This window comes from Melanerpes formicivorus, unplaced genomic scaffold (assembly GCF_026170545.1).
Source record: "Melanerpes formicivorus ecotype bairdi unplaced genomic scaffold, bMelFor1.0.p_v2 SCAF_37, whole genome shotgun sequence".
Lineage (NCBI taxonomy): Eukaryota > Metazoa > Chordata > Aves > Piciformes > Picidae > Melanerpes > Melanerpes formicivorus.
The window spans coordinates 1,064,256-1,203,249 of NW_027142389.1; the positions used below are offsets into that span (position 1 = coordinate 1,064,256).

At 48.1% G+C, this 138,994-nt stretch overlaps 1 protein-coding gene across 2 annotated transcripts; it reads right to left on the bottom strand.

Moving 5' to 3' along the window:
• Window positions 1–12,831: 12,831 nt before the first annotated feature.
• LOC137450660 (gamma-aminobutyric acid receptor subunit beta-4) lies at window positions 12,832–90,864 on the bottom strand. 2 transcript variants are annotated; one of them, XM_068157472.1, is made up of 9 exons: window positions 90,701–90,864; window positions 86,398–86,486; window positions 62,152–62,219; window positions 38,317–38,537; window positions 23,909–23,991; window positions 19,527–19,664; window positions 16,854–17,006; window positions 13,898–14,142; window positions 12,832–13,404 (listed from the first exon to the last, which is right to left on the bottom strand). In XM_068157472.1, the coding sequence occupies exons 1-9, from the start codon at window positions 90,778–90,780 to the stop codon at window positions 13,027–13,029; spliced, it is 1,455 nt and encodes a 484-aa protein (XP_068013573.1). In that variant the 5' UTR covers window positions 90,781–90,864; the 3' UTR covers window positions 12,832–13,026. The 2 variants fall into 2 exon arrangements, with proteins under 2 accessions (XP_068013573.1, XP_068013572.1); XM_068157471.1 differs by having other exon boundaries at window positions 13,886–14,142; window positions 90,701–90,863.
• Window positions 90,865–138,994: the final 48,130 nt, after the last annotated feature.

Here is a 138,994-nt window from a genome sequence, read left to right on the forward strand (position 1 = left end):
TGCTGGGGCAGCCTGGCAGCTCAACACCTTTGCCCACTCTGCAATGGCTGTCCAGTCAGCCTTACTTGCACATCCAAAAAAAACCCAACTAGATTACTTCAAAAGGCCAAGCCTTTTAAACTTTTAAAAAGGAATGTGGGAGCTGAAGCCTCAGCCTATTAGCGTGAAATACCTCAATGTCTTACTCTAAGTGCATCCATCATTTCTGAAAATGGTCTTGTCTAATCCACTTTTCGTTAACATGGCAAAGTGCTTTAGAAAGTCCTTGAGTACTTTATTTGCTTGTGGGAGTAGGACTCCAGAGCTTTTGAAAATGTAGTCTCTGATCTTTGCTCCTCATGTTTAGGGTAGGTAGCCTTATGGTGGAAAAACAATGCTGAAGATTTATTCTAATGTTCCCTGCTGCTCGAGGCGGTGTCGTAGAGCTTGGGTGTGTTCCAGGCCAAGGGCAAGGGGCTATGGCTTCAAACTGGAGAAGAGCAGATTTGAATTGGATGGTAGGAACAGGTTCTTTACTATGAGGGTGGTGGAACATTGGAACAGGTTGCCCAGGGAGGTGGATGGGGCCCCATCCCTGGAGGTATTCAAAGGGAGGCTCGACAGGGCTCTCGGCAGCCTGATCTAGTTGAGGATGTCCCTGCTGACTGAAGAGGGAGTTGGACTGGATGACCTTTGGAGGTCCCTTCCAACCCAAACCATTTGATGATTCTTGGTTCAACCCACCAGAAAGCGTGGATGTAGAGAAAGCTTAAGTCTTAGCAAAGTCCTTTGGACATGCATTTCAAGTGGAATCACTACAGTCATATTTAATGATAAGGACAAGTTGGTGTCCTCTGGGTGGTAATCACAGAATCACCAAGGTTGGAAGAGACCTCAAAGATCATCAAGTCCAGCCTATCACCACAGACCTCTTGACTAAACCATGGCACCAAGTGCCACATCCAATCCCCTCTTGAACACCTCCAGGCATGGTGACTCCACCACCTCCCTGGGCAGCACATTCCAATGGCTAACAACTCTCTCAGTGAAGAACTTTCTCCTCACCTCCAGCCTAAACTTCCCCTGGTGCAGCTTGAGACTGTGTCTGCTTGTTCTGGTGCTGGTTGCCTGGGAGAAGAGAGCAACCCCCTCCTGGCTACAACCTCCCTTCAGGTAGCTGTAGACAGCAATAAGGTCTGCCCTGAGCCTCCTCTTCTCCAGGTTAAACAACCCCAGCTCCCTCAGCCTCTCCTCACAGGGCTGTGCTCGAGGCCTCTCCCCAGCCTTGTTGCCCTTCTCTGGACACCTTCAAGTGTCTCAATGTCCTTCAGAGGCCAGTACTAGAGATTTGGCCAAAATACAGTGCCTCGAAAATGGAAACACGTAAGAACCATTCAAGCCAGCAGAGAAAAAGTTGACTGTTTCTCCTTTAAAGACTGTATTTGAGAAGCATTACTTTTGTTTTGGGTAGGAAAAAGCAAAAAAAAAAAAAAAAGAAGAAGAAGAAGAAAAAAAGGAGGGGGGAAAAAAAAAGCAACAACAAAGCCAACCCAAAAGCCCAAGAAAGATTCCTAACCCATTAAGAATTAACAGCGTTCAAGTACATTTAGGTTCACGTACAGCATTTGCTAGAAAAAAAAGAGGGGGGAAAAAGGGAGAAAAAGAAAAAAAGAAGGGAAAAAAAAGAAAAAAAGAAGGGAAAAAAGAAAGAAAGAAGGAAAAAAAGAAAAAAGAAAGAGAAAAAGAAGACAAGAAAGAAAAAAAAAGAAAATTTTTGGTGTTTTAATAGGTTTAAAAAAGAAAAGAAAGAAAAGACAAGAAAAAAGAAAAGGGAGAGGAGAAGAGGAAATGAAACGTACACATTACATTGTTTTGGCACTGGTACGGACCGCTTTTAAAAACATTTGCTGTCAGTATTTATAATGGTTTGTACAAAACTGTAAACTGTTTTCAAGTTTGTTTGTTTCGCACTTTTGCTCGGCAGTCGCCTTTCAAAAACTGTCGCGGCAGGACCAAACACACCCCCCACCCCCCCACCCCCCCCCGAAAGAAAAGAAAAAGCAAATCAAGGCAACTCTCTTTGCCCCATCCCGCCCTTCACCCCCCTTCCCCCAACCCCTTTCCCCTCCCCGCCTCCCGCCCTTCTGCCCACTCTCCCTGGGAGGAGATGAAGGGGACAGTTTTTGAAAGCCCCTGGCAGTGACCGGTGAGCACTGCTCCTCCTGGGAGCCCTCCTGCGGCACAGCCTGGGCTCTGGCACCTCTCCGACTGACGCAGGACGGCTCAGAGAGCAGAAAGTGCCACCCACCAATCGCACCTTCCCGCCTCTCAACTAGACAAAGATGGCTCTTTAGGTCATTTTATTTTATTTCTTTGTTGTTATTTTTTTTCTTTTTCATTTTTTTCCTTTTTTTTTCCCCTTTCCCCCTTTTTTTTTTTTCTTTTTTCCCTTTTTCCCTTTTTTCCCCCTTTTTCTTTTTTCCCCTTTTTTATTTTTTCCCTTTTTTCTCTTTTCCTTTTTTCCTTTTTTTCCCTTTTTTCTCTTTTCCCTTTTTTCTCTTTTCCCTTTTTTCTTTTTCCCTTTTATCTTTTTTCCCTTTTTTCCTTTTTTCTCTTTTCCCTTTTTTATTTTTTCCCTTTTTTCTTTTTTCCCTTTTTTCTTTTTTCCTTTTTTCTTTTTTTTTTTCCATTTTTTCTTTTTTCCCTTTTTTCTTGTTTCCCTTTTTTTCTTCTTCCCTTTTTTATTTTTCCCTTTTTTCTTTTTCCTTTTTTTTTCTTTTTCCCTTTTTTCTTCTTCCCTTTTTTATTTTTCCCTTTTTTTCTTTTTCCTTTTTTTTTCTTTTTCCCTTTTTTCTTTTTCCCTTTTTTCTTTTCCCCCTTTTTTATTTTTTTCCTTTTTTTTCTTTGTTTTTTTCCATTGTTTTAATACAAAAATTTCTACATCTAAATCACTTTGCTAGAAACATTATTTTTTTTCTCTTTCTTTTTTTTCCCTCCCCTTTTTGCCCCCCACCCCCCCTTTTTTTCTCTTTTTTATTGTTGTTTTTTTTTTTACATCAGTTAAAGCAGAATCTGCTTCTGTGAAAAAAAAAGACAAGGATCAAGGTCTTATTTCATGCAGAAAATGCAAATTAAAGATCATAAAAATGGGTGGTTTGTTCTGGGTTCTTTTGTTGTTGTTGCTGTTTTGTGTTTTTTTTTTTCTTTCTTCTTTTTTTTAGCTTTTCATTTTTTGTAACGCTGTACAGGATGCAACGCAGCCACTCAGAGTATGTTAAGATGGTTCACACAAGTCCCTTTGATGGCACACACTGACATTGACGCTGATCTCCCTGTCCTGTTGTCACTGTAGCTGTCCAGGTGAGTGCTTTGTCTGAATTTCAGGCCACATAAGGTGTCCCCGGTCAGAGAAGACGTGGTTGCTTCGTTGTCTTCGAGCAGATGACGGATGGGTGCGGCTGGAGAAGATGGTACGTTGGCATAGGTGGGCTAGATTGGCCTGGGAAAGATGCCCTGGCATTAGAGGTCTGATCTGGTTTGCTTTTGTACCTCTTGGCATAAACATTCCTGCAGCGAGCACATCGTGAGAGGGCATGTGTCCTTCAGCAAGCAGTTTCTCTCCTGAGAGGGGGTGTGATTCCACACACAGACACTGTAGTATGACATGCCAGGAAATGGAAAGGAAAAGATACCACAGCCCGAGGGATGGTCCTGCTACCAGGGTCATGCATACTTGCCGACGGGTGGGATGTTTCTGGGTGATTCTGGAGGCTTTCCTTTATCCTCAGTTGTTCCATTTTCATCTCCAGCATCTAGCTATTAATCTTTTCAGATGTCAGAAACTCTTCTCTGTGACAACTGTTGAGCCTTTCCAGGGAGCTGCTCACTAAGCATCTTCCCTTTTGGCCTGCCAAGCACATTGAGCCCAACCCAGTGAAACTGTCAGACCTAGGCATGATTTAAAGATGCACAGTCATCAGTTCAGCTCCTGTCCTTAAACTTGAGCAAAGGATAGGGCTTTCCAAGCCTGGGGCATTGTACGAGTTTAATCCCACTATGTTCCTCTGCTCTGCCTACTTCTTGTTTCATTGCAATTGAAATAGGAGAGGGGAAGGTTGATGAGAGAGGGTGAAATCAGTCTCATCTCCCTTGGTAACCCCTTCCTTCGCTATCATCTAGTTTTGGCAGGGGCTGAAGCTCAGGGTTTTCTGACCCATCTCTGCCTGTAACAGACTCTGGGATAACTCTTCTTTTTCTCTGCTGCCAAATTCATTGAGCACAAGGCTGGTGATGTCTCTAACAACAGCCTGGAAGCTGCACTAGCAAAAGATTGTTCAAAAAAACCCTTAATAGGTCTCCAGATGTCCCTGAGGCAGGTAGCACAGCAGTCTCCAGAACTTCAGGTTCTGTGAGCCACTGTTTCTGGAGAAACATGGTTAAGCACCACCAGCTATTCCAGCATCTGGTCTTATGAGGTGCTCCTCCTGTTTGGCCTCTCATTTGATATGTCATGAAATTGCACAATAGCCACCAGTGTAGTGAAGAATTATCTGTACACCTCCTTCCTGCACTCATCACTGAGACCTGGTCTCATTGGGAACGGCCATTCCCTTGGAAAGGTTTGGTCCTACAGCAGTACAGGCTCCACAGCCCTGGGCACTGACAGGGGATGGTTATGAGAAAGAAGCAACCAACAAAATGCACCATCCCCTACAGGTAAAAACAGAGGGACCTGCTCAACACCTAATGGGATCACGAGAGTCCATCCCAGCACAGAGCTAAGCATCTGCCAGTGAAGAGGCAGTGCCAGTCCCTTTCTCTTCAGAGAAGAGTTGAGATCAGCAACAGAGAGAAATTCCTCTGCTGACCTGAGACAGCTCGTTCCTGATGCTGAGAAACAGGCCATCAACCCTCATCATTACAACAATGGCGATCACGTTTTCCTTCCTTGATGGCTTAGCTTTCCCAGAGTGTTGGTAACCAAGCCCTCTCCACTGGGCTCAGCAGTGCCAGGGTTACCTGGGCAGCATAAGTCACAAAAGAACATACCCAGTAAAGCACACTGCAGTCAAAGACATGTCCAGAGGGGTGGTAAAGCCAGTGAAAAGGTCTTTGACCTTCCTGTCTGGACACTCTGCTCACTAGATGCCCACTTACATCCCCAAACAAGACCTGGACCCAGCATCTGACTGTGGCAATTAACCCTGGCGCTGGCATAGCACCGAGAGCTGGGAGGCATTAGCCTTTACCAACCTATGTTTAAAACAAATCCTGGAGGATCACCCTCTTAAAAAAAAATATTGCTGGCCAATGTGCTGTCTCATCCTTTCTGGGGGAAATGTCTGCCAGTAAAAATGCCAAGCACAGCCTGTGCAAATGACACAATGTGCACCCCTGTATCATAAATGGGATCTCCCCACTTCATCAGACATATATTGATTTGGCTTTCCCCACTACATGTATGTGCCACTGACAAGTTCTGGCTGTCTTAGACGGGAGCAGATAGCTCACAGCATGGAGCTGAGAACAGGTTTGGGATGGTTTGGGTCCTTCGTCTCTAGTGGGGACGATGACAGCATAGGATTCTTGGAGCAAGAGACTGCAATTTTGTTTCAGGAATTTCTAGTATAGAGCACAACAGGGTACAGGAGCTTATGCTCTCTCAAGTCCTCCTTGCTTTGTCTCTGCAAAACACCTGTCCTTGCTTTCCCACCCGTCTCACTTGGCCTGCTCCTCAGCAGAAATGGCTGAATCAGGGCTGTGTGCCTGCACAATAGGGATGCGCTCTAGCTGGAGTGGCAGCTGCAGTAGAGAGAAGTCTTACTGCTGAAGAATAGCCTTTCCTAAGAGAAATGCCTTTCCTTTGCTCTGTCTTCCATATAAAGTTAGTTTCTTTCAGCCTCTCTGCAGTAATACAAATGGCACAAACTTCATTGGCCCAGCTGTAGAGAGTAGCCACGATTTGCCCCACAGAGGTAATAACTGTCCTCTGGTTTTCCATAGCACTAAACATAAGATAAGACAGACAGGCAGTTCATCAGGTTGGTTTTCACCCTTTACACTCCTCATTGTTCAGACAAAGATGAATTGTAACATGGAGGGTTGCCCATATGTCTCAGACCCACTCTACCATCATCATCCTTGCCATCCCCCATCACTCATTCCTGCAGACTAGAATGGAAACCAGGTGTTCCTCAGTCCAAATTCAATCAGTGCCCTACACTTGAGCCCACTCCTTTGTACTTCCAACCTTCTGCTAAAGAATTTGTCTCTGCAAGGCCATGGCCACTAAAACAGATAACTCTGCTTAACACATGATCCCTGCTTTGCACTTTTTCCCCCCCCAAACCCATCCTTCACAAACAGCCAGAAACCTACAGACAGGATTTTATTGAATTGCAAAAGGTCTTCAGATAAATCTTTTCACATGGATGACTTTCATTGTACCTCTTCTGAGCAGCTGGACAGCTCCGTGCACTTATCACCCTAGACTAAGTCACAGGGTAAAAAGCAACAGTAGCAACAAAAGCTTCTCAAAGGAAGTTCAGGCTCATACTGCCTTTACTCCATCTGCATTAGCTCATTCCTGCAAGTGCTACCTGATCTCATCTCCATCCCCTTTGCTACATTCCAAGACACAGTAAGGCATAGTGCAGGCTGCCTCTCCAGAAGGGATCATGTGCACAGGAGATGAGAGTCTAATTCAAAGCCTCCTCCCACTGGCCTCAGGGACAGTAGGATCAAACACTGAAAAATTACTTGCATACCACCACTTCCTCATCTACTGCCCACCTTTGCTGTCCTGTGCTTGGAGGTGGATCAGGGAGCCAGCCCTAAGGTCACCACACCAGTGGGCTGCGCCTCTGTGTAGGCACAGACACAGGTTTGTCCTCCAAACTCCTGGGGGAAAAGCCTGGGAAATGTGTCAAAAGATCAGCCTGGAGGACACTGCTTCATTGTGTTTGTCACCTTTCAGCTATTCTTTACTTCTGAATATACAGAACTGCTTTTATTTGGTTTACATCAAGACATCAGAAATCAAACATCTTTTAGGTTTTCTTTTTCTTTTTTTTAACTTTTTCTTCAAAAAACCACCCCCAAAATAAAACAAAAAATAAAGACAAAAATAAAACCAAACCCAAAACTCAAGCCCCAATGCTATATACATCTTCTCCCCAGTCTCCACTCTCCTCCCTCCCTCCCGCCCTCCCTCCCTCTTTTCCACCCTCCCTCCCTCCCTCCCAGCATCTGCATTAGGTCTTGCTTCCAACACATAGGTTTCACCTCTCTCACCCAATCCATACCCCCAACTCAATCTCCATGTCTACAGCAAAGACATCCTACTCTGCTTGGTAAGCCCAGTCTCACCTCCCAGAAAGCATTTCTAACCTGCATGCCGTTTCTTACCCGGCTGGCTCTGAGCTCTACCCTGGTGTCAAGGTAGAGCCATCGCTCCAGCTTGGCACGGTGGCTCTCCCCTGTGCACCTCAGCCCAGCTCCCACAGCATTGTCTACATGCAAATGATTGTCCCTGCCTAAAGGGACCGAGCTCATACTGATGGCAGTGCACCATGAATCTCCCCCTCTCTTTGCCCCGTTCCTGACCTCACCATCTCTCAGAGGCCACGATCTGCCTACTGGAGACTGCTGCCAGGGCTGGGTTTCTTTGAGTGCTGCCTGCAGCTGCACCCAGCCTGACTCAGTGGAGGTCTCCAGTTTTCAGTGCTCTAGTCCCTTCAAACCTGTTGTATTGCACATATATTTTTCACTACCTCTCTCTTATTTGCTCTGCTTCTGCAGTTACAGCTCTCCCACCACCCTCTTCCTCATACCATCCATTGTGATTTCAGTAACCACCTTCCCTAAAGCCACTGTCCTTTGGTCTGCAGTTCCAGAGGTTTCTCTTCTGCCTGATAACAGCTCAGAGATTTAAAACCTCTTCCTCCTCCCCACAAAAAAAAGAAAACAAAACCAACACCCTTCCCCACTCCTTATCTCCTCCTGTCAGAGCCTCTGGAGTGTATCTGGTCAAACAGACTGACCAGATCAGTTCCCTGCACGGCTCTGATTCTGGGGAGTGGATGTGCTGTCCATTGGACAGAGGAAGTGCCAAGCCTTGGCAGGTTCCCTACTTATTTGCAAGACATAAGCTGCTGGCATGGTGTCAGATGTGCATGCAAGAAAGCTGGATGCCAGTTAAGACCTACAGTCCTGCTTGTTTCATGCACTGTGAAGTTATCCTATATACACTATGGGCTGGTTTATGCTTGAAGACATGAATATAAAGGTCTACATTGTCCTTTTACCTTAGTAATCAAAGCTTTACTTTCACCCATGGAATAGCAGGGGTTTGCTACCAGGGCTCTTATTTTCCTCTTCTGCATTTTCTCTCATTCTCTTTTCAGTTCTTAATACTCAAGGTGAAAGGGGATTAGGAGGGGGACAGGTAGGATTACAGTCCCAAGGTCCTAGTTCCTAAAGGTCCCTGAGTGACAGCACTATACAGTATCAGAAAATGAAGTGACAGAGTTGCGTTGGCCATGTAAGTCCTGAGAGAGATTTCATTTCTGTTTCTTCTCTTCCTTCTCCTCCTCCATATGCCTACCCTGGGCTGTTATGCATTGGAAAGGTGCAAAATGTTCTTCCCTATCCCAGCTCCCTCATTACAGTCTCTGCTAATAAACATGGCCTAGCAAGCTGCAGTCCTGCCCCTGCTGCAAACAAACCAAGCCTCATTCAGAACTACCTCCTGCACCACTGCAGTGGAAGTCAAAAGAAGAAGGTCCACTTTTGAACAGCACTCACACTCTTTCCTCTTACTTTCTCCACTGTCCTTCTTCATGAAGAAAAGGTAGGCAGCAGCAGACACACAATCTGCAGCATTCAAACCCTCTCCTCCTCTCCAGTAACATAAACTGTGTTCTCAGCACATGGGAGGTTCATGCCTTTCTTTTCTCATGCTCCTGATGGCTTGAAACCTCTGAGCCTCAAGTATGATTAAAATGCCTTTTTTCCCCTCCACTGTCTCCTTTCTGGATCACTGGACCTCAAAACAAGACATGAGTTTGTTGCCTTTCTTAGAGGTGGACACAGAGAGCTACGGAGAGGGAACATGGAGGTGCCACCTCAACTATGAAGGAGGACATGTCTAAAGTTCTTCAGCATTCTTCCCTTCTCACTGTATGGAAACACATTTTCTGTTACTCATTTGGCTCACAGGACACTCAGTTGTTCTCCAGCGTTCTGCCCCATCACCAGAAATTGTAAGGCAGCTCCTGAACTGTGAAGAGTCCTGACCGCACACTCTTTGGCAAAGATTGTTGTGTAGGACCAACTAGTCCAGATGTCTGGATATACTAAGACTGACTCTATGAAGTAAAACAGAACTGGTAAGAGCAGGTCAGAAACATTCAGAGAGAAACTAAGATGACCTCTGATAATAAGAAGGAGAACTCAGCCGACAAAGAACTGAGGCAATAGCAAAGGACTCTGGCTCCCAGTTCCAGCAGGCGAGTTGAGCCACTGCTCGACACTCTTTTTCCCAGGAAAGCTTTTGGACTGTCACTATGAAATTCTGGGCTCAGCCCCTGACTGAAGCCTCTCAGATATTAAGCACAACCTCCCTGTACCTGATCTTCAGCTGCTGGAGGTCCTGGGCTGTACCTGCAGGCTGCTGGATGGGGTCAGCCAGGTCACCCGCTCTGTGTGGGTGCACCCAAGCAACAAAGAGCTTGGGAGGGTTTTGTATCATCTGTGTCCTGCTGCCCCTCTGGTCTTTGGGACCAGCTGGAAGAGCTCAGATGCCTAACTTCTACCACACATCTGTCAGGTTTTTATTATCACTATCAAATTCCTGGAGTTCCTGAGTCATCTCCCTCAGCTTCATAACTTTTTACCACACGGCCATTTGTTTTCCTTCTAGTCTTAATAGTCTATTTATAACTGTCTCTTTTTTTTCCCTTTCAATCATTCTGACTACCCTTCACACTGCAATCACATAGATAAAGGGTGTTTAGATATTTTACTTAACAGATATTTTACTTAATCATCAATCTGCTGGTTAGACCCCCCTCAAAAACTGAACCTGCTGATAGGCAGCCTTCCTCTGGGAGCTGCAGTCATCTGACATGCATCTATCCACCCACATTATACTGCTGATGTCATAAAACACAACTTTATATCTTCCATGTAAACATTTTAAAGCCACTTCTAAATAGAATCCCATTACAAAGTGTAACTTTCTCCATTGGCCAAGCTTTAACTTCCTACATATCGAGTAGGCAGAACTCCCCAGTTCAGCCCTAGTCCTGTTGTCTAGCTCCATTCACTCTTCAGGCTCTTGTTCCTATACAGAACCATCTAGACCATAAAATGCAGGAAGTGGGAAAGCCCACTTCAACAGCATTGCTGTGAGTGTGGAGACCAGCAAGAGCTCTGCAGGGCAGCTGGGAGCCTATGTCTGACTTAAACATTGTGCTAAAACCTTGGTGAGTCCAGGGAGGCCTGAACTGAATGTGTGCATCCATGAACGTGACAGAGGGAGACAGAGATTGGGGGTGATTGAGAAGGATGGATGCTCTACTTTCATGGTTAGGATTCTGTCAGTAGAAAATATGTAAGACACCTTGCTGATACAAAAATAACAATACTTATTACTCTGCTAAGCCCTGATTCTGCCTCACCCAAGTCAAGGCAGAACTTTCCATGACTTCAGTGTTACTAGGTTGGGCTTGTGGTCATTCACATCTATCACAGCAATGTGAAGACAAAACTTACTGAACAAGATGTGAATTAGATGCATCTGTCAACTGAAAATCAGGAGTTTCCCTAGTCTCAGAGCTCTCCCAAGTGATGGGAGTCAAGAAAAAAAAGGAAGAGAATGCTAACAGAAAAATAAGGGATGGTTGGGTTCAAGGCAGTGTGTGTGTGTGTGTCTGGCATGTAAAACCCTCCATCAGCTCCAAACAAGGCTCTCATCATTACTCCAGGAATAGCAGAATGGCCCTAGGGTTAAGTTTTGCACTTGTGAATTCATTATTTTCATGGCTTTTATCAATATTATAGAGGAGATGATCAATCATTAGTGATTGCCAAAGTGGCCAATAACTCAGTGATCTTCCTGAAAGTCACTGGCTCCTTTGGAAAAAGTTGACCTTGATGTCCAAGGTCAAGTTACTCTTCTGCACTTTTGTAATCAGTGCCTGTAGATGGAAGCTGCTGCAGCCTTAGAGGCTTCCACCAGCACTGACAAGGTCAATAATTTCATTGCAAACATCCCCCTGCCCAGCCTCTGAAGACCATTGTCTAGCAGTGGGATGATGCTCCATGCAACTCTACTGCATCCCTAGTTTCATGTTCTGCAAGAAGGGACACAGGGTGCTCTTTACAGTCTTCATGTATTACCAGACCTAGAGCAAGGGTGACAGTCCACCATCTGCTTCTGAACTTCTTAGGAAAGGGGATAGTTATTATTTCCAGATTTTCTCATCCTGAAGCACCACAAAGTTAAATGACATCCACCCTTTCCTGCATCTTGCCATAAGCTGTGGTCACTCAGTGGGATGGAGTGTGAAGTCCCTTACCTGGCACAAGGAACAGGTGAAAGAGGAGGAGTTGTTGAGTTTTAAGAGTCATACAACTGCTTTTCTCCCCAAACTCAGTAAGAACGATGTGGGGTGGGAATGATTAGGAACAACCCCTCCTCTCAGGACTGAATCAGCTTAGTCTACTAAAGATTAAATAATGGTGGTGAACAGCAGCACTGCCCTATTGCTGATCCCCAAAGCTCTCTCTCTCTCTCTCCTCAGCAAGTGCATATTTGCACAATCTACCTCCCCAGCTCTGTCTCTCTCTAATACGAGCCGGGACCTCAACCTCTGGTCTCACCAAGTTGCAAGGAGTGAACAAAACCCTGCTATTCTCCCCCAAAACACTGCCAGTTAAATGTCATCTGTATTCTCATCCTACAAAAGACATTACAAAACCCCCCTCCCCACAAAACATGCTTGCACACACACACACACACTCCTGTCTGCACCCATGTGCACACACACACACACACACACGCACACAGATGCGCCGCACACGCACACACGTTCGCACAAGGGAAAACAGCTTGCAAACTCCTGAAGGTGGAAAAAGGCAACTTGCAAATATGCCTTTGATTGTTGTTAAGCTCCCTCCTCCCCCCTCCCATGACCCCACATCCCTCTTTCCCTTCCAGATAATTGCCTTGTCCTTCCCCCCTCCCCCCCCCCCCCCCCCGCAACTTCCCAGCTCTTCAAAAATAAATATTACTTTTTGTTGTCGTTGTTGTTGTTGATTCAAAAGATTCTTTTAGGCTTGTAAGCAAGAGAGAGGGAGAGAGAATAAAAGAAGGGAAACCTCCTAGCATGAGAATGAACCCCCACCATCCCATGAATCCATGGAGGAATAAACATGATCGGTTAGGAGCAGTGACAGAAGAAAGATTGTAAACAAAGGATAATGAGAAGAATGAAGTTCAGGAGTGAAATGGAAGGGAGGATAGCACATTAGTGAGCACAGCCAGAGAGAACCTATCACCCCCACCAGCTTTTGACTCAACCTCTTTCCATTTCCCTCCCCCTTTTTTATTTTTCTTCCTTTCTTGGGTTGTGGGGGAAGGTTTGTGGGTTGGTTCCCCCCCCCCCCCTTTTTCTTTTTTCCCCTTTTTCTCTCATTTTTCTCTTTTTTTCCCCTTTGTTGTTGTTGTTGTTGTTTGTTGTTTTTTCCTTTTTTACAATGATTTAAGTCCTTCAGCAGGAAACCAAAATCAAGACAAACACTTCCCTCCCTGAAACGAACCCCCCCCTCCCTTATACCCTTCTCTCCCTTACCCCCCACACACATACTCCATGGTCCTACATGTGCTGAAAAGAGAACGGTAAGCTTAGAATAAACCTAATGAATCAAAGGAATAAATGATCATGAGAGCAAAGAGTAAAACCCAAACCCAAAAAGAGCACAACACTCCTGTGTTGTCATTGTCTGAGTGTCTGTCCCTATCTCTCTCGGCGGCTGCAGGCATCAATTGACATAGTACAACCAGTAAACAAGGTTGAAGAATCCAAAGGTGATTGGAAAAATGATTCGTGACCACTTGTCAATGGTGCTGACGTCTGTCAGGTCTGGGATTTTGAGCTTCAGCTTCGACGACCGCCGGCGGAGGCGGCAGTTGGCCCGGCTGCGAGCTGCAGCGTGGTGGCTCAGCGGGACGTGGCGGTCCAGGGTGGGGTGGTGACCAAACCCGTCCCGAGAGGCCAGCTGCTTGCGGAACTGGATTCCTGAGCCTTCAAAGGACATGACAGAGTTTCGAGAGTCGCCGACGCTGCTCATCATGTCCGTGGCCAGGAGCTCGTTGTTCATCTCCAGAGTGCTGAGGAGGATGTTGCCGTAAGGGTCAACCTAAAACGGGGAAGACAGAGAGGAAAGGTAGCAGGGAGGTCCTGTGCACACAGATCCACACTGACAGGGATGAATTTGAACTGGTTTCTGTGGAACAGTGCCACTGATTGCTTCACTGTGTGAGCTCTGAACGTGGACCTCTGCATTTGAAAACGTTGTTCAGTGAAGCTGGAGTTGAAGGACTAGCCACATGTGCTTGCAGTAAAAATTTGAGTGCTTGCAGTAAAAATTTGAGCTGAGTAGTGTGATTCCGCCAACACAGTAGGACCAAAAGCTACAGGGGGTCTTTTGGGCACACCTGCTCCGTGCAAGAGGATGGTCCTGATGAGGCTGGCTTGAGGATGCTGACAAAATGATCAAGCTAGGGGAACTGGAGCTCGTGTCTCATGACGCAGAGAAAGGCTGCTCCACAGCTCACCCAGGACCGAATGAACAGTGGAGAGTCTGGATTCTCCTGCCACAATGAAAGAAGGGGACAAACCTGCTCTCTCACCCTCTTCTCCTCGTAGCGGTGGCGCTCGTTATTGGCCTTGCTGATCCGTTCACTCTGTTTCTTTTGCTGGCGAGGGCCTCTCCCAAAGAATATGTAGTTGACAAAAGCATACTCCAGGAGTGCCAGGAACACGAAGACAAAGCAGCCCATGAGGTACACATCAATAGCCTTGACATAGGGGATCTTGGGGAGAGTCTCTCGCAGATGAGTGTTGATGGTAGTCATCGTAAGTACAGTGGTGACCCCTGTAAGGAGAGGGTAGGTGCGCTGTTACCAAAGCGGGGTGGTTTCCTGAAATGACACTCTCAGCTTCACCATCTCTCCTTCCAGCTGGACAGCTTCAGGAGGGATGGGAGCAGTACAAATGAGAAGAGAACTGTGATTATTCTAAGCCCAGCTGAGCAGTGAAAATTGCTGCAGAAAGCAAACCAGTCACCCAGAGTAGGAAAAATGCCAAAGCTGAGTATCATCAGGATGATTTGGATCAATATCCTTTGGACCTCGGTTCTTTAAGTCCTCCCCCATCCTCCTTCTTTCCCTCAAAGTGGTAGGAAATATTCAGGTTTGCTCTCAGTTTCACAACCTCTTCTCCTGCCTTATTTTCCACTTTAAGAACTCATCAGCCTTCCCTGCATACCACTGAATGCCTTGGATTCCTTATCATGATTATATAATCTGCTCTGTCTTTCCAATGCCATGAACAGGAGAAAGGTGTCTTTCTTTGAGTGCCTCATAGGCTTTTGTCTACATCCTTGACTCCATCAATTCCCACCTGCCTCCCACTATCTTTACTGCTCACTATTTCCTCCCATAGTTCTCATGCTTTCCTTTTTAGGTCTTCTCACATTTCCTACATTTTAAATAAACATTTTTTGGGGGCTTAATTTATACTTTCCCCCCCTTCTATTCAAGTCTCCAAGAGCCTGGAGCACTATGGTTCATGTTCCACCTTCAGTACTCTATGGTTTCTTCCCAGCCTCTTCTTTCCTCTGGACTGAGTGGTCTCAGATCGACCTGTTTGACAGTTTTGTGCCAGCTACTAAAAGATGGCAATGAATCTTCATGCTTCTTTTGGAGGCAGTAACTTCTCCTGTTCTCCCTAGTCCTTTTTTCCCACTAGCTTAGCTTTCCTGCTTTTCTTACCACCTTGATATCCTTTTCTTCTAGTGTCTCATTTCTGTATTTGAAAGCTCTTGTAGTCTCCATGACCTTATTTTGCTCTTCTGGTTTCAGTCCTACCTCTGCAGTGAGGACTGTCAAGCCTCCCTGTGCATCCTAGACCTCTGCTTCTCCTGTTTCCCTTTCACCCTCATTGTGTCTTTAGCATCATTCCTGATAAAAGATTTAAGGAACTAATAATTTTCAGTGCACAGAAGAGTAAATAGAAAGGAGATATATTTATATACATACAGTATATTACATTGTCTATATTTAGACAGTAGTCTAAATATCCAGAAATCTGGGGCAAAGAAAGGGGGAATAGAATCTTCTCCATGTCTCCATTATGAACTGGATAAATTGCAATGGACACTGAGGACAGAGGCAAAGAAAATCTTTTTGACTGTGCAAGCAGGTAAATCTGGAGATAAAGTGCTCCAAGGAGGATGTAAAATCTCCTTCTTTGGAGCTTTTTAAGTACAAGTTAGATAGAGAGCTGTCAGGAGTAGTTTAGGGAGAGCCGTTCCAGTTCTGATCTACAATGTTTTTCTCCTGTCTTCTCCTTTGAATCCAGATGTCAGCTGAAAATCAACAGCTGTTCATCTCATGTCCACCCTTCTGCTTGCACTTTCACTGTGCCAGCAATGTCTGCCATGGTCTCTTTTTCTTCTCTCACTGATTACACTCTTGTCAATGCAACTTACCTTTTTAATTTACCATGTTGTTCCCTCCCTGTCTTCCTACCACAGCCTCTCCAAGCAAGCACGAGCAAATAGTCTAATTTTTATCTTTGTACAAACAATCTCTGCTCTGAGTCTCCCCAAATTCTGTTTTCTCCTAGAGCTACTTTAAACCTCTAACTTTTTCTGTAAGACCCGGCCTCTACCTGTGCTTCATTGACTCTCTGAGCCTTTCCCACTCACAGATTAAATCCTTCTCCCTCCTTGGCTCTCTAATTTCCTCTGAACTCTCCTTCCTGTTGCACAGCCCCATTCTCCTGTCAGCCATGCCCCCCACTTTTCTTCTGTTCAAAATCTTCCTCTGCAATCCATCTCCACATCCCTTCTGTTGCTTAAAAGACCTCATTTTTAATTCTTACAGGAAAACATTCTTATTTATGTAGGAGCATGTGCTTAAGAACTTGGACTTTAACTACTATCCCACATATTGCCTTGGTTGTGAAGGTCTTCAGCTAGAGAAAGTGTTTGGATGGGGCTTAAAGTCTGCTGAAAATGTGTAATGCTACTTCCTTTATTCCTCTCATCTTCTAGCCGTTCACTCACCATTCTTACCATCCTGTGGCCACCCATCATCAGCATTTATCATCCAGCTAACTGCTCCCAGCACACCTATTGGCCAAGAGGTCCCCACATTCCTCTTCTTAAGTAGGCAAGTACAAAGAAGAGTGAAGTAATCGACAGGCTCATGGCATGTTAGAGTCTCATGTGTTTGAGAAGCTGTGACCATTTATGCTTTCATCACGGAGTTTAAACTTGCGCCCACAGAAATTTATGGCACAACTTTTACTGATTCATATAGTACAGATTCCTGCTTGGGAAGTGCTGATACTTGTGAACAATGACAACCATTAAAAAAGTAGCTCTCCTAGCTGAAAATTCAAAGCTTGTTCTCAGAACAAAATCCTTCGTTTGGGACAAGAAGTCTGACCAATCTCTGTGGTTTGCTGTGGTTTGCTTACCTGCTACCTCACACAGAAAAAGGCGTTTTCTTTCTTACAGCTGTCCTCACTGATCTGCAAAAACACAGCTTCTTCAATGTGTAATGAACAGGTACATACCCAGTGCCACTCGTGCAGCAGAAGCATCATAATTGATCCAGAAAGAGACCCAGGACAGGATGGTGATGAGAATAGATGGCATGTAAGTCTGCAGGATGAAGTAACCAATGTTCCTTTTAATCCGGAAACTCAAGGATAAGCGCAGATATGAACCTGTCAATGAGATATTAAAGGGAGATGTAACAGGAGAGGAGGGCAAAGATGAATTTATGCTAAGAGCTTAGGTTAGGTATTGACATTTTATTTGGGAAATGTTCTCAAGAGGCAGGGGTAATAAGAAATCTCTCCTTTTTTTTCCCTTCATTTGGTTTTGCAAACTCATCAGGTTTTGGAAAGGGGCTGCTCAGCTGGCTCAGAATATTAAGGGGAGAGGAAACTCTACATAAGGTACATTATTATATCAGACACCATGGGAGAATGCCTGTTCAGTGTTGAAACTGCTGTTATGGTGCATGCCAATTTGATACAGGTTTACACAAGAGACTTTAACCCTATATCTGGATGCAGCAAGATGATTTTCCAATCTTTCCTGTATGAGCTTTTCCTCCAAACACCAATGAAGATCTGAATCATATTTTTCCCATGCTGTTCTAAAAATGGGTTATGGTCAGACTGGGCAAATTCATATGCAAATAGAGTACTGTTAGGTAATCTGTAGGGGTTTTATCCCCCAAGTTGTTGCAAATTCCTCCTAATCTTTTAGCAAACTTAATGTGGATAGTGATGACAATAAACACTTCTACAGTCCTTCCACTGGAGCAGGGTCATCTTCACTTTGCTGTGAAACAAACTGCAAGTCATTCCACCTTCCCACCTCCAACCCTTAGGCAACACAGCAGCCTGAAACATGGGTGCAGTTGTGGGTAACTAAACCGCAGTGTTTAATGATCAAGAAGGTAGACTGGGGAAGAGGAAGTTAGGTTCTCTCACTATTATGTACCATCTGCATAGATTGAACACTGGATTTCACCAATCTTTTTTTTTCAAATCTTACCTATTGAGACTGCAAACTTCTTTGGGAGAAAAGCTGCCTCTTGATGTGGGTCTCCAGATTACCGCTGCAATGAGACCCTGCTCCCAGCATGCCCCCTAAGGCATTATTGGTGCCATGGTTTAGTTGATTAGATGATGTTGGATGATAGGTTGGACTTGATGATCTCAAACGCCTTCTCCAACCTGGTTAATTCTATTCTATTCTATTCTATTCTATTCTATTCTATTCTATTCTATTCTATTCTATTCTATTCTATTCCCTTCCCTTCCCTTCCTTTCCCTTCCCTTCCCTTCCCTTCCCTTCCCTTCCCTTCCCTTCCCTTCCCTTCCCTTCCCTTCCCTTCCCTTCCCTTCCCTTCCCTTCCCTTCCCTTCCCTTCCCTTCCCTTCCCTTCCCTTCCCTTCCCTTCCCTTCCCTTCCCTTCCCTTCCCTTCCCTTCCCTTCTATTTGTCCATTCCATTCCATTCCATTCCATTCCATTCCATTCCATTCCATTTTCCTTTCATTCCTATTCCATTCCTATTCCTATTCTATTCCTATTCTATTCCATTCCTATTCCTATTCCCTTCCCTTCCCTTCCCTTCCCTTCCCTTCCCTTCCCTTCCCTTCCCTTCCCTTCCCTTCCCTTCCCTTCCCTTCCCTTCCCTTCCCTTCCCTTCCCTTCCCTTCCCTTCCCTTCCCTTCCCTTCCCTTCTATTTGTCCAGTCCATTCCATTCCATTCCATTCCAATCCATTCCATTCCATTCCATTCCATTTTCCTTTCATTCCTATTCCATTCCTATTCCTATTCTATTCCTATTCTATTCCTATTCTATTCCATTCCTATTCCTATTCCCTTCCCTTCCCTTCCCTTCCCTTCCCTTCCCTTCCCTTCCCTTCCCTTCCCTTCCCTTCCCTTCCCTTCCCTTCCTATTCCATTCCTATTCCATTCCTATTCTATTCTATTCTATTCTATTCTATTCTATTCTATTCTATTCTATTCTATTCTATTCTATTTGTCTATTCTATTCCATTCCATACTATTCCATTCCATTCTATTCCATTCCATTCCATTCTATTCCATTCTTGTAACAACATCACCTTCTGCCACCATCTCTGAAAGATTCAGGCTGTGACTTCATGACATTTCAAAACCTGTCCTATTTAGCAGGTGTGTGACACTTTGCCTCGGCAGTGAACTCCCTGACAGATCAAAGTGAAGACAGCAACCAAAATCCAAGCCTCTCTAGTTTTCCAACTGGCAGTATCTGAATCGTCCAAGTTATTCTCTCCAGATCTTTTTATTACTGTGTACAGATGGGATTGCATAATTTCATCAACCACTTGCTTTTCAGCTTCTGCTTACTATTGCACATACATTAGCTTCAAGAGCCAGTTGCAAACCACATAAAAATAAGATAAAAGCTGAGAACCTTCTAAAGAGGTTCCGTTTTGAGCTCACTCGGTGTTTTGACTAAGAAATTCAAACAACTGCAGCGAAAAAAATAAAATGATCTCATAAGTCTCTGAAGAGAAGCACTTGATGGGCACAGAAGATGCCAATTTTCCAGAGGCACAACATCAAAAACTGAAGCCTAGATCCTAAGTTAGTGCCTCAGAATCTGAATCAGAATAATCACATTGATGTCAGTCAGCGGAAGGCTTGCACATTCCGTCGCATCCCTTCAGCAGAAACTCACCAGTGGTGAAGACCACTTCCCTGCTGACCAGCCTCTGCTCAATAATGGTGAACTGGGGCAGTTCTAGCACCTCCATCCCTGTGACAGCAGAATCATTTCCTTGCCAGAAGAAGACAATGTCATCAACTGTGTAACCATCTGCAGAGATGAAGAAGCACAGAGAGAGAACTAAGCTGACAAGATGAAATAGGTGACATCCCCATTTTCACTAAGGTGGTTTGGAAAAGGATCCAGAGGAAAGCCCACATCCTCAGACAGCAAGCACAGCCCCTCCCTGCTGACGTACTGTTCTTGTTCAGCTGAGCTTGGCAGTATTGTCCTCAGGAGAAGAGGAAAAAAATTGGTCAGAACTCCCACTTCAGGCTAGAATTCGGGAGAAAAAGGTGAGAACTGTCCTGTCAAGCCTTGACTTGCGTTATATAACCTCCATGGCTGACATGACAGGAACTCGTGCATCAGAAGCCTCTGTCAAATGCACCAAACACGGCGTTTTGCTCTTTAAAAGCTGCATCCCTCTACCAGAAGGGGGAGAGCGCACAATGCCTTCTGCTGGGCTCTGGGCAAACAGAGCAGCTACATACCGCAAATTCCCAGGGAGAAAAAGATTTACAGCAGAAGTTGAAAAGAAATTTGTACAGCAGAACACCTCTCTCTTTTAAGTACTCCCAGTCAAAATTTGCAGCAGGGAAATGGACAGTGTCTCAGATCAGGGCTGTTTTTACTGTGCTGAGTGAAAAGAGCAGTAACAGGAGCAGAGAGGAAAGTAAGTCAGGCTGGTAACAAATACTCATCCCTTTTGTTTCAGGGTAATGGATTTGTTAACTCAGCCAAAGGTACAGCCTCTTACTTTAACCCCTAACTACATATGCCAGACAGGGCTGCACAGGCTGGAAGGAGGTGCTGAAGAGCCCAGAGCCCAGGAGAAAGACTCCTTAGATGCTCTGGCCTCAAGGGACAAAATCATGCAGATCCCCTTCCATCAGTGTGATGTTCAGAGTCCTGCTCCTTGTGAGGGCAAGGATTCATCTCCCCTTGAAAATTAATGTCACTTGTGGCAAGCTGGGTTTTGAAGCACCGTGGCTGTTGCTGCACAAGGGGTGGTCTGTTATTCTAAGCAAACTGCAGAGCTGTGCACCTCTGTGTGCAGAGAAGCAGTAAGATAGGTACAGACTTTAGTACAGCATGGTGCAAGGCTTCCTTCAGAGCATGAACTTTACCTGTCCCCACAGACAGCTTTCATTCACAACTTGCTCTGCAGCACGTCAGCCTGCCTTATGCACAAGCCTTCACAGCTGAGAGGCAGTTGTCCAGCAATAACCAGCAAGGCTGACATCCACTAGGGACAGCTGCCACTAAAACCATCACCAGTGTATAATTGGGATCAGGGGAATGAAGAGCTGTTAAATGTATCACAGAGGAGAAATTATTTTACTCAGCCTTAGGGGCCAAGGGTTACTCCAGATCAGAGCTGAACCTCTGAGGATAGTGTCATCCTGCAGGTCCTGAGTGGACAGAGCTAAGCAACCTGCTATGATCTCATAGCTGACCCTGCTTTGAGCTGTGGGCTGAACTAGAGACACCCTGAGGTGTCTTCCCAAACTGAATTATTTGATGACTGCGTAGTCTCCAAGCCCACATCCTGCACACTCAGTCATTACTGTGCTTATTCAGAGGTGATAAAAAATAATAAAAACCTTCCAAATGCCATGCCAGATCTGCTTCTGGTATAAATCATCTAAGCCAGATCCTCTCCCCATGGCAGTAAAGTGGCAAAGCAGCCACAGACCTACAAAGATTCAGGCCCCTGAAGTTATCACCTCATCTGCTGCAGGCACTGCAGTGTCAGGGGTTGCTGCATTGTCTTGAGTACCCGAGCTTTGTGCACAGGAACTTGTGTTTGCATCTGGCTGCAGCATCTCTCCCAGAACACTGACCCAAGGGTGGAAAGCAGCAAGCAACAGCCAAGTCCCTCGCTCCTCACGGTAGTTGATTCCAGGGCCTCAGAGTCTCCTGAAGCTAAAAATATTGTGTGCATTTGAATTCATCTGGATTAGCCTTTCAAACTCTAGTGGTTGTTCTGAATTTTCCTAGGAGGTTACCAAGCCCTTTCCACCTGGTGCTTTCCCTCTGCAGAGGTGCACCCAGCCTGTAAACAAGTCACCTCTCCACCTCCTCTGCAGTAAACAAACCAGATTGAGCTATTGAGGTTTCTCTCACTGCAAAACATCTGCTCTAGCCCTTGAACTGCATTTCAGCATCTTTTCCCACACACTTCTGCTTTCTCAATTTCCTTTCTACATTTTGGAAATCAAATATAGCCAGATTGCCTTTCCCCATCTCACAAGTGGCATATTCAGAGGCTGGTCAGTTCCCTACTCTGACTCACGACTCTCCTGGTTTACATAAGCAAACTTCCAGCCCTTTTTTGTCAGCGACCGTGCTAGGAAACCTCTAGCAGTGGTGCCCAGTACTGTGATCCCTTCAGCGATTCCCTGGTGGATACCTGTGCAGGTACAAATCCACACTCCCTCATCCAGGCACAGACCTCCACATGGAGCTGTGGATGCATCCTGGATGTATTTAAATTGGGAGGGATTCAAATGTGCAGTGAGCAAGCCGTGCAGACTGCGATCTTCATCATCCACAAATTTAACAGCAGTGACTTCAAATTTGCTTCCTGATCAGCAATGAAAATGTCAAATTGCAGTAACTAATTTTAGGACACCTCACAGTTAACTAGCTCCATTCCATTTATTCCATGACCTGTTGGTATTGGGTACCAATCTGGGAGGTTTGTTGGGGTTTACATATATATATATACATTATCATGATGATGCCACTGTGCAAAATGAAATCAAACACATGGGTTTTTTTGGGGGGAAGCCACTTTTCTAAAGTGATTCTAAAGGGAAAGGTTGCTCAGTCTAAAAATAAATGCTTCACTTTCATTCCTTGCTTTAAAAAGGAAATCAAATTTCCTTTTACTTTAAAAATAAAAAAGCAAAAGAAATTTCACAAAGACAAGACACTGCAACTTGAAATGTCATAAAGTATTGATACCATGTCTTAGAACGTCAGATTAAGAGCCTGTTTGCTGCCTGCTTCACCAGGGGTTTTTCCTTTGTGAAGCCTGGCACACGGCTAGGCAGTGCTGAGGGCTATTTTGGGGATGGAGGGATGGGATCAACAGCCAGTAGCCAGTGCCAGCCCTGGCTTATCTCCTCCAGGTAAGAGCTCTGAGCTGCTGTTGGGGAGGAGACCCTCAGCTGCCTGCTGTTGCATTGCACAGCACCCCTGTACTTCAAAGAGGCTATTTCAGTGGCTTGGTTATGTGTTTCCCCTATACACGATTTGATTTTTAAGTCAGCCATAAGTCAGATTGCTATTCCAGAGTTGTGTGGACTTGGAAGCAAACAAAATGGAGCCCTGCAGCTTTTGAATGTGCAATTGTGTAAAAGACAAAAGTACTGAGGAAGGAAATGACTGAATCTCTTTATCTCTGTGTGCACCTTAGAACTATTGTAAGGAAGCCTGGCTTCAGCTAACAAATTGGCTTGACGTGTGTCCCATTAAGAACAAAATGGGGAACTGTGAGGAAATCTCTGCCTTCTGATTTCTTGGTTGTACCTTAAACTATTCTCCAAATGCTAAGGAGTGCCAGAAATGACATGTTATTAGTGCTTCCAGCAGGACCTCATTTGCATCCCATTACCCACCACGCCAAGCGGTGCCGTGGCTGCACATCCCAGGCAACCCCAATGGTGAGTGGGCAGAGGGCTCCCCGGCACAGGCAGGGCTGGTGAGGAGGCACAGTGCCTTCCAACTGGGGATGCAGTGCGACCTTTCTTATGAAAAAAAGCAATTCTCTAATAATCACCAAGGAAGCTGCATCATCATTACTGTGAGATCTGCTGCTCTGGACCGCTCCTGTGGGGATACTGCAGTGCATTTTTATGAGGGAGAGCTGGACTCTCTCTGCCAGTCTGGTTGGAAGAGGCTTTCCTTAGGAGTCGAGGGAAGATCTGGGCAAGGAAAGACTGCAGGAGGTCTCTGGTCCCAGCTCCTGCACAGGGTGGGGCAAGGCAAGATTAAGGACAGGCTCCCAGGGATTTCTTAAGGCTAAGGGAGGCTTTCACCACCCTCCTCAGGTTGAGAGTGTTTTCAACACCCAGCTTGCTGCTAGAGCCCCATTTTTCTGGGCATTCCAACCATGAGGTCTCATCAGGCTGGAGTCTAGATGAGGGAATCTTGCCCCATCCCAAGGGACATCCTCCAGGAGGTAACACCCTCTTGGAGGTGTCCCATCAGCAGGAAGCTGTGACTGGAGTGGGTGACACCGGGGTGGCACCGTGTGGCAGGGGGGAGGCACGCGGCATACGCACAGCTCTCAATCTCCAGTGTGCAGTTCTGCTGGTCCAGGGGGTACCTTCGCAGGTCCATCATACAAGCAGCTGTGGTGGTGATCCTGAAAGGGGAAAGCAGGGAAAAAAAAATAATCAGTTGTGTGGATTTTCTTGTCAAAAAGAGAGAAAGAAAAATAAGGGAAAACAAAAAAAACCCGAAAGGAGAACTGAAAGGCAGATGTGAAAGTGAGGCAGCATTTGGGGCCGCTGTTTCCCTGGAAACCAGGGAGATCCGTGGTGGGAGGTGTGTGAGGCAGGGGGCTGGATGTGGCTCACCCTCAACTGCATGGCTTAAACCCTTCGTGACTCACGTCAGCAAGGCAGTATCTCTATTAACAGGGTGGGAAGGGATTTGTGTTCCTCCCTTGAGAGAGACAAAGAAATCAGCAGTAGGCAGAGCTACGAGCAGGGGGAGAAGAGGAGAGGCATGTCAGTTCCTGGGAGACAGACAACCAACACATGTCCATAAAAGCAGATGTGTTGATTAAATTGCCCAACACTGACCTGTGGAGATGAATAACTGATCGCATTATCACCTCCCTCTCCTCTTGAGTTGTCCTAATGACCCTGCTTGCAGCCCTTAATCCATCTATGCCCCTCTCTATTGCACCCACTCTGACACTGCCAAATCCCAAAGCTCAGACCCCACCACTGGGGCCCTTCTGCTCCTGTGTGCTGGTGGCTTTGGTAACAAGTCTCTTGTACAAGCAATTCCACGACCAAGATTCATGAAAGGTTGGGGAGGGGGTGGGTGCATTCCCCCCAAAATGGGGAGACAACAAGGGCTGGTGCTGCTTCGGGGCATCAGAGCACAAGGGTGGGAGCAGAACAGCACAGCACCCACAGCGGAGTTCACACGAGGAGGTGAGGAGCATCTGTGTGTGTTACCTGGTGGGCATGAAGGAGAACTGCTCTCCAGAGTGGGGAATTTTGGGGTGGGGTAGGTAAGTGAAGAGGGCATAAAGCAGGGGCAGAGCAAATCAACGGCTAACTCGCCAGCCCAGCAGCGCTGCTCTGGAGTTAACGGGCTGCCCTTATTTCTCAAATATATTGCTCCCCTCACCCTTTAATGCAGCTTTCTTCCTGTGCAATGTATGTGTGCAGAGTGCTGAAGAGGGGGGAGAGACTGGTGCATTCCCCTCCTCTCTCTTTTTTTTTCAATTAACCATCTGGAAGGCATTAATCAAGCTACACATTTTTTACTATGTAGGCATAACCAGTGAACTGTTAACGAGAAAGCTTTATCTTCTGAGCCCTGTGGCCTGGGAAACAGAAAAGAAAGGGGGAAAAAAAGAAAGCAGAGAGGATGAGATGTCAAACCAGGAGAAAAAAAGGGAAAAGGACCAAAAAAAAAAGAAAAAGAAAACCATCAATGACAGAAAAAGAGACCAGAAAGGGAGAGTGAATAGATGAAGCTGCAGAGAAAATTGGAAGGGGGTTGGGGGAGAAGGCGGGTGGGTAAGTGTCTGTGGGAGAGGGCTCTCCCCTGGTGTGGGTATAGGTGTGGGGGCTGCAGCAGGGCAGGCAAAGAGCCCTGCATTGCTGCTGGCTCTTTAAGAAATCTCGTGTGCTAAATTTATCTCTCTGCTGTCTGTGAAGACTGTTTGTAGGAGATGAAGCCTTGAGGAGAGCCTTTGCCACTGCCTGCCGTGCTATAAATAGATCCGAAGAGACGGAGGGAATTTATATATATCCTCACTGGGTCTAGATACAACACTGCAAGTGCCCTCTCTCCAAGCAGGGGGCCCAAGTGAGCTCCCAGCCCTTCCATCTTTAATGTAGATGGGGTGGAGGGGAAAGTTCAGAGGGGGAGAAGGATAACAGGACAGGAGGCACTTAAAAATCACCACCATGACTTTGGGATTGTGAGTGTATTGCTTTTGACAGCCTCCCAGCTTTGCGTCTCTAGGGGGGCTGCTGGAAAAGCAATACCCTCTCCTACCCTAATCCTCCTGGACCAGGGTAGCTGGCCACAGAAAGACAGCATGGTGGAGGGACAGAGCTGAAGCACATCTGGAGGGAGCTGCACATTGCCAGAAAAGCTGAAAGTGGCAGGTACAGCGTCCATCCTGGCCAGGCATTGAGACCAAAGAGTCATGCATGGGTATGACTCATCCCCCTATGCCGCACACAGCATATACTGTGTGCATTATGCTGCATCCATGGGAAACAGCAGTTACAAATGCATTTGATTTTTTTTTCTTCTTTTCCCCCTGAAGTGTGAGATGCAAAAATGTATTAAATGAAAATTTTCCACCCCATTTGTGGGACCCTGGGGGCTCAAAACCTTTCCACGGCGTCCATTCCAAAGTTGGCAACCTGGCCACAGAAAAGGACATCCAGGGGAAGCTTTCTGTGGTTGGAGAGGGACTCTCTTGCCTCTCAGCAGGATTTGCTTGTCACCTGCAGTGCTGGTTGGAGATGCAGAGCACGACACAGTGAGCTATGGCTACCACGCTCCATGCGCCAAATCCTGCTCCTGTTAACAGCCGGCATAAATCCAGGGCCACTCCAATGATTTTTGCAAGATCACACCAATTTATGTAAGCAGAGATTCACATCAGGGCAGAATTTAGGCCTCTTGGTTTAAAACGAAGAGGACCTCAGGACAGGTAGGGCAGAAAGGAGAAAAACAAGATTAATAAGGCATCTGTCCTCAAAAGCCTGATAATTTCTCTTTCCTTCCAATTGAAGGGCAGTTGTACCCACACCACACAGTTCAGTATCCTCCAGAGATACTGCAGCTGGCTGCAGTTCCCAGACTCCTGATGATCTGCCCATGTAACACTGCTTGGGCAGGTGAGAATTTGGGCCATGTGAAGGTTTTGTTCTGTTTTCAGAGCAGAGGCAGCACAGCCACATGCTGCTGTCCTGGGCTTGTAGCCACTTGCTCACCTGGAGCATTTCAGCTGCAGTGCCATACCCACAGTGAGGTGCAGCTAACAAGCCCAGGGACACCAGCACTGCAGGACTACCTGGATGTGGGGCTCCTACAGTTTAACAAGAGTGAGGGACAAGCTGGTCTGGGGCACCAGGTTCAGCTCAGGTCCTAGCTGTGAGCATCCTAAACCTTGAAAAAGCAGCTCTACTTGGTATAAAGCAGAGAGGAAGGTATTGCTTACATCTTTAGACTTCAGTTCTAAAAAAGCATCTGGGACACCAGCTTCCCCTTGCCATGCTTGAAGTCCATGGGTGACCTACAGCATCACAACCCCATCATTGCTTTACACAGCACCTGCCACTGGTGGGGAAATGTCCACTTGTGGCCTCTGTGACTTGTGACTGACTCAACACTCCCTTATTCCTATAGAAACCAACAAGACATTTCTCAAGCTCCTTTGGTTGCTGTGCACTATGGGGAGGTGGCACTCATAAAGGCATGAGATGCTCCACTTACCTCTTGCAACCAAAGGGGAATGAGAGCAAAACTCGGGCATCTCAGCAACTTTGTGGGATCACAGCACATGCCATCCCTAGTCCAGAAGGCCACAAGACTAATGCTTTGAGGAGTATTAACATGTCACCTTGATATGCTCTGAGCTGTTACATGAGGAGATGTGCTTGCTTGGCACATAGAAGACAGCATAGGGAGTAGAGATGAGAGACAGGAAAACAGTGCAGGATGGGAGGCCACCAGGGTAAGGGAACAGAGGAGAAAGATCAGGGGAAGCAAGGGGTAAAGCAGCTTGGGGAAGCAGAGCTGGAGAAGAACAAGAGGTTAAAAGACAGCAGAGGAGGAGTGGATACTCACTCTGTGAGAAAGGAGATGAGGAGACAGATAACAAACCATCGCCCTATAAACAGCTCTAGACAGAGCGCGCTGCCTCCAGGAGACGCAAGCGAAGTGAAAGGGAAGAGGGAGCGCGGGGGCCAGAGGGAACGCCAGGGAAGGATGCCTGGATGCCACCTTCCCCGTGGCGTTAGCAAGAGGCACTGGCGCCCGGCCAGCCTGCATCTTCTCCCTCCCCCTCATTCTCTCCCGTTGCTCTGCCCACCTCCCTTCCCTTTTAAATTCAGAAATTTGTGTGGTGTGAAATCTCATCTGCTTTGACGGCGATTCACAGAGACACTGCCCAGCAGAGGGGAGAGGCTCGCCTGCGCCGCGCACGATGCGCTCAATGAACGGCTCCGCTCCCTCCGGCAGCCCAGCCTGGCCAACGCCACCACCCTCAGCCTCCAACCTCCCCTTTCTTCCCTCAATCTCTACCCACTCCACGGGCCTCCAGGTCAGCCCCTTTGCATGTCACAACCTTTACACCTCCTTCCCCACAAAAAAAGAAAAGAAAAATAAGACAGTGCTGCCCTTGCCCTAATAATTTCCCCTGAGGTCTGCAGGCACTTGTGCTACCAAACAACCAAGTCCTCATTGCCTTGCTACTCTGCTGCACAGCTGGCAGGCAGACACAGTTCATCTGAGGGGAGACAGGGTCGTGGAGAAAACACCATAAACCTCAAAAAAACCCAGAAAAAGAAAAGAAAAGAAAAAAAGAAATATACATTCATGAGCTGCTGAGCAACTCTGGCAAGCTGATGAGATCCTCCTTTCCTATCAGCAAGCAGTGGATGTGAGCAGAAGCCTGGATGCCTCATTCTGGAAAGCATCCTTCCACCCCAGGAGAGGCAGAAACCATCTCCAGAAGAGCAGCCACAAAGCCCTAAGTCATGCAGTGCTAGGTCTCTGTTACCATAAGGAAAGCTCTGCCCACCTGAAGTTTGTGTCAATGAAGCAGATGCTGGCACAGAAAGGGTAGTGAAATCTCATCCTGCTGTCCCTCCACTGCTGCCTGATTTGCAAGCTAAACCCAGCAGCAGCAAAGGACTGTCCCACCACAGCTGCAGCTCAAAAGGGAATGCTCAAGCTCCTGCCAACAGTCTTCAACATGACCATGACCAACTACCAACATGACCACCACCAACTATTTCATTACCCTTCTGATCTTCCTCATCACTGTTTACTTGTCAATGGCTTCTTCTGTCACACTTACATAGAATTATTATGCAAGTTCACATAGGGCAGCATAGAGCTCCAATCTGCCATTAAAATCTGCCATGGTTGAAGGTCATCTTTCTACCTCCTCCTTATCCTCTTGCTGACTGCCTCTGAGGCAGCTGCCTTTTCAGCTCCTGCCTCAGTCAGAGCTCCCTCTACAAAACTTAGACCCTGAAGGCCCTCAGCCACTCATTCATCCTCTAGATCATCTCCAGTGTGTCAGAAGAACCAAATTCACCAGCCAGAAGTGTAATGGGAAAAACTTACTTCCTCAAAATACCATCTGACCAAATCCAGACTCTCTAAGGAGGACTGGGTGGGAGAGAGGGGAAGACTATTACTCTTGAGAGGTTTCTAAAGCAAGTGGGCTTTCGTTCCCCTTAAGCTCATCCTTATAAAATAAGCTACTGCATTGTCTACATCATAACTGTGCAAATACCAGCAAACTAAATATGTCTGGCACTGGTTTCTGGGGACAGTGTCAATGGGTACAGAACACTTTGTCTACACTGACATTCTTACCCTCCAGAAAAAAGAGTCTGGCCCCACATGAAATGTTTATTGAGAATGGTCACCAGGCTCTGCTGTGCTTTCACTGGGAGATGCCCAAGAGAATGTTCATGGAGACAGACCAAACCCAGGAGATGTACTGACTGTGTGAGCCACTCATGTCCAGTGCTCAGTAACATTCCCTGATACCTTTGGTCTCAAAAGGATGCTGCCTAATATATAGAGTAGAGTAGAGTAGAGTAGAGTAGAGTAGAATAGAATAGAATAGAATAGAATAGAATAGAATAGAATAGAATAGAATAGAATAGAATAGAATAGAATAGAATAGAATAGAATAGAATAGAATAGAATAGAATAGAATTAACCAGGTTGGAAAAGACTTTTGAGATCATCAAGTCCAACCTATCACCCAGCACCATCTAATCAACTAAACCATGGCACCAAGCACCCCATCCAGTCTCTTCCTAAACACCTCCAGGGATGGTGACTCCACCACCTCCCTGGGCAGCACATTCCAATGGGCAATCTCTCTTGCTGGGAAGAACTTCTTCCTAACATCCAGCCTAAACCTCCCCTGGTGCAGCCCCAGTCTGTGTCCTCTTGTTCTGGTGCTGGTTGCCTGGGAGAAGAGACCAACCCTCACTTGGCTGCAACCTCCCTTCAGGTAGCTGTAGGGAGCAATAAGGTCTCCTCTGAGCCTCCTCCTCTCCAGGCTAAGTATGGATAAGAATAGGAGGAGTATAGCACAGATACCCCCACCAGTGCCTTCTTAATTCACAGGGAGACAGAGCCAGTGGCTCAGGCACTGAGCTCAGCTTTGGCGTTATGGATGAAGTGTCATTATGCAGGGACTAACACAAACTCTCTCAGAGCAAAAGGTAAACATGTTTTAAAGTTGCTGGTTGCAACTTCTTGGATTTGAGATCTCCTGAAAAGCTGCAGATGCCCCTGCATCCCCAGGATATGGCCTCCTAAAGCTCACAACAGTTTGCAGTAATAAGGAGAATGGCTGGAAGCAGCTCAGGCTTCGGAGGACTTGGGCAGGCTTGCCTCATGGGGCACGCTAGACCCGTAAGGGAATTCTGGTGACTAAGAGTAGAGAGAGAAGCAAAACTGCTGTTTTGCTGAACATGGGGAAAAAACAAAAATTGAATTTTTGCTCTGTACATTCTCCAAGTCAGTCATAAAACCATGCTGGCAAATGTCACCTTCTGCCTGGCAGTAAGCACAAACTCTGAAGGGCCTGGAGGGATTTATAAACCCGTGGTGGATTTTGCCATTCCTTTAACACAGCCTGATCTTCACAAACTCTTGGAGGTCATGTTGGAGCTGAGAGCAAGGCAAGGATATGAAATATTTTCCCCTCGTGTCTGCTTGCCTAAAACTGACTCCATAAGCCTTGGCACAATCCTGCTAAGGTCACTCTGTTTCCAAAAGCATCTGTGCTTGCATAGGCATCCTTTGATAAATAGCAGTGTGCACTGCACTCAGATGGGGGAGGGAAATAAAAGCTCTTTTAAACTAGTACCCAGGGTACAGCTCATCTAAATCAACCCATTTTCCACCCTTAGAGAATGCAAAATAGAGTTGCCTTAGCTGCAAGGTTTTCCCTTTTTTTGCCTCTTAATTCTGTCGCAAATGCTCTGTGCACCTGGCAAGTTGTCAACTGGACTGGGGGGACAAGAGAGATCTGTGTGGAACATGTTTAGAAGGAGATTTATTTGTTGCAGTTGCTTCAGACAACAGTGACCTGGACTTAATGGAGCAGGAGGTCTCTTCCTTCAACAGTATCAGGCTAGAATGAAGTTAAATTAATAAAACAGTAAACTATGACTTAAACCTCTGGGGTTTGGCAAAAAAATGGACAGGGTCTAGAAATGGAATCAGGCTGGTGGCCGGGCTAGGATAAACAGGCAGACTAAGAAGTACTGCCAGGGTGAGCCAGGAGCTCAGGGCACTCAAGCTGTTCCAGTGATCTGTGAGGAGCCAGTGGTAATCAGCTCTTTGTGGATACCCCTTGACCTCTATGTTTTGCTAATAAATGAGTCAGGCTTATAAGGAGAGGTAGCAGAGGCAGCAATTCCAGCTAGGCCCTGATGATGCCTGCCCCTGTTCTTGCAACGTTATAAGGATGGAGCAGCAGCTCTAGCTTGCTGCTTTACCGTGTTTTAGTGAGCTCAAATTTCCTCCACAGCTTCTAAGGTAATTCTGGAATTTAATATTATTAAACTTCCTTCAAGTGTTTCCAGCTAAGTTTCTCCTCCCAACCCTAGGAGGCTAAAATGCAGAAGAAGATCTGTCCTTAACCTCAGCTAGGGAGCTGAGCTCCTAATTATGTTCTCATTTTCTCTCACTCACCTAACAAACTCTTCTTCCACCCACACATCTTTGTGCTAAGGAGTTGGCCCAGAGCAGAGCCCTGTGGTGGGAGCAGTACAAGGCTGCAGGACTAGCTCCAAAAGGCTGGCTAGATGGACATAAATCTGACCCTTTTAGCTCAAACTGCCAAAGGAGAGATTTCTGTAGTCTTTGCCTAATCTGTGGAGGGAGCAGGAAGAGCTACTAGAAATGAGGTAGAGCCTGAATCATCTCTCACATTTCCAGAGCAACCTCTTTCAGGGAGGGAAGAGGAAGCCAAAATTGCAGATTTCTTCCCTCCTGGCTCGTGAGATGGGAGAAGAAATTTGTTGAGTGCTCTTAGCACAGAAAAAAATAATATTCCTCAGTCTTAGCCCATCAGGTCATATTCTCTACCCAAAATCAAGTAACACCCATGGAGAGAACTTGGTTTGCAACTTGGTTGCAAACAGAAGGCTTCAAATTAGAAGGAGAACCATTTCTATCAGCTGCAAAAGCCAATAACCCCAGGCTGGGACCTGAGCAATGTAATCCAGACAGGTCTGGGCCCTAATCAAGAGGCAGGTTGAAACTGTGAGCTATCAGGAAGTCCTCAAGGTGAGCTACAGCAGAGCCCCAGCCATGGGACCAGGCAGGGCAGCCCTGGCAGCAGCACACCAGAGTGGCATGGAGGACTCTGACAGTGTAGCTGGATGGGTGAGTGGGTAGGATATTTGCCATGCATCTGTTAAGCTGTGTTGCCTCCCTTTGTAAGGTGAGCTAACAGCACTGCTCTGGGTGCTGCCTTGCCCAAGAACAAGGTCTGGCCCACAAGCATGTCAGCAGTGGCTTGATGAAATGTGGGGGCTGATATTCCCCAGGAGCTGTTACATTTCAGGGAGCAGCTGACTGATGGGGACATACCCTGTGAAAAGCAGAAATCAAATGCTGCCATAGCAGATACTTCCAGCTTCTCCCAGGTTAAAACCAGAAAATTTGAGTTGTTTGAACGAGGACAATTCACACACACACCCCCCACCCCCCTTGCTTTAAACCCTGACCAGGTATTTTCACTGATGGAGGCAGCAGGGGTCTGCTTCCCCTGGGGAGCACTCAGGAAAGCAGGGCTCAGAGCTCCACTAGGCACCTTTGCGTGCATCTAAACTGCCTCATCTGCAAACACACCTCATTGCAGTGACTCTTGTGGATGGGAATAAAAAAAACCCCACACTGCACATGCACATGCTCCCCACCACCACTACCACCTTCGCAGGAGGAGATCCCTCATCCTCTCTGCACAGGATTTAGTCTCTGTCATCAAATTCCTCTGCAGTTGCTCAGTTTACATTGCCTGGGCTCCTCGCCAGCCAGGCATTGCATCTCGCTTGCTGTCCACCCAGCTTCCTGCCTGCTTCCTAGCACCCCACCCCTGTGAGCTCAGGGATGCAGTCTGGGCTCCTCAAAGCACCTGTTTTGCTGGAATCCAGTTTTGCCTCTAATTAGAATGAAACCAAATAGCTTCAGGATTCCCCTGAAGGGTGCTTTAAAGCCGGTTTCAAACGCAGTTTCAGGTTACCATATGAGAATCTCAGCATTGTTAACAGTTGCTTCTATCTTTAGGTCTCTGAAAACAGATAGCAAAATACTGGTGACATCAGCATTTGACAAGTGTCAGCTTGTTTCACTACCAAATGGATGCTGCATGGTCTAGGAAAGGACATAAAAAGCTCAGATCATAATGTATAGCTTAAATGTGTGATACTGTAAAGCTTATTGAATAGTGTGGCAGAGGTGGACTAGACAGCCTCTGGAGGTCCAGAGACAGCCTTTGATGATTCCCTTGTGCTACCCTGACATCACCAGTGGTAGTAAAGCAGCTTAAAATACCGAGGGAAATGTTGACATAAGTGAAACAGTCTCTACCTAAAATTAGGAAGGAAACATCCACACTCTCAGAAATGCTTTTACTGAAAGGAAATATTTCACCTTAATCACTATTTTTTTTTTGTTTAAAAATGATTAAACCAATGAAATTTCTGACCAAAGAAACACACAAACAAACAAAAAGCCATTAGAAGAAAAATATATATTGAATTCAGTCAGTGCTACCCAGGTCTTCCTCACTATTTTATCTGGCCCCTTCCACTTCTCCCTAGCTGATTGCTTTGTCTTTGTGGATAGCTCCTTTAAGCCTCTCTCTTCCCTGCAGAATTTCCACATCAGTTTAGCACTTTCCTGCTGTGTGTCACAGGTGCCCAGCTGCTGTGCTTCACAGTCACTTTTAATTCCTGTAAGGTGCTTGGGGTCCAGGCAGGTTCAGGCACCATCCTGCCAGTTTACACCTCCTAAAAAGCCCCATCAGCTCTGCCAGCTTGCATGCCCCCGTGCTGCTTGGTGTATGAAGAGATAAGAGTGCCCTCTGAGCTAGATCTGGGCTTCAGACCCCTGTTTGGCCTTCTGAGATTCTGGCCACCTCCTAACTGGCTGAGGAAGGGGGTAGGCAACACCGGTTGTGACTCCAGCCCTGCGGCAGCAGCCCAGCATCACCGCCCCAGCTCAGCCCACTGCTGTTTATGCATTCCTTTTGTTGGAGACCTGGCAACCAGCTTTTAATCTGAGCCCGGTGGGAATTAATTTTGGAGTGAGCTTCTATACTGAACACTTTCCTAAGATGCAGTTATATTACATCTGCTGCACTCCCTTCATCCATTAATTTACTAATTCTATCAAAACCAAGCATATGCTTTTCTGACACGCAGCTTTCACGATGGAGTGTAGTGGCAGAATAAAGGGCTTCATTTACTCAGGCAAACAAGTTATCTGAAGCCTGATCTTGCTCTCACTGAAGTCAGAAACAAAATACCCATTGACTTCTGTGTGAGCTAACTTGGACCTTGGGGTCTGAGCCAGAGCTTGAGCCTGATCCTGCCAGTCACTTGAATGCTCCTGAAGGCAGGGGCCTGCCAGGGTGTCATCCTTCCTGGTCTCTGACATCAGAGACTGCTGGAAAGAAAAATTACTGTTGTGCCACAAATAGTATGATTGAGTCACTTTGCTACAGCTCAAGGGAGGGGGAAGTTACTGGTGAGAAGGTAGCAGGGGAAAGGAGCAGAGTTGTGGTACCTCGCTCGGGGGGAAAATAAACAGGCAATCAAAAGAAAAGAAACAGAAATTCCCTCCTTTGGCCTTCTTCCACCAGGGCAACATTATTTTATTAATACTTCCAGAAAATGCAGGAAAAGACAAGAAGAGGCTTCAAAGTGCTGGGAGGACCTGTGCTTTACTTCCTGTTTGCAGGACAAGCATGGGTGCATTTTTACAAAGGTAAAGGGAGCACAGGTGAATAGTCAATGCCTGTTTTCTTTCTTACACCTGCTGTGCATGTGGTGATACATTTTTTAACAGGACCACAGATATCTGCACCTGCAAAAGTGGACCTAGCCCTTCTGTTGTCAGCAAAATTGCAGGTGTGATTTCAGAAAGCAGCCCTGAAGAAATCATTGCCCACACCACTATGAATAAAGCTAGAAGGACTTCCAGCATGCAGGGCACCTGGCTTGTCCCCATGAACTCCTGTGCTTTCAGGATAGCAGAAACCAACCACCCTGACCTGAGGTACAGCTTGAGAACAGGAGCTGCATTTGCTCAGTGCTTCGTTTTTGCAGTTGCCATTTTCTCCAGGGGCAGGAGAGCAGCTTCCAGGAAAACCAGCCAAAAGTTAAAACAACACAGGCAGCTCTTTACTATGGCCCTGGAAATAACAGGGGCAAACAGCTGTCATTTTCTTTCTTCTGGCCTGGGTGCAGTTTCCCTCATCTCATTCGTTTACACAGGTCATGCAAGGGAGCTGAGCTCCCTTACCCTCACTGCTGGGGCCGGTGGGAGGGGAAAGGAATGGACAGTCCAGGAGGTGCTTGCACAGTGTCCCAGCCCAGGTCAGCTCAAGTGCAAACCCTTCAAGGACTTCTGCTGCCTGTCATCTGTGCTGCAGGGTTCACACTGCTCATTAGTTGAGCTAAATGGCAGCTGATAAAAATATACTAACACTTCTCCTTCTTTTGCTGTGCAGGTGTGTGCAAAGATTTCCCACCAGCCTGGGGGAGGCAGCTCTATGCTCAAGTGGGCTGGTTCAGCAGCACAGAGCAGCCTGTGCTTACCAGCACTCTTTGCCCTCCTCTTCCCAACAGGCTGAATTTCTGTTTGCAACCTACCCTTCAACAAAGAATCTTCTTGCCTAACCTTTTAATACAGTAAGGAAATACATGATAGTCAGCTGTGGGAAGCCAAACAAGGACACTGGCCCAAGGTGGTGAAATGGATGTACTTGTCCCGTGAAGGGAGAGGCAGAACTGGGACAGAGTCAGAAAGCTGAGCTTGTTGCACCTTCTCCTGCCTCTGGGCCAGGAGCAAGAGGCATTCCCTAATTGGAAGGAAAAAAAACAGTACATACATCACCCCACATACTGCATGCTGTCCCTCAGCACCGGCAGTGATTGCTGCTCTTTTGGCTTCCCAGGGCTCTGCCAGAGGGAAAGCACAGAGCACAGCCACCTTGCTGCCCTGGCAGAATGATGCCCTGTGCAACCTCCTACTTTGCTGTGCCTACACCCAGCCCCACCCTACCCTACTCCTAACAGTCCTGCTACTTAAAAAGGAGGAAAAAAATCATAGCAAGTCAGACTCTGCCACAAAACACGAAGCAGCAGAGGAGCTGATACTGTAAATGGGAAGGGTGGGTGTACCCTCTTTGAAGGAGAAAGGTCTTTCCTCCCCCTTTGCTGTACTGGGACGTAAGCCCAGAGCTGCTATCACAGTCATTTGTGAATGTGGAGGCAGGTCTAAAGAGCCAGCTGTGAAATCTGGTAGTCAGGAAGGGGACAAAAAAGGAGGAAGAGGGGGGAGGGCAAAAAAACCCACAGCACCAAAATCAAACTGGGAGAAAGGCTCAAAGACAAGCAGTGTTGAGAAAATCATTGCCTAGATTTCAGCTACAGCATCCAAAACCTTCACTTGCACCTAGAGCTGCAGACTGCCCTTGTAGCACTCTGCCCCCTCCATGTAACTGTCTTACTGTGCTGGGTTTGTTCCTGGGGGTTTTATTTTGCAGAGGAAAGGGTTACTGGTATGGCTCCTGCAAGAAGCTTCAAGAAGGTCTAAGCTGAACCCAGCTCTGGCCAAGCCTGGGCCAGTTAATGCCTCTGCAATAACATATTCAAGAGAGGAAACCTCTTGGGCAGTTTCCTTTTGTTTTGTGGAACTATTTCAGTTTGGAGAGAAGTGGGATAGGAGGAACAACCATGTGGACACCCAGGTCAGTGAGGAAGGAGAGGGGGAGGCACCCTGGAGCAGCCATTCCCTTTTGGTGCATGGTGAAATGCCAGGCTGAGACCTTGCACCCTCAGAGATCAATGGTGTGGCAGAATCCTATCTACAGCCCATGGAGGACTCCATGCTGGAGCAGATGATCAATCCTAAGGGAGGCCATGACTCTGAGGGAGACCTGTGCTGGAGCAGTCAGTCACTTGGGAGACTGCTGTGTGCACAAGGGATCCACACTAGCTGGGTAAGCCCATGAAGGACCATGATGCTGCAGGGGAGGACTGAGTATTCCTCCTGAGGAGGAAGGAGTGGCAGAAACAACATGGAACAGATAGGGACTGATCACAAAACTCATTTCCTGCCTGCCTTACACCACTGGGAAGGAGGGAGGTAACAAAGCTGAGCCCAGAAAGAGGGGAGGGTGGGGGAATGGTATATATCCATAGGATCTAGCTGTGTTTATCACTGTCCTTCACTGATTCAATTGGTGAATTGCTGGTGGGTTTGTTGAATCATGTGTTTTCCCCTCCTCATGCCACCAGAGGAGTGTGGAAGTGAGTGAGTGGCTGCATGGTCCTTTATTGCTGCTTGGGTAGACTCAAACCACGACACTTTCCTACCCCAGCATCTCCACATAGTTAAATAATACAGCAAGGCCAACTTGCTACGTCCACTGCACACAGGCACAGCCTTTTCAAAAGCTGTGGACTTGCCTGTGTTAATTTATCCCAGAGACCATAAAAAGCCACCTCACTGCAGATAGTTCTCCTCCTAGATATCAGCTTTCAAGCCTCACTCTTCAGAATTGCTCGTTTTTATAGCTGTACCAAAACACGCCTCCTGGAACATACACAAAACCCCACTGAAGTGATCTGACTGAAATTCAGCCTTAAATAGGAAAGCAAAGAAGTCTCACCTCCACAGGCCAAAGAAATTCCTAAGCAACTGAAAAGTGAAGGTTTCAAATCGAGGTGTTATGTAACGTGAATGACAGTGACCTGAAACACTCAGAGCAGACTATTCCCATCTCCAGCATTTGTCTATAGTAACACAGGAAACTTCAGAGACCCAAAGGGAACAGCCACTTCCAGACTGGAGAAAGAACAGACACTTAACACTGTGCAACACTTCAGTGCCTCTTGGGTCCAAAATATCTCTGGAAATGAGGAAAGTTTAGACGAGATGCCATTCTCAACCACAGCCACCAACCAGAGGTTTCCCTTAGGCTTACCTCAGGCCGTAAAGGACAGTGCCGTCAGGATGGAGCCGAATCATGCGGTTCTTCACCGTCACCCCGTGCAGAAAGGACTTCTTGTCATTCAGGAAATAGGTGTCAGGCAGCCACAGCTGGTCAGCCACCCTGTTGTCCAGGGTTAGGTTGAGAGGAAGGTCATTATATGCCAGGCGTTTGTCCCGCCAGCTCTGCTGGAAGTACATGGTGATGGTGTAGTCCTGGGAGAGAAACGTGCAAACATCAGCCTGGCTTCAGGGTAGGAATGTAACCCAGTCCCTTTACTACTGTCAAAACCTTTGCTGGGTCTCCAGCTTCCTTGGCATTCAGCACTGGTTAGGCCACACCTTGAGTCCTATGTCCAGGTCTGGGCCCCTCAGTTTAGGAAAGATGTAGACTTGCTGGAACGTGTTTAGAGAAAGGCAACAAAGCTGAGGAGGGGTTTGGAGCACAGCCCTATGAGGAGAGGCTGAGGGAGCTGGGGTTGCTTAGCCTGGAGAAGAGGAGGCTCAGGGGAGACCTTCTTGCTCTCTACAACTACCTGAAGGGAGGCTGTAGACAGGTGGAGGTTGGTCTCTTCTCCCAGGCAACCAGCACCAGAACAAGAGGACACAGTCTCAAGCTGTGCCAGGGGAGGTTTAGGCTGGATGTTAGGAAGAAGTTCTTCACAGAAAGAGAGACTGGCCATTGGAATGTGCTGCCCAGGGAGGTGGTGGAGTCACCATCAGTGGAGGTGTTTAGGAAGAGACTGGATGGGGTGCTTGGTGCCATGGTTTAGTTGATTAGATGGTGTTGGGTGACGGGTTGGACTTGATGATCTCAAAGGTCTTTTGCAACCTGGTTAATTCTATTTCTATTTCTATTTCTATTTCTATTTCTATTTCTATTTCTATTTCTATTTCTATTTCTATTTCTATTTCTATTTCTATTTCTATTTCTATTTCTATTTCTATTTCTATTTCTATTTCTATTTTTTCTATTTTTTCTATTCTATTCTATTCTATTCTATTCTATTCTATTCTATTCTATTCTATTCTATTCTATTCTATTCTATTCTATTCTATTCTAATTTGTCTGCACCTCCACCAGTTGAAGGAACTGTGCTTTGTTCTGGGAAAATGGAAACAAGCCTGAGCCTGTTAGGGCACAAAGTGACATTACACAACCCCAGCCAAACAAAACTCATCCCACTTATGTTGTCTCAGCCTGCTTAGGTTTTGGCTGCAAAACTAGTGCAAGTTAGGACTATGATAGTACTAAAGGATGTCAAGCAACAGTGGGCTGCACCACGCAAAGAGTTCAAGGATTGATTTCCCAATTAAGTCACATAAAGGCCTCTGGACACAAGACAGTCACGCTCAGCCACTGCTCACTACCACACAGTTGGTAAAAGTCAATTTTATACTCAGCAGAAACTCAGGAGATTTCCCAAGGGCACATGGAGAATCTCACCTCGAGGCCAAGGTTTCAAAGTCAACCCAGGCCAGCCGTGACGAGCCATTAGCAGTTGCCTTGCTCTATGAGCTAAGCTGGAAGTTTATTGGGATTCTTGGGAAGGGACATATGTGGAGCAAATCTGTCACCAGTGGAGCAGGATCCGCTGGTAAAAGGGCAAGGTCCCTAACCACCCCCAGTCAGCACAACAGCATACATATCTCCTGCTGCTCTTCTGGTCGACAGTAAAATGTTGACACTTAAATTTGTTGCTAAAAGAAGAATTTTCCAGAGGGTAAGGAGAGCTGTTTCGTGGCCCACAGCTGTATCTCTGCAGAAACCATACCAGCTGCTGAACAGCAGCAGCACTTCCAGGGGAGGTCCAGAGGCCCTGGGGGAGGTTGTCCAGAGACACAGTATTGCAACATCAAGCTAGAAGGAAAATAATCTCTTAGGTAAACAAGGAGTAGAGGAAGGGCTCTTGTATACACAAATGACAGAAAACATTCTCACAGCAGGTCTAGGCTAGGAGTCAAGATTTTGGGAGTCAATCAGCTAGCATTAAAATAAGAAGATGTTGATTAGGAGGTGGACACAAGTCTTGCTGAGAGAGGCCCTAGAGAAGTTGGAGATTTTTCACAAGTTCTTAAGTAGCAACTATTTTTGCAAATGATCTAGAAGAGATGGGTCCAGAAAAGCATTGCCTCTTGCCAAGCAGGTACCTACAAAGCCACAGAAATCCTCTTGACCACACAGGTTTGAATGACAGGCATTCCGGCTCTGGTAATTCCAGCTCTGCGCAGGGACCGGTGGGGACGTTGCTCATGCACTAACATCTGGACTGAGCAGAGGCATTCTGCCTGCCTGTCTTCTCCCACTGACTTCACTCAAAGCCAGGTTTGATTAACACCTCTGAAAACAAGCTCAAATAATCCCACACTGTGGGGTATGGCAGCTTTGGGGTATCTAGCTGTGATTCAAAAATCCAGACCCACATCCAGATCCGAAAGGTCACAGAGTACATCTGCGGTGTAGACTGGATACAAAAGCTACATCTGTCACTTTCTGTGTTATATTGAAAAGAACAAAAACACAGTGACAGCTTTCTGGCCAAGAAACTGTTTTGCTTTGCTTTTATTAGAAGGACTGCTGAACTCCTGCTTCAGAAGCCTCACAGTCCATCTCTCGGGGGCACAAACATTTTCATTTTGATAAAACCTTGGAAAGGAAAATGTCCTCCCCAGTTCCCCCTCACAGGGTGTTTGGATCTGGATTGCAGTGAGAGCACAGAGCAGCAAAGCACCTGAGTTCCTTTTTACCTTCCTTGGTAACAGGCTACAGAGGCATCACTTCCATTCTTCCCCTTTGAGAACTCCGCCCGCACATCCTGGCAAGCTGCTTCACTGGCCTGCATTTTCCTGATCTCTGACAGAGCCCTGGGTCACCTCACCCCTAACCAGGCCACCCTGCTGGCACTGCAGGCTCCTGCCAGCCTTCAAGCATCAGCAAAGGAGAGGTGGTACTGATATCCAGAAGACAAGAAGCTGCTTACAAAGTGAACAGTCGTTAGCACCTGAGAGATACACATTGTAAACACACCTTCTGCGTTTCCAGGTTTGATGGGAACAAACTCAGGATGCAGAAATCAAAGCCTACACCATAAGCATCAGTCTGGTGTTCTTCAGGTACATTTCTGAAGAAGAACAGCCAGCCCAGCTCAGGGCTGAGCTCTGTTCTCCAATTTTCCTGGGTTTCTTGGCATGATAGACTTCTTTGGGCAACATCACAGAAGTCTGCAGCCCTTGGTTCATGGTTCATCTAGAGCCTGAAGTTTCCTTCAGCCCCTCTCTGCTGATTCCTATGCTCCATTTCACACAATCCTGCTCTCCCTGCTCCACCATTGTCACATTGTTGAACAGTGGACAGGATTTCTGGGCAGAAGGACAAGAGTGTCCACCTCACAGAGGTCAGTCCTCCATGGGAGGACAGGTGCCGATGACACAATGATGGGCACTGCACCAAGATATGAGTAAGAAGGATGATTTGCCTCCAGGATCCTGGGAGAGGGCAGGACATAGACCAAGGGGCTGGAGGAAGCGTGGACATGGACCACTACAAGTGAGGGACCAGTACTCGGGAGATAAAGCAGTCAGCTTGCCTTCCCCTGAAGGGTGAATGTGACCAGAAGTTGTGTGCCTCCAGATGGTTCTCTCTTTTCCACCCCCAGGAAAAACAAGTTGCAAACTTTCTCTAGCTATGATTTGCTACTCAAGCTTAACTGCTCCTGTTAGCTTGTACCTACCCTGACCAGTATGCCACTGTGGGAAACTGAAATGCTGTAGTCAACAGCACTGGTAAGGACAAATCCTGTTTCAGACCCAGATGAGCCCCATGGAGTCTCAATGACCTACAAATCACGTGCCTCCTGTGCCAAAAGAGCTCTTGTGTTTCAAAACATGCTGTTCTCTCCTCCATCTCTGCTAGGTCAGCAGTGGTCAGATCCTTTGGTTTGTCCCAGAAGCCCAGCACCCAGTAGCTCACAAGCTGCCCAGCTCCAGCGCTGCTTTCAGCCCTTTTGTTCACCGTGGTGCTCCTGCGCTGCCCTCCCTGCCCTGCAAGGTGAACCTTGTGGCCCAGCTGTGTGTGGGACCACACTCAGCACTGCTGCTCCCCTTCAGTCCCTCACGAAGCTGAGATGACACCTGAGCCTGCTGGAAAGCCGCTCAGCATGACCGTCCCTGTGGGACACCCCCCCCTCCCCACCCCCCTCCTCATGCCTCCATTCAGTCTGCTCTGCTGAGCAGCTCATTGTGAGCTGACAGTCCCAGCCCCCCTTGCCTCCCCCGCTCCCAGGTTTTGCACAGGCTTTGCTCTCCTTCTCTCTCCTCCTTCTTGCTGCGTGACGCACACAAAAGAGAGGTGAGAGCAACACGTGGAGCTGGCAGACACTCATGTTGCAGAGGTGCCTCCCTGTCAGGAGAAAAGACAGCTCACTTAGAGGCCCACAGAAACCCTGGAGAAGGAAAAGGAGCTTACCTGGGAGGCTCACACACTGACCTGGCAGTGATTGCTGCCAGCTACTGAGGAAAGGGTTACTCGCATCCATCTCCAGACAAGACAAAGAGATTGCTAATTACAGCTTTTCCTGAAGCTCAGCAGAGACCTCGAGCTAAAGATGATGCAAAAGGACTGAACAATGGAAGACTGAAATGTTGACATGAGAGGGGCATGGATGGAGGAAGGTATTTCCTGCAGAACCCTGGACACATCACTTCAGGGAGCCAGTGCAGGGTGGGAACCTGGCCTTCTTTTCCTACAGCTCAAAGAACAGCCAGGGGTAGAGCAAGACCAGTTAAGGCACGTCAGTAACAAGGGCAGAACTCTGCAGAGAGCAACTTCAGTTTTTAACTGGAAAAGCACCCAAGGCACTCCTACTTTGCCCATGGTGACACACTGTTAGAAGCCATGGACTCAAGGATGCTTCTTTGGAGCACCATGTGTCCCTTTCTGCTCAAGGCAGCAAGAGAAAGGGTCCAAAATGAAGAAGCCCCTCCCTCTCACTAAGAGCTGCCCTTCTGTGCAGTCTCATGTCAGCATGCAGAACACAAACATGGGGAGTGTCCCAGGTGGTGCTCATAGAAGTGTGCTTGTGCTGATTTTGGAGACACAGTTGTACTGTGTCAGAACAAAAGACTATCTAAATTAGTGGACTATCTTCAGTAACAGTAATTAGAATAGCAGGGAGGAATATAAGCAAAACAGAGTCTCTGCTGGTATCCTTAATTCTCCAGCTATTTGAGGCTTAAGGTTCTCCTGACCCATAGTTGATACCTTCTTAACTGAAGATCCTCAGCTTCTCTTGTGATAGTTTGGCTTATCTCTCAGACTATTCAGCCTTTGGCAGCCTCAACCTCTTGGTAGTGAGTTGCAGTTTCTCTCTTCACTGTATTTACATCACTTTGGAATACAATCAGTCTTATTCTTTTCTGATTCCCTGTAGTGTTTACATTAAGTCAGTAAATCACCATAACCCTATGCTACTCAAGTTTACAAGGTCCCACTCCCTTTTAGATCCCTAAGGGTTACTGAGTAAACACAAATGACCACGTGCATTCTCATAAGTAGTAGAAAGGCTCTGACGGAGGCAGGAAGTATCAAAGTGGGAGAAGTGTTGCACAGGTTAAACACAGAACAGAGCCTTATGGTGATGGTATCTAACATTCTCAGGGAGGTCATTGAGTCACCGTCCCTGGAGGTGTTCAAGAGGGGATTGGACGTGGCACTTGGTGCCATGATTTAGTAGTCATGAGGTGTTGGGTGACAGGTTGGATTTGATGATCTTTGAGGTCTTTTCCAACCTTATTGATTCTATGATTCTGCAATGGGCTGCTGCACAAGAACAGGCTGAAGGCAAGGCAATGGAAATGACTTTCCATGAAGCTTGTGGAACTTGCTGTTACAAAAGGATCTTAACAGCATTTTGGAAGGTCTTGGCATTAGTGTGAAAAACACAGTCCAAGGAATAAAAGGAAGAAACTGCCAAGGAAGAATAGCTCAAGGATGCAGAGCTTCCTGCTGCAAAGGCAGAAATTCCATCTTCCCAGAGAAAGTCACCAGAAACATTCCTTCCTGGCAAGCAGCTTCATAAACCCTCAGCACAGCTCCTGAGAGATGCAGATCGTTGGCAGGTTGGGTCAGATAATTTTCCTTTGTGCTGTGACCTATGGAGTCCCCAGTACTAAACTTGTCCAGAGGCAGAATTGTGCATGCTCATTGGGAGCTACACTAGACTCAGAAGCCAGGATTAGAAATTGAAGGAATAATGTATGTGCAAGGGTCAAATCTTTGTTCAGAATACAGTATTTCTGGCAACATGGATGTCTCCTGTGCTTAGTCCATTTTGGGGGATGACAAATGACTCCAATACCTTTCAGAGGGGCTTTGAGAGTGAAGGTGACTATTCCACACTGTTAATAGAGGTTGCATTTCACTAAGCACTTGTAAGGTGCTGAAAGCAGTACCTTTCCTGCAGGGGGGAGTGCCCACTGCTCTTCTGCTGCTGTGTGACTTTGGGCATGAGGGATAAAGGAAGGTGTGCCTCCAGCACTAGCTGTGCCACTTGACTTTTCCCCCCATTTCCCTTCCACTCTGACTTTGATGAAGCACCTCGTTTTGGAGAAGTGACCAAATAAAAATCCTTCCCCGTACAAGCAAATGACATATGGTCTCCTTGTCCAAGATCACAAAAGAACATTAGGAAAGCCAAGGTGCTCCAGAAAGAGGGAGAAAAATGGAACATCTGACTTAGTAAAAACCAAGCTGCCACTGCCAGAGACTAATGAACAGTTTGCTGGCTTCAACTTCTTTGATGATTAAACACCATCTCCTGTTCCCGTCATTCTTGGGAAAGGAATTAAAGGACAAAGCAGTCCTCAAGTATGTTTCATTTTAAGGAGGGGGTAGGAGAAATGAGAGGAATGGTTTGGTTTTTTTTTTTTTAAGGGGAGGAGACAGGATGTGCCTGCAATCAGCTGCAAAGGATTGGAGCAGTGTAAAATGGACAGCAGAATACACAAAGGACAGAGCAAGAGGGGCACAGTTCTTCCTCAGCAAGTTCACGTAAGAAAACTGCTTTGCCCTCATAAAGGATTCTCCATTCCCATGCAGATAAATCAATGGGGCCCAGACCTTAATGAGCACCTGTTAAGCTGACACAAGTAAATACCTGAGAGCAATGTTTCCAGCTCTGAACAGCACAAAGTCTGTTCAGACTCTCACTTTTGCTTAGGGCAGGAGGCAGCAGCTCTTGTTCTTTTCATGAGCTGCCAAAGTGCTGGGTTTAGCTTCTCTTTTGGTGCAAATCAGTGCCTGGTTTGCAAGTCTGAAGTTCTGTATGACAACTGTTATACATAAAGTGACAACTACTTCAGGTACCACTTTTCTCCCTGAGTTTCAGCTTAGCAGGTGAGAAAGTTACAATCTCTTTCCACCTCCCCTGTTTTTGAATAACCAGATGTCAGCACTCACTTGGGTATCACGAAGAGCACCTTGCACCTGCAGTCTCTCTGCTAGTAATGCAAGAGGACAAGAATGGCTGGCTTCTAGGATATGCTCTATGCCCTTCTGTGCTGCAGGTCTTTGTGCTCTTGAACTCATTTTCTTTAGGACCCAAGAAGCACTTTGCATGGAGATGTTCCCTTCACTAATCTGATCTACTTTTGTAGTAATTTGCATGTGTTTAATTGCTGAATGCATGTCCAGAAACTGGGACAGGTATCAGCTGTATCCTCAACAACCAAGGGTGTGCAAGTAAAGTGTCATTTTGTTGCCCTATTTTTCTTCTGCCGTGCCCTGTCCCTGCAGCATCTGAATTACACCTCAGGAGCAGCAGCAAGACAGAGATATCTGTCTGAATCCTAAACCAAAAGGGCATTTATCTGCCTGTGACAAGGCTTACAGAATTCTGAGCCTGAATATCAGTGCCCTATCTGAACAGGAGACAGCCCCACATGTTGTCTAACAGCCCCAGGCATGCTGGAAACAGGGCAAGAGGAGAAAGGCAGAACTGATGGGCACAGGGATGAGTATCACCTGTTCTATGGGCACATGTGAAACAGCAACCTTGTTCAGTGTTCCAGGCAGCAATCCCAAAATCCCCACCTGCAGCATGACATCTTCCTCAGGCAATCTCTTAGAAAACACCACCAGGCAGTTTCTGTTCTTCAGCCACACAATCTGGAAGATGCTGCACACCATTTCTGCTGCTCCCCCAACTCTGTTCCTTATGAACTGCTAGCTGGGAAAACCCCAGAGCCCATTCTACTCTGAAAAGCAGGATTGTTTGACTTCCCTCTTTCTGTATCACCAGCTACCTTTCACTCCAAACCTCATCCTAAAGTCAGAAACTGTCTTTCCCAGAGAGGGAGGACCCAGAAAGGAACCACTTCATAAGAAATGATCAAATTCTTTTGTGGTTTCTATACCTTCCTTCTGTGCCAAACTGGCACAGAAGGGCATGTTTTGTCCAGACAATCACCTAAGGCCAGAGAAGCAATGCCCTACATTAGGTTCAGAAAACAAGGTGATGCATGAATCTGACCAGTTTCCAGGCACAAAATCAAATGGATGGTACTTACATTATCTTCTCATCCTAAATGGGCTGGAAACTGGTAAGGACTCACTGTAGTACCCAGAGAGACAAAACCAGGTAAGAAGCTCACTTGAACAAGAGGAAGGTCAGGCAGTAAGTCCTCAGCTGAGCAATTTCCTCCATGAAAATGGCAAGTTAAAGGAGTGACTGGCTTGAGATAGTGCAAGGAGGGCAGCAAGCTGACTCCTTCTCTATGAGAAGTACAATGTGCATTTTCCCAAGTGAAATCTGCCCCAGGAATGACATGGATCCCAAACAGTGCAGGTAACATGGCTCATTCCCTCTCCTGGAGACCCTTAAAAGCTTGTTGCTTACATCTGTGTTCTGCTAGTTCACAAGATGTCTCCAAAGGGTTTCATGAAGTCTTCCCAAATCCCTTCTCTCTCTTACCATCTTTAGGTAAAATCTTAACTTAGCCCTTTTTCTCTTAACCTCTCTCTAGGCATGCACGAGGTCTCCCATTACCACAGTGTGACACACACAAGCATTAATCTCTGTGGAGTCTCAGGGAAATGTTCTGACCATGGATTGCATAGCTGGGAAAGGCACTTTGAGGGCATGCTTATATCACATCAAGCTTTCTGGTCATTTAAAAAAGATTATGCTACCACAGGCTTCTGTTGACCATGATGGGAAAACATGGTGCTTTCAGAAAGGCTATCATTACCTTCCACTGCTTGCCTGCACCAGTCTAGAGTGCTTTGCCTTGAGGGTAGTGGAGCAGGTTGCCCAGGGAGGTAGTTGAGGCCCCATCCCTGGAGATACTCAAGATGAGGCTCATCAGGGCTCTGGGCAACCTGATCTAGTTGAGAATGCCCCGGCTGACTGCAGAGGGGGTTGGACTACATGACCTTTGGAGGTCACTTCCAACCCAGACCATTCTATGTCTGTGTCAGGAGAAGTGTGGCTAGCAGGTCGAGGGAGGTGATCCTCCCCCTCTACTCAGCCCTGGTGAGACCCCACCTGGAGTACTGTGTCCAGTTCTGGAGCCCCTATTACAAGAGGGATGTGGAGGTGCTGGAACGTGTCCAGAGAAGGGCCACAAGGATGAGCAGAGGGCTGGAGCACCTCTCCTATGAGGACAGACTGAAGGAGTTGGGGATGTTCAGTCTGCAGAAGAGAAGGCTCCGAGGTGACCTAATTGTGGCCTTCCAGTATCTGAAGGGGGCCTACAGGAAGGCTGGGGAAGGACTTCTCAGGATCTCAGGGAGTGATAGGACTAGGGGGAATGGAATGAAGCTAGAGATGGGGAGATTCAGGCTAGATGTGAGGAGGAGGTTCTTCACCATGAGAGTGGTGAAGCCCTGGAATGGGTTGTCCAGGGAGGTGGTCGAGGCCCTGTCCCTGGAGGTGTTTAAGCCCAGGCTGGCTGAGGCTCTGGCCAGCCTGATCTAGTGTGGGGTGTCCCTGCCCATGGCAGGGGGGTTGGAACTAGATGATCCTTGTGGTCCCTTCCAACCCTGAATGAAACTATGAAACTATGAAACTGTCTCTGTGATTCTATGCTACACAACTGCTTTCTACACACCTACAAGCCATGGGACAGTGCTGGTACCTGCACCCTACTTATTCTCCTCCCTTCTTCTACCTAGCTTCTCCCACCTCATCCTTTCACATTTTTCTAGCACTACCATTACTGGCTCACAGCATGTGTTGCCTGTGTCCTCCTGCTTACACATATGAGCATATCTAATAGGCAGCCATTAAAGCTCAAAAATGTTTTTAATAATCAATTTGCATTTAATTAAACATGCAACAACTAGCCTATTAGAGTAAATTAAATTTGAGTGAGATATTTTAACAGTGACTAGTGAAGACACCACTTCCTAAAGCCCTTAGAAGGAGGGAAAGCCGATGCTGGAAGACCAGTCTTTGCATCTATCCCCATAGAATTTTCACCTTGTAGTGCTTTCCTTACCTCTTGCTTGCTGAGAGATGTTCAAGTGATTAAAACTCAATAGATTTTCTAGCAGGAGCAACCTGGTAACAGAAAAATGTGATTTCCCCAAGACATTCCCAGAGCTCTTCACTCCTCTGTACCTTTCTTAATGTTAACTGAAACATCCTCTTCGCCTTTCCAAGGGTTTTACTGAACACCAACCCAGTCAGACTCTGCCCCAAGCAGGAGAGTTTCTGCAGCCCTCCATATAGACACTGGCTAATAGATGTCATGAGGGGATAAGGCTGGAGGAATGAAGAGCTAAAGCAGTTAAGGGGCTTAGTAGCCCACTGGAATTAGGTAAGCTAGAAAACACCTCTGGGTAGCAATTCCAGCTCACTCCATGCTAATTCTCCAGGAGACTGGGCACTTTCACCTATGTCTCATTTTCTCTTACCTGTGAAAATAAGACGTGGGTGCTAACTTGCCTCCATGCTGCCAGTTTGGGATCCCCCACATCTCTGGGCAAGTGCTAAGTGTGTAATGAACAGAAATTACTTTCTCCCTGAGGAAAAAAATAATAAAAATAGAGCTTGTAATTCCCTGTGGCAGTCAAGACCACCAAGGCAGTTTGGGGCTGCGCAGAGAGTGGGAATCAGGTTGTGAAAGAGGCAATAGTTCTACTTTACATGGCAATATAAAATGCTGCATATGCAGCTCTGAGCACTGAAACCATGAGACTCTCTGCAACAGCATCAAGGCATGCAGTGCTTTAAAGACGCTGTTTCACTTGGGGAAGGAAGGCTTGATATTCCAGGTTCCAAGAACTGCCACAAAGATGTCATTTCCCAGGAGGCAGGCAGAAGCAAACAAATCCTTTGAATGATAGAAGACAACTAACAGGTTCTGGGTGGATCACCTCAGCTAGGCTGGCAAAGATTGTCTTGACCAAAAGGTTAGATTGATGTTTATTTATTGATCATGTAGGAAGGCTGGCTGGGGGTTAGCAGAGAAGATGGTGAAATGCAGAAGAGCAGAAAGTATTTCTGTCAGTAGCACTCAGTTAGGTCTGAGGTTCAGTTAGTTAGAAGCTGGCTGCACTGTGGTTCAAACTCAACTTTTCAACAAGCCCAGGCAAACTGGATATAAACTATTGCACTTGAAAACCCAGAGACTACTGCACAGACCCAGTTCTATATCTGGGGTGACTACTTCTACACATGAATATTCTGTGTTGTCCTATCTGTGACCCCTAAATTGACAAACTCAGTAAGATTGAGTTCTTGCTAGAGAAAGGGGTTACCAATCCACTGTCTCAGCTGTGGTGAGAACAGAGACTTGTGCAGTCATGCTGGCACAACCAAAATGTGCAGGGGCATCTGCTAATCTGTTCTAGGAAACACTTTCTACTGTCAAGGGCATTGACTTTATCATCATGGATGTAGTCTACCTCTGCCTCCATCTATGGGTTAGCCTGCCCTTGATTATCTCAGGACAAAGCCTAGGGAACCAATCCAGGCTGACACCAGCAGCAGTACACACAACGTGGCCCATATTAGCGTTCTTCCACTTTAGCAATCCAAGCCTTGGCTGCAGGATCACAGAGCTGATGGACGGGTGCAGTGTAGTTAACCGACAATAGCGTTCAAAACGCAGCTGTAGGAAACATTCTGGATTCTGCTGAACAAGTCAAGCTCATTACAGAAGGCATGAGGAAAAAGGAGATTTCAGCAGGCTGTGGAGGTCCACAAGCGAGCAGACTTTGACTTCACAGCCAACTGGATGACAGAGAACAAGCTGCAGTCTCTGTCCATGCTGAGTGAGTGCTCTCTGCAGTACCAGGACCAACAGTCCTGGAGCCAAGGAGCTCTATTTGCAGAGCTCACTGAAAGTTATTGGCAAGGAGCCCATGTGGGCTCAGTAAATAAAGTATCTAGATAAAAAAAATACCCAAAGGCACTATTTAATTTTTCTGAGGGTTCTGATACAGCCAGTAACATTGAGAGGGAACAGAAAGCCTACATATAGGGAAAAGGGCACAGGACAAAGGCAGCCTTCCAGAAGAGTGGAATGCAAGGCACCTGGTAGGTCTGACGGCTCACAGCCTGTACAGTTAAATACCTGACACTCATTTATGGGGGCAACACCTTGAAAAGGAAAAGGGTTTGTGTTCTGGAGCTAGACTGGCACTCCAGAAAACTAGGCACAGACCCACTGCACCCAGCCACAGAAAGCAGGAGACCAGCTGTGCACACCTTGCAAGCAGTGACTCGGAAGCTGCCAGCGGATCTTGCTGTTTATGCTCTCCTCTGCCATTTTTTCTGGCTGGAGCTGGTCTGAGACAGCAGGGTCTACCCATATTTCATCCCACACGCATGCACACGCTTCTTGCCCCAGATGATCCTTTCAATCTTACTAGAAGACCTTTCTGGATCTCCAAACAGCTCAACAGATCCTCTTCCTTTTACTACCCCTTTTCCTTGAATGTTCATTTTTCTCTGTAGCCTAGCAACTCAGCACAGACTCAGAATATTAACAACTCCTGTCCCCACACACGATCTTCTCCAGAGGCCTGAAAAATGTGATAGCAGAAAGACTGAGCCGGGGTAGGAGCGAGCACGAGAGATGTAGGGAGCACGCAGGGAGCTGCTATCAGCATTCAGGAGCGGTAAAGCTATTCAGCTGTCGTATCTGCCACCTTCACTTAGCATGTACATAACGTATAGAGCTATATATAGCCCCATTTATTTACATATTCAAATAGCAACATGACACGCACGCACTCGCATTTGGATCTAGGTTCTTCTATATTGAGGCGCTGGCACTCTTGAGCACATCCACTTTCTGTTGCTAGATGCTTTAAAAGCATATATGACAGGGTGTCAGAAGGTCAGATTCTCAAGATCTAATTTGGTTTTTCAATCAAATCAGATGAAGCATTTCACTTGTGGGAAGATGCTTTAGCATTCTGCAGCAACCCTCTCCATTGCTGCAGCGTTCCTATTGAAACAGGTGGCAGTTTGGAACATTGCTCTCAAATACAGAGGGATTTTTAATATACATATATATATATATTAAAAAATACATGTGTGTATATATATATATAAAGGCTGTGGGAGTTCTGCCTATGTAAAAAGCTGAATAAAAAAGTAAGCAGAGGGAGAAGAAAAAAAAAGAGAAAGGAAAAGGGACATTTTTATCCCAGGCAAAGTTTTCTGCAGTAGCAATTCTAACTACTACAGGAATGCTGGGGTGCAAGTTGAAGTGGTTCATACCAGCACCATACAACACTGACATGTTCAGATCTAAAGATAACTTGGCTGATACAGGAACAGATGGAGCACTGCAATACATAGCGCTGTTCCGCTGAAAGCATGCTGCAAACTATATAGCCATGGACTCTCATCCTCTCCAACATGACTTCTCTCCTGCTGTGGGGTGGAGTCACCTAGGAAAAACAGAGTGAGCTTAGCCTCTTCAATAAGAGCACGGAAATGTTCTCATTTGGGAAATTGCCTACTGAGCAAAACATGTGAACTTTGTTTCTCAGTATTGGAGCAGGATTGACTCAGCCCTCTTGAGGCTTGAACTTGCGATACAGGAGAACTTGCAAAGCTGCTCCTGAGGGATAAGAGCATCACAGAAAGATGCACAGGGGGAATCACTTGCCACAAGCATTGCCACCATATTTCATTTCTGCTGCAGAACCCAGTGTCTAGGCTAGGAATCAGACAGTCTATCCAACAGCTTTTCCATAACCAAGAATTTCCAGCTATGCAGACAAAGACCTTTCTGCAGAACTCCCATTAAGACATCACGTGAATGCTACAAGATCCCTGGGAAAAAATAACCAAGCCCAGTAGAATAGAAAGCCTCAGGGGGAGAAAATCATTCTCTAGACCAGCAGTTCACAATCTCTCCTCAGCTGAGAGCTCATTTCACTAAGGTTTCCACAGTTCAGTATCTACTGAGCTATGTACAGGGCCAAAATCATGAAATTCAGCCATCAGAAACATTTCTTTCAAGGCCATCATTACTAGTGAAAACATCACAGCCCTTCAGCACAAGCATAGGAGACCCCTTTGTAGGTGATGCAAGAAAGATGTCTCCTCTCACATGAGAACACCTCCAGGCAGTACAGCAGCAAGAACCTCTCAGGATTGCTGCTTTACCAGGCTGCTCTCTGCCACACATGCCCTGAGTCCTTGAGACCTCCATCTCAGAAGAAATTCCTGGTGCTTTCTGTAGATTCTAGGTGTCAGGTGGCCACAGCATTCGAAGAGATCACTGTATGGTGATCCTTGGGTTGTTACTTAGCAACTTGACTCCAAGATATAGTGAATTTCCTGGGCTGCCTCTGCAGTTAAGCAATATCAGGGCCAAGGGCATAGGGAGAATTTTGTCATGGGCATGGGATAATCTGTGAAATATTATGGCAGACAGATAAGATTTTTTTTCCCTTCTACAAGTTGCCATAAATGCAGTAAATATTGACATATGAGTCACACTGACCTATTTTCTAGTTTTTAAGATGGGACAATCTATTTGCAGCCAATTTGAGAAGCCATGAGCGGTGAATACTTCAGGCCCCTTCACGAGCTTGCTTTACTCTTAACTCTTTTGTGCAAGAACTGAATCCTCATGTGGAAGGGCAGAAAGGGCACCACTGCCTATTTAACCCTGAGCATCTACTCCCTGCCACCATCACCCTGACAAGTCCCCCTGAGGCCTGATGCTTTACTTGTCCTCATGCACTACCATAATGCAAGGGATCTTTCACCACAATCAGTGGAATTTCTGTTAAAGAAAAAAAAGCCCAGACAAAACAAAACCAAACAAACCCAAAGCACAGTGTGATAACAGCAGACACCTACATCTGATTCTTGACTTTTGAGACAAGTGACTTTTTTTCATCAGTGCTGATGAAAGTCACCCTGAGCCTCAGCAGTCACAGGATGTCATCACTGCAAGGATAGACAAAGTAACCTCAAATACAGCAATGGCAGCTAAGATGAGTCCCTGACATCTGCTTTGTTGCAGAGATGTTGCTAGGAGCTCCCTAGATTTCTACTCTTACCATGTATCTGGGTGAGCCACGGAGTAAGCAGTTGTACCTCTTGTCTGCAAAAGAGACTAGGTTAAAAGCTCTGTGTCTAGAGTGACTTGGAGGTTACTCTCCATGCCACTGCAACAATCTTTTATTTCTCCTGACATCCCTCTAGCAGAAGGGAAATGCATCAAGGTGCTGCTACTTCCCTTCAGCTAGCCAAGTGATTGTGTATGTATGCATTACTATTGCTGGAGAAGCAGAGACATGAGTAGGCCAACAAGGTGACTATATGTAACTGAAGGTAGTGTGCACAAGACACTGCAACAACCACTGTGCAGGATGGCCCTTTGCATCCCCTGGTAGCTCTCCCCTTCAAAAATGCTATTTCATGTGTACAGAACTGCCAATGCATTGCAGCCCTGCACACCAGGACTTGAACTGACAATAGCTGTATGACCTAAGTTGTGCTGAAGCAATCATCAGCAGAGGAAGGCACTGACACTTGCTAGCTCTGAGGAAACCTTCCATCTCTGTCTAGTGTTTGTAATACCTTAGTTTAAATCACAGCACACAGAAGCCACTAGCATGTGGGAAAAAAATGCAGTACATAATCCCAATCTGTCCATGCCAGCACAGAGCCTGGGGATATCTCACCCTAAATCAGAGCTGTACCATTCCTATCATGCCATGCTGGTAGGATATGGCCCTTCTCCAGCTCCAAGGCTCAACAGCATCATCTGCTACCTGCAACCCTGCCATCCCAGGAACCTACAGCAGTCCACTAGGACTGCAGCCCCTACAGTACCCTTACAGCACACTACCATTAGCTCAGCATCCAAGCTGCCTCTTAGTCTTACCCTATTTTGGCAGTCTTCAATATTCAGCAGCCTTAAATACCAAGTTGTAATGTCTGCACACACACACAGAGTTTAGATAACACTGTGTCACAGGACTGGAGATACCCTAGACTACAGGAAAACATTTACAGCACCAAAATGTCACGTCATGCTCGTATCTCACAGCACAGAAGTCCAGACATCTCTGACTGCAGGAATTAAATGCTCTAATTTGGATTTTTTTAAAAGCTTTCATTATCCATGGACAGAGAATGACTGGGAAATGCCTTTGTGTCATTTTTTTTTCCCATTGAAAAGAGATGGCAAGGAAAAAGAACAGCTTCAGATCAGAATAAGAAAAATGCAGATACTATGTTTGCAAAGAATATATGGTAGTAAAAGGTACAGCTGTAATAGTAGAAACCACTTTAAAATGGTGGTTATTAAACCTGAGGACATCTACAGCAGCGGAAAATCCTTTCCAGGGACACACTGCAGCAAAGATTTTTTTTTTTGCCCATCATTGCAGGCCTTGAGAGGGTCCTCCAAGGCTGTTGTCGAAGCTGCATCAGCCTCAAGCAAACCGGCTTTGTGCATACACAACTTGACTGTCAGAACACTTGGAAAGTGGATTGGACATCATGCATCCAGAGCAGTGGTCCCACATAGATACACATGTTTCTGCCTTTCAGGGGAGGGCTCAATGGTCAAGAGCTCTGACCAGGAGAATGTGCAGCCTAAGAGGCTGCTGTGTGGTGTGCACCAAAGCAAGCCTCTCATATAGAATCATAGAATCAATAAGGCTGAAAAAGACCTCAAAGATCATCAAGTCCAACCTGTCACCCAACACCTCATGACTACTAGACCATGGCACCAAGGGCCACGTCCAATCCCCTCTTGAACACCTCCAGGGATGGTGACTCCACCGCCTCCCTGGGCAGCACATTCCAATGGCTAACAACTCTCTCTGGGAAGAACTTTCTCCTCACCTCCAGCCTAAACTTCCCTTGGCACAGCTTGAGATGGTGTCCTCTTGTTCTGATGCTGGTTACCTGGGAGGAGAGACCAACCCCCTCCTGGCTACAACCTCCCTTCAGGTAGTTGTAGACAGCAATAAGGTCTCCCTTGAACCTCCTCTTCTCCAGGCTAAACAATCCCAGCTCCCTCCTCATAGGGCTTGTGATTGAGGCCTCTCCCCAGCCTCATTGCCCTTCTCTGGACACAATCTAGCCATCCACACTGCCTTCTTTCATCAGCTATGCCCAACACACAGAGGAGCCAAGCATCTATATATTACTGTGAATGGGTTACATTGGAATTGAGATTCAACTAGTCAGTGCATATTCATATTCCAGTGAAAACAGAACAGCAATGCCTGATCAGGACAGATTCCACTACAAAGCTTTTTTCTAGCATGCCTAATAGGTGGAAAATTTGATGTAGTGAGAAGAGTGATGGCCCACTGATGGTGGCATAACAGGTGGTAGGATGAATTGTCCTGGTTGGGAACACCTTTATACATAATCTGTCCTATTTTCTCTGGGGTTAAAAGACAATTAAAAACCCTAGCAGCTCATCACTGCCTTAGGATGTGCTTCATATCTCTCTTAAACAGGGAAAAACTTCTTTGCCAAACAAGACAGCCCAGGGATTTTTTTCTGGGAAATAACAGACATGATGGTTCCTTCCATAAGCCCCAAGAGATCCAGTGCAGTATGACATGATTAGAGGGCTGGAGCACCTCTCCTATGAGGACAGACTGAGGGAGTTGGGGCTGTTCAGTCTGGAGAAGAGAAGGCTCTGAGGTCACCTCATTGTGGCCTTCCAGTATCTGAAGGAGGCTACAAGAAAGCTGAGGAGGGACTTCTGAGGGTGTCAGGGAGTGAGGACTGGGGGGAATGGAAAAAAACTAGAAAAGGGTAGATTCAGACTGGATGCTAGGAAGAAGTTTTTCCCCATGAGGGTGGTGAGATACTGGCACAGGTCGCCCAGGGAAGTGGTGGAAGCCTCATGCCTGGAGGTTTTTAAGGCCAGGCTGGATGTGGCTGTGAGCAACCTGGTCTAGTGTGAGGTGCTCCTGCTCATGGCAGGGGGGTTGGAACTGGATGATTCTTGAGGTGCCTTCCAACCCTAACAATTCTGTGATTCTATGATTCTAAGAGTGAGTACAGTCATCCCACCAAGACAGCAGCATGGCGATAGGTAGTACAGGAGCAGGGAGAAGGAGGCAATGAAATGAACTGTCAAGGTCAGCTTTGCCAAGCATCCTGCACCAGCCACTAACCTATCTCCACTGCAAACTCTCCCCCAGGCATGGTTCCTTTAACACTTACCTTCCTGCAGACACTTGTGTTTGGAAGCCTTGCTTCTTCTACTAGCCCTCTGCAACAATCCCCCTGTAACTTTTCCACTTGTCACCAGGTTTATAAAACTTTAAAGCTAGTGCTATAACAAACTGAAATGATGTTATAGCAGATGTAGGAGAGCATCTTGGGATGAATAAATTATAGGAGCCACAAAGAAATCACGACTAGAACGGCTGGATGCTCCAAGCTGCCTACGGTGTGCAGATCCGCAGGAGGGAGCAGGTTTAGGACTGCACAGATCATAGGGCAGGAAAATGGAAGTGTTATGAAGGGTAACCATCTCTTATTTCAAAGGCATAGAAAAAATCTTCTGCTTGTTTTTCTTATTGAAATAGTTTGTTAATGCTTGAAGGGAGCTCTGAACTGTCTGGTGCTAGAAAAATGTGTGCCCAAAGATCACCCAGAAAGAGATAAGGCTGGAGCTGGAAGTATCCTATTCTATTCTATTCTATTCTATTCTATTCTATTCTATTCTATTCTATTCTATTCTATTCTATTCTATTCTATTCTATTCTATTCTATCCTATCCTATCCTATCCTATCCTGTCCTGCCCTATCCTGTCCTATCCTATCGGCCTCTAGTTTCACCATGCAGCAAATACAATATACCCTTCATAGACCAGTCCTCAGCTGCCTGTTGTAAGGACATGTGGGAGGGAGGAAAGACTTTCAGCTCCTTCTGAAGCCATTAGTACTCTATACCTTCACAACTGGATCCACCAAAATGGGTTGTTTGAACCAGACCATTAAGCTGACAGTGACTTAGGGCAGCATTCAGGCCATGTAGCACAAGGACAGAAGCCCACAGGTTGCTTCAGCTGCAGAGCGACTGGAGCTGCATGCTGCAAGTGCTCTTCATTCTCCTGGGTCAGAAGTACTATTGTATTCCTCAGTAGCTTGGGTACCAAGACCTTTCAGGTCTGAATACAGCACTGTCCAAGTACTGCTGTACACCAACAGGCATCTACAAATACTTGCTCCTTGTGCCATGTTTACTGCAATTCAAACTCCCGCAGCAAAATGGCATTTACCAGATAACTTATCCCTTCCATTTCCTTTAAAGAGAACTAGGAGATGCTATCCTTACATTCTTTGCAGATCATCTGAGCTACTGAACATCATTATGAAGACCTTTCTCCTTTCAGCCTGCCTTTAAATCCCCAACTTGCAGATTCGCACAGGGCATGAAAAGACTCTAGCTAGGACTTTCATCTTCATGGATCATCACTTCCCAGAGGGTCTGCCAGTCAAATGTGCCCTCCCCAATACCTATTTGGCCTGGCCCCTGACATCCTTTCCCAGGCATTTCAATTGATGTCACTGATCTTGGCTCAGAAAATAATCCTTCTAATCACTGACAAGAACAGAGGCTGCTGCTCAGCGTTGCTTAGCAAGGCTAAGAGCAATGCACAGCAATAAAGCATTTCCCTAGCAAGTGAGCCTGAAAACACGGCTGACCACACACAGGCAGCAGCTGCAGTGAGCAAGAAGGTGCCATGTTTTAAAAACAAGGGCTGTGGGTTTTGACCCTCATCATTGGGAGATCATCACAAAGCCAGCCCTGTACCTATGAACCTACTGCATCCTGCCACAGTTCCATCTTGTAAGCTGTAACATGGGCAGTATCTGAGCATGGCCCTCATGGAGATGGAGATGCACTGACTTTGTATAGCAAGGCACCAGGAAACACACAGCATGTACAGGCACCTGCAAAGCATTGTGTAGCTTAGAGTGTCTGGGAACTTCCAGCATAAGGACATAACTGCCTCTGCAGAGAGCACTGCATCCTCCAGGATAGAAATGTCACCACATCATCATTTTGGGAATACATGCAAGTGAAAGCAAGGGCTCCTCCTTAGATCATGGGTGGAGCTGTATTCCTCTGCAGTACCACATCCAGCTGGACTCCTATGGAAAACAACTTTTTCAATCATGCCATGGGTAGGCACTGACAGCACTTGTTGCCCGCCATCACACAGCCAGCAGATGCCAAAAGTCCCAGAGAAAAGCATGGGAGAGCTGGGGGTTCTCCTCAGCCTGCCCAGCCCCAGCACCAGGGCCATTGTTCCCAAAAGAATGTCTGAGGATTAATTAATTATCCTACAAGGGGCAGTAAGTAATAACACTCATTGTGGAACAATAGAAGCTATTTGGTTGCCACGACAACCCAGCTTCACTTCTGTGCCTTTAATTTATTCATTGCACAGTCCCTTTCCCAATCACATATGATGCCAAAAACTGCCTTGTTTTTCTTGCCAGTATCCATGTCCAGAGCAGGGGTAAGACACAGTCCTTTCCCTGAGGCATCTGTCACACAGAAGAATGATGAACATAAAATCCCTTCAGCCTGGAAACTTGCATCACACAATCACTCTTCTGCTGCCTAAATGTTTGTTCTTTAAGATGATTCTGGTTTTGTAATCCTTTACTGAAGCTACCTAACCATGATGCTTATGGATCTTGATCTCAAGTGGGTTTGCACATAGAACTGCTTTGTCCCCATTCCACCCCCAGCCCAACATGTGTAGGAAGGATGGGCAGGAGGTTATGCCTGTCAAATCCAATGGAGAGCCAGACGGGATAATCAAAAGCTTGGAAGTGATGTCTTCACAGTAGCAACAGGAGCATGGCATGGACAGTGCCTGCTGTCATTTGATTACAGCTGTGCCACAACCATCAAAACACTCAATGCCCATCAAAAGCACTGCCCAAACTCTGCAGGATTCAGAGCAGCATACAGATGAAGGTTCATGCCAGGAAGCATGTTCTCCCATGCACTCCACAAAGACATTACCTTTGCTGTTTCTCCACAGCACACACATTTGCCTCATCCATCCTACAGGAGAGGGAAGCAGATGCCCACTGGGGAGAGCATCCCATTCACAGGACAATGGTTGATAAGGGTATGACTACTAGTCTAGGACACAGCCTGCCTGGCCACAGCTGCTCACACCAGGTGTATGACAAAGAACACCATCAGCTTTTATAGTCCATGGACACATCTCCAGCAGGAGGTCCATCCTGAACCAGCCTCTGCCATGCTCAGCTATCTTCTCAGGTCTACTAAGGAAGATCAGGCTGTTGAAGTAAGACAGCTAAGCTGAAAGCCAAATGCCTCACTCCCTTCCAGTTATGTTTGTGCAGACAAGTCCAGACCCCAAGTTTTTCATGCTGACTCTAGCAAGGAGCTTGACAATTGGTTCACCACAGGAAAATTCAGGTCCAAGCTGAGACTGGGGGAGGACCTGATTCAAAGCTGAGCTCTGCCCTGACAGGCAAGATAGATGGAACTAGGCTAAGCCATCTGGCTTTTCTAAACTGAATCTAACCACAAGCACAGCTACCCAGTGCAATGGGGACCTAGGTCTGTGCCTGACAGTCTTACTGTACACACTGTCCAGTGTCAGTTTCTAGAGTGAGGTGTAACATGCATGCAGATAGTTATGGTAACAGTGGGATGACAGCAGAGTCTGCAAAGGAAGCTGTTCCATATGAGAACCTGAAGGCTCATGGCTGACCCTCCACCCTGGATTGTACCAACACGTGTATTCAGGATTTTCAAGCAGTATGGAAACCAAAGCAACTAGTCAGACTGTCTCCCCTCCCCTCCTCCCTTCCATGCAACAGCAGAATAGCTGGTGGGCCACAGAAACAGGGCAGGAGAGTCCAGAAACAGATAAATAGGACAGGAGCATTGGGAGACCAAGGTTTTAATTGACTTGAACAGCAAGAGCTCTAAACTGGCCTAGGATTCTCCTGCATTGGCCAGGAATGGGGGAACATGACAGCTGCTGACAGGGAGGTCAGGAGCCTTCCAGTCCACTCTTGGACAGGAGTTTGGAGGAAAAGCCTCCAGGCATGGGGGAGAAAGGCAAGATAGGGAATGATCAGCACAATCCATGTCCTCTGCTGGGTGTATAGGCTAGAGAGACCGATAGCATAGGCCTGGATGTGTCCCCATGACTGAAACAATTAACCAATTTCACACCACCCCACTGCTAGCCAGGCAGATAATTCTTTTCTTCTCAGTGGTATGAAAAGCTTCAGTTTAACAATGCCACCTAGAACTACATCTCCATTAGAAGCCAGTGCAGATCTCCAAAGAAATGCCAAATCAACGCTATCAAACATGAACTTGGTAGCCACAGGCTGACTGTAAAGCCACCCCTGCCTTCATGATAACCAAAAGTACAATTTGCATCTATTTTTAATGATTTTTAGGTTTTTTAAAGGCAAGAGCATTAATGGATAGGAGGGGTGGATGTGCAACCAGCACAGAACTATAACAAATGAGACTCTACCCTGGGTAAGCTGGCACTAGCTCCAGAGATGCCAGAAGACATCTTCTGTCCACATGTTCACAGACAACAGCAGGGATGTTTCAGTGTGCTGATACAGATGCTCACTAACCCTTCTAGAGTGTACTCTCCACTAGGAAGCAAACTGCAGTCATTCACCATGTCCAGCCACATCACACAGCAGGGGCAGATGTGTCCCACATGCCAGTCCTGTCTTCCAAGTATCCTTTTAATGAGTTCAGGATTGTTTCAGCCTGGGTCTGAGGATGTGGGGACAACTGACAGGGAGCCCCAGTGACACAAGTCATTCAGCAGGTAGAAGAAGCAAGGTTCTGATTGAAACCAGTATGCTGAGAAAGAAATTTGGGGTGAAAACCCCACAAACACACAACCCTCCCCAAAAAACAACAACAACAACAACAAAATCCCACACAAACAACCACCACCAAACAAACCCCACCCCAACCAACTCTTTTCCTCTGGCCCAGCTAAGTGTTTGGTTTTCTTTTTCATCACAACACACATGGAGAAGAACTCTGCCTTAAATTAGAGTTCCCATCACCCCCTTAAAATTCTGTATCCAAAGCAGAAGCAAAAAGTCCATCTTCAATACCAGACATGAGTCTCTCTTCCTCCAACAGCTTCTCAGAGGCAGGAAAGCTCCATAGCAGGAAGTCAAGAAAGCAGGGGTGTGACTTTCAAGCTTTTCAAGAGTGCACCCTGAGATCTCAGGTAGCTTCAAGAAGCCACTGTCTTGGAAGCACATCTCAACCAGTAAAGTGGAAGAATGGTTTGTTGGGCTTTTTTCCCCCCAAAACTTACCATGTTGACTTCAGAGATCTGGTCAATGCTGGAGATATGGATGCTCATTCCCACTGTGACAGGGTTACCTGGAACACAGATCAACTGAGTTAGGATGGTATTCAAGCCTTCCTCTTGTACCTGTTATTAAAGAATTGCCTAGAAATGATAGATACAATTTGAAGCAGCCTCACATTCCCCAAATATCAAGGATTTCCAAGTCACAGGTGCTCAAATGATTAGAGAGAAGTAGCTTCCTCCAATTTTCAGTCCTTCAGACTCACCCCTAGGAGCAGTGCAGCCTAAGCTTGATTCCTGGAAGTTAATTACCCCCTAGTTATACAATTATCTCTAGTTATTCCAAATAATGCCTTCAGAGACTATCAGCAGGCTCCCAGTGGACTTGCATAAGGTGTTGCTGATTGACCATACAAAGAACATAGCAATCAAGCCCATGAAACACATGGACAGGAAAGATACTTCAGCTCACTCCTCCACCACTCTGTCAGCTCTGAGTGTTCAGTCTAAAAACCCCAAGTGAATTTTAATACCCAAGATACCAGGCAAGTACAGGAACCAAACCTCTGCAGTGGGAAAGAGGCATTTGTATAGTCACTTTTCTTCCCATCTCCTGTCTTCCCCACAGCCCCCAAACCAGAGAACAAACAATTCCACTGCAAGCAAAGGCGTGTGCAAGGTGGAAAATCATTCCTTGCAATGCAGTGCTAGAAAGGGAATGACAAGCAGTTATGTCACTCAAGGTATTAACTCTTCCATGGACTCATTAGTAGATCTAACAGCTAAAATATTTACAGATAATCATGAAATGGCTTTGAAAGTAATTAGGAGACTGGGGGAGAGGGGAGAACCACACAACTGGAAATGAAGTGATTTTTTAATTATGTGTTACCAAAAGTAGGGAAGTAATGTCATTAGGGCTGCTTTGTGATTGGGTGCACTGCTAACCGAGACCCTCTGCTGCAAATTAAGCAGCATTATCCTTTAATGGAATATGAACAACACAGAAAACATCAGAATCAACAACTGTAATTAGGCCCTGCTATGCAAATCTCCTTAAAGAGGCAGTGTTCTTCTCCGGCACTCTTGGCTCCCTGTCAGGGGTGCCGGAGGCAGGGGTGCTCAGGAGACCTTGCAGAGGGTGGAATCCTCACACAGCACTCTCCCAGCCATAGCTCTGCTGCACTTCTGTGTTCAGCTTTCACAAGGGAACCAGGTGGGAAAATAACCAAAAGTCACTTCAGGGAGAACTGCTTCTCCTGCATCCTCTCTTATGCCAGAGGCTAATAGTGGTACAGGAAAGCTTTTAAGGAAGTCTCACTTTGGGAGTCTGCCTTCTCTTCTTTTTTTTCCCTTTTCTGAAAGGAGGGCCTTGTGATAGAAGCTATAGCAGGGGAAGGGAGTCACCACTGCCCTGAGGCTCTTACAGACTTTGGTTGCAGGAGGAAAGACGGGGCAGTGTGTGAGGCGGCAGCAGAGCTGGGAAGAAGGCAGCTCAGCACTCCTCAGCCTTTCTGCCAGGCAGAGGGGTTTTCCTTGAAGAGCTGCCCTGGTGCCTGCTTTGCTTCCAGTCTGTCACCACCTATACATATGTCACTGTGGTTATGTGTCCACTCCTTCCTCAGTGCAAAAAGTGTTTCTTTCCCCCAAACGGTGTAGAACACCCCCTGAAGCCAGCAGGCTGGGTGGTTATGGCAGGGGAGCACTGGCAGTGGTGATACACAAATATTTGTCAGATACAGAGTCTATCCAATCTAATCTATCTGTCTAGACATTTGTGCTGTGTTCATCACCATGGTATCTGAGTGCCTGAGGTCATGCAGTGACTCAGTGTCAGAGCCGTGGATGAGATCCAGACCTCCCAACTCCCAGCCCCAAGATGAATGTTGGATCAGCCATGCCGCTCCCCGTCAGCCCGGGCTCAGCTGCATCCAGCTCCTGTGCAGAGTCAGCAGTGTTCCTCTTGGCCTCTCCCGGTACTGCACCCCGTCTACCAGGGCAAGTGAGAGGCTCCACTGCCCACTTACAAGCCCTGAAGCCCATTAACCCCACAGGCACGTGGTTGTCATACAAGCACTTCAAAGGTGAAGGTGTGCAGCATTCTGCCTCTACAGGACCTACTTTTAGCTTGATCACAGGGAAGTTATTTCACCTTTTCCATCTCTGTTGTGAAAACTGTCTCACAGCCTTCTCAGGACAGGGATGCAAGAACCCCTTGCAGAGCCAACAGAAAAAGCATCCTCTACCTCTTACTGCAGCCCAGAGGAAAACTAGACCGGCTGGTGTTCAACATTTGGGCTGTAAGTAGTACACAAAATAAACAAAGGGCATCAATTCTGCCAATGTTAATAGCTTCAGGCAAGAGGGATGCAAAAGTAGGGTACTTAAAAATGTGGGATAACTTCATCTGTAAATTCGTTCCAAAAGGCAGAACTCTGCATTCGTGGATCAGAGACAGGGCAAAAAGAGCAAAGCATCTTAAAGGCCCAAGCTTTTATCTGTGCTTTGCCAGCGGGTGCAAAAATCCCGGACCTTCCCCTCAAAGCAAAACTCAGGCCTAGGAGAGGTTTGTAGGCAATGTCATGAGTGAGGGCGTGTGAGAAGTTCTGTCACTTGCAACAGTGAATGGCACGCCCACACGTCCTTGTTTCTCACCACTGCTGGAGAAGTCACCAACATTTTGTCCTGAAAGTAGTTTGGTGCCTGTGAAAAAAAAAAACCGCCCTGTGCTCGGGAAGTTGGGAGGGAAGGAGACAAAAGAGTTATAATAAAACCTCTCCTTTTTTGGTGTTTTGGGTTTGTTTTTTTTCCCCCCCTTTGCAAGTGATACTTGTCAAATCCAAAAACAGTCAAGGTAGGGAACAAGTTGTGCTCATGTGCAATATTTTCCCAGCAACTAGTTATTCTTTCACATTTTGTTTTGTAATCCCGGAATGCCTCAGAATCTGGAGCGGTATTGCTGCAGCAGGAGTTCCTGTGGCACGACTGCAGAGGAAAGGTCACCGTTCCAAACCGATCTGCCTGCACCACAGCCGGGGGTGATGGCAGCCTGGATCAGGGTGTCTCTTCCAGATCTCAGCCTGGTAGCTCAGCAAAGACAACACCACAAACTCCAGTGCAATAGGTCTCCAGATACTGGATGCTTACTTGGGCAGCTGCCCTGTTCTGAGGTCCAAGCTGCCCTCTTTCATTCTTGCCCAAGGCTCAGGGGAGACCGTTATTGCTCTCTACAACTACCTGAAGGGAGGTTGTAGCCAGGAGGGGCTTGGTCTCTTCTCCAAGGCAACCAGCACCACAACAAGAGGACACAGTCTGAAGCTGCACCAGGGGAGGTTTAGGCTGGAGGTGAGGAGAAAGTTCTTCCCAGAGAGAGTTGTTAGCCATTGGAATGTGCTGCCCAGGGAGGTGATGGAGTCACCGTCCCTGGAGGTGTTCAAAAAAGGATTGGATGTGGCACTTGAAGCCATGGTTTAGTAGTCATGAGGTGTTGGGTGACAGGTTGGACTTGATGATCTTTGAGGTCTTTTCCAACCTTATTGATTCTATGATTCTATGTTTGTTTGTTCAGTGAAGTTCTTGCTTGGGCCCAAGCAACACCGGCTTCTGCAGATGCAAAGCTTAATGAAGAGATTCTATGATTCTATGACTAGAGCAAGCCTGGATTTCTCTGCCATCAGACCTCCAACTACAATACAGACACAGCCAAAAAAGACCCAAGGCCAGTGGGCAGATAAACAGAGCCACACCATTTTGAAGAACTACAGCAAATGCTTCAAGGAATCTTACTGTGATTCTTACTCTGTGAACTTGGCAGTGCTAGAAGATACAAAGAAATCTAAGGGAGAGGCACCAACCACAGAGGTATCCTTTAGCCTAAACTACAGGAACAGAGGTATTAATGGGGATCTTGTGGGGGTTGCATAGCCCACATCTGATGGAAACAGATTAGAGTGTCTTTAAACCACCAGTCTCAAAAATGCCCCTGGACAGTCTCTTCCTGCATTTCACTGCACTGAAGGCATTTCCTAAATATCCAAACTAAACCTTCTCTGCAGTGTAAATGTAGTTTAGTTTCATCACTCTCTCCCAGTGATAGTGAAAGAACAAATCAATCATCCTTCCTTAACAACAGCTTTTATGTACTGAGAAACCATGACAGCCCCCTCCCTCCCCCACCAATACTGTCTTGCCTAGATTAAATGCACCTGATTTCTTCAACCTCTCCTCAGAGGTCATGTTTTCTAAAGCTCTGACAATTAGTGCCGCTCTCCTCTGGCCCTTTGCCAATTTGTCTACATCTCTATTTTAAACCCTGGTACCCGGAAAGCAGCCACTGAGGCAAAGAAGACGTGCCACTGCCACAGAAATGAAAAGAAAGCAAGCAGCCTCCCGTGTACAGCATTCTCATGAAACCACAGAAGCCTCTCCAACCCCACTGCTCCCATCCTGGGAGCTGCTCACGTTGTGTAGGAGGTTGGAGATGTAAAAGGGGCAGCCCAGCTCTTGCTGCTGGAGTGCATCACACATGCACGAAGAGGGAGTACAGCTCTGTCTCTTTTGAACAAGAGCAAAGATTATTCAAGACAGTTTTGTGCATGAGCCCCAGCGCTCCCTGCTTGCATCCTGCCTGTGGCACCACCAGTCTCCGAGATCCCTGCAGCAGCAGGAAAGCTGCTTTAAGGTCTTCTGCTGAGTAAACAAAGTCAATCAGAGAAAATTAGAAGCTTCAGTCACTAAACCTACATATGAAATGGGTCTGTGCCTTAACCTTTAGTGGTAAAACACCCAGAGGCATAAGATTCCATGCAAAACTCTGCTCCTTATCCCCTGCTCTGCAGAAGCTAAAGGACAGCAGTAGCACCAGAGGCCAGAAACAGCAAGTCCCAGACAAGGTTGCCCTGGTCTGACTGGCAGAATTATTTCTGCAAATGCAGGGCAATATAGGCAGCCACAAAGAGGGCAAGGTTTGCTGGTACGTGTAGCTACAGGACTGCAGTGTCTTACTTGCATATTCACCAAACAAGATCAGCTGTAAGATACTCTCTGGTTTGCCAAAGGCACACAGCACATAGACTAATTTCACTCCCAGGACTTTTTCCTTCTGTCTTATTCCCACTTTCCTGAATAAGGGAAAGTAGGCTCAGCACCTACTTGCTCTTTCCACAGAAAATTGTTTCGCCCAAGCCACTGCCTCTGCTTTGTTCACAGCACTGAACCTCAGGGCACCCTGGCTTTATGTTTACAGCTTAAAACCACAGCCCACGTCACTGCTCTGCGCAGTGATGAGTTGGTTATACAAGGGCTGACAGGCATGGTTAGTTAGGAGGCCAGAGCTCCCAGGTAATCAGAGGTGCAGAAGGCAGCGCATTCAGCATCAGCCTTGTCACTAGCCCAGGAGCTGCTGCCTGGATGCAACCATACAATCTTTTAAGAAATCCCACTCTGTCCCTCCCAGAACAGATACCTTTGAATAATTTTCAGCTGATGGACTAATTAATCCCAGGTCAGAGTTTTTTAAACCCATCCAAAAGATGGCTTAGAGGACAGTCTGCTGTTACAAAACTCTCAGGTTCACCACAGTGGAGTCTATAGCTACACCCCAGGACAGGGAGAATGGAAATGCTCCTGGGTTTCCACCACATTGAAGGATTGCAGGGAGTTCACAGATCGCTATGTGCACAACAGCTCAGCTCACAGATCTCAAGAGTGAGGCTCTGCTACAGCTGTTAATGGATGAACATCTAAAAGATGCCATTCCATTAGACTACACAAGCCAAATCACAAAGAAGCTTCCCAATGCTAATTTTCCTGTTCCTTTCCCTTTTTTCCCCCCCTTTTTTCCCTTCCCAGCCTAGGTACAGCATCAGGCACGAATTCAGTAAGTGTTAGCATTGCTTGAGGAGCAAGAAAAGTTGACCATGTATCATGAAAGCAGAAATGCTTTGGGAACAGCCTTCATCCAGTAGCTCTGATTTGCCATGACACCTAGAAGTACAGAGTTCAACAGGGTCTCTTAAGAACCTACTTAAACTTTTCCAACAAAATGTAGGTTTAAATAACCAGTAAACATTCTCCAACCCTTTTCCCCCTTGTTCCCCCCCTACACACACTCATTTCTTAACCTATCCCTCATCTGCATCCAGTGGTGGGCATCCAGTTTGCTAGGCCCAGCACAACATCCAGGAACATCAAACAGATTTCCAGGCTGATACCAAAGCCCTCCCTCTACTCTCAGCAAGTCACTTCATGCCATCCATTGGATTTATAAGGGCAAAGCAAGCCATAACATGATGCTTTTGGCCACTGTTATACAGTACCAGAAAGAATCATAGAATCAATAAGGTTGGAAAAGACCTCAAAGATCATCAAGTTCAACCTATCACCCAACACCTCATGACTACTAAACCATGGCTTCAAGTGCCACATCCAATCCCTTTCTGAACACCTTCAGGGACAGTGACTCTACCACCACCTCCCTGGGCAGCACATTCCAATGGCTAACAACTCTCTCTGCGAAGAACTTTCTCCTCACCTCCAGCCTAAACTTCCCCTGGCACAGCTTGAGACTGTGTCCTCTTGTTCTGGTGCTGGTTGCCTGGGAGAAGAGACCAACCCCCTCCTGGCTACAACCTCCCTTCAGGTAGTTGTAGAGAGCAATAAGGGTCTCCCCTGAGCCTCCTCTTCTCCAGATGGTCTTGTGGCAAGCCAGCAAACGTGACATTGCCTTCTTGTCTGTGTGGAAACTGGAAGCATGCTGCTGAGGAATCTCTTCCACATGAAGCAAGCATGGTATTTTGGAGTGTAAAGACAGGGACCGTCAAGGCCTGCTACTTCCTCATGGATTCATTGTCCTGCGGGGGCAGGAGGGGTACCTACCCCAACTAATCCTCATGGAGACTGCAGCTAGTCTCTGAGTAGATCTGTCAGAAAATGCTTTCTTCTGCCTGACAGCTTTCCTGCATTTTGCCATACCTCTTCTGGGAAACCATGGCACTTTTGAAGCTGCTTAGCCTGTACACAGAACAAGATCGTGCCAAACCTTGCCAGACTTTTCATTCATCCACATCAGCAGACCAGGTATGGTGTCTAACCTGTGCAAGGAGGCTAATGAGGATTTCCAGCCTTCACCATTCTGCTCTCCTGACATTCTGGCTGCTCACCTTATCCAGTCAGATGACTGAGTCTGCATCATTTAAGGAGAAATACTTCCCAAGAGAAATGAAGAGTGAGAAATGGTGGCATCAAGGACATGGAGCATCTAAGAGAGGGTACAGCCATAGCATAGCTCTTGAACTCTTTGGATAGTTGAACCCTGAATAAAACAAGGCCTTCAACAAGAGACAGGTTTTCCTCCAAGCAAGCAATGAGGCCAATTCTTTGTCAATATACCAAGAGACACAACACTTGCAGAGGAGGCAGGACTGACCACTCAAGTACTTCTATCCTGTGATGCTCTTTGCAAATACACAGGTTAACCTTGATAATGGCAGCCACAATGCCAGCATGTTGTCAAGTGAAGCTATCCCTGTAGATCTGAATGGGTACAGAGCATTTTCTCAAGCAAGCTGTGCATGCTTGTGAGCCAGTGCTGAGAGATCCTTTTGGAGGAACAATGCTTTCCCAGGGCAGATGCAGCACTCATTCTGTGACTATTCTAGGGAAAGCAGAGAATGAAGCAGCACAATCTGTGAGGCACAGTGGATTACCTAATCTATCTCATGGGTATTTTTAATGGATTAGTAGGTATTAGAATGGGATATTGCAAATATCTCATGGAAATTTGGAAGTGAGAGAGAACAATCAACTGGCTGCAAAAACAGTGTACAGGTTGTCCCAGAGGGATTGAAGGATTTCAGAGGAAGCTAAATCAAGGCTGATTTTAAAAGATGTTGGTAGACAGCTACTCAAGCTGAATAAAAACAAGGTCTCAAATGTACAGACTTAAAGACAGAACAACAGAGTAGACATGAACCCTAGGAACATCTGCACTACCAGTAGACTCGGTTCAGCGAAGCACCTGCACATGGACACAGAGCTTTCAGCATCGAGAGGATCACTGACTACTCAGAATACCATCTGTTCTTGTGAGAGGCCTAGGTCACTGTTCAGGAGACAGACTTCTAAAGCTGTTTCCTTCTTAGCAATGAAGACTGTCTTCCAAAACCTTCTGTGTGCATATCTCTTGCCTGGGTGATGTGCACTTGGTAAGCTTACAGCAAAGTGAGGGGGAAATAAGTTCCCAGGTTTGTCAAACTGCATATTTGATCCCATCTAAAGACATACTCAACTGAACCACCCTACCAGACCAAATCATTACCAACCTGGCACCACCAGTGGGTCCCAAGCATTTTAAGAGTAACTTTATCAAGAGCAGCAATTCCCAATTACCACTCACCCCTTCAAGCAGGCAATGCCCAGCTCAGATCACAGCCACTTTACTTTGCAGGGCTGCCACAGCCACCAGTTTCTTTGTTGAAGAGTGGTTGAGAAGGCAGATCCAGATCTGACCATCAAGAGATGAATGTCCTTATCTGCTGCCACTCTGTGCTGCTAGAGCAAGGATTGGTCACCTGTCCTTCCCCTCCAGGAACAAGTCTCCCTGAGCACACAGACCAGCCCTGTGGCTTTGCAGTCTGCAGGGCACACACTTTGTGATTTGCTTTTACATCCCCCTCTGCAGAGCCTGGTACTATGAAACATTGTATTTTCTTGATAACACTGAGCTAACTCTGGGAAAAGCAGAGATGCAGAGCATCCCAGATCCTTTCAGTTCTTCCATTCCACCAGGAGTAGTAGCAAGAGGGCAACAGGGCTTCCCAAGTAAGTGCATATTGTACGTCAGCACAAGCCAGGCATTCTTCCTTGGCAGCTCCTCGAAGCATCAGACCCACACCAATCAGCCACCTCCACCTTTCTTCAGCTGAATTCCCTCCTGTCTCTTGTCAGGATCCTGGCAGGCCAATGCATTCCTCCTGTGAGCTCTGACAGTGTAGCTGTGGGACACAGTTCTGCCCACCTGCCAGGGAAGCTGTGGGAAACTGTGGACCAGTCCAGCCCTTTTGCTTTTACTCAAGCCCTCAGAGCTCATGATTGCTAAATCTCCTCACAGACAGAGCAGGCATTTGTCTGCTCTCTCGGAGCCACCACTCCCACAGCTCAGGAAGGCTCAGAAGTCTTCAGCACCCTGCTGCTCCTCATTTCCTAGCCCACAGCCTGCTTTTTAACAGGGCAGATCTTCTGAGCTGTTTGCAGAAAACAAAGAGTATTTTGAGCCTCACAGGTAAATGTGCAAAAGGCAGCAGGGTATTTAGTCACCTACCGACAGCTTTCCACCACAGATCTCTCACCTCAAGCCTCAGCACAGGCAGATTCCCCCTCCTCCCCAGTCTCCAGCTGACCAGGTTAGTCTCAGAGCAGATCCACTCCCAGGACTGCCTCACAGGCTGGAAAACCCTGGTCACAACCCCAACTTCCAGATTCCTGCACAGGCTCCTGTGCCACAAGGTTTTTAAACAGGATTAGAGCTGGATGTCTAATGCTGGACACACCCAGACCCAGCACCATACACTCTTTGCAGCAGCCCAGGAGGTAGGAATGCAGCAAACTACCTGAGAAACAACAGCAACATCCTTTTACCCACAGCCAAACGGCCTCCAGTGGCAAAGGTGATGCTGCATGTGGGATATCCCAGCCCAGCATCTGCTGGGGATTGGCACCTGGATCATTCCCTCCACAGCACTTTCCAGTCCCAAGGTGTGGCCATGTAGCGATTTTCCCTGCATACCAGCTGGCAGCTGTGGAAATTCCTCCCATGATTCCCATCAATTTGCCTCGCTTCTCACCTGCCCACACAGGGCACAGAAGTTCTGACCCATCTTTTCAGCGCTGGGCTTTTCTGGCAGGTTACCAACAAACTCCTGCTACACGAAGGAGCCTCTCTCTTATGTGCACAGGGAATATCATCCCCCAGACAGCTGCAGACCTGGCCTGTACTTCAGTATCTGACCTGTCTGGCTGTTTTCACTCTTATACTTTACCAAATCCTGAGCCATCTAATCCCCTTAGCTGAAAATGAGCCGAACCAAATTAATTTGAATGGGTTAACACAAGCTCCTCCATTCAGATCAAATCCATTACTCTGTCTTGGCAATACCTGTAACAATGACAAAATACCTGCACTTGGCAGTTTTGTCAAAGTGACAACAAGAAGGTGGTTTCCTTCCCCTCCCCCCCCCCCCCCCATTTTTAATTTTTAATGAGTTAGCCACACCTCCTGCTCCCTGTTTTCAGACTCCTTACAGGCACTGTTTACAGACTCTTGCCTTTAAAGGGTACCACAGCATTTAGCTCCTGGATTAAATCCAGTTGGACATGCACAGCATGCAGGGAAAAAAGAAAGGAGAGATGTCCAGGTGAGGACATGCTAAACTGGCACAAGTATAGAAACCAGGACTGGGATGTGCAGGAGCAACAGGGGACAGCCCTGACGTGACCCCTTTGCCACACCTCCATGAGATGACTTTTGTGATGGTGCTGGAGATTTTCTTTCATCCTCCCACACAGTGTAAAGTCAGTGGCTGCAGTCTCCAAGGGAGAGAAGGTCACTCCTTTCTTGTTACTTCTGCTAAGTCCTTTGTGGAAATATATCCCTTTCCTGGTGTCCAAGTTATCTTTATGGATAGAGTCTGCTCTTAGAGCTTTTGTTAATGCTGACTTCAGAGGCCTCCCCATACTGCCCACCTGGTCCTTTCCTTACCTTCTGACAGGCACATGACCCTTTGGGTCAGCTCAGAAACACAGCTTTGGGGGCACACTTTGCCCAGGGCTTATGCTTAGTGGCAGTCAGGACAATTTACAGTGCAAACATTGGGGGGGGGGGGGGGGGGAAAGGAGTGAGTCAGGGCTGGAAATATCATGGCATTCACATTAAAATCATGAGTCTGAGTTAGAAATCATGAGAAGCAAAGTACACACACAAACAAGCCTCCCTCCTTCCAAATGTTATACATGGCACTGTATGTTTTCATCTCCTAGTTTCTGAGGCTCTTGGATGTGCCTTGTTCAGATTGTTCTGCTTTTTTTCTTGACAGTCTCAGTACAAAGAAGATCTTACAGAGTTCAGGGACTGAGAACTGGAAGAATTGGGATTAAGAATTCAGTTGGAATTTAAGTTGAAATTAAGAATTGAGTTGGTGCTTCCATCATTTCAGTCATGTTCTGTCTGGAAATTCAGCAGGACAAAAGTTACCAGGCTACTGTTTACCCCAGCACCTCTCATGAAGAGATAGAGCTAAGAGCCATTTATTCACTGCTTTCACTCAGGAGCTGTGGATGAACAAATCTTGCAGAGCTTTGACAGATATATTCATCTCCACCAATTCATCAACACAATAATCACATATTACTTACTTGAGTACTCATCTATGTTTTATTTTTTCCCTATCTTCAAATGCTAGCAAGGAGCTGGTGTGCAACAGGGAAGGAAAACAGGCAGGGGAACTTGTGATGAATATTTTGCCATGAAAGGAGGATAAGAAGAAAACTCAGCTCGAATCCTACCCTTTCCCTCACTTCCAAAAATTTCCTACCAACCTTCCCCAAAGGCCAGCAGACTGGGCTTTCCTGCAGACCTCCTCCCTAGCTGGAGGAAGTTTCCTTCTTCAAGTGACAATGTCTTACCAGTAAGCTCCCAACCATAACCTGGGTGACCTCCTCTCCTGGTGTGACAGCCTCTGATGCTTTGCCAGGGCTTTGCCACCTGCAATGGGCAGATGCCTTCTTTATGCATTCTCTGTTGAAGTCCCCAGTGGACTTCTTGAACCTGGTTTTTCCTATGGCACAAGTTGCCCCCAACCAGGAAGAGTTGTTTGCTGTGGTCTCACTAACACAAAGGTCCTTAAGAAAGAAGCCTTCAGGTGGGTTGTCTTGCTGTTGCCACTGTGTAAGAGAAGGCCAAGAAAAGCACAAGGAAGCTGCCTGGTAGCTGAGAAGATTTGTTTGGAAATATCCCCCGATCAGAAAACCCATCTGGGTTCTGCAGCACACCTGCTGTTGCAGCCTGTGGAAGAGGAAGGGGCAGTTTGGTGCTCTCATTTCTCAGTTAACTGCTGAGCCTTGGTCCCAAATGCAAGCACAGGATGATAAAGTGTCACAGGAACCAAGTAAAGTACACTGCTTCTGGGTGATGTTCTCGGTAAGGAGTGGTCTGCATGGTAGAGAAAAGCCTCCCCAGCATTTGGTAGCTGAAATGACCCTGCAGACTCAGAGAGTGGAGTCTCACCCTGGGACAGGGAAGGGTCTGGTGCCTCTTCTAGCTGACAGCCCATGGTGAGATCAATTAGAGAAGCACACGAAGTGTGTGAAGGTTGGAACTAGTGCAATAGCCAGGACACCCTTCCCAGTTTTTCTGCTACGTGACAAGATCATACTCAGGGAATATATTCTCTGCCACATACACTTATGGAAAATATTCATCCACTGATCAGGTTTTCAGAATGTCAGGTTTTCTGAAGAGGATGGTGAGGGATGCCCTCCTGCTCCACCCACCAGGACAGGCACTCTTTATGAACAAATTTAATGCCCATTGCATGTGAGAGCCTGTCCTGTGACTATACCTCTCCCATTTCTATGCAGCAAGAAGTGGGCTTAGCTTCCTGCTCCCTTTGGGTATTTCAGCAGGCTACCACAGGCAAAGGCAAAGACATGGCTCGGTGGCCAAGCAGTCAGCTAGAGCACTGAAGGGGCTCAGGTCTGTTGTCATGAATAAAGAGCAATAGCAGAATGCAGAAGTTCCCAGTGCTATGCCTCACACTGCCATGGGTTTTCTATGTCATCCCCACCAAGCTGTCCCCCAGATGTAAACCAGACCTGTTAGTGGCTCATCATCCCACAGGCAGTGGGGAAAGATTTGTTAGTCAATGTTTGTAGAGCACAGGAGCCTTGCTGCTATCTGTCATACAGAGCCCATAATACCACCTGAGAACAAATTATATTTGTGCATAATCAAAATCACATCCAGCTCTGCCCTGACTCAAGAATCCTTTTTGGCTGGTGGTGATGTCCAGAGCAGAGAGAGCACAGCTTGATTTCCAGAGCCCAGGTTGAGCTGGCAGAGCTGGCAGGTAGAAATATCTTGTTTTGACTGGTAAACTGAGCAAGTTTGACACTAAAACCACTGAAGGGGAATAAATATGGAACAACAAGATGTAATTTTTACAGAGGCTCATCTCCAACTCTAATCACACTCAGACCCATCCCAGACCTGAACTAAGAGGTGCTGAGGTCTAGGGAGTGAAATTCAAGCCACAGTAGGTTTGGCTGAGGCTCACCCCTGGCACAAGCACAGCCTAGGCAGTCTGAGCTACTTGAGGATGCCCCTGCTTACTGCAGAGGGGGTTGGATTAGGTGACCTTTGGAGGTCTCTCCCAACCCAGACCATTCTATGATTCTGTGATCTAAAAGTGCACAATTTCTTGACAGTGCTATTCCTGTAGGATGGCAGAGAGTAGGAGAGACAGGAAGGGGAGGGGGAAAGATCAGAGAAGGAAAAGAGTTTTTAGCTCTGACACAGAAGCAAGGATAAATGCCAAAACCAGAAGAATAGCCTATAGGAACTGCATAATCAGTGTTCCCCAAAACAGCTTGAAATTCATACCCTGCTCAAAGCAAACAGTGGCACTCCTACAGCCTGGGAGAAAGGGCTGACTGAGAAAAACACTATTTCTTTCCATTTAATGGGAACAAGATCAATCACTGGATCTCCAGAATACCTGTTTTTTAACTAATCTGTTTGTGCTACTGGGCTCCACCATCCATTTCTCTTTCCCATAGATGCAATGTGAATTCCATGAACAGATTTTAGGTGGCCATTAAGACATCATCTGCCTTGCCCATGTTTCTGGTCATGTCTTAACAAGTGTATGATATTTCACATGAAAGATCAGGATGTAAATAGACACTTAACAAACCCCACCAAGGGCTACATGCAGGAATGGATCTTACAGGCTTCCACACCAAATGCTGTCATTACCACTGAAGAACCATCTTAGAATCACAGAATAAATCAGGTTGGAAAAGATCTCAGAGATCATCAAGTCCAACCCATAACCTAACATCTACCACCTCGTGACAGCTAAACCATGGCTTCAAGTGCCATGTCCAATCCTTTTTTGAACACCTCCAGGGATGGTGACTCCACCACCTCCCTGGGCAGCACATTCCAATGGCTAACAACTCTCTCTGGGAAGAACTTTCTCCTCACCTCCAGCCTAAACTTCCCCTGGCACAGCTTGAGACTGTGTCCTCTTGTTCTGGTGCTGGTTGCCAGGGAGAAGAGACCAACCCCCTCCTGGCTACAACCTCCCTTCAGGTAGTTGTAGAGAGCAATAAGGTCTCCCCTGAGCCTCCTCTTCTCCAGGCTAAACAACCCCAGCTCCCTCAGCCTCTCCTCATAGGGCTTGTGCTAGAGACCTCTCCCCAGCCTTGTTGCCCTTCTCAGGATACATTCAAGAGTCTCAATGTCCTTCTTAAACTGAGGAGCCCAGAACTAGACTCAGGACTCAAGGTGTGGCCTAATCAGTGCTGAGCACAGGGGCAGAATGACCTCCCTGCTCCTGCTGGCCACACTATTCCTGATGCAGGCCAGAATGCCATCTTACATCAGTTCAGCCCGTTTCTTTCTCTCTTTGTACCACACATAGGTGTGAAAAGTGACATGCACACACAACCTCTCTTTCATGTAGCAACAGAACTACAGCATATTCCTTGGCTTTTATAGTCTGTGCTATGTGGGTTAAAAATACTTTTCTGCCTAACTGGGATACTGAGAGTCTTAGGAAATGAACAATGCAGATATGTAAAGCTGCTCTGACGAACAGCTCTAGGGCTATGAGAAGATGTTTTGAGTAATCAAAAGGACTTGTACTAATGGGTTTTACACTCTCTTCACATTCTGCTTTCAGTGGTAGTCCCTCAAAGGCAGGTTTACTGGCAGGAATGAGCTCAGAAATGGCAACTTTTATCTAGATGCATCCTTTCAAGGAGAAAGGTAGGTCCAGGTGAGATGGCAAACATCCTCCATATAGACAATAACCTGCTTTTAGTCAGTTAATTAGCAACTGTTGGAATTATTCTACTAATCAGCACCTTGAGTGCATTGGGTTTGGCCATAAAAAAATTATAATCTATGAGTAAGCAAAGAGCCCAAATTCATGGCATGAATGTTTTGTTAAAGTGATGAGCTTTCTTTTAGAGAGAGATCTCAGAGCTTCTCACTAGGCATGGTGCACTACCATGGACTAGCTCCAGCAGTGCTGGAAAGCAGCTTTGTCAGGGGCTGAATGGAGCTGCAGGGAAAGACTGCACCAGCCAAGGGGGAAAAGGAAGGAGGAGGGCAACTAGATGCAATTTTCTGGCATGGGCTTTGGCACAAACATGAGAATCAACATCTCCTCCAGCTCCTGTGAAAGCAGGCTGGCTTAATGGATGACAGCAAGACTGCATGTCCTTCACCAGATTGCAACTCTAGAAATCAGTGCTTGGTACTACCAAGCACAGCTCTAGGGCAGGCACACAGATGGCTCAGAAACCCAAGTCAAGTTTGACTCTGGGCTGAGACTCAGGAGAACTCATCTGCATTGCCGTCTCGGTCATGCCACCCAAAACTCCCTCCGCTGCCCTGTCAGAGCTTCCCATTTCTGAAGGAGGACAATAAGGATCTTGTGGGGCCACAGATGAGTGCACAAATATGTTCAATGTGCAGCAAGAAGCTTGCCAGCTCTTGTCACACTGGAGGAAAGGACTGGTCTAATATTCAAATATATTACTGCACTCAAAGGGGAAAAAAAAAGGCATGAGAAAACAAAATGGATGAAAGTTAGGTGGAAGGATGACCACTGCTGAATGGATTTCACAGAGGCAGTTCTTAATGAAACAGTCCACAGGATCCTCGTTCACTCCTTTTCCTTGTGTGACAGGGGATGGATTTGCTCTGAGGATGGCACAGGATTATATACTGGAGGACAGTGCTGACAGTGGGGTCCCCCCCCCCGCTGAAAAAGCTGCCAAGCCATGCAGTGAGTGAGGGGGAGGCCTCCAGGAAAGGCAGGGAGATGTTTGTTTAGCTGAGTCCTCCTCTCCCGGACTGGATGTGTCACAGGGGTTCCTATGCTCTCCTTGCTATTTTGGTGAACTTTGCATGTCCCTCTCCTGGGGCACGAGGGCTGAACACTCACAGCTGTGGCTGAAATCAATAGGTGCTGTGCTTCAAACATGCCATGAGGTGACTGCAATGTTGCTGCCAAGTGTTCTGGAACATCAGGTGTTTGGCTGGGCACCCCACAGCAGGGGTTACCTTTGACTCCTCCAGGAGAGGTGTGAACATGGCTGGTGCTGTACTGGTGTGCTCGACTGCAGTTACAAAAACAACTAATTCTGTGGTGCAGGCAGGTCTGAACACAGAGCAGTCAAGAAAAACAAGTCCAATATGGTCTTTGCCCGTTCAGTTCCAGGCTTTGCATCAGTCATGCACGTCACTCCAGCCTGGCCCAACCTCTCCTAATGACCTGCCATGACCACCTCAACTAGTCCCCACTGTCATGCTGCTATTCTGTCCTCATCCTGAATGAAAGGCAGAAGAGAGGTCCACTCCCTGTGTTAATGGCATCTCTTGCGTGCTCCCTGGAGGTGTTCAAGAGGAAGCAACTGTTGGACCTTGCCTGCTGATGCACGCTCACAAAGGGGCCAAATATAGATCTAGGGAGAAACCCCAATCCTGACTTTTCTGCAGTCCTGAATGTCTGACTTTACAGTATAAAAATCCTTCTCACAGCATGTATTTCCTATAAAAAGAGCAAAGTGGAAAAAATAGAAATCCCATCATGTGGCAATGTGTTAACATCCACATATGTCCCAAGAAGGACTGGATCCTTTCATTTCCTGCCACTTCAGTTAATGAAGTAAGACACAACAGCAGGAGGTTGTCGTCTTCCTTCTGGATTAGCCCTAGAGAGGATGTGACCCATGGTCTGGAGCCAGAAGTCACATCAATGGGGATGAAGTGAGGGCTGCACAGCTGCAGCCTGTTTTACTGACCAAGAACATCCTTTTTTTAACACCTTTTTTGTTTCTTCAGGAGTGAAAGTGGGGCTACTGGCAGCCCTGCTGGCATACCCACCTTTCCTTTGGCCCCAGGTGACACTGGGAGTTGCAGACTTCTCCAAACAGCTCCTGCCTCTCTTCCTACTTTCCCCAACCCCATCCGTATTCACTCCTCTGCTTTCAGCTCCAGAGCTGCTTCTCGTTCAACTCCAGAGCTGCTTCTCTAGCCTGAGGGAAGGGAGGGTGATATTTCCTACTGCAGGAAGGCTCTGTGAAATGCATCACTGAAGGTTAACCCTGCATCCAGCTTTGAGCAATTTCTCATGTGGACAGTGAAGGAGATGGCCCTGGCAATGGGAGAGCCTTCCTGCTAAGTTTCAAAGCATGCAGAAGAATTGGCTCAAGGCATCTCAGAAGGGTAAGGAAAATTTCATCTGTCTACTCTGAGATTTAAATATTTTTGCTACAGGAGAGGAGGGGAAGAGAGCTGGAGACCTGAGGACTAAGCTCTCAGGCTTAGGCAGGTGGGCAGCTCCTACTGTCTCCAGGTCAGGCAGCTCAGGACCTCTCCCCATGCCAGGCTGCCCGACTCCCAGCCCCACAGCCCAGCCCTCCTGCAGCAGCACCACTACTCTGGGATGCAGCACAGGCACCGAGGGGGGTGGGTCCACAAGGACTGTGCCATGGGGTCACCAGCAGCACCAGGCACCTGCGTGCCACGCATGCACCTAGGCCAGCCTTGATGGAGGTGCTGCCAGCTTCACTCTCCAATATTTTATGAGAGGTTAAAAAAAAACCAAACCAAGAACACATACAGGCCTCAGCTCATTCTTTCTGAACCCTTTTGCCTACAGGTTCCCCCTCCCCTTTTAAAAGTCCAAGCAAGCTTGCTGCTCATAATCACCACAACCCTGGGGCTGCACCCTATGTGCCGTGGGAAGCAGGGACACTGTCAGGAAGCATTAACAATGTGCAATGCTACCTGCCTTGACAATGTAAGAAACCAAATTCTCATTCCCTCCAGTGCAGGACTACTAAGACCAACTGTTTCCCAGCCACACAGGGCTGATGGGCCAGAGCTTGGGCCCCCCTCCACTTGCTGCCGCATTCAGCTGCCAGCCTCCCCACTTTCAGAGCCCTGAAGTACTGACGATGCTTCACTGCAACACTTTAGGTACTGCATCCAGTTCTGGAGCCCCTGTTACAGGAAGGATCTGGAGGTGCTGGAGAGTGTCCAGAGAAGGGCCACGAGGATGAGCAGAGGGATGGAGCTGCTCTCCTATGAGGACAGACTGAAAGAGTTGGGGCTGTTCAGTCTGGAGAAGAGAAGGCTCTGAGGAGACCTAATTGTGGCCTTCCAGTATCTGAAGGAGGCTACAAGAAATCTGGGGAGGGACTTCTGAGGGTGTCAGGGAGTGAGGACTGGGGGGAATGGAAAAAAATAGAAATGGGTAGATTCAGACTGGATGCTAGGAAGAAGTTTTTCCCCATGAGGGTGGTGAGACACTGGCACAGGTTTCCCAGGGAGGTGGTGGAAGCCTCATGCCTGGAGGTTTTTAAGGCCAGGCTGGATGTGGCTCTGGGCAACCTGATCTAGTGTGAGGTGTCCCTGCCCATGGCAGGGGGGGTAGAACTGAATGATCTGTGAGGTCCCTTCCAACACTAACAATTCTATGATTCTATGACTCTATGCATCAGCAGCCCCTTATTTTTACAGTTCTGGGTTTGAAGTGGTGCTGTTATGCAGGGGAGGGCTGAGGATTTCATCCCCGTGTCCACCAAATTTGAAGAAGCAGCCTTCAAAGAAGAAATGCTGGGGAACAAGCTAGGGGCAGGCTGGGTCTCCCAGGAGGTGCAGAGGGGCTGAGGGCAGGAGGGGCAGGGGAGAGAACAAGGAAGGCCAAGACATTTGAGCTAACTGAGGAGTTGAGTGTCAAGAGAGATGAGACTGGGTGAGGGTGAGAAGGTCTGGGAAGCTAGGTCCATGCCACAGAATCGATGAGCATCCATCCATTTCTATCCAAACTGCTAATTCCCCTTGGGGAGGTTTAATTTAAAAATGGGGCAGGGAAAGTGGCTGGAGGCACAGGCATGAAAACATGGGATTCAGTGTCTAATTTTGAGGACTTCCCAGTCACTCCTTTGTCACTAAGCATTTGCAGACACTGTGCACACCACCCGGGAGAAACACCGGGAAGCCTGCACTCTGGGTGGGCTGAGGGCAGAGAATGCCCTCCCTTTGCTTTTGGCTAGCAAGATCTGTAAGTGACACTTGGAAATCATAAAAGATGCCCTTCCTACCCACTCCTGAGAAGCAGAGCCATCTGCCTGGAACTCTGGCAAAGTTTTGGGCTGGAAATGTTGCACCAAAAGAGAGCAGCTGAGTCACTGAGCTCAAGCGGGATCCTCCTGCCATTCCTTCATTGCCTTCTCTACCCTGGGGCAGTACAATCTTCTCTCTTTTTTTTTCTTTTCCTCTTTTCCTCCTATGGAACTAATGCTTCTGAAAGTGAGTGCCTAAGAGCACTTAAAAGAACCAGGATGCCACTCTGAAACCTCTTTCTCTCCCTCACTCCTGCTGCGCAATGCTTCCCAGACCTGATCTGCAGCATCCCCTGCTCATCCAGTCTTAAGCAGTGAGCATCCTGCCTACCTTACTGTGGTGTAATTATTGGGCTTGCAATACATTCACCAAACATTGTTTCCATCTCCCAGGCCAGGGCCAGCTGGATGACACTCACTCACAATTTGATCTCCCTGTGAGATGTGCTGCCCTGCTCCCCCAGAGCTAAGCAGGCTCCCCAGCATACCCTGCCAAAAGACCTCACTCTGCATCATTGCTGATCTTGCAGTACCAGGACAGATCTCCCTCTTCAGCAGATCAAGAGCCTTGGCTGCATCTCCCTCCTATCCTGAAAATCCCTCCTTCAACACTGTTGCAGAACCCCACCACAGCCCTGGCCAAACCCCTTAGACCTGCTTTGCAATGATCCCCCTGTCCTTTCAGTCCCAGGACATCTTGCCCAGCCCACAATAGTTGGGCTTTGTAGTCCCTACATGTCCCACCCTGCCACTGTCCCACATCTCTCCAACATGGTGTGCTATTCTGAGGCTTGGGAAGACTGTGGCTGAGAAGCAAGAGAGGACCTCTCCGTGGCTCCCCAGGCTTTATTACCTGTGCCCCAGGGACTGATGTACCTGCAAGCCCTTCCACTTCACTTCACCTGGTGCTTGACCTCCTCAGGCTGCCCTCACTAAGCCCAGACAGCTTTCTGGAGAAGTTGCTCTGGGATTTTTCTATCACCTCCACATGGCTCCAGCTTCTCCCCTGTGTTCCTCCATTCAGCCCAGCTCCTCAGATGAGCGCGTCACACTCAGTGCCACAGCACCACCCCTGAGAGCCAACCTGCTCATTGGCCTAATGGGTTTCCAAAGGGGTGGGGGAGAGGGGAGGAGAGCAAGTAGCTGATGCTTCTCAGCCACTCAGCTTGGCCCAGAGCTAACGAGGCATCTCAAAATTAAAAAGTGAACTGCAATCCCCAGCAGGCCTGTCCTCCTTTTGGCATTAGTCTGAGTTCTCTTTCCCTCTCTGTCTCTCTCAAAAAAAAAGAAAGAGGGCTGGGGAGCCAGGAGTTGCATTTGGAGCTGTTGAAGAACCACATCCCAGGGCTGTGGTGGGGGTGCTGGAGTGAGGAGGGCATCCTAAGGGCTGCTGCGCCATGGAAGTGCTGACTCTCTCAGAAAGGTTGTGAGGTGCAAGATCTGCCTCACCATGGTGAGGAGTACAAGGGGTGCATGGGAACAGGCTCCTCTGGTGCCTCCACACCCAAAGGGCCCCCAGCCCCCTCCCGCTCCGTGGGCAGAGGCTGTGGGTGCATGGAAGGGGCACTCCAGGATGAGGACATGGTATCCTGCCCACAGGGCTGGGCAGGAGGGGACAGTGCAGGGTTGACTGCCACTAGGCACTGGTGTGGGGGGAGGATGGCAAGAAGGAAACAACATTCCCATAGGAGGAAGATGTGGGGACAGCAAGCAGGGAAAGAGCAGAGAAGGGAGGGAGGGCAGCCTGGCTTTTGCTTTTGTGAGCTGTATTTCTCACGTGGGAACCTATCTCGGAAGGACATTTGTCCGCCTACACTTCTGGGGTGCTCAGCACCAGCTGCTCTGACTTTCCTGCCCCAAGTGACCTCATCCTTGAGTTGCTGAGTGCCAAGGGTTCTGGCTTGTAGAGGTGCTCTCTCGAGTAGCCCTCCTGGCTCACAGGTAACAGAGTGGTAGCTGCTTTACTACACTCTTCTCCACTTCCCCTGCAGGTAGCTAGCTACCTGTCCTGCCAGATCCCTCCTTCACTGCTGGACCAGCCCTGAAGACAGCCCCATGCCATTCCTCTGGGACACACAACTCCAAGTAGGACACACCACCCCTCTGAGATGCTGTCTTGGCCATTCACAGCTCACCCTTACTGATCTTCACAGGGTGAGAGCATGAGTGGGTGAAGAGTGATTGCCTCCCACAGTAGAGAAGGCTTACGCTCATCTTGTCCAGCTGGGGTGGCAGGAAAGTCCAAGTGGAGCATGATGGGGATTGAGGAGCAATGTCCTGGAGAATGGCTCAAGGTGTTAGGACTGGAGTTCCATCCAGTCCCACACATCCCTGAGAGAGAGCAGCTCTGTGTACCCACAGGCTCCAGAGCTTTGCCCGAAGTGTGCCTTTCCTAGCTGCACACAATTAACTCAGGGGAGTTTCACGCTCTCCACAGGAGGGCTGTGGATTAACTAGAAGCCACAAGGGGCAAGATCTTGTTGGATTTCTCCTAGCAATGGATTGGACCCAAAAATCTAAGAGAACAAATGAGCTTGGGGCCCAGCAGCGAAGTGAGGAAACTTCCACCTCTTTCCCCTGGGTTTGTAATCTTCATGGTCTCCAGATTTCAGATTCACCTCTTTGCCCACCCTTCCCTCAACTGTAAATGCTGCAGAGGCAGTTTTGTCCAGATTAGCTTGTCCTTAGGGGCAGGGGACCACACACACGCTGAGAGGGTGGGAATCCTTGCACACTGAGCACCAAAGGCGTGCTCACTGCTGCTTCCAGCCAGGATTATGCACCCAAGAGCAAAAGGAAGGACAAGAAAGCACGAAAGGGAATGGTGAGATAACTGCAGATAAGAAGGTTACCATCACCTTCCTATTTCTCTGCTTGAGTGAGGGAAAATGCAGTTTGTACTTTGGGAATTCAGAATAAAATCAAATAAAACCCAGTGGTTGCCCAAACTCATCCATTTTACAGTCAGGAAGGACACAGTGCCTGCCAAGCCCAGCCTCTATACAGCACAGACCTGCCAGGATCATCAGCACCACTTGCACTGAGCCCCATGCTGCCCTGCCCAGACTGAAGGAAGGAGTGATCCATGCCCTGGGGTGGTGGCTGGATGCTCTGGGGACCTAATACCAGAGCACACAGGCTGTGAAATGGACCTGGGTTGTTGGATCTCCAGCCCCATGATGTCCTGCTGCACCCTTCTGTTACGTGCCCCTGAGCAGCCAGATCACCCACTGGTTTAGTGTACCAGAATCATCTCAGTGCTTTACAAGATGCTTTTCTGCACTTCTGGTGTTCTCTCTGCAGTCCTCTCCCCCTCATAAAGTGTGGCTGCATCAGTTCCTGGGATTTGGACTGACCAGCTAGTAGGGGCATTTCTTCTCTCCTAGACAGAGCCTTTAAATCAAATCCAGCCATACCCCATCTTCAAAGGAAAGCAGGGAGAGGGGGAACCTCTCTTTCCTTGCATAGCACCACAAGCCCCTCCAAAGCAGCTCCTCACTGAGCTTAACTGAATTTCCAGATGCTCCTAAATAAGCTGTGGAGGGATGAGCATCTGCCCCTCCAACAGCCCTTCCTGAGGATCCAGCAGCATTTGGTGCTGCCTCCTGAAAGCTCCTGCTCCACCCCGGGCTAGGGCACGGTGTTGAGGTCGGTGAGGATGGTGGGCATGGGCAGGGAAGGTAGGCTCTGCTGAAGGATAGGGAAGGTGAGAGGATGGGGTAGGCTTGGATGAAGTGCAGGGAAAATAAAGGCTTTGGGAAGAGACAGATTCGTTCATGGGTCATGGGAAACTGGAATACACCAGGGTGGCATCAAGACCTGGTGAAATTGGTGGGGATAATCTTCCACCCCCAGCTTCAAGGAACTTTGGATAAAGCCCTTTGGAATAAAATTCTGCCTTTGTGTCAACAGAGAATTGGCCCTGGCTTCTCTCCCCCTTGAGAGCACAAGCATGAATTTTCTTCCCAGCAGTCATCTGGAGAAGGATATTTCAATGTGGTTCTTGTCCTCCTGAAGGTTGAAGAGCCTCCAGTCCCACATTTCTCCTCATGAGGAGGAAATATCATTGCCCAGAAAAGATTGAAAACAGCCAAGCTCAGCAGGCTGAAGCCAGAAGTCCTCTAAATCCTCCTCTCTGTGCAGTCAGCTCTGGTTCTCCATTACCTGCTCCATGCCAATAAATGGACCTCAACCATACCCTGGAATTAATTAACACCCAAGGATTATTTCATAGTTTATCACCACCAAGACAACAAAGAGAAAGCCTTTCTCACTCTCTTTTTTTTTATCACAGGACACAGGAGAAGAACTGCTGATCCTTGTATCTACTGAATAGCATCCAGGCCACCAGCTCCCCAGGGAATATCTTATCCCATGTTGTTGAGGGGGCAGCCTGGCAAACCAGCAGCCCGGCCAATGATCCCCTCCCAACCCTCTGTAGGGAAAAGAGCTAAAATATCTGTCACTGGGAAGTGGGGGAGGGATGACATGTTGCCTGTGAGGGAGGAAAAGTTTGGAGTAGAGGAAAAGGAGAGTGTCAGCAGAGGTGCCAGCAAAGTGTCCCCAGATATATCACACCATGGACAACCCAGCTATCTGTAGAAATGGATGGCAGTAGGGAGGAGGGGAGCCAGGGAGAGAAGGGGGGAAACCAGGAAGCAAGAAAGAAACACAAGGAAGAAGGCAAAAAGGAACTGAGGGCTAGTAAGGGTAGGACACAGCAGAAGGGAGCGTTTCCCAAGGTCAGTGCATGCTGTGAGCGGCCAAGCCAGCGGTACAGACACGCGATGGCCTCTGGGCTCTGCTCCCCACCACCGGTCGTCACCATACCTCCAAAGTCAGGCCTGAGGCGGACATCATAGCCCTTCAGCAGTTTGTCCACAATCTCTTTCACCACAGAAATATTCCCAGTGGATGGGCTGAAAGACAAAACAAGAGAGTTCTTTGTCATCCCATGTGCAACTGGCCATGTGAGCAGAGGTCCTGGCCAGGGCGCAGTGCTGCAGCATTCCTCTCATTCCACAGCACCAACCTATGTGTGCTCCAGACATCCCAGGCACCAAAGCACCTCTGTGTGCTCCAGACATCCCAGGCACCAAAGCACCTGTGTGTGCTCCAGACATCCCAGGCACCAAAGCACCTATGTGTGCTCCAGACATCCCAGGCACCAAAGCACCTGTGTGTGCTCCAGACATCCCAGCCATGGGCAGAGCCTCCCCATTTCCTTTCCCACTCATGTTTTCTGTTCCTGGCACAGTGCTCAACCCCTGACCTGCACACAAACCCCACAGGGATGCCAGAGGTCCTAAGCTGTCCTGGGAGGTGGCACAAGAGTCTCAGCAGGTATTTTGGCTCCTCTTCTGGCTGCTGAGTACCCCAGATTCCAACCCCTTATGCTCCTGCTTGGTGTGTGCCTGTATTCCGTCAGTCCCACCAGGCTGGTGCACCCCTCAATGCAGGCACTGCACACTACGCATTCTTCCTCCTAGGCCAATGACCCACACACTCCAGACACCTCACTGTGCCCTGCCTGGAGGTGGGTGCTCTCACACATAGAGGTAGGAATTATCCTTTCACTACAGTATCATTGTTCCATGACCCCATGGAAGGGGCAGATGCGGCCTCCCTCTAGCAGGGTTCATTTCTCTGCCCCTTGCCACACTGGGCACTTGCTCCTGGTCTCACACTGCACAGCACAGAGCTGTCATTCACTGAGGTCCCCACTACAGGAGTTCCCTGGAGCAGGTGCCCTGCACTGTCACACACACACACCAGTGCAACCTCTGCTTCTCAGTGCAGCCAGGTAGTTTTTTCACATTATTGAAGGGAAAAAACCAATGCTCCTCTTGGCCTATGGCCTCAACATATGGCTGATCTTTGGCATGTAAGAATTCATTTCTGCCACTCAGCAGCACCAGGACTTCTTAGTAATGCAAGTCTAGAGACAGACAGGGAAGGAGAGCCCACCTTTCCCTCTATGTGCCAGAGCCCTCCTCTCCCTCCTGATCCCCTGACTTGCACACAGAGAGGGCAGATGTCCTCCCCAACACACTGATCCAGCTCCTCCAGCCATTACAGCAAGAAGGGAGCTCTCTAAAAAAAGCCCAAGAGCAGAAGCAAAACTGAAGACGGGAAACCAGAAAGCAGAGGATGCTAAAAATATTGGATCTCTTCATTCCTGCGGGGTATACAGCCTCTCTGCCTGAATACCCAGCCTCTGTGCCACCCTCATCCCCTGCTTTGCATGAGAATAGGGACCCTGCCAGTGACAACTGCTGCTCTTTGCAGTCACCCACAACAGCATGTCTCCCTGTCAGCACCACCTCCCACATCCATCCAAGTCAAGCTGGAAAGCAGTACCGTAGCACTGCCTCTGCCAGCCAGCCCTGTGCCTTGCTGGACACTGGGATTGGCACTGATGTGTCTGTATGTCTACACACACACACACACAGATGTGCATCCTGTCCTGACTCTACAGAGGATGTGCAGACCTCCCTGCCTGTGCACACAGGCATCTAGACACATGAATGTGCTGGAGCTGAAGGATAGAGCTGTGAAAGGTGCCCAAACCTGTGTGTCCATGTGTGTGACCACATCCAAGTCTATGTCAAGGTGACTGTGGGTGTAGATCTGGGCCCATCAGGATATGATAAGACACTGGGCTTTGAACACAACTTATGCAGGACCAGAACAGGCATTTGTGGCTGCCTGAGACTACATTCCTAGGTGTCCAGACTTTCCATACAGATGTAGGTGAAGTCATATGGGACCACTTGGGAGTCTGGGTATGTGTTAAGGCTTTGGATGCACAGCCTGTGAGTGTGCAGGGATGTATCAGCCAAACAGGGATGTGCAAATGTCAGGCAGCACACTTCTCAGGCCCAGTTCTGGTGCATAGACAAACCGTTCAGCACCCATGCTGTGAGGGGAAGTGCCTGAGCTGTGTTACCGAGCATGCACCTCAGAGGGGTACAGCTCTTCATCACATTGCTTTGCTTATTGCAAAAAGGCCAGAGAGATGTGCACAGGTAGACATTTTCACAGCACCTGCACCTGTGGAATTCCATACAGGTCTATGGGGTTTTGCAACATGCTTATGAATATGTGCTCACTGGGGACTGGCAGTGTGCACTAGCACTTGTTCATCTCTAGACAGCCATTCCTAGGTACATAGATTTCCATATTCATAGATTTCCATATTCATAATATAGATACTATGTATTTCTTAAGGGATTTAAACACTTCTGTTCAGCTTCACAGAGGACATAAACTTAGGAAGCATTTTACCTCCTTAATACAAGGCAAGGAATTTGAGGCAGAGACAGTAACCAATGTGCCACAGGCCCTGCAGAAAGGGGCAGAGTGGGAACAGAGCTATAGAGGCTCTTTCCTCCTTGTTAGCTACAAATTTGCCTAGAGGGCTATAGGGGCCCTTTCCTCCTTGTTAGCTACAAATTGGCCTAAGAGAGGGCATAAACTGGCACCATGATTAAGGGCAAAGTCTTCTGCATCTCAGTGTTCCTTTTGATCCAAAAAGCCACATCCCTCCTGCTGAGCAGGCAGGCTCTGCCTTTGCCCAGCTGTGGGTGAGCAGCTGCATGTAAGTGCTATTCTTGGCCAATGTGGGTCTGCATGCGCTGAGGGAGCACCGTGCATCCAGCTTGTGAGCTGAATCTTTGAATGCTGTGTCCCTGGCTCTGTGGGAGCGTGCCCGTGCTTCGCATAGCCACGTACACTTGCAGCCAAACACCTCTACATATGTGTGCACCCTGCTGCTGGCTGGGATGTGTGGGAGTCGCTGGAGGCTTGTGCACATGGAGAGTGTTCTGTCTCCAAGGGGTGCACAGGCACACATGCAGAGCAGAGGTGAATCCCAGCCCTGAATGCAAGTAGATCTAAACACACATGCAAGGATACATGTAAGCCAAGGCTTTAGCTGAGGGCATTGCCCTTTATGCATGTGCTTGGCCCCCAGCTCTAAGCATGCCTGTGTCTGTGTCCACACAGAGTGGAACCATGCATGAATGGTGTGGAGGAAGTGGGCACGAGTCTGCGCATGTGCATGTTTATAACTATGGGAACATAAATCTTTGTATATCCAGCAAGCCTGTGCAGGGACCTGCATGTGTGCCTTGGGAACACATTGCTCAGCGTGCATGGCTGAGCAAGGAAATGCCACAGCTCCCTCCCAAGCAGAATTCATGCACGCTGTCAGCACAGAGGTACAAACCCACCTGCCTGCGTGTGTGAGAAGGGAGGGCGAGGAGGAGTAGGCAGCGCTACTCCTGTGTGTGAAGGCAGTGGATAAATGCCTATGTTGGAGCAAACAGGTGTGCTCTGTACACCTTGTCCAGGCTGGGTGAGTGCCTGCACCTCTGGCTGCTTGGATCACTCCGAGTGCTCCAGGCGGATCCCAGGAATAGCTGCAGCCCGAGCATGCAGGGTGGTAGTGCAAACATTTCCATGGCTACAGGCAGAGCAGGTGAAGCGTGCGATGCTCCGTAGGTGTGTTGTGGTGCACATGTGTGTGCAGCACGGCCAAACGTGCACAAGCAGAGATGCATCCCCACGGATGGCACCCACGGATGATGATGTTAGTGCCATCAATCTGCGTGGAGGCACAGACACAGGCATTGCCTCCCGTGCACTGCAGAGCCGGGGCTTTGCTACAGGCACAGCACGCTCGGATGTGTGTGGCTGCGTGTGTGCAGGCACAGGCACGGCCAAGGCAGCCCTGTGCCGGGGTGCGTATGCACACAGCTCGGTGCCATGCACTCCCTCGGCTCCTACGGACACCATGTTCCACAGCAGAAGGCTTCGGTTTGCCATTTTCCCCCAGGGTCGCGTATGGAAGGGGGAGGAGGGGGGGACACCGACATGGACGCACTGCAAGTGGGCTGTGAGGTGGGCTCGGTCTGCAGATAACCTGCTCCACATCTCATGTATGAGCATCCCTCCTCCCCCTAAAATGACACAGACTGTGAAGTAACAACAGCAGGCAGCAGAGGAAGCAACTGGGGAAAGAGCCCCCCTCCCCTTTCCCACATACAGATCGATGGAGAAAACCCCAAACAAAACAAACAAATTCTGTACCAGCCCCCCTGTCCCTGCAGCCTGGGATCGCAATCCTTACCTTTGCGCACAGCAGGCGAGACAAAGAGCTGCTAAAGCAGAGACAATTCCACTCAATCTGTCTGCCTGAAATGTCCACATTTCCACAAAGACGAAGGAGGAAAAAAAAATTTGGAGGGGGGGGGGTGGGGGGGGGGAGGGAGGAAGAAGGATGGAGGAGCTTCTGAAATCTCCCTCCAAAACAAAAAAAAAAAGGGGGGGGGGGGGAGAGGGAAAAATAAAACAACCCTCCCCCCGGGTAATGATTTCCTAGAGAAAGAGTATAATGGCAAAAAAAACCAACCAACAAACCACCTTTAAAATATGGGGGGAAAATTTCCCCCCCCCCCCCCCTTCAATGCCAGTCAAAGAATTCGTTTCTTCTTCCTTTCAGCATCCTCTCAACGAGAGACATCCTCTAGCAACGGAGAAAAAAATCCCAAGAGAAAGAAAAACAAAATGCCCCAAAATGGGCTCAGCAAAAAAACGTGAAGTCAAATCTCACAGGTACGCAGAAGAAGAAGGAGAAGAAGAAAAAAAAAAAGGGGGGGAAGGGGGGGGGGGGGGAAGAAAAAAAATAAGCAAAAAAAAAAAAGAAAAGGAGAAAAAAATAAATTAAAAAAAAAAAAAAGAAAGAAAAATGCAAAATGAACTCAGTGTCTCCTGAGCGCTCCACTTGGATTATTTTTCCTCCTGCTCTTTTGCCATCCGGTTCTGCAGATGTTGCATGGCTCCTGCTACCCACCTTCAGAGAAGAGGAGGAGGAGAAAGCGAGTGTGTGTGTGTGTGTGCGTGTGTGTGTGTGTGAGAGAGAGAGAGAGGGGGGAGGTGTGAGTTATCTAGCAATATGATTTTATTCTGGATTTTACCTACTTGCTCCCCCTTCCCTCTTTATTTTCGAAGGGGGGGGGGGTGGGGTGGGGGGGAGGAAGGGGAAGAAACCCAGCCCCACTGTGCAGTGGTTTTATTTCAGGGGAAAGCTCAGGCTCGCCACTTGGCTTTTTCTGCAAGGGTTAAAAAAAAGGGGGCAAACAAATACAAGCCAGTAAATACATAAATGCATCTATACATGGGTGGAAAATAAATCAGTCCCTGTCTGCGGGAAGAGCTGCTCTCCGAGGGAGAGCTGGATGGCTCCCTAGTGCTGTTGCCGCAGCTCCTGTGGAGTTTTGCTGCTCATTGCAAAGTCACAAGAGGAAGGGAGGAGAAAGGGAGTTTGTGGATGGGGAGGGGGACTCTCCGGACAAATTGAGATCCTGACGTCATGGCTGACAACATTAACCCCTGCTGGCTTGCAGAGGGGACTTGGGGTTTTTAGTTTGGGGGTTTTCTTTGGGTTTTTTCCCCCCCTTTTTTCCCTTTCCCTCCCCCCCTCTCCCTTTTTCCCAGGGAGATGGGATTAGGGGAGAGGATGGGAGAGGTGATAGCATTCTGGCCATGGGTAAAGTGCCTGCACAAGAGTGGCTCAGTTACAAACACTGATGGGTGCTGTGGTTGCTGAAATAGTGTGATCAGCAAGGGCTGAGCTTCTTCCTTCAGCCACAGGAAGGCATTTTACTGAGACTTTCTCCATGCCACAGGGCATTGTGGCCTGGTAGTCTTCTCCTGTGGCACTGGGGAAGATCTGAAGACTCTGATGGGGCTAGAGACTTCCCCAGGCCAGGGAACCCAGCTCAGCAGGGCTTCTCAGCTTTCCCTGGGGGGTGCTGTGTTACAGCTGCAATAGTTTGTGGGAAAAGGGAGCCTGAACTTCCAGAAACACTGCTGAGGATCAGCTCCGGGTGCTGTAGCTTTGCCTGCTGACATGGTAACAGCCACGGAAATCTTTACAGTCACAATCTTCTGTGTATCAGCTTCTGATCTTTATCTTCAAAAGTGATACAGTTAAGGAGCTCTGCATCTTTACATCAGGCATGTAGTAACATATTTCCATAGAGGATGTTTTCCTAGGAGAAATAGGAGATTCAGCAGCACTTTGAATGCAGAGCAGAAGCTGTAGCTCAAGGGGGAAATGTCCAAGCTCTCGTGCCAGGATCATCCTGGATGTGATCTCCTCTGTACCAGAGCAGACCCTCCAAGCAGCTAAGAATTCCCTCCCCTGGCACTGGCTGACACCTGTGTGTGGACAGTCTCCAAAGCCCTCTGGGCCAAGAGGACAGAGCAGATGTGTCACTGCAACTAGGCAAGATGAGGTTCCAAGTGCCTCTGAAGAGGCCCAGGGCAGTGCATGGTAGCTACCAGGCAGCATCCTCACCATGTAGGCAGATCTGCCCCAGTTCTGGCTCTAGGGTTCATAATGACCCCTTCCCTCAGGCTTGGCATGGCTCTTCATGGTTTCCTCATTAGGGGCACACCACAGGTCTGTACTCGGCATTCCCTTCTCCCAAAGAGGGGAATGGACAATCACCATTTTGAAGTTTCCCTGCTGCAGTCCAAATGGAGATGATGTGATGCAGAGACATCAAATGAAGGAAAAGCTGGGTTGTGTGATGCCCTGTCCTGGTGTCACAGCTCAGGACATCTCCTCTGTGGCTGTTCCCCATGTGCCTGTTGAAGGAGAGGAATCAGCCTAGAATACCTGGGCTGTGCTTCATCAGGCTCGACCCCAGGTTGAAGAGCAGCAGGTCCCACCATTTCCACTGCATAATTTGTGTCCTGTGTGGTCACTTATGTCTCAGCCAGTGTGCCTGGCTCCACAGTGTAGGGCACAGCCAGCTATGGCACGGATAAGCCAGGGTCCTGTGAGATCTCTCCATGTGCACATGTGCCACTGGGAGCCCTGGGCCTGGGATGAGCTGTCGTGGTGCCTCTTGGGTGTCAGTTGTTGTACAGGTTCAGTATTTACCCCTGCTGCTGCTGCTGCCAGCACACAGGTGTCCTGGCAGCAGAGTGTTTCTGAAGGACTTATTGTGAATTAAGGTACCAGGGAGGAGCTCTTTGGCAGACAAGAAGCATTTGCCTCTGCAAGGTTCTGGGCACCAGAGGCCACATTTAGCCCCTGCTGGACCCTTCCACTCCTCATTTCCTGGCTCCTTAGCACTGCTCTTTCCCACCAACTACAATTGCATGTCAGTGGCAAATAGGTAACTGGAAAGCAAATGTCAGAGGCATACATGAAGAGGAATAATTATGCTCACAAATGGTGACATTTGTGCTTGCAAGTTCATCCAGTCAGGAGCAGAAACTGTGTCACATGAATTATCTGACCACTCAGCCACAACAGGAAACTTTGGCAAGCTGATTGCTTAGCAGCCAATGCATTCAAAGAAGCTGTTGTGTGCTCTTGAATAATCTACCTGAAGCCATGTTCATGAGTAAAGGACTGCTTTGGAATTAGTCACTCATCTCTGCTGACTCTCCTAAAGGCTGATACGCATTGACACATGACGATGCTTACTGAAGTGCTTGTTCCCTGTGCTCTGGTTGATGGGCACCCTTGAGCCCCTCCCAGAGCCCCAAATGCTGGATCTCCCTACCTGGCTGAGGGCTGCCTGCTCTCTGATGAGAACCCAGCTGGGGGTTTTTCTGAAGTTCCTATTCTGAGTAAGAAAAGAGCTGTGAGATGCTGCTGGAGATGACATGCTGTGGCTGTAATCACCCTGGAGAAGCCATGGAAGATTGTGTTTGTGGCCATTTGCTGTCTTCCACTTATTAAATCATTCATTTTTTGACTCCTCTCTTACTTGTTGCTCTGCTTCAAGCTCCACACCCTGACCTCCCTTCTTGTCCTGTGGCCACTGCCAACTCCAAGTTCCAGTCGTTGCAACAGTGTTGTGCCAAAAACTCTACAGATAATGGCTCATGGTCTGAAGCTAACAGCAACAGTGACATTTCCTTTTTTCCCCTCTTTTTCTTTCCCCCCACTTTTTGTTTTTTTACTCCATGTTGAGCACTTGCAGAGCCTTCATCTACATGCTACCACCATCTTTGGATTCATGATGGCATGGGAGAGAAGGATCAGTGCTGGCCTGAGAGGTTTGCGTGAGTAAAGCAGCCAGGCAGCGACTCAGATTGTCTCCACCTTTTAGCAAAAGACAGGGAGAGGGAGGATGAGCTTTGCTAGCACCAAGGAATGCATTAGACAGCCTCTGCAAGCACGTGGATGCACTCAGAAAATGGATTCTTGGGTAGGTATTTCAGGAGAAAGTATCCACCATTAGGAAACACCAGAATTAGAACTGGTGCTAGGGAACATCCAAAATACATCCAAAATACAAGCCCACTAGTACCACTTAGCTGTGTCACCTCCTGCCTTGAGGAGGTATCAAGTGTCCATTTCACAGAGGGAGGGAACAAGGAGCTCTTTCTCTTGCATTCACCTAAGTGCTGCTTTTTCCAAGGGTTTGCTATCCAGATGGAAAATCTTCCTGGTCCCTTCTTCTTACTGGAAAAATGGCTGGATCTTCCGTCAAGCCAACAACTCCCAGCAGAAATTGGTTTTACCTTCTAAAGCAGAAAAAGGGCAAGAGAAGAGAAAGCAAAACAAACCAGGCACTAAACCAGAAGTTTAATAAAAGCCCTGCAGGAAGGGAGAAAATATTCAGCCTCAGAGCCAACATTACTGGGTAGAAGGGATTGCTTAATCTGGAGAAGAGGAGGCTCAGGGGAGACCTTCTTGCTCTCTACAGCTACCTGAAGGGAGGTTGTAGCCAGGTGGGGGTTGGTCTCTTCTCCCAGGCAACCAGCACCAGAACAAGAGGACACAGTCTCAAGCTGCACCAGGGGAGGTTTAGGCTGGATGTTAGGAAGAAGTTCTTCACAGAAAGAGAAATTGGCCATTGGAATGTGCTGCCCAGGGAGGTGGTGGAGTCACCATCACTGCAGGTATTTAGGAAGAGACTGGATGGGATGCTTCGTGTCATGGTTTAGTTGATTAGATGGTGTTGTGTTTGATGATCTCAAAGGTCTTTTCCAACCTGGTTAATTCTGTTCTATTCAGTATTCAAGGTGAGGTCTCACAAGAAAAGAGTAAAAGCAAAGAATCACCTCTCTTGACATGCTGGCCACATTCCTATACAGGCAGGGCTATGACAGCAGAAAGTGAGTGCAGCTTTCCAGTGTCACACCATGCCTGGGAGATGCTCTGCTCAGCTGCTTCCCTCGAGCAGAACAGGACCCCCTTAATAACATGCCAGATCAAGAGGTCTGCACCAGTAGTGCAAGTGCCCCATTGCTGTTTGGAAGGTCTCTGACTTGCCAAATTTGGTGTCTCTTAGTTTTGACTGGATACCTAAGCCAACTGGCAGGCTCTTTTCTGTGAAACAGACAGTACACCGAGCCCAGTTTCCAGGTGGAGGTTCAGGAGGACACATCTGAAATGTGTTTTCTGAAGGCCTATGGTACTTTGGGAAAGGTAGCCTTCCTCTGGGACCCCTCCTGCCTGGGTTGGCTCTTTGCAATCCATTCTCACAATGTGTGCTCCTCATTAACTCAGGATTCTCTGTGCTTTCCCATAGTGTTTGTCCTCTGCAGTGGCTGCTCTGGCTGACAACTCGAAAACAGGTGTCTGAGAGCTGAGTGACTGTTACAACCTGAACAGGGTGATAATTGTGCCAAAATCTGCTCTCAGGGTGTTGTGTGGCTGTTATGAAATGCAATTTGTCCAGTATGGGATGGAAGACAGTAAGACATGTGTCTTGCTCCTGAAATGGGTCTGGCAGACCATCAGCCTGCTTACAAGCGAGCTCGAGTCATGCCTCAGCTTCTGAAGTCCTTCACTCTATAGATGTGAAAAGATGTGAGTATCAAATCAAAGCCTGCAGACTGCCAGTCCTGTGCAGTCTGAAGGTGGGGTGCCCATTAAACAAGTCCCTGTGGGAGACAAGGATCACCCCAGTGTTTCCTACCATTCTCAAGTGTCTGGCTTCCAGCTACCTGTGGGGCTGTACCTGGAAGGAGCTGCTGCCTTCGAACAAAACTGCATGTGGGACTTCCCAGGTGCAAAACTGGCAGATGGGAAGATAAAGAGAGGACCTGTGTGCTAAGTGTGCCTCTACCTGGGAAAAAAACCAGCTAAAATGGGCTCTGTGCTCCCTTTTACGCTAGTGAGAAACCACCTTGATCCGAACCAGGGTAGCAGAAAACACAGCACTGGTCCTGCAGGTTGGCAGAAGTCTTGTTGCCCATCCCTTGTGACTGCAGCATGGCAAGGGGACAAGGAAACCATGGCTGGTCTCAGCAGGAGTTACAGGTGTCTCCCCTCTGCCTTCACCACCCAACTCCACCCTAGCTTCTCTGCTCCAGACAGAGCAGCACCTCAGCAAAGCCAGCAGCCAACAGTGACTGCTGGAGACCCCTCACCCTCTCAGACTGACCAGTTCCCATGAGCAAAGGGCTTTCTTTGGAGGAACACAAGGAAAATCCCCTCTATATAGTTTACTTTGGAGCTTGGGAGTGAAATTCATGCAATGCTGTGTTGCCTGGCAACAGTGATAGAGCACATGGCAAGTCTTCTCTAGAGCTGTGCTGGAGAGGAGCATCTCCAGCCATGGTGCTTCTGTGTGTGTGCACATAGCAGAGGGAAGAGGAGCATGCTCCAGCAGAGAGATATGTCTTGGAGCTACAAAACCACGCAAAGAACCAAGAGGGAGCTGAAAGTTCAACTGAGAGCACAGGAAAAGTGAAAAGTGAGAGAGGCAGAGAGGAAAGGGGAGCCCAGGGAAGACATCTGGGCAGTCACTGAGCTCCAAGGGCTCATGGCTGTCACCTCCCAGGGACAGTTGCTGTTTCTCTTCAGATGTGTCCTAGCTTTGACCCAAAGAACTGCAGGAAAATGCAGTTTTCTTCTGAGCACGAGTAGCATTTCTTCACCTGGAAGGGATTTACACAGCCCTCCTGCCTTCACAAGCCCTGCAGACCTCAGGCAAATTTTGAAGCTGATTTGGCTAATTTGAGCCTAGGGAATTTTTTGTGAGCAATGAGCATCCACACAAGACTACACTGGGAATAACAGCACCCTTCAGATAAATCCCTGCAAAGATCCCACTCCCACTTCAACTATCCCAAGGGCTTAGCACACTCAAGCTAAGGGATCAGGCACAGTCAACAGGGAAGGTGTGAGCCCAGTCTTCATTTCCTTTACCTGTAAATGCTTGGAAATAACAAAAAGAGAAATAAAGTGAAAGGGGGAAAGAGAAAGAAAAATGGAACAAAATACAAAAGAAAAGAAGTAAAAATAAAGAAGGGTGAAAGGGAGGGAGGAAGGAAGGGAACAATACAGGAACAGGGTAAATGGACAAGGAAAGCAGTTGGAGTCCATCCACACTGAATGTTTTTCATCTTGCTAATCCCTCTGAAAGCCACAAGTCTCTCTGCACCTCTGTCCTTCCATCTGCATCCACACAGCTTCTGGGGATCCTTTTCCCTAACCAACATGAAGACCAGAGGGAGATTCCCTGCCTGGAGGTGGGTTATTGCTCAGGGAAAGATGGCAAGGAGGGTTACAGCCAGCCCTCAGGGAAGACACCTGAGGAAGGCCACCTTGCTGATCAAAGTGACACTGGGTCTTTTCCCACTAGGAAGTCCCAAGCCTGTTGGGAGGTCACTCATCCATCACTGCTGGTCCCTGCCCAGGGCATATCTGTAATTCCCCTCACTTGGAGCACAGCACCATGAGTCCTGGCTGCAGTCCTCTGTCCTGGACATCCCAAAGAATTTTGTTTTGAGTGCTGTTTTGTCCCACATATGAGGTTTCCCCATCTCCCTCTGCTTGCATTTCAGCCTGCTCACAGCACTGAATCAGGCAGGAGGACGAGTGCTCAGTCCTCTGCATCAGTCCCCTGGCACTGCTCCTGCACAGAACAAAATTGCAGAAAGGGCATCAGCCATCTCCTTGTCCACCCTCTGGCTTTCCTTTCTGCTTTTCTAGAGGAACTTCACCATCTGGCAGTGGCCTCAAGAGAAGGCATTTGTCCACCTTGCCTCTGGGACACGTGTAACAAGGCATCTTCTTCCCACTCACACAGAGAAGGAGTAGAAGGGTTATGATACACTGTGGCTTCCTTGTGCTCTGTTCTAGAGTCTTAATAATTAAGAAACACCTTTTAGCTCAGCTCTTTCCACCTTGATGCTTTTCCACACAGCCTGGATGAAAGCAGTGTCGTAACAGGCCCTCGACCTGGTGGGAAATCCTAAATCCAGCAGTTGGTTTATTCCAGTTTGGAGAGATGAGCAAAAATACTTTTCCTAAGTGCAGCTGCTGCTGAGATGTTGGGGCAGAGTTTTGGTTTAGCTGTACACCTCCTGTAATTTCTAACACTACAGTTAAAATGATAAGGACTGTGACACTTATCGGAACAAAGTTCATTAGAATTTTCTATCCTGAGCACTGAGGATAGAACAATCACTCTCTCTCCTCAGAACATTTCCATGTTGTGCCATGTTTTCTGAGGAAATGAATCTATTGCTTTCTCTTCAAAAATTAAGGTGCAGCACAGCACCTGAGAGCATCAGGGGCTCCTTGGGGCTGGCTCTGCCAGGGTGAAGCAGGTGAAGCAGGACATGCTGGTCATACTGAGTTTGCCTGTGTCAGCTGTGTTGCTCACCAACTCTGCCCTTGCTGTACTCTGAGTTTCATAAAGAAAGGAACTACTTTTTTTTTAAAGAGCAATACCCAGAAAGCTTGACAGGGAGAAAGGTTGCTGTGAATTCCCTGCTCAGGGTGGAGATGAGTTATGAATCCCTTCTCAGCTGTCCTTGTGCTGGGCTGCTGTCCCTCTCACTCCACTGCCTTTCTCTCAGGCATAAAAGACTTTTCTCGGGAAGAGCTATCTATAATTGAAGTAATAACTGAAACATCTGATTTTCCATCAGCCAACACCTCCTGCTGCAGCTAGCACCAGCCTAATGTGAGTGCAAGGACATAACACTTTAGTGGCATGTTACATTTCCTTTATGCTGGTGCCAGCTGCTGTAAAAGGTAGTAGAAAGGGAGCTGAAGCTAATACAAGAGCTCTGGGAAAGCTATTGACATAAATTTAGGCCACATCTCTCCTGCACTCTGAACCAAGGCATGGAACATCCTCACAGGCAAGCTTAGGAGGTGTGAGTTAGATGAGTGGACAGGGAGGTGGATTGAGAACTGGCTGAGTGACAGAGCACAGAGGGTTGTGATCAGTGATGCAGGATCTACTTGGATGCATGTAGCTAGTGGTCAGTACTGGGTCCAGGCTTGTTCACTATCTTCATCAACAGCCTGGGTGAAGGCACAGAATGTGCTTTCAGCAAGTTTGCTGATGATACAGAGCTGGGAGGAGTGGCTGACACACCAGAAGGCTGTGCTGCAATTCAGCAAGACCTGGACAGACTGGAGAGTTGGGCAGAGAGGAACCTCATGAAGTGCAACAAGGGCAAGTGTAGAGACCTGCACCTGGGGAAGAATAACTGTGCATGCACCAGTACAAGTTAGGAGCTGACCAGACAGAAAGCAGATCTGCAGAGAAGGATCTTAGAGTCCTGGTGGACAGTAAGTTAACCATACCCCAGCAATGTGCCCTGGTGGCCTCTGAGCAGGACCTCTGAGCTTTGCTGTCGTGGGATCCAGCAAACCTTGCCTTAGTCAGTGGTGGGGTCTTACTGGCCTCTACCATGCTACTGCAGTCTGCCATTTGACCCTGAACACCCAGTTCTTGGGAACTCAATCTTTCTCTTTGCTTTCCTTGGAGCTTCTGACCCTCATTTGTGAATCAAAAGGCTATAGGAGGTGACCTGATGCTTGGCTGAAAAACAGGCACGGTGTGGTCATGCATTTGGCTGGTCATGATTTTCCAAAGCCAGCAGCCTTGGGAAATACTTGGCTTGTAGATAACACTAACGAATTTGGGGTTGTTTCTTTAGCTGAATAAAAGCAAATTCCACTGCTGCCTTCCCCAGGGGACCCAGTGGAAGTGTATGGCAAAGCCTAAAGAGCCCATAGCTCAAGCTAAATCCAGACCTTTACAACTTATTGTGCTCTCTTCAAAGGAGGAAACAGCACAACACTGCCCACACTCAAGTGAGACAACCTATATTTCTGCTATTCTCTTCCTCCAGCCTCTCTTACCCAGAGCAGAGACCACTCTTCTTCCACAGAGAGAGATGACAAAGCACCTTGTAGGCATAACCATAAGGGTTGCCTTCAGAGGTAAGCCCAGGAGCAAAGAAAGAGCTAGATGTCTGTGTCCCCAGGGAGTCTGCACCTAGGGTGCCTTAGCCAGCAACCTCCCAGGAGAAGCAGCAGTTTCCAGCCTGCCTCTCAGCCCACCATCCCAGTTTCTGACTGTGAAGCTGTTTTCCAGACCACCAACAAAATTCTTCCACCAACAGCTGCCCAGTTCTGCAGAGCAAACTGAACCAACTGCTTTGTTTTGCCCAGAGGTTTAATCATAGTAAAACTGTTTGCAAGGAAAATCTGGAGATCATCTGGTCCTACCTGCCCTCACAATGCAAGTGTGGTGGGCTGAAATATCCCCCCCAGCATTAACTTTGCCAGACCAACTCAGTTAGAAGCAAATGGAAGCTGTATTTACAAGCAAAAACTACACTCTGCAATGGAATGCAATGAATGTGTGCAAAATACATTGTACAAAATGTACACCAAATACAAATACACATATACATTGTACATATATAAATATAGAATAGAATAGCATTAACCAGGTTGGAAAAGACCTTTGAGATCATCAAGTCCATCCTATCACCCAACACCATCTATTCAACTAAATCATGGCACCAAGCACCCCATCCAGTCGCCTCTTAAACACCTCCAGTGATGGTGAATCCACCACCTCCCTGGGCAGCACATTCCATTGGCCAATCTCTCTCTCTGGGAAGAATTTCTTCCTAACATCCAGCCTAAACTTCCCCTGGCACAGCTCGAGACTGTGTCCTCTTGTTCTGGTGCTGGTTGCCTGGAAGAAGAGACCAACCTCCACCTGGCTGCAACCTTCCTTCAGTAGTTGTAGAGAGCAAGAAGGTCTCCCCTGAGCCTCCTCTTCTCCAGACTAAGCAACCCCAGCTCCCTCAGCCTCTCCTCACAGGGCTGTGCTCCAAACCCCTCCCCAGCTTTGTTGCCCTTCTCTGGACACCTTCCAGCAACTCAACATCTTTCCTAAACTGATGGGCCAAGGGAGTTGCTCTGGCAGGACAGTAAATTAGCCTGTAAGTGCCTAAAAACCAGGAAGGTGACAACATTTGGAGCTGCTTCACTACTTAGGACTCTCCAAGGTATGTGAATAAGATGAAGAATACTCTTTAGTTTTCCTTTCTTACACCCAACACTGATTTATTTATATTTTTCTACTTTTCTCCTCAGAATCTCTAACTAAATTTTAAAGGCATAGCCTAAAACCACCACAGCAGGCCACCCACACACCACATAACCAGCAGTCAGAGAAAGGGACACTCCTGATCTTGTTGGGATTCTTGTTTTCCCAGTCTCAGGTAAGTGCTGGTTGGCATGCCACTGCTCCCTCTTCCAGCACAAGCCCTTTGCCTCCTTCCCACATTGTTATGCTGACACTTTGTCCACCTCGAAGACAGAAGGGAGGACAGATTGGTCCAAGCTTAGGGCCAAGCAGCAGATCCACTGCTTCCATTGGAATCAATCGACACCCCACAGGAGGCTCTTACCTCCTGGTGGTGGCACTCACATTCACAGCCACAACTCTTCCACAAGCATCCTCACCCTGGCTGAAAGAAGCCAAGCTCATCAAACTTTCTTTTCTTTGTTTCCTGATCATCCCTGCAGGACATCTCTCTGGGAAGCTGGTGCTTCAAACATGCTGAAAAAAAGAAGCTGTGTTGGCACAGAGCTGGGCAGCCTGGCTCTGCGGTGTCTCTGCTCCCCACTCCTGCTGAGGAGGGAGGAGAATGCAGAAATGAGCAGGTGGAGGGTCCCCCAGCCTGGCCCAACACACGAGCTCCCTCAGCCCTGCACAGCCCCGTGCAGAGAGGGCAGGAAGGCAGCCAGGCAGTTTGGAGGGTGGCAGAGATGTTTGTTTTATTGTACCTAATGCACAGCAGAAGCACAGGGGTCAGGAGGTGGCTGCTTTTCATGTCGAGATGTTAAGTTAGTCACCGATGATGATATCTTAAAAGGGCTGCTAAGGGGTAACTCAACTTCCAGCACCTCAAGCTCTGGGGAAGAATTACCCCAAAATGCCCTGGTTAGGGGTCAGCATCAGCTGGGCACATGGACATCCCTGGGCTCCAGCCCTCGGCTCCCGGGAAAGCAGAGCGGAGCGTTGCCTCACGACACAGGGGCTGACAGCCTCTGTTGACATGGCAACGCGGGAGTGCTGCGGCGGGGACGGCTGGGGAGGGGTTTGCAATCGGCAGAAGGGGAGATGTTTGATAGATTTCAAAAACACCAAACACTCTCCTCTCACTCGCTCCACCTTGCGCTGCCAAGCTGAACAACGATGTGACTGTGGTGGGAGAAACCGAAGAGAATCTGCAGCCCAGATTTCAGAGACAGGGGAGAGAGAGGGATTCACCACTTCTCTTCTCACTCTTCTTGCTCAAAGCCTCATCCAACCTGGCCTTGAGCCCTTCCAAGGCAGGACATTGGGGTAACCTGCTCCTGTCCCTCACTACCCTCACAGTGAAGAATTTCTTCCTTGCATCTAACCTAAGTTCTTTCAGTTTAAAGCTATTAACCCTTGTCCTGTCACTATGTGCCCTTGCAAAAAGTGACTCTCCAGCTTTCTTGTAGGCTCCCTTTAGGTACTGGAAGCCTGCTAAAAGGTCTCCCACGAGCCTTCCCCTCACTATCTCAGCCTGTCCTTGTAGGAAAAGTGCTCCAACCCTCACATGATCTCTGTAGCCCTCCTCTGGACTTGCTCCAACATGTCCATGTCCTCCTTATGTGCGGGCCCCAGAGCAGAACATAGTACTCCAGATGGGGGGCTCATGAAAGCTGGGTAGAGGTGGAGGGAATCACCTCCTCTTTTGATGTAGCTCAGGATATAGTTAGCTTTCTAGGCTGCAAGTACACATTGATAGGTCATGTTGAGCTTTTCATCAACCAACACCCCCCAAGTCCTTCTCTGCAGGTCTTCTCTCAATCCACTCATTGTCCAGATCATATTTGTCCTTGGGATGGCCCTGACCTTGCAATTTGTCCTCACAGGATCTCAACAGCTTTGGAAAAGCAATTGGTGTCTGGGGGTCTGCTTCTGTGTGGACAGGTAGGACCCTAGTATAGCTGTGGGGTTGAGGGAGTGTCTTGGTGCCAGCAGCAGATGGGGATGTGTTGGCTCTCACCAGGGACCCAACTTCTGTATCCCTTCTCCAGTGCTCTGCTGGCACAGCAACCTTTCCTCCTGTATCTTGCAGCCAGGCTGAGCAGAAACCTCCATGGATTTCCTTGAAGACAGGTCTTGCTTTGTATGAGCGCTCAGCCCGGGTGAGGGATGGCAGAGGAAGGAATCTCCCACTGCTCTGGAGGACAGTGGAGGGGGGTGCTGCTGCTGTTTTCCAATACCTCTGCCACACAGGCAGGGAAGAGAAATCCACTCCGGCAGCTTGTCACTGAGCCAGGACCAATAGCGGGTGGCAGAGGGAATCCCTTTGCAGGGGGAAGCACTGCTGAGCCCAGCCAGCTCCTAACAGGGATCCTCTACAAAACCCCAGTAAGTAGCATCCTACCTTGCCACCTCATTCTGCCCAGAGAAGCCTTTTGTGCTTCCACTCTCCTCTGTTCTTTTGTCTCCTCTAGCATAGCCACCTCCCTCTCCGGCATTTCTTCTGCCTCACTCCACACTGCTCTGCAGCTTTCTCTGCTCAAAATAATTTCTGCTCAGGGAATTCCTCTCCCTCCCACTCTCTTCTCCTGCAGTATTTCTCCCTGGCCTTTGCCCTGAGAGATGTAGTTGAGCATTAGCCCAAACATCATCTCTCACTGGTGATCTGTAGGAGACTAGGTGGCTTTAAAGCCCTCCTGCAAAAACATCTTGTTTCAGAAACAGGGCGTAACAGAGGAATGCTTTGCTCTCCAGGTGGGGTGTTTGCTGAGGAATTATTCTAAGCACTGATTATCTTAGCAAAGTGCTGTGTTCACCCAGGGCACTCGCAGCCTGAGCAGGAGCAAAATCTGAGCCTGGGAGCAGCAGTTTTGGTACTGCTGACAGCATCCATCTCCTCAGCAGGCTCCAGCAGCAAACCATGCCCACCTGTGCTACTGTAGGGAGCCCCTGTATCCACCCCACAGACTGCAGCAAAATCATCTGCAATTAATCACCTGCAGATCACAATCAGCATATTTACTGATTGCTAGGTGCTGTGTTTCTGTGGGAGGTCTCACAGATTGGACCTGGTTCATCCTTGAAGCAGAGCTGCGAGGCAGAGTACTCTGGACCTTAGTGAGGGACCCAGTGTCAGCAGTATAACCAGATGCCCTCAGAAGCAGAGGTCTAAGGTACTGTAGAGCCTGATTGTTGGGTTTTTTTTTTAATCCTTGCTCTAATTAAGTAGTTTATTGCTTCTGCCTTTTATTTCAGCCTTCTTTCTTCTGCAGTGAGTTGCTGAGTTCTGTGATTCCTCTTCAAAGTGTTAGGGGGACCTGAGCAACTGCAGCCCCCTCACAAATGTTTTAGGTTTTGCCTGTTGAGCTGATCTCATACTTCACAAGGCATGGTTGCAGGGTGCTGTGCATGCTGTCCATGTCTGTCCATGTGCTGCAGCTGCTGACCAGAAATGTGGTGAGGGAAGCAAAGGAAGCTGTATGTATAATCTTTCCTTTAAAATGTTATGGCAGTCTGGCACGAGCTCGTGAGGGGGGAGCAGAGCAGCTATTTTTAGCAGGATGCTTCAGGTGAATTGAAACTTCCCTCCTTTGTTGCCTGCCTTCAAAGCACTTCTTCCAGCCTGAAGAAACAAGGCTAATAAGCCTCTGCTGCTTTTCAGTTTTCCTGGCAGTGAAGTCTAGAGTCTCCTAAAGGCTGCTGCAAATTTGAGCACGGTGTTCCAGGCTGCGCCGCTCTGTGTCACAGTGCTAGGTAATACAATTAAGGGATAGAAAATTATCATGGATTTAAGAAAGCTAGCAAAGCCTGGATGTGGCCTTTCCTTGAGAAAGGGCTGGGGTGTATTAGCAGCTACTCTCCAAGGTCTCCGTGGACAATGACCCGGATTAGCTTAGCACGCTGCAAAGGAAGGTGATGCTAAAGCTGCAGCTGCCATGAAGAAGCGAGCAGTGGCAGGGCAGTTAGGAGGGTGACAGCCTGCTGTCTTTTGTTGTGGTATACTCTCACCCAGCTAGGATAAGAGAATCATAGAACTGTTAGGGTTGGAAGGGACCTCAAGGATCACCCGTGAGCAGGGACACCTCACACTAGATCAGGTTGCTGAGAGCCACACCCAGCCTGGCTGCAAAAACCTCCAGGGATGAGTCTTCCACCATCTCCCTGGGCAACCTGTGCCAGTGTCTCACGACTCTCATGGCGAAGAACTTCCGAACATCCAGTCTGAATCTACCCATTTCTATTTTTGTTCCATTCCCCCTAGTCCTGTCATTACCTGACACCCTCAAAAGTCCCTCCCCAGCTTTCTTGTAGACCCCCTTAAGATACTGGAAGGCCACAATTAGGTCTCCTCGGAGCCTTCTCTTCTCCAGACTGAATAGCCCCAACTCCCTCAGGTAATGCCTGCGGAGAGAGCTGAGAGTGCCATCCATCCATCCATCCAGCTGGTGCTAACAGATGAGGAGGAAAACTGGGTTGGTAAAGGGCCATGATCTTATGCATAATACTGAGGATTGTTTGTTGGGTTTCTTGTTCCTAAAAGGTACTTCTCCCCAGGTGACTGGCAAAGGCAGCTCCCCACGGAGAGCAGTCCTGTCTAACCTAGTTTTATGCCATCCACTTAATGCAATGAATCTTCTTGCTTTTCTCAAAGATCTTCACTTACAACAAGATCCCTTGGCACCCATTTCAAAAAAACAAGCCTTGCTGACATGCCTTTATTGGGCTGCTCTTAAACCTGGCACAGATAAGCAGCACAGATAAGAGCTGTTATACAATTTGCATTCAGTTAGTAAATATTAATGCTGACTTTTTTAAGGTGAGTGGTGTGTTCTTATGTGGTTGGCAGCTTATCTAGTCTGGTACAAGAAATGGCTCATAGCGCCTCAGCTTTTGATGAGAGTTCAGGAAGCTCTTGGAATTTGAGGCCAGAAGGGGTAATTTGGAAAGTTGTTTATTTAGGGTGTCCTGAAGCTTCATCTGCTTAACAATCCTGGGTTGGTAAGCCAAATAACTTCAGCTGGATGAAGGCAGATTAGGTGTTTGGCAAGGCCAGCTTGTTAGAAAGACTGTATTTTGATTTATAGACCTCTTGGAAACAGAAGTTCCTACTCAACCAGCTAGATAAGCAATGCAGTTGCAGTGAATGCAATACACAATTGCCTTTGCCATTACAAATGGTTGGTTTGTGACGTTCTCCTTGGCTAATTTTGAACTCTGAAGGTCACTTCTGATGGAAGAAAGTCCTGTTTATCACCTTTCCCCTTTCCTCCCTCATGGCTAAACTAACTCATTTTACTGCTGAATTTAGAAGGCTTTGCATTTGAAGCTTCATTTCTAATGGGGGTGAGCACCTGCAGTCTCCTAACACCGGTGTGAGGTGTGGGAGTTCCTGAGCTGGGAGAGCAGCTCTGTAACTCAGGGGAGTGTTTCTTTGGTATTTAAGTTTTCCTCACTGGTAGCTAATAAGGATGTTCTGTGTTGAACTCGAGCCCAAATGTTCCCATGGAGTATCTAGAGTGAATGCCAAGTAGCCCATGATGTCAGTGTGATGCTATATTACAAATGCATCTTATCCTTACTCTGGAACCTAATGGGTCAGATAAGCACAAAGGGGAGAGAAACTCTGTGGCTAAAGTTCCATCTGGAGGGAAGAGCTCAAGGCTGCCACAGAAGCAGGTCCTGACCAGTGGCAATCCTGTAGCATTTTTGCTGTATCTCAGCTTGATGCCACCAGGCAAGCTGAAGGTTTCTTGACCCCTCTTTCCAACACACCTTATCTTCATTAAGCTTTGCATCTGCAGAAGCTGGTGTTGCTTGGGCCCAAGAAAGAACTTCACTGAACAAACAAACATAGAATCAATAAGGTTGGAAAAGACCTCAAAGATCATCAAGTCCAACCTCTCACCCAAGACCTCATGACCACTAAACCATGACACCAAGTGCCACATCCAATCCCCTCTTGAAGACCTCTAGGGATGGTGACTCCACCACCTCCCTGGGCAGCATATTCCAATGGCTAACAACTCTCTCTGGGAAGAACTTTCTCCTCACCTCAAGCCTAACCTTCCCCTGGTGCAGCTTGAGACTGTGTCCTCTTGTTCTATCTTCAGGTAGTTGTAGACAGCAATAAGGTCTCCCCTGAGCTTCCTCTTCTCCAGCCTAAACAACTCCAGCTCCCTCAGCCTCTCCTCACAGGGCTGTGCTCAAGGCCTCTCCCCAGCCTCGTTGCCCTTCTCTGGACACGTTCAAGAGTCTCAATGTCCTTCTTAAATTGAGGGGCCCAGAACCGGACACAGGATTCATAAACAAACCCACACCCCCCCAAAAAAAAGGAAAAAAAGCTAGGCTTGGCTGGTGAGACACTGTGTTGTGACACTCTCCATGGAAATACCTATAATGAAGGCCATTTATGCACCTTTGTCGTATCTGGTAATGTATATACACATTTAGCACAGGAGAAATTGCCTCCTCCATGGGGACTGAGGGCTTTTTGGCAAAGTAAGCGCCCTGCTACCAGATGAAGAGATCAGCTATGTTTCCTGGAGCCAGCAAGCCTCTCCTATATTTAACCCAGCAGTTTTCACACTGGGAGAGTAAGTACTCTTTATGTGCCATTTCTGTGCTGCGTGCCATGTTGCACTGCAATTGTGACACAGGTGATACATTCCCCATTAACACCTTTGCAGGCTGTTTAGCACATCTGAGGTTCCTGGAGGGTGGAGAAAGAGGAGAGGGAGGCAAAAGCTACTGCAGAACTTGGAGTCTCTGGTCATGGCTTATAACCAAGCTCTTCTCCCTCCCATGACTGATTTTCAGTCCCACTGCTAGTGGAGAGAGTAAAGAGTTGAGTTCACTCTTGGATATTAGCAATGGATAAGGCAATAAGCAAATGGATGAAGAGATGCAACATACCCATCTAAGAAGCTTGGGACAGCTCTGGAGGCTGAAGAAGTGCTGTTCTGCCCCTTGTAGGGCTTGGCTTTGACCACGGTGGTTACCACTTTCTCTCTACTCACCTCAATCGGATTCGTAGTGACCTTGATAGATTGGCAGGTCTTGGTCCATGACCCCAGGATCTGTTGAGGCTCAAAAGTGTAGTCCCATCCCAGTCACCAAAAATTGTTAGCCAACACAGCAAGACAACTCCCTCATCCCAATGAGGTGTTAGGAAGCAGCATTTCTTTATTTCAGAGCCAGACACACAGGGGATTGCTCCACTGAAGTGTACCAAAGCCAGTAAAATTCAGAGAATATCTGCTTGTATCTCATACATACTCATCATTTGACTAAGGAGCAATTAGCATATTCATATTAGGGCCATGGAATTCGTTACATATGTAAATCAGCTGCACACATGCTCATTATATACCAGGGGAGTCCCCTGGTGGTCATTTGGGGTGTCCATCCTCTTTCTCCCTGTGGCCTTTAGCCAAACCTCTTTGTGCATGCTCTGGAGGCTGAGAGAGTTGACAAGACTGACCACAGAGTCAGTCTAAGCCAGTTTGCTGCTCTTAACTCTGGGCTTGAGAAAGAAGTTATAGTTTCTTATTGTTTACACAGTTAAAGATTCTCAGTTTACATAATAGATATATTCTATGAGGATTGCCTGTTCCTAACTGCTCCTAAAAGCGGTACAGTATCAGTGCTTAGCACACAGAGTCTGGGCTCTGCTCAGGGGCTGCTTTCCCCACAGCAGAAAGATACAAGGCATGTGATTCCTCAACGTGGAAGCGAGGGTTTTCCAGGCCTGGGGCTAAGTTCTGGGGCAGAGAAGGGAGAGAAGTTAAGGCCTGGGGATGCTGAATCACCTTCTTATGCCAGAGGTGAATTGTGCCCTCAGGCAGGACTGAGGCGCACTGCTGTAACAGCACAGGCAAAGGGGACCTCCGATGTCACACTGCTCCTCATTTCTCTCTACCCTGGGGGAAGGTGTAGCACTCAAAGTCTTCAGCTGATGTTAATCAACATTCCTTCTCCTCATGGCTATCCATGAATGGCAGATAACAGGAGAGAAGTACCAGAGTCGGAGTGTGCAGAGCTTCTCCCGGCAGCTGCTGTGCCTGCATGAGGAGCATTGAACACTAGGACAGGGGCTTGCAGCCCACTCCTCCAGCTCTGGGGGGTGGAAGACCTGGCTTGTAAGATTACTCATGAGCTTTTAACTCTGCTTTCCATCTTTGGCAGAGTGCAGAACATCCCTTGTAGCTACCTCCTCCTCTGTGCGAGGTCCTGCCCTGTCCCTCCTCGTCTGTCCCGTGGGATACCTGACGTGAACATGACCTGACATGACTGTTTACAGGTACACAGAGAGAGCTCAAAATGTCTTCAAGAAGCAGGCTTAGAGCACTAGTCCATTGCAAAAATGACAGGGAAAAGCCAGGTTTATATATTTATTTCTATAATATGAACATAATCAATATGTTACCAAGCCTGACAACCAAGAGTACAGACCTTGCAGGCTTCCCCCACCCTAAGCAGGGTTAGGAGGTTACCTGGAGCAGGGTTAGGAGGGTACAAGGGGCTAGAAGTGTCACCTGCATAGCAAAGCTAGTGTGTGTGTGCCTGCTGAGGTCTAGGAAGGGGTGTGCATGCAGATGCAGAAAAGAGGTAAGAGAGCAGGGTCTGGAAGTTGCTGTACATAGGTGGCTGCAAAGGACAGCATGTGTCCTAGCTGATAGAGAGCTGCTCTCTGAGAAATGGGACATGGAAATAAGGGGAATGCTGGCAGTTTCATTTCAGGTTAATGAAAATATGATTAACAGTTGTAATTAACTGATGAAATGGTGGCTAGTTCTCTGCCCCCTCCTGATGATTTATGTGTCCATGGTTTCTGCTTATGGCAGCACTCCTCAGCATCTCAAGCTTTCTGCTTCTCAGGCCTGGAAGGGAGTTTCTGTGGCTCTTGCTGCTGAGACTGGTGTGTGAAGCTCCCCTGCACCTCAGGCTTGCTGACCTTGATACCAGCCCTGCCTGACTTGGAGGTTTAATAGCAGCAAAGGGAATGCTGGGAGCACTGATCTAGGAGTTGAGAGGGGATGCTAATCTGTGAGAGAGCAGCCACTCAACAGCAAGGCTGAGAGATGAAGCCTTGACCACAGCTCACTGAGAGCTGGGGGCTGAGCTGATCAGGCACTTGGATGAGATGGCGTTTCCTGATGTCAAGGGCTGCCTATGGATCTGATTCTGTGCCCTAGAACTGTATGACATGCCAAGCCTCAGAGATCAAAGGGGCTTGAAATGCACTCAGAGGTTGAAGCTGGTGTCCCAGGGTTACAGTGTGGGCTGACCTGTCTGAGTTTCTGCAAGCAACTGTCTTCTCAGCAGGTCTTCCAGTCTCCCTCATTCTGCCAGGGCTAAAGTTATATTGCTGGGGGTGGGGATAAGGCATGTGTGGCATCTCCCCAGCCACAAAAGTGCTGAACTGATGCTGCATCACCTGCTGAAGAAGTGCCCCTCTCCTTTTGGTAGCACATAGGTGGCAAGGTCACTACTGCAAAGGGCCCTGAGTAATCCTCCCTGCGTCTTGTCTTGTCCAGACAAATAGATGGTATAAACCAGGAATAAAGCAGTTATCCATGGTGCTGAACTTGCCAGCTTGAAATGCTAGAGGAAGGCACTGCATGCATGAACTGCTAATATGAGTAGGACAACTGCATATGTGACAGGGAAACAACTTTCTTTGGTTTATCCCAGCATGAGGATAGCATTCATCCCTGCAATGAAGACAGATGGCACTTCTAGTGCCTGTGCCCAAGGCAGAGCAGAAACTGGTGTTCCATCCCATCTGAATAGCTATTGCTTTCACTGAGGCAATTGTAAAGGATGTGCCTTTTGCTGTAGAGGGGAAGAACAGGACAGGTGAGCTATATTTTGTTTGCCTGATTGCATATGCATGATCTAAAAAAAGTGACTACCCATTTCTCTAAGGATACCTGATGAGCATTAAAAATACAATTGCAAGAATAATCAGGTCAGACTTCAAACAAATGCAGGGAAGCAGATCTGTTGAAGAAACAGATACCCTGTTATGTCACATTTTGTCTGAACAACCCTTAAAAGCTGATATTCCTCTTGGAGACCAAACCAAGGGTTTTCAACCTGCTTGACTGCAAGCTGTGAGTAGCCAAGGAGCTCTAGTGGGGAAAAAGCCCCAGCAAAGCTCTTTGTTTTCATGGGCCTGTTCCAGAGCTTGCAGAACTGCACAGCAAGCGTGGGCTTTCAGGCAGGGTCTGTGCCTCTATGGCTTATGGGGGGGTGCAAACACAGGGTTAAGAGCACAGCGGGCTGGCGGCAGGACTACCCTGAGGGCAGTAAGCTGATTTGTCTTCCAGTGGCCCTGCTGCCTGCTCCACAGGGAAAGTTTGCAGAAGAATAACCTGCTGCAGTGAGCCCATTATGTGTCTGTGGTAACAAGCAAGTGCTTAGTCCTGAGTTGGTTTCTGGACATGGTTGAGAGCTGCAGGGATGAAGCTTGTTTGTGCTGAATCTCTTCCTTCCAGCAGAGTCAGAGTTTCTGTCTGTGGTGCACTAACACAGGAGCAAAGAGATTGAATTTCCTTATCCCTCAAAAACAAAGCCCTTGATTTTTCAGATGTCCAGCTGGGACTGTTGTGTAGGCAGAGAACTTCTGCAGATCTGCCATTGCTGGCTAGGAGTTTAGTCCTTTGGCTTGGCTCCTTAACTTGGCTGGGTATGTTTACTGTCAGGGGCAGCAGAGCTTGTAACTCAAACTCTAATAGTACTGAAAAGCAGTAACTTGAAGAAGGAACTATCCATAGCTCAGCTTGTTGGGGGGGGGGAGGGAGAGGAGGTGGGGGGAAAAAAAAAGGTAAAAAAGGTCAGGATACACCAAAATGCCATCTTACAGTCACTTTACCTGCTGAGGGACACTTTCATGCATCACTGGGATGCAAATGCTTGAATAAGCTTCAGTTTAAAATGGAACTTCATCTGGGAAAGCAGAGGTCTCCTGTGGACATGTCCACTTATCAGGGAAGAAAAAACAAGAACCAGGTTGACCTGAATGGCTGTGGCACATGTCTGAGGGTGACACTGATTGCTTTACAGCTCTTCTTAGCAAGTGAGCCGAACAAAGACAGTCTGGGAACCATGTGGTAAAGGCTGATGGAAGTAAAAGGCAGGTGAGGCAGAGAAGGAGCATCTCTGAGAAGACAGGACTGTGTCTGTCTATCAAGAGAGCTTTAATTTTACTGGAGTCCAGAGAGTGGCCCTTGACTCAGTCTCTTTCCTTAGGAACCAGGCGCTGGCAGTGTGCAGAAATTCCCAGGGAGCTCCCTGCCTGCTTTTGATCCTGTCTCTGCAGGACTAAATATGCATAAATAAACCAGTCTGTATCTTTGTGCACCCCGATCGCTGCTGCTTCTGCTCTGCAGGGCTCCCCTGGCAGCATGATCGCCAGCGGAGGTGCAGAGCTTCTGCCTAACAGGTCTGAAAAGCTTGCGAGCGGTTTGTGCCCTGGCTGAGGTGGGGTTCTCTGCAAGCTCCAGCACTTGCAGGTGGTACGGAGAGTACAGAGGTCTCCCTGCCGCTTTGAGAGCCTGTTCTTGCTCGTGGGGGGGGATGTTAGCACCTGACGGTGTGGGCTCCCCGCAGTCGCTGTGCCTGGAGCCCCTGTCCCGGCGGCAGCGGCGCTTCCCTCTCCTGGCTGCAGAGGGCGGCAGAGGCCGCGGAACGGACGCAGGCTCCGTCCCCGTGGTCCCCGAGGCTTGTCGCTGCTGTCCCCTCGCTGCCGGCTCGGGGCATCTGCAGCGACACTTCAGCTTTTTCATTCTGCGAGGGTGGAGGGGAATGACCTGAGCCGCGATGAGCAATGTCTGATTAGCCCGGGATGTTCGTGAGCTTCATCCAGCCTCCCTCCAGGCGCCTTCCTTGGGCAAGCTGGCAGGCAAATGTTGGTGATGCCAGCCACACCTCTCGCCCTGAGCTACCTGCAGTGGGCCTTCTGCCAGGGTGTAGGCACAGAAAGGAGCAGAATCTCAGCCTCAGCAAATGCATTCCTATCCCGTGTTGGAAATCTGCCCTGTAGCAGTGTCACTCTGCAGCAGGACTGTCGCCTGGCTGGCCCTTCAAGCTTATCTGTTACTGCCATAGCTCCTGACACAGCTGTGATTTAGGGAGCCCTCCTTGCATGATAAGTAATTCCCCCTTACAGCCTTATCTGAGAGAGATACAGCTGGTTATGGTAAAACAAGCTTCCTAGATGCTGGTCAGTCTATGCAGTGATGCCCAGGAAGTTCTGCTCCACCTTGCAGGCAGTGTTGCAACTTGATGGCCACAGGCTGTCCTGGGACCGAGGCACAGTCCTGCCTCAGGCATAGGAATGGGAGTGTGACCAGCAAAAGCCTGAGAAAATAAAGCAGAGCCCAGTAGAGCCTGAGAAAATAAAGCAGAGCCCAGTAGAGCCCGAGAAAACAATGAGGGGAGGCAGAAGGGAAGTAAGCAGTGGAGGGAAATGCGGTGCTGTGGTGAGGAGAAGCTCTTGGAAAAGTGGTACAGACCCCTGGGTTTCCTTTGGCATGCTATTCCCTCACCAGCAGCTAAACAGGGCCCTGAGACACTGCCTCTTGGCCCCAGTGCAGCACAAAGAGGCTGGCCTAGGCTTGGCTCTGGGTAGAGCTTTTTCTCTCCAGAGTAGTTGGCTACGTCCTCGCATTGATTTCCATTTGAGTCAGACACTTCTTAAAGGCCCCAGAGGAAGCTTGCGCAGCATCTGTATCTCTGCAGTTTCCAGAGCAAGCATCTTGCCAAGTACCTCAATGTGTCAATAGCTGAGGGAATCCCTCAGTAACCTCCTTTTCATGGATGCATCTTTCCAGGTCTCCCCAAACCAGGTTATCCTGGTGCTGGTCACTGCCAAAGGACAACAGTCCCTTTTAATGAGAGATCCTGATCTGCAGAGCCCAATGCCACCCCAGATGTGGTTTTCCTTCCCTCATCTCCCAAACATCTGAGTAACTTTTACAGATATTTAATCCCACTGTAAAACACCTCTTGAGGATTGTGGCCCCCATCCTCATGGCCAGGACCAGGTCTGGGTCTTTTCCTTGCCATGCAGCAATCAGTGCACAACACCACCTGGTCCTGGCAGTGAGGTTTGTCTGTGAAGGGGCAGCTTTGCTGTTCCTCTTTGCTATTCATCACAAAGCTTTGCTTTGGAAACCATCTGATAGGTAAAAAAGTAACTTTAGCAGCAAGTACTGAAGGAGTTGAAGCTCATTCAAACCAGGGGATTGGTGAGAAATAGCCTTCTCTTTCTTTCAGTTTTCTCATCCATTCTCACCTGATGAAGCTTTTTTGTTCTGCTTTTACCTTTTTTTTATGTATTCTAATAGGAAGACTTAATACTTTCCACCTTCCTCACAGCGATGGAAGCCCCTCTCTGCTTCTCTAGCTGGTAAAATGGAAGTGAAGGAAGAGACTAAAGCAGCAGCTACTTGCTCAGGAATTCTGAGTTCTTTGTCACTCAGGTGAAGATAGAAGGATAAAGAGGAGAAAAGAGCTGAAAGAGATTGTTCTGTTTCCTCTGAAATATTCATCTTTCTTACTGCTGTTCTGGCTGGTACAGAGCTTAAAGTGGAAATGTAAGACCTTGGAGGGGAGGGGGAATGCAGCTTTTCAGAAGTTAAATTTGACATTTTTAAAGTCAAGGTTGTTGGCTTAAAAAAAACACAACAAAAAAGCAGACAATCCATCAGGAAACATTTTATAATATTTAAACAAAGCTTCCAGCACCACATCCTTAGCACTCTGGTTCTTACTAGCAGGGTAGCAGAAGCCTGGTGCAGGTGATGTGCAGCGGGGGCGGTTTGTTTCTTGGCAGCACCTCCTTGTCTTGGTTGCACATTTGCACCACATCTCTTCCTTCCAATTCTCCTCTATCCCCTTAAAGGGCTTTGGAGAACCCTCACCTGCTGGCCTTGCCTGTGTGCCCCCCAAATGACCATTTGCTTCAGCACCATGCCCAATGGAGGTGCTTTGGATGTGAAACAAGACCAAGTGAAAACTAGTCCAAAAACAGCATCCAAGCTTTGGTAGCTCAGTCACAGTATCACAGTATCACCAAGGCTGGAAGAGACATCGAGAATCATCAAGTCCAACCTGTAGCCACAGACCTCATGACTAGACCATGGCACCAAGTGCCATGTACAGTCCCCTCTTGAACACCTCCAGGGATGGTGACTCCACCACCTCCCTGGGCAGCACATTCCAATGGCCAACAACTCTCTCTGGGAAGAACTTTCTCCTCACCTCCAGCCTAAACTTCCCCTGGTGCAGCTTGAGACTGTGTCCTCTTGCTCTGGCGCTGGTTGCCTGGGAGAAGAGACCAACCCCCTCCTGGTTACAACCACCTTTCAGGTAGTTGTAGAGGGCAATGAGGTCACCCCTGAGCCTCCTCTTCTCCAGGCTAAACAATCCCAGCTCCTTCAGCATCTCCTCATAGGGCTTGTGCTCAAGGCCTCTCCCCAGCCTTGTTGCCCTCCTCTGGATGCAGAGAAGTCTGAGTCTGAGGTGATGGAGGAATTAGGTCAGTTGTACTTTTTCTCATGCCAGGCAAGAAAGAGGCCTCAGGTATTCCTATTTCTAAATGTGTTAACCAGCATCCTGAGTGCAAGCTGAAGTTCCTTCATGCTAATGGGTTGCTGGTGAGACTGAAGCAAAGGGCTTCTGCTGGAGACAGCCGTTGGTCGTGCTGCCATTTAACAAATGTGAGCGAGGACAAGGCTGCTTTCAGTTTCCATGGGATGAACTTTATGTAGGAGACAAAACAGTAGAAATCAAAGTGGAGTCATGGGAAAGGTCCTCTGAAGCTGGAACATGAAGTCACAGGGCTCTGGTTTACATCAAAGCAAACCACCTGGAAAAAAAATGGTTGAGATGGAAAGCAGCCTGACTCTGCCTGCCAGCAGGTTCAGATGGAAAAGACTTGCTGAAGAAATGAAAAGCTGCAAGTGGACCGGGCTATGCTGTTGGTTAAGTGGCTCCCAGGCACAGAAAAGCTGTGTCTAGAGCAGAGGCTACACAGATGCCTGCATAGGTGACCACAAGTGTGGCTGTCTTAAGCTTCCAATTAAAAACCATCACATGGAAGGCAGTAAAGTAAATCCACATGATGAATCCTTTCTTGGCCAACAGCAGTTTGCCATCTGCAGCCGCTCCAGATGCGTTTGCTGTGATCTGCAGGACAAGGACATCTGGCTGCTGATCTGTGAAGCTCAAGTCACAGCAGCAAAATATAAGCTAGGCAAAGGCAGCAGAGAGCTGAAAATTACTCCCCAGAGTTTATAGTGAGACCTCAAGGGTGTTAAAAATCATAAAGTGGGTTGGCAGTGCTTGCTCAGTGTGCTTTGTGTGGCTTTTGGGATGTCTGGAGTCACTCTGACAGCCCTGCTTTCATATGTAGAATAGAATAAACCAGGTTGGAAGAGTCCTTCGAGATCATCGTGTCCAACCTATTACCCAACCCACCTAATCAACTAAACCATGCAACCAAGCACCCTATCAAATCTCCTCCTAAACACCTCCAGTGATGGGGACTCCACCACCTCCCTGGGCAGCACATTCCAATGGCCGATCTCTCTCTCTGTAGAATTTCTTCCTAACCTCCAGCCTAAACCTCCCCTGGCACAGCCTGAGACTGTGTCCTCTTGTTCTGGTGCTGGCTGCCTGGGAGAAGAGAGCCTGTCTACAACCTCCGTTCAGGTAGTTGTAGAGAGCAAGAAGGTCTCCCCTGAGCCTCTTCTCCAGGCTAAGCAACCCCAGCTCCCTCAGTCTCTCCTCATAGGGCTTGTGTTCCCTACCACCAAGAGATGCAAACCTTTCTGCTTGCCCACCTTCCCTTTCCCCTGACCTCTACACTCTATATATCCTTCTCTTTTATATAGCTATGGTTTTTGGAGTAAATTAACTACTGGCTCTTAGATCAGCCTTTCCAAGAGGTCATGCCTCCCTGTAAGCAGCCAAATCCTTCTGCTAAACCTGTTACCTTGCTTTCATTAGTCTTTTTGGCCCAACTTTTTTCCTCTTGAGTTTGTTTTATTTCTAGCTCCCTTTTATAACTTTCTGCTCTTTATCAAGTTCCTCTATACTGTGTGTGCTGAAGTTACTGAAATATTCAGGCAGTGAAGTCTGAACAGGAGGCCTTTAGGAGCTGGGTGATGAAAATGGAATCTGCCTCTTTTTACCTTAGCCCACCCCTTGCTGTGCCTGTGCATTAATACAGCCCAATTACCTGACTCTCCTGGATCTTCTCTGAGGTACTTCTGTCTCATTGAGTGCACAGGATACCCAGTGCTTGCATTCAGTGTTGCTCTTAGGTTCTGTACTTTTGCCTATTGTGGGATCTGCTCCTTTGCTGCACAGTAGTAGTCATCACTATTGTATCAGACTGCTTCACACATGGTAATGAATTTAATTTCACACCACCACCACTGGTAGACAGGTTATTTTTATCCTCTCTTTAAACTTGTGAGAATTGACATGCAGACCTTAAAGCAGACAAGCAGTGAAGGCTTTTGGCTGTCAAGCTGAAGGGCCATGATGTTGGAATACTTGAACCCACAGGGCTCTCTGCAGTGCATCCACTCCTGCATAACAGCAGTGGGTGCCTGGCAGGAGATCTCCCAAGAGATCTCATATACCTCAGGGGGAAAAAATTATATGGCTCCCCATGGAAACTTAGGTTTGAGTGGTTCTGTTGGTGCTCTGTAAGAGCCAGAGGTAGTACCTGCTCCCACATGCGCCCTCACAAGATGAGCACCAGCTATATTTCTGCAGCTCTATGAGTGTCTGCTATTTGTCCCTCACTATCTGCAACAAATAGCTGTTCCCTGTAAACAGGAACTGCTGTTACTTCATTGTGCTAATTCAGTCTGGGACAGATGCATCTGGCTGGCTGAAAGAGCTGGGAGTCCTGTAGTGAAGTAATAGGATTATATAATTAAACAGTACCATAATTTGCTACTCTTGTATCTGTATGTGAGGGTATCAGGGCTGCCCTGGATCCTGGCGCTCTGTGATTCTGTGATCTGAGTGCTTGACTCTACAGCAGCTTTGCAGTATTGCTTCTGGAGAGGCTCCACAGACTGTTGGCAGAAGATACTTGTGGCTGTAGCAGCGTTCATGGACTCCCCACACACTTTGAGGGTACTTTGTCTTCAGCCCAGGATTTGACCAATTTGGTCTTGTGTCGTGGTTTAACCTCAGCTGGCAACTGAGCACCATACAGCCACTTGCTTGCTTCCCCTTTGCAATAGGGTGGGAGAGAGAATTGGGGGGGAGAAGAAAAAAAAAAGAGTAAATCTTGTGTGCTGAAATAAAGACAGTTTAGTAGGAGAGAAAAGGAAGGAAAGATCACAACAATAGAACATACAAAACAAGTGGTGTGCAATACAATTGCTCACCATTCAATGACTGATGCCCAGCAAAATCCCCAAGCTGTGGTAGACACCTCCTGGGCAGCCCCTCCTAGTCTATACACTGAGCATGATGTCATATGATATGGCATACACCTTTGGTTAGTTCAGGTCAGCTGCCCTGGCCATGCTCCTTCCCACCTCCTTGTGCACCTGCAAAGCATGGGAAAACAAAAAACCTTTGACTTAGGATGAGTGCTTCTTAGCAACAGCTAAGACATCATCAGTGTGTTATCAACATTAGTCTCTCAATGAATCCAAACCACAGCACCAAGCTACTAGGAAGGAAATTAACACTGTCCCAGAAGAAAGCAGGACATGTTTCAGTTGTTCCTACATCCCCAGCCAGTCCCAACATCTTTGACTTGACAGGCAGAGCTGTTCAGCCACTGAACTCCCTCTTGTCTGGCATTCCTGCAGTGCACATTCAGCATGTGCATGTGCCCTTGCTTTCTGAAGGGCATTCAGAAAGGTTGCTTGAGGGCTGAGTGGGGAAATACTTGTTTCTTTGTCCTTTGCATTTCTGCTTCTGTTAATACTAATGTTGGCTATGCTCTATCAGGGATGATGATAAGTAAGGCAAATACGGACTTCAAGCGATGCTATGTGCTCATTTTCCTTGTGGATAGGTGCTTGGGTTGACTCAGCAACACTGCTACAGAGCATGTGTGTGAGTGAGAAATGGGAGAGGCATGCAAGAGAAAAGAAAGGTGACAATTCCTCCTGGAATGTGTGCCTAGTTGTGTGGCTTGAGTTCAGGGCATTTGAGAAATGCCCAGGAGAGAGGCTGATTAATTAGTGGTGAGGTCATTCTGTTAGCAATTCCAGGGCAGGCCAGCTGAAACATGACCTTATAGATAGAATCCACCACTAGATATGTAGATATAATCACCATTATAGCTACATCACTGTGCAGATATCATCTGCAACAAAATAATCTGGAGTCAAGAAGTTTTGTAGCAGCTTTAAGACAGCCATAGCAAAACTGGATTTCCACACACCCTCCCCCCCACCCTGCCCCTGTACTCAGCACTGGTTAAGCCACACCTTGAGTCCTGTGTCCAGTTCTGGGCCCTCAGTTTAGGAAAGATATTGACTTGCTGGAAGGTGTCCAGAGAAGGGCAATAAAGCTGGGGAGGGGTTTGGAGCACAGCCCTGTGAGGAGAGACTGAGGGAGCTGGGGTTGCTTAGCCTGGAGAAGAGGAGGCTCAGGGGAGACCTTCTTGCTCTCTACAACTACCTGAAGGGAGGTGCAGAGAGCCAGGTGGGGGTTGGTCTCTTCTCCCAGGCAACCAGCACCAGAACATGAGGACACAGTCTCAAGCTGTGCCAGGGCAGGTTTAGGCTGGATGTTAGGAAGAAGTTCTTCACAGAAAGAGAGATTGGCCATTGGAATGTGCTGCCCAGGGAGGTGGAGGAGTCACCACCACTGGAGGTGTTTAGGAGGAGACTTGATGGGGTGCTTGGCACCATGGTTTAGTTTATTAGATGGTGTTGGGTGATAGGTTGGACTCAATGATCTTGGAGGTCTTTTCCAACCCGGTCTGGTCTAGTCTGGTCTATTCTATTCTATTCTAAATGCTGCCATTGTCAGGGCAGGGAAAGGGAGTTTGCACTTTTGCTTTGCATCTTCATAGAGGAGTGTGTGTCTGTGTCTCTCCAAGGGGAGTTGGCTGAGCTCTCTGAGGATATCTCTGTCCTGAAGAGGTTGCAGCTTCAACCAGTTACCCTGCTGCACAGCAAAAGCATTTCTGCAGTGTGCCACTCCCTGGATTCCTTAACACCTGAAGACTGCTTCACTAAAAGCTTGTTGTAGCTTTTAATTTCACAACAAAACCCCCACAAAAAATAATAATCAAACCCACCAACCAAAGCCAAGCCCCATATCTTCATCTGTAGGATGAAGGTGACATTTTGCAAGTGTCTTGTGCTATCAGATGTGCAAGGATGTGAGGCTGTGCTTTATTACCATGCCCTGCAGCAAGAGACTTGAATTTGGCTGAATCTTTGCAGGTTGCCAAAATGGCCTTTTGCTAAAAGCCAGCAGAAGTTTCCCATCTTATCTGAGGACAAAGCTTCCATCATTCCCTCCTAAGAGTGCCAAAGTAACACATTTAGGAGGACTTGTCTAACTACAGTGCTGCGCCAAAGGCTTTTCTGCCTGGGGGCTGCCTTGGCTTCCTGGCAAAAGGCAGAGATAAGCAGGGGACTTCTGGGGCTATTGGGGCGAGGTAGGACTGAACCTCCTCTTTCTCATCCCCACCCAACTTCTTCAGTGCCTTTTGGCCTTCCTCTGACCTGATCTTTTTTCTCCACTTTATATGCTTCTGTCAATTCTATTATTAGCAGCTGCTATGTTTCAGATCCTCTTCAAACTTAAACTTTGATCTCTTCCAGCTCAGCAATTATTTATTGACTAAGACCAGATCTTCTACTGATCTATGCATTATCTCTCACCCTCTCAACACCTCCTAGCTTGTCATGATGTCACAGCTTGCAGTCATGCAATAGCACAGCAATCCAGGATAGGATAGGATAGGATAGGAGAGGATAGACCAGGTTGAAAAGAGACCTTTGAGATCATCTTGTCCAACCCTTCATCCAACACCATCTAATCAACTAAACCATGGCACCAAGCACCTCATTCAGTCTTCAAAATGTCCCTAGAAATCTGGCCAAGTGGTTTTCTTGTCACATAAAGGACACAAATATGTGAGAGGTAGGAAAGCAGAGCTGTGCTCATGGTGTTAAACAGAAGGTGGAAAGAGAAGCAGCTTGCAGTGGTGCTTTTCCTGCCACAGCTCCAGGCACCTTGGGTGGCTCCAGCTCTGCAGTCCACAAAGCCAGGTCTGCTCTGCTGCTCCTAGCAGACCGTGTGAGCCTGCTCCCTCTGTGAGAGCTGATTGCCAGCTCCTGGAATTTAGCAGATCTCTCTCTTTGCTTTCTGCTTTTCCTAATTATAATCTCTACAAATTGTCAGGTTCTCATCAGTGTCTTGGGGCTTTGTATGTGGAGAAATTTCCACTTATAAAGGGAAAAAAAAAAGTCCTATTGAACAACCTCTGGCTGAGACCCTTTTCGATTTACTCCAGAACGTGTGCCCTGCTAAACGCCACCTCCACAGCTTCCCTCCAGACAAGGGAAGCTATCTTGGGGTTGCATATCTAATGCCTAATGCTTCCCACTGATCACTTACCCTTTTGTATAAGAAATGTAACAAAGTAGCCTGATTAACTGGGATTGAAGGAATTAAGCCTGTGTTTGTGGAGATAACTATCAATAAGGTCTCTTTTTAACACACTTGTTACTCTGGGCTTCCTTTGATTGGCATATCAGCAGCTACACGCCATAAACTACTTTGATGGATTCCCTTGTGCATCTGAATTTAAAAGAGATGAGGCAGAGGGTTATTTTAGTTAATATTCCAGTGTGTGATTTGCCAGGTGCTGTGCAGCTTCTGTCTCGACTCATAACCTCGCTTATTTAACTTCTAAAGCCCTGTCCGTGGAAATAGCACTGCAGCTGTCCTTGAACCTGCCTCTGGGCTTTCTGTAGCTCCCATATTGCTTGACCCAAGAGTCCTCTCTGCTCAGACCACTCCTTAAACAGTATAGCTCATGATGCCTTGAGGAGAGGACAAGTGCTGTGAGACTGAGGTAGTTTAATTGCTGACACAAACTCCTGGCAGGACCTAGCAGGTTCTCCCAAGTGACCAGCTGGGGCTGCTGGGAGGGATCCTGGAGACATTTAGCTAAAGAATTGTTCCTGGATGCATGTGGGTGCACAGCAGAAATTTTGGTGCTCCCCACTGCAGCCCATTAGCAGTGAAGTGAGAGGCTGCCTTCCTTGGATTAGAAAGCACTTGAGGATGTCATTTACTCAGGCAGATTTCCCAGCTGACTGAGCATTCTTATTCCACTAATTACAAATCAAGAGGGTAGTGTGTGCAGTGGCTCCCACACAGGAGGAGCTCTCCTTCCCAATGGTGGGGCTGGTAGGGCTGGGAAAAGCAGAGTGGATCCTGCTAACCATTATCCTCTCCCTTCCTATAATTTGGAACACAGTGAAGCTTCCTTTGGTAAATCCTGCAAAGTTCCATGCTCAGATGATGCAGATGGTACCCTCTAAAATGTGGGACCCACATCCAGCCCTGCAAATGAAGTATATCGACACTGATTGTAATTCAGATCCAGCATCATGGCTCAGGCTGGCTGCTGGTTTAGTCACCTGAATAGTCCAGGACCTGGGACTAAGGAAACCTAAGAAGGAATGAACTAAACTCACTATTTGGCAGGTGTTTGACCAAGCCATGGTAGGACTGTCTTCTTCTGACTGCTTTCAGTTGGTATGGGTGGGAGAGACTTGGGAAAAGCTGCTGTTTCCTATTTCCTGGTACTGAAGGTGTGCTTTGGCATGTGGGGCAGAGCAGAAGCTGCAGTGCTTATCACAGCCCAAACAGCCTCAGGGCTTCCCTCCGTCTAGGTCTGTTGTGTGTCGTGAAAGTTGACCTGTTATGAGTATTGCTGATTTGGGAGCAGTTATGGCATCTCTTTTCTCATCTTGAATGTCATTTGATTCCCTGGGCCTGTGTTTTCCTATTTGGCTGAGGCTGACTGCATTTCCAGAGTCTCCATATCCCATTGCCAGACAGCTGACAGCAGCAACAGAACATCTGCCTGTCTCTGTGCCCTGTGGCTCTTCCTCACGTGCATAGCTGCTTTGCTCTGCCTCGTGTCTCCCTATCCTCAGATGCACAACTCCTCTTGCTGCTTGTCTCTGATATGTTTACACTAAGAAAACCCTCCTGAAGCAGATAAACCCTGGGAGAGCATTGACTATTGGTGGTACATTTGTAGTCACAACTGCAGCTGGATTCTCCAAAGCACTGTGCCAGGAAGGAGTCACAGCTGCCTGCCCTACAACTTGCAGCCTAATATCTGTCTGCCTCAGTGCTGGCCCAGTTCTGGCAGGCAGCTAGCATAGTGGTTTCCAAAGCACGTGTCTGAAGGCGTTTCTGAGAGTGGGGGTGACCATCAATCCTAATTAAGTTAGGGATAGAAGGGACCCCTGGCACTGGCTGTGCAGATGGTGTATGCATGAGAAGCTGTGTGAGTGACAGGCAGACAGCCCTTGGGCTTTGAACTGCCCCTCTTTTGTATTTCACTACATGCCTAACACATGAAGCATTTCTGAGCAGTACTTCTATTCTATTCTATTCTATTCTATTCTATTCTATTCTATTCTATTCTATTCTATTCTATTCTATTCTATTCTATTCTATTCTATTCTATTCTATTCTATTCTATTCTATTCTATTCTATTCTCCTCCTTTCATTAGCTACTGAGCTGCCCCAGCCTTAGCTTCCCACGCAGGTGCCTCTAGGAGCCTGTAGTTGGAGTGTCCAGTCCCTTGTATCCACCACTCACCATAATATCATGAAGAGCTCTTATTACCTGAGCTCTGCTGTTTTGTTTCAGCTAATTAGAGCTGATGAGATCCACTCAGTGTTAGGCAGTTGCCTGTCCCTCAGCTTCCTGTGGTCCCTGTAAAGTTTAGCAAACATGACAAGATATTAGTCCTTTCAGGGACCATAGCAGAGGCAATGTGGTGACATTCAGAGCGCTTCAAGTAGCAGGTTTGGGGTGAAGTCTTTGGGATTCTGCTCTCCTGCTGACAGGCTCTATCTACAACCATATTTCATGGTTACCTATCCTGCTTGATTGTTGTTTTGGTAATACAGTCAGATTATAGGGGTGGTAGATTCCTGAGTGCACTAGAGTTGATACTTCCCTTGGGATTTTTTTCTCCTACTGGCCTTTGCACCCAAAGCTCAGCAAAACCTTTGTGCCAGCAGGCTCATTGCTGCTTGGTGCAGCTGTGAACTAAGCTCAGTTTATCAAGCTATGATAAAACCAGGGTCCCTTGAGAGTTGACAAAGAAAGACAAGAAAAGGTATTTGGAGGGAAGGAAGACTTGTAATAACGTATCACAGTATCACTAAGGTTGGAAGAGATCTCAAAGATCATCGAGTCCAACCTGTAACCACAGACCTCATGACTAGACCATGGCACCAAGTGCCATGTCCAAACCCCTCTTGAACACCTCCAGGGATGGTGACTCCACCACCTCCCTGGGCAGCACATTCCAATAGCAAACAACTCTCTCTGTGAAGAACTTTCTCCTCACCTCCAGCTTAAACTTCCCCTGGTGCAGCTTGAGACTGTGTCCTCTTGTTCTGGTGCTGGTTGCCTGGGAGAAGAGACCAACCCCCTCCTGGCATATCCCATGTAACATGAACAGAGGGCGTTTTCCAACCACTTCAGCTGGTTGCTGTCAACTCCTGCAGGTTTTACTGTGAGTTTCCTCACATTTGGCCCCATTTCAAGCTCCACATTTTTGGTTTCCCTTGGGAATAATAAATGAGTTCGCAGCTTTGTGGGTGCAGAGACAAACTCAGAAGGACCCTGGATGAGAAAAGCAAACAAGTAGGACTCTTGAAGACAGCCTTCCTAAACACTTCATTTGGATGAGCGTTAGGTACCTAAATTGGTTGAGCATATTTGGACTTGACAAGCATGCGCAGTGTTCGAAATAGAAATGCTGAGGCATCTAAAACCTTATGACTCCACAGGGGTATTTTTGAACTAATGCTGCTATTGTAACTGCAGAAGAGAGAAGAAAGAGTATGTGAACAGGTCTTTCTCTCCAGGTTTATTTTTGCTCTTGCCAAGGGACTGCAGGACAAATACAGTCTCTTTCAGGCCCATTAGCTTTTATGAATTTGTTCCACTGCCAGCATAGAGGTTTTTAAATTCAAGACAGCTATCCCTGCTAAAAGAGCTCTGGTACTTCTCCATGCAGTTGGCCTTGGCTTCTGGAGATTTGGATGGACATGTTTTGTCATAGAAAGCTCCAGCTCTTTGTTTTACCAGGACCTGCTCAGGCACAGGCAGCTCGAGCTCTGCAGTGTCCTACAAGAGCTCTGAGTTGTTGCATGGATATACAAAGCTGAGCACCTGTGTAAAATGAAGATGCAGAGCTCTCCCAGTGCCCACTTCTGGATTTCCTTCAGTACATCTAAGATAAGGACAAAATCCCAGAGGTACTGGAGCTCTTATATAAAGCAGCAAGGATTATGTGATTTCATGTAGAACCACCACGTTGTGCCTCAAGCACCCCTTGGGATTATGTATGTAGATCAGGACCTCTCGGAGAATGAGGAAAGGTGAGGAAAAATTACCTTTTTCCACTAGTACACATGAGACCTGTTTTGTCATGAATTGTCTGTGACCTCAGGTGAGCCATTTGATGACTTTGCCTTAGTCCATCACCTTCATTGCCCCACCAGTGCAGCCCTGCAGTGCCCCAACAGCTTCTAAACGTTATCCTTCCCTTCTCGATGACTGTAGACTAAACTTGTGGTGCTGGAAGCCACCCTCACATTTGTGGTGCCAAGATTTAGCCCCAACACTGTCAGGTGCCTAACAAGTACGGATGAAGTGACAAACTGCCTAAGGTGGGACACAAAGAGAAAGATCTCTCCCTTTTGTAAGTGTAAGGTTTAAAGGTGGAGAGTTTCAGAAGCAAGAACATGTGTTTGAGAGGGTGAAAACGTGAGCAACATGTCCTGCAGCTCCTTCCCAGTGCCACAGGGAGAAATTGTGTGGAAAAGCCTACTCTGGAGGGGACCAGCAGATTCCTACCAGTTACCTACTTTAGCTGTGGTAGCAGCCAGTGAGTTCACTGGTAAGGTGGTGCCCAAAGGACAATACAGATGAGAGAACACATTGAGGGGGAGTCTTGCATTTAGACTGTGCTAGGGGAAAGGCTGCTCCTGAGCTGTTACCAGATACCAAGGACAGCAACACATTTTAGATGGTTCTCTGCTCCCTCCTGGCAGGCTTTGAGAGATTCACCATATACAAGCAGGGGAGGGGGCTGCTTTACCATGGGGGAAGAAAATGCTTTCTTTCTGTTCTAGCCCAGTCCTGCTTGCCCCAGGACTCTGCTCCCTGCCCGAAGGAGAAAGCACACCAGCTGGTTTGTATGGAGGGCTCCAGTTTGTCTGCAAACTGGGGAAACCACCAGCTTTTTGATACTGTGTCTTTGGATGACTATTAGGCTTTGATGAATGCAAATGCGGTGCCAGGGAGGGCAAACAGCAGCTCTGCCATGCCAGCTGCCTGCACGGGGCGGCTCCAGTAGGGAGGCTGGGAGTGCAGCAGCAAGGCTCCCAGCAGCATGCAGGATGAGTGGTGACCCCCATCTCCAACCCAGCCTGCAGGCAGGTGGCTGATTTACGGCCGAGGCGAGGTAGGGGTCTCTGGGAGTTAAGCTGGAGGCGAGTTGCCATGGAGATGGGCTAATAAAGCACCCGGCAGCAGCGACTCTGACGCTGCTACACTTGCAAGGAGCGGGTGGGTGAGGAGAAAGAGCAGCTGGCCCCTTGGGGAGGGACAGTGAAAACAAGGTGGGACCAGGGGAGCTGGGCAGGAGGCCAAGGCCGCCTCACAAAGCACTGGTGCAAATGACTCTGCTGCGCTCAGGGTTAGCTTATGTGTAGGCAAAACAGGATGTGCTCCACGCCAAAGCAGGTGCCTGTATGCAAGTGTGGTCAGGACCTTTCTCTCTGAGGTGCTGATGAACCTTCAGCCTTGGAGCAGGCCTGTGCTGCCTAATGTCCCTGGGGAGCCATGATTTACCAGGTCACGTCTTCCTCAGCACGCTGCCCTTCTGCCTTTCAGCACTGGGGAAGGTCATCTGCTCCCCGGCTCAGCCCTCCATTCCGAGCATTGCAACATAACTGCAGGCAGCTCCCGTGGATGCTGAGTGTTGGGTGGGATAAACAGGGATGGCATGGACTTGCCACCAAAGAGGTAGATGCACTGGAGCTGTGCTGCATATCCCTGAGCTCTTGCTCCAGCATGTATCTTCAGAATGGATCCTCCTGCTTCACTGTAGGAGGGATTGTCTGCAATCTCATTCAGTTCAAGGGCACTGTAGCATGTACCTACATCTAAACCAAGTTTTAGCCTGGTTAGTTGAGCAAGATGATGGGAGGGAAAGGCTTAGCTAATGATTAGCAAGCTATTGCCAAGCTGCTGTACTTCCATTTTGAGAGATTATCCTTCAGTAATGTGTTAACCACCATATTTTAACCTTCATCACCATAATAAGGGCTTTGCCTCAAAGCCATCAGCTCCTTGAGTGTGCTAGGTGTTCCAGCAGGTGAAGGAGAGCAGGGTGGGGGAGAGGTTGTATATTTTAAGAAGGAAACAAAAAAGCATTATGATGGAGTGAGGCATCAAAAGACAATTACTTGCAGGTTTCACAACATGGTTTTATGCTTTCTAAATTGATAGATCTATATCTGCAGAGACCTCTTGTTGGAGGGTTCCCTTTCCTTCTGAAGAGAGCAGAGATCAAGGCAACTCCAGCTAACTAATGCCAGCCACTGACAACACTACTCCTACCCACCAAGAAAAAACAACCAAACAAAAATGTAGCTGAAGCTGGACTTCTTGAGCTAGCCAATGCCTTCTGCCCTGACCAAAGCCTCTCTCACCTGCCCTTGACACCCTCTGTTGTTCAAAGCCATCCTGTGCTACTGCTGAATAGCCCTTGTGCCTTTAATTCTGGCATCATGCACTACCCAGATGGTAGAAGTTCTCCCCTCCCTTACGGGTCAGTTGGCTTTCAGCACTGGCTGGGATGAAGGAGGACTTCCACTGCTTCTGTCACTACCAGGGCCTCCCTGGCTGGGTGAGCCAGCCAGCCCTAAATGTTTCAGCCAAGCCATAAAGAGCACAGATCGTGCAAAGCTTTGGAATCTGTCTGGTGGAGAGTCTATAATCCAGGAGGGATTTGGCTGGTGGAGATTTTTGATTATTGCTATTTGGCAGCTAGATGCTCACTTTGCTGTGCTGCACAGGTGCCTGGGATTTGTGTGAGCTATGTTCTGGATCATCACATCTGGAGAGGGGGAAAGGGTTACAAATGTGAATGTCCACTGACCTCCTCATTTAGGAGGCTTTTTAGGTGCTGTATCTCTTATTCTGCTCTTAGTATCATAGTATCAGTTAGGGTTGGAAGGGACTCCAAGGATCATCTAGTTCCAACCCTCCTGCCATGGGCAGGGACACCCCACACTAGATCAGGCTGGCCAGAGCCTCATCCAGCCTGGGCCTCAACCACCTCCCTGGACAACCCATTCCAGGGCTTCACCACTCTCATGGGGAAGAACTTCCTCCTCACATCCAGCCTGAATCTCCCCACCTCCAGCTTCATTCCATTCCCCCTAGTCCTATCACTACCTGATATCTTAACAACTCACTGTTCATGTGGCTACACCCTTGTAATTCCTGACCTTGAGCTCTTTCCTCTCTGACCCCAATTATGGCCACTTCCCCCACCACTGTAAGAAGAACTTGGTATGTGGAGTGGGTACAAGGGAAGAGATTTAATTTGATTTTTAGCTGATCAGATAAACTTTTCCCAAAAAGGGCCTTGTGCCCAAGACTATTCCAGGCTGCAGGCAGGGTCAGAGGAGACCTCTGAGCACAGAAGGCAGTATTTGCAGAAGTGATGTCAGGGTGGAGTGCAGTTTATTGGTCCTGAGGAAGTTTGTATGGCTGCTTCTTGTGGATGAACAGCCCTCTGGAGAAGCATGGTTTCCATTGCCAGTAACTGTTGTTAGTGCTGCTTAAGGCTGTACATCTTGGAATGCTCTTCAATATGAGCCATTTAAAATCCTGAGTCATTCCAGTCTCCATATATGCTTGTCTCTCTGATTCTGTTTCATGGCTGTTCTTATATCCAAGGCACTTCATGCCAGCAGCTGAGTCAGTTTGGAAAGGAAGGAAGAACAAACATTAGGGCATTTTCTGCTCTCAGCTTCTAGGTAACCAATATTCTTGAGTTAGCCAGGTCCTGTGTCCGGTGATACCTTCCAATGGAATGACACCTTCCAGTGGGAAGATGGTGGACCAGATCTTTGTGGCTTTTAGCCAAGTGGATGGCTGTGTCTTGGGACTCCCTCCACATTTTTCCCTGTTCCCTTGCCAACACTGTTGTGTTCACAAGCATATAAATCAGGAATGCAGGATGTGCCTTGGAGGAAACTCAGATGCAAGCAGACATTCAGTGTACATAAGCATGGCCAACTCGTGTTGCTCACAGGGGTCTTCCTTAGCAGACTGCCTTTGAGTAGGAGGTTGGACTAGATGATCTCCTGAAATCTCTTCCAATGTGAATTTTCCTGTGATCCTATGTTTTGCCCTAGATGTTGAGATCAGCAAAAAAATAAAGGCTTTTTTTACTGGCATGCACAAACAGCTGTCTTCTTGAATCATGCTTTAGATTATGGAAGAAGGGATTCAATGCAGAAACAGACTTCTTGAAATGGGAGCAGCCCCACGCATGTACTGGTTGCTATTAGAATAAACCTTTATTAGAATAAACCAAACCAGGTTGGAAGAGACCTTCAAGATCATTGTGTCCAACCCATCAACCAATCCAACCCACCCAAACAGCTAACCCATGGCACCAAGCACCCCGTCAAGTCTCCTTCTGAACACCTTCAATGACGGCGACTCCACCACCTCCCCGGGCAACCCGTTCCATAGCGCAATCACTCTTTCTGTATAGAACTTCTTCCTAACATCCAACCTGAACCTCCCCTGGTGCAGCTTGAGACTGTGTCCTCTTGTTCTGGTACTGGGTGCCTGGGAGAAGAGACCATCATCAGCCTGTCTACAACCTCCCTTCAGGTAGTTGTAGAGAGTGATAAGGTCACCCCTAAGTCTCCTCTTCTCCAGGCTAAGCAGCCCCAGCTCCCTCAGCCTCTCCTCATAGGGCTTGTGTTCCAAACCCCTCACCAACTTTGTTGCTCTTCTCTGGACTCGTTCCAGCAAGTCAACATCCTTCCTAAACTGAGGGGCCCAGAACTGGACACAGTACTCGAGGTGTGGCCTAACCAGTGCAGTGTACAGGGGCAGAATGACCTCCCTGCTCCTGCTGGCCACACTGTTCCTGATGCAGGCCAGGATGCCATTGGCCCTCTTGGCTGCCTGGGCACACTGCAGGCTCATGTTAAGCCTACCATCAACCAGCACCCCCAGATCCCTCTCTGCCTGGCTGCTCTCTAGCCACTCTGACCCCAGCCTGTAGCACTGCATGGGGTTGTTGTGGCCAATGTGCAGAACCCGGCATTTGGATGTGTTAAATCTCATGCCGTTGGATTCTGCCCATCTGTCCAACCTGTCCAGGTCTCTCTGCAGAGCCTCTCTACCCTCCAGCAGATCAACTCTTGCCCCCAGCTTGGTGTCGTCAGCAAATTTACTGATGATGGACTCAATGCCCTCATCCAGATCATCAATAAAGATGTTAAAGAGCACAGGGCCCAGCACTGATCCTTGGGGCACACCACTAGTGACTGGTTGCCAGCTGGATGTGGCACCATTCACCACCACTCTCTGGGCTCGGCCCTCCAGCCAGTTCCTAACCCATCGCAGTGTGCTCCCGTCCAAGCCATGGGCTGACAGCTTGGCCAGCAGTTTGCTATGGGGGACGGTGTCAAAGGCCTTGCTGAGGTCCAGGTAGACTACATCAACAGGCCTCCCCACATCCACCAGGCGGGTCACCTGATCATAGAAGGAGATCAGGTTGGTCAGGCAGGACCTGCCCTTCCTAAATCCATGCTGGCTAGGCCTGATCCCTTGGCCATCCTGTAAGTGTTGTGTTATTGAACTCAGGATGACCTGTTCCATGATCTTGCCTGGCACTGAGGTCAGGCTGACAGGCCTGTAATTCCCTGGCTCATCCAACCGGCCCTTCTTATGGATGGGCACCACGTTGGCCAGCTTCCAGTCCTCTGGGACCTCGCCAGTGAGCCAGGACTGCTGGAAAATTATGGAGAGTGGCTTGGCCAGCTCATCTGCCAGCTCTCTCAGCACCCTAGGATGAATCCCATCTGGTCCCATGGACTTGTGGGGATCCAAGCTGCTAAGGAGAGTTCCAACTACCGCCTCATGGAACATAGGGAAACTGTGCAGCTCCCTGGCTCCTTCTGCTAGCTCTGCAGACCAGCTGTCAGGAAGACGTTCTGCCCTTCTAGTAAATCATCCATGTGTGAGCAGTCTAAGGACAAGTAAAATGTTAGCTGGCCACACAAGATCTCAAAAGTAAGGTCCCTGCAGCTCAGGCAAAATACCTTTTAAATTTCAGAAAACAGTGACTTGAAAGCCTGGCTGTTGGTGCTTCAAAATTGTTCACCCTCCATTGGTCAGATGTGGTGTTGAGAGCTGGAGAGACAAACCTTGCTTACATCTGGTCTGCGGTAAGCCACAAAGTTCCTGTAAGAGGACCAAGTGTTGCAGTAGCACTAAGGACCTTTCCTCCTCGGGTCTGAGAGGTGTCAGGTTTGATTGGGGGAGCACTGTGTTGGACTGAGCTCAGTTATCTCTCTAGATGCTTGTCTTCAGATCTTGTGAGGCTCATCAGGTCTTGCCTATAGCCTCTATCCAGCACAGGAAAGCAAAACTCTACTGGCATTTGAACTGTCTCTAATGACCACACTTAGATCATAGGGAGCTGAAATTTTGCTTTGGAAGAGAGCCTACCTTCTCCTTCCTACTGTCTAGAAACAAGTCATGATGAATGCTCTTGTCTCACCAAAGTCAGGATGGTTGTGATCTGTAGGGGTAAGGTAGAACAGTGATTGTGCCTGACTTCTTCCTGGTATCATGGAGTGGGTCATTTTCTGTTACCAAAATGCAGAGGGGTGACAGTTCAACTGGACATGATCACACGTGCCTTGAAAGCCTCTGCCCTGGGGAACGTTTGCATGTGTTGAGAGTTAGGTATTCCAAGCCAAGAACGTTTTAGAGGAATTTTGAGATGGTCAGTTGTGCATAACAGCAGTACAGTCGTGATTCTTTCTGTCCTCCTGCACCTTCAGTGATGGAGGACTGGCTTTGTACCTTGGAGTCGCAGCTGCGGCTGAACCTTGCGGTGCGTGTTTAACGAGGAGAGCTCTGCAGGGACAATATATTTTGAGTGTGGCTTACTGTCAGCTCTTTCCTTCCCAGCTTCGCTGTAGTGTGGCTCTGCAAAACCTCCAAAGCCCAGCCAGCTCTGTCCAGCACATCTCTCATCGCCCTTCCTCTGGGACTCCCGCACTGCCACACCGAACCTGCCCTTGCTTTCACTGCCTACTCCTTGCTGCGTTTTAACCTCTCTTCCTCCTTCCTCTTTCTCCACACTTGTTTCCATCTGAGCACCGTTTTATTTGGGTGTAAACCTCGGCAATTCCAAGTTGCGGGCCAAAGTTGCCTGCCGCGCTGGCAGCCCCAGGATTCAGCCAGGCCTTGCAGCGAGGAGGCAGGTTGGCAGGAGCTGGAGCGCAACACAACCCTGAGAGTGCTGCCTACCTCCCTGCAGAGCCCCAGCGCCTCGGGGAGCTCCCCCCTTCAACAGGTAGACGTTGGGAGCAGGCAGCCAGCTCTGCTCACCCTCCTGCGCCGAAGGGTTGCTGGGGGCTGCCGCCGTGCTGCCAGGCCGGGCTTTTTAAGGAGGGCCTCGGGGCATCTCTTGCGCGGGTGGCTCCAACCCGGCACCCATCGCCGCCGCCCGCGCTGCGGGGAGGACAGCTCCGCACAAAGCGGGTGGGTAAACCCTCCTCCGGGGCGCGGGCTGGAGGAGGAGGAGGAAGGCGGGAGGGAGGATGCTGTTTTCCTCCCTCCCTTTCTCCCTCCCTCCCTCTCCCTCTCCGCGGCCGTAGGATCGCGCAGGCGGCGGCTGGCAGCCCCGGCGCGGCGGGCTCGGGGGTGCGGAGCGCTGCGGAGCGGGCTCCGGCCGGGCCCCGCTGGGGCAGCCGGCGCGACGGTGAGTGCGGGCGGGGCGCGGCAGCGGTTCGCGTCCCGGATCCCCGGGTATACCCTCTCTGCTTCGCGAATCCTCGGCGGCCACACCGAGAGGGGAATAAACCACCCTGCCGGGACCTGGGGGTGGGGGGCAGCGCGGGACCCCCAGCCTGGCATGGGGCTCCCGGGTGCAGCGCCGGTCCCCGGCTATTGTCTGCGAGCTGGTGAACAATGGGGGGAAGCAGCGGCTCCGCGGGGGAAGGGGGGTCTTCCCTGCTCTCATCCCCTGCGCAGGAAGCTCGGGGTGCCGTCCTCGGGGTCGAAACATCTCCACTCCCGCAGCAACTCCGGAGCGTGTTGCTCCGGAGCAGAGTAGCTGCCCGAGCCACGCCAGGGGCTTCCCTCCTGGGGACCCGCGGGGCAGCAGCCCTCCTGCCTGGTGCTGCCGACTGGAGAAGAGAGAGCTCCTGTAAGTGCCTTCCGTGGAAAAATGTCAGGACGAGGACAATACTGAGCCGCGTCCCTAGAGCCAGACAGTGAATGCACGGGAAGGGCTGAGCGGGGAGAACAGTGTAGTAAAGCAAAGTCAAATTTCCCCCTGACTCCTGCAGCCAGGCCTAATGAACACTGATGCTGTGTCGGGAGGGAAGGGGCGAGAGAAAGTTTTGAAGGCTGCAGTCATCTGAGGCTGGTATGGGAGGGAAGAGAAATGAGCTTCAGATCTTCTTTCCTTCCCCCGAGTTACTAGAACCGAGATAGGGATCGTTAAAAAGGAGTAGCATAATGCAATGAAGCACTAGGCAGTCCTCACTGCAACACTTACCCATTGTTCCTCGCTTTGCCTCCTGCTAGAACGATCCTCATCTAGACAAGTATAATTGAACAAATAGTTCATTTCCCTGGCCAATTGCATCCGTAGCCTCTGCCGTGAATCTGCTGCTGACTGGCTGCAAACACAGCAGCGTCTTCAGGCAGCAACAGAGAACTGGGACCTTCTGGGGAGACTCTCGCTGTGTGGGCTAGCTGGCAAGAGCAGCTCTGAGCAGCTGCTCACCTGAGTTGGTCTGACAGTAGCAGCACAGCAGGTTTGCTCCCTCACTTCTTGGTCCTTTTGGCTTCCTTGTGGGGAGTGTGAAGAAGAAGAATAACAGGTGGTGAGACAGGTCCAGCCTACAACTAGAAGATGCTACATGTGGTTCAGGCAAGTCGTCTTCTTTCTGTAGTCTCTCTTAACTTTCTCTTTAACCCTGGAGGATAAAGGGTTTCAGGCTGTTTTGGGGTGATGATGTTTTGGGGGAGGGGGTTTGGCAGCCTGCCCTTCAGACGGTACCTGTGGTGGCTGGGTGCCCTGCAGCCTGGATACACACACACGCAGAGGCAGGAGCATGCCAGCCCAGCACTCCTGCCCTTTTCCGATAGAGCTCTAAGCAGCTGGAGGGGTTGCAGCTGCACCTGGGGCTCTTGGCACATGCCTGGCTGAAGGCTGCATTCTTATTCCCTGGAATCTCCTCCTGGTTTGCATCGTGCAGTAGAGCTCAGCACACGAGTATGCACAGATGCATTGTCTGCACCGCTGCGAGACGCACTCGGCGCTGCCAGGCTGCTGCTTTTCCTCTTCTGGAGCTTCTTATCACAAGTCTGCATCATGCAGCTTTCCTCCTTCTGTTTCTTTCCCTCTTTTCTCTTTGTAGACTGCCACCTGTCCCGCTTCACTGTCAGCTTCTCCTTCATCTTTTCCTGGCTAATTGATTCTTGCACCTCAGTTTCTGTTTTTCTGAAGTAGACCGTGTCCTCTTCAGCCCACTCCTCTCAACAGTGGAGAAGCAGCCCAGCCCCTCATCTCAGCAGGAGTATTCCTGCCAACTGTTTACAAAAAGTAGCACAATACCCAGGCTGAATGCTGACATAATTACATACCCAGCCAGAGTGTAGTAAATAATCCTGCCTTTCAAGCTTTCGCCCAGTGGTGAGTCTTTTGCCATCTCCTTTGCCTGTGGGCTAAATGTTTTATACTTGGCTTGCATTTACTTACATTCTGGAAACACTAAGTCAGCACAGTCACTGCACAGATCCATGGTATCAAAGTGGATGCATGATGATATCTTGTACCCTGGACACTTAACTGTGCCGGTATGCATCATGTGCCTGAACGTGCATCACAGGGCTCTGCTCCTGAGTTCAGACAGTGGTGCTTGGCAAGTGGGAGGGCTGTCAGGGAAGGAACAATTGCTGAGATGGGGATATTGTTCCATCCATGGAGGAAAGATAGCTGTGGGGTGAAGGTCAAGAGCACCAGCAAAAAGCACAGGGCTTGGCTGGCCATGTTTTACACTGGTGAGGGTGATGGCTTCCCAAGGATTCATGCTGACGTGATTGCAGGCTGTGCGCACTGTGGAGTTGTATTTCCAGTTGTGCTTGCGAGCTTGAGTCTGTCTGCAGTTGCTTTGGTTGTGAGTCAGTCTGTCTGCAGTTGCAGTAGCTGTGAATCAGTGTCTGCCTGTAATTATGTGGGTGAATCAGTGTTGGCTTGTTACACTTTACCTGGCAAATGGTTTCCTGTAGCAGTTGTGGATGTGAATCACTCTACAGGCCCTCTGGATAGGTTTCTGAGTAGAGAGATGCAATGCTGGGATAAACTTCATTTTGATGAGGAAAAATTGTTAAGCATCTTCTCCTTTTGAAAAAGCTGGGCTGGGAGCTGGGCACGGGGCTTGTTTCTCTGGTACCACTTTTCTACAGAGGAGATCCACTTTATGGCTTGCTCCCAAGATTTCCATGTTGGTCTGAACCTTTAATTTCTTTGCCTTTTGCCTCTGATTCCGAGTGTCCTCTTCTGGCACCTCTTGCAGAGCTGCAGACAATGCATTCAGTAACCATCACGTGTTCCTTGTACCTTATGCGCGTAGCAGATTCACAGGAGGGTTGTTTATGTCTTGTGCAGTCTGGGAGTGTGAGAATGAGCCCATGTGCCTCTCTGGTAGGTAAGCATAAATATTTTCCTGCTTGTGAGTTGAAGACTGTGTGGTTCTGCTGTATGCCTCTTGCTGTGAGCTAGTGCTGTTTCTCTAAGTAGGTGGTAAACAGCAAGTTTCATTCTGGTAGGCAGAGGTACTGCTGCCTGTTTCTTGTTCTCCAGTTCCTATAAAACACTGTGGCAACTTCTGGCCTTCGGTGGCATCTGTACAGCACAAAGGAGTGCTAGATTGAAAGGCTAGTCAGAGAAATCTGGTCTGTCTCAGGAGATGGAAGTAGAGCACTCCCCTCGGTCCAGGTTGACAGACTGGGCTTTTCCTTGTGCTTGCTGGGGCAGGTGGAGTGCAGTGCTGGTAGGGCTGTACTGCTCCCAGCATATGCTGGCTTGGATGTCTCTGCCCGAGTTGTGCTGTGTACACATGCATCTCAGTTAGCTCATTTCAGAACAAAGGGATGCAAACAGCCAGCAGGGTAAGGGGTTTTTGAAACACCACCAGGTCTTCTTCCATCATTTATAGGCTTCCAGATGAACCATGTTGGCACATTACCACCCCTGCCCTCAAATGAAAAGATAGTTTTTTCCAAAGGCCCCTCCTTTTTAGCTGAAGTGATTGAGAACTACAGCAAAATCTCCTCAACAAGGGCACAGGGCAGCATGTGCATCACCTGCATTTATTGCTGCTGCTGCACTGAGTGCTTGCTGGCTTCCCATCTCTGCAGGGACAGCTTAGAGCTTCACCTGAAGAAGCACAGGCTGCTGTGCTCACAGTGGATCAGCAGCAGCTAGGCAAAGCACAGCCTGTGTATTTCTGGAGGAACTGGAGAACCTATCCCACTGTCTGGGACCTGTTTTGCAGAGGCTCCAGTACAAAGAGGAAGAGCTTTAAGAAGCTTCTTGTACTGTGCAAATGCACCTGATCTGGAGAGTAAATATGCAGGTGTTGTGAGGTCACCTATAGTGTTGTGCTTGGTTGTGCTACTGTGCAGGTAGGTGGACGTGCTTGGCACCCGCCAGATCTAGATCAGCCTCTTCTGCCTACATGGAAGTGCTTGCATTTGTGATTTCAGTCTGAGGCTGCCTCTACTTCCCAGTCTGTTTTCCAGCTGGCTTCCCAGCAGCAGCTTCTCATTGCACACCCTCCCTGAAATACCTGGCTTAGCAAAGATGTGGAGCAGCCTGCATGTCCAGGGTTCTGGGGGCTGAGTGTGAGCTGTAAGTGCTCAGCACTCCTTCAGCTGATGCCATTGGTGTAGGTGTATGGCATGTGGGAGTACTGACCTGATGACACTGCAGGTACACAGCATCTCTGGGTGCAGTGATGGGACAACTATGTCCTTTGGGCTGCTTTATGGGTGCCTCCTGCACGACCAGACTACTGCTAAGTGAATCAAATTGTTCCCTTAGCTGTGCATGTTCCAAGGAGGCAGTAATTTGGGAGAGGTACTGATATGGCTCTCAGAAATGTACCCAGGTGGGTTTGTGGGCCTCTTCTGTCTTCATTCCCTCTCTGCTACCTTCAATCTCCCCCCTCTCTGGGCTGTTCTCACAGATACTTTTTTCACAAGCTTTACCTTTCAGTCTCCACCTCCAGAGCTCTATCTTGTCTTTCCCTTGTCAGCAGTAAGCCTGTGCTAATCACTCTTTCCTAGGAAGGCATTTCAGAATACTTAATGGTTTCTAGAATAAAGACTTCTGAAAAGATCAGGCTCAGTATGTCAAGTCAGGAGATACCCAATGTTAATGTGGTTACTAGGGTACCTTGCTGATGTGGAAGGTACCAATATTTTTGGTTCCCAAACCCACCTCAGTAGGAGGTAGAGTGGAGA

Coding starts and splice junctions, on each gene's coding strand:
- LOC137450660 (XM_068157471.1), bottom strand. CDS start 90,780: ATGTGGACATTTCAGGCAGACAGATTGAGTGGAATTGTCTCTGCTTTA. Junction 62,220..86,397: donor CCTCAGGCCTGACTTTGGAG/GTATGGTGACGA, acceptor TCTGTGTTCCAG/GTAACCCTGTCACAGTGGGA. Junction 23,992..38,316: donor ACTGTCCTTTACGGCCTGAG/GTAAGCCTAAGG, acceptor TTCCCCTTTCAG/GATCACCACCACAGCTGCTT.